The sequence below is a fragment of the Schistocerca piceifrons genome, chromosome 4, assembly GCF_021461385.2.
Source record: "Schistocerca piceifrons isolate TAMUIC-IGC-003096 chromosome 4, iqSchPice1.1, whole genome shotgun sequence".
Classification (NCBI taxonomy): Eukaryota; Metazoa; Arthropoda; class Insecta; order Orthoptera; family Acrididae; genus Schistocerca; species Schistocerca piceifrons.
In genome coordinates this window covers 571623672-571767850 of record NC_060141.1, presented here as the reverse complement: position 1 = coordinate 571767850, position 144179 = coordinate 571623672, and the positions used below count along the sequence as shown (strand labels likewise).

The window sequence follows — 144179 nt, the reverse complement described above, 5'->3', positions numbered from 1 at the left end:
CACCAGTATACCCAGGTGTCACACTTGACAGGGCTCTAACATACAGGCAGCAATGCCTAAACTTGAAACAGAAAGTCATTGCTTGCAATGGGATACTTAAGAAGCTGATAGGCAGCAGCTGGTGAGCCAATCTGCACCTCCTAAGGACTTCTGCACTTGCGCTTTGTGTCTCAGCCACTGAGTATGCTGCTCCTGTGTGGAACGTTTCAGCTCACACTAAGCAAATAGATATTGTGGTCAACGATACTGCAAGGATCATCTCAGGACGCTTGAAGCCAACACCAGTGCAGAAATTGTATCCGATTGTTGGAATAGCCCCACCCAACATCCGGAGGGCCATTGCTGCAGACAATGAGAGAACAAAGCAGGAGAATGACCACTGACATTCTCTGTATGGTCATCAGGCAACAAGATCCCACCTTAAATCCTGCAAGAGATCCTTTGCTAGAACTGTGCCACTGGAGGGAGCACCAGAGGCAATTCATCTTGCAACATGGAAGAGCTCACTACCCGTAGATGTCTCATCAAAAGAAGAACTAGCTCCTGGCACAAACCTACAATACCCTGTATGGAGGTCCCTCAACCGCCTCAGAGCAGGTGTCCCCCAATACAAGACTAACCTGAAGAAATGGAGAATCCTTCCAGTGAGTGCTGACATCTTTTGCGACTGCGGGGCTGAAGAAGATCCAAGCCACTTACTTGTATGCCCCCTCCTCGACAACCTGTACACAATATAAGATGTTTATGAAGGATATGTCAGTTATCGCAGCTGCTATTTTTGGAAATGCTGACCAGGCACAAAAATGAATGAATGAGGTTCAAGTTAGTACTGGTACAGTTCATATCATCATCATCTGTAACAAGCTGAAGTACCAGAAAACATGTGAGAGATGGTTCCCAAAGGAGTTGATGCAGCTATACAAGGAAACAAGGTTGAGACTGTGCACAGAGCTAAAGGAACGTTATGGAAGAGAAGGTGAGCACTTCCTTAACAAAATTTTGATTTATGGTGAAATTTGGGTTCACTATTATGAGCCAGAATCAAAAAGACAAAACAGGGAGTGGAAGCTCACCAAGTTACCTGAAAAGTCAAAACCCAAGCATCAGCAGGAAAAGCCATGTTGACGGTGTTTTGGAATGCTGAAGGTCCAGTTTTTTTGTGATTATCTCAAATAGTAGCACACGATGAACAGCCAATAGTACTTGGATTTGCTTTTAAACAAGGGGAAGCCAGCCGTGAGAGAGAGACATCGTAGATCTCGGAGGAGAGGTGTGGTTCTCCAGCAAGACAATGCACATTTTCATATTATTCAATTAACCCATGAAACCATTGACAAAATGGGCTAGGAAGTACTGCCTTATCCCCCTTACAGTCCTGGTTTAGCACCTAGTGATTTCCATTTGTTTGGTGCACTGAAGAAGACATTATGTGGGAAGAGGTTCCAGGATAATGAGGACGTGAAAAGTTTGTGGTAAATTGGGTCAAACATCAAGATAAAGAGTTCTTTGCAGCCGGAATAAAAAAGCTTGTAGCCCGCTGGAACAATTGCATAAATGTTCAAGGGGATTATGTTGAAAAGTAGAAAAAGTATTGTTTTGTAAAAATAAATGCTTTTTTTCTCCAAACCAATTTATCTCTTTAATTATTGAATGACCCTCATAGCTTTTTATCCTGTGACTTCCACGTGTGTGCGTTTGTCATACAGACATTGAAGCACCAAACAAACTGGTATAGGCATCCGTTTTCAAATACAGAGACATGTAAATAGGCAGAATAAGTGCTGTGATCAGCATCACCTATATAATCCAATAAATGTCTCGCACAGTTGTTAGATATGTTACTGCTGCTACATTGGCAGGTTATCAAGATCTAAGTGAATTTGAACGTTGTGTTATAGTCGGCAGACGAGCAACGAGACACAGCATCTCTGAGGTAGCAATGAAGTCAGAATTTTCCCGGACAACCATTTCCATGAATATTAAAAATCTGATAAAACATCAAATCTCTGACATTGCTGCAGCCAGAAAAAGATCCTGCAAGAATCGGACCAACAGTGACTGAAGAGAACAGTTCAATGTGATGGAAGTGCAGCTTTTTCTGCAATTGCTGCAGATTTCAATGTGTCAGCATATGAACCATTCAACAAAACATCTGCAATATGGGCTTTTGGAGCCGAAGACCCACTCATGTACTCTTGAGGGCTGCACGACACAAAGCTTTATGCCTCGCCTGGGCACATCAACCCAGACATTGGAACCATGTTGCCTGGTCGAACGAGTCTCATTTCAAATTGTATCAAGTGGATGGACATTTATGGGTATGGAGACAACCTCATGAATCCATGAACCCTGCATGTCATCAGGGGATTGTTCAAGCTGGTGGAGACTCTGTAATGGTGAGGGGCATGTGCAGTTGGAGTGATATGGGACCCCTGATACATCTGGGTATGACTCTGACAGGTGACATGTACGTAAGCATCCTGTCTGATCCCCTGCATCCATTCATGTCTGTTGTGCATTCTGACGGACTTGGATAATTCCATCAGGACAATCTGACACCCCCCACATCCAGAATTGCTGCAGAATGGCTCCAGGTACACTCTTCTGAGTTTAAACACTTCCACGGGCCATGAAACTTCCCAGACATGAACATTATTGAGCATATCTGGGATACCTTGCAACATGCTGTTCAGAAGAGATCTCCACCCCCTCATACTCTTAGGATTTATGGACAGCCCTGCGAAATTCATGATGTCAGTTCCCTCCAGTACTACTTCAGACATTTGTCGAGTGTCCATGCCATTCCATGCCATGCCATGTTGCGGCACTTCTGCATGCTCGTGAGCCCTACACGATTAGGCAGGTGTACCAGTTTCTTTGGCCCTTCAGTGTATTTCAGACACACAAATGTCCAATTATCTGCTCTTTTACAATGTGGGATCCCAGACAGGATGTTAGGCAAAGAATATCTACAAATATTTTCCATCCCCTAATGTTGCATTGGAGAGGGAGAAATTCTCAATGCAGACTGCAGCAGAGAGAAAGGGGGTGGGGGAGGGAGAGGGTGAGAGAGAGAGAGAGAGAGAGAGAGAGCACATTTCAAATCTGCTGATGTCCCTCTGCTCAAGGGATACAGTCTGTTCAGAAAATAATGATCTTAGTGCTAACAGTGATAAAAGCTGTGAGGCCATCTTCCTAAATGGTCTGTACCACTTCACTCCTACTTCCTATAACAGCTATTCAAGCAGTTGCTATAAAAGTTCACCTTTGTAATATTTATTTGCCACCCAATTAAGTTCTGGATAGAGAGGCTCTCTCTGACCCAATTTTACAACATACTGAACAATTTCTGCTCGTAGGAGCTTTGAATGCATGTAATGTGCTTTGGGGATCAATGTCCACTTGCCCCTGGGGCTTAGTTGCTGAGAGCCTCTTTGTGTCTAAAGAGGTATGTATTCTAAATCTAGATGATAACAGACACTTAAGCACTACAATGGGGTCAGTCTCTCTTGATCATTGATCTCACATTGTGTTCTCCTGCCCTTGCAGTTGCTGCTTAGCGGGAAATGGTTAATGTCTTGCATACAAGTGCCATTTTGCCATATGAATCCACCTCTCAGATAGATTAGTACTAGAAAGAAAGCTAGCACGATGGATTTTCAGCAAAGCAAACTGGAAATTATACAGCGAATGGGCTGTTTTTGAAAACTGGATGGATCACACTACCAGTGGGATCTCAATAATATAGATACATGACTTTGCAAAAGTTCAAGTATCTAGTATCCACTAAGGACCTCACAGCCTTTTGGGTTGTGAATGCAAAGGCAAGAAGAACAGTCAAAGATGAAAATGTTTCTGGACTCAGTAAATCATTCTGCTGGCTCTATAAATGTGTAGATAGCTGTAAGGAGGATATCTGTCAAAAGTGTCATGTCACCAATAATTTATGTCAACACTTGGTGACATCTTGCAGCAATGGTGGACTATTTTGATCACTACTTCAGATTTCTGTTTCAACAGCAATGATGAATACAACTGCCCCTTTCTACAACAGTTAGAATGAGCATTGTCTGAGACCAAGGAGACTGCATCAGGTAAAGACTGAATACAGTACAGCACATTATGGGATTCTAGGGATCTGAAGGAAATCCTCTTGGTTCCTTTAATAAAATCTGGGTAGCTGCAGACATTCTCTACTTGTGAAAGTAGATAATTTTAGTACCTTCCCTGAAACCAAGGAAAGAACACACAATGCCCACTAGTAATTTTATTGTCCCTAGCTGTGTACGTAGGAATCCAGAGCACAAAGTCAAATGGTGTCTGGTTTCCTTGAATCATGAGAGGTACTTATTTAGGTCCAGTTAGGATTCAGCAAGTGTCATTCATCTCTCAACAACCTCACACTTCTGGAGGCAGCAATACATCTAAATTTGTTGTCAACACAATACCTCACAGCTATATTTTTCAATTTAGAGTGAGCCTATGTTGACTCTGCTTGGAGCCATAAAGCTCTCTGACAGTTCTATAAATGGAGTTTCCAGTGATATGAACCCATATTCATTCGGTCCTTCATTTCCATCCAGTTTTTAGGTATCATGTTAATGTTCTGTCAGAGTGATCTGAGGAGGAGAATGATGTGTCTGAGGAATCTGCTTTAATCATGACTCTGCCATAGCAAGCAGTAATATTACATTTGGAGGCCTGCATCAGACTTTTATGCTCACTCAAACTGTCCAGTCCATGTAGTTCCACATTAGTTCATCAGATGTCAATACAACCACTTCATACATGGCGATCAACTGCATTCATCTTCTTTGATGCTCATTCAAGCATTTCATGCTCATTCACACACAAAAATACCCAGAGGCATATTTTAAATTTTCTTTTGAATTGTCGGGAATTCCATTCTTGCTTTATGTTAGATGGGAGCTTACCAAATCTTTGAATATCTTACCATCAGAGTATTTAACCCCATTCAGAACCATAGACAAGAAGGCAAGATCTACATACAATTATTTTTGTGTCTTGTAAGACAGGTGGCAAAGAGTTTGTATCTAGGGAGTAATGTTTTATGAAATGGCACTTGAATAAAGTGGACTGCAGGGCTCTGTACTTCATCCACTGCTAATTTTAATATTTGCCAATGACAAGTTGTGATGGTCATACCCTGTTCTTTTCAGATAATGCAACATTAATGACTAGCGGTAGAGATTCATCTGAGGCAGTAAAGGATGCTAATATATTATTTGAAGTAGCCAAAAGGTCATTCAAAGCATATAAAACAAAATTAAATGAAGATAAAACCCAGAAAATATTATGGAGCCTTGGTGGCTGTGGACCCATAGTGCATGTTGATAGTGTCAAACTTTAGGAATCACAGTTGACAGTAAGCTGAGACAGATCAAACACAAAGCACATGTCTTTTTTTAAGCTCTCATGAGTAATTTAGCTCCTCAGGAAGCTCAAATATGTGACACCAAATCAGCATTTAATCACAGTAATTATGCACTGTTCCACAGCCATATTACTTATGGATAGTTGCTGTGGGGACACTCTACCAGAAGTAAAAACAAAATGCTCCTACAAAAGAAGGCTGTTTGAATAATATCTTCCAGCAAGAAATTCGACCACTGTAGACCCATTTTCAAGCAGTTGGGGATAATGACAATATGTAGCCAGTATGTTTTTAACTCTCTTGTCTATATAAAAGAAAATCAAGGATCCTTCTGCAAGATACAAGAGAGTCGCAACTCTGACACGAAATAAGGCTGACATTGATATTCCAAGCTGTCACCTAAGTAAAACACTGGACTGTTTTCCAACAGCAGCCCTATACACGTTCAATCACCTGCCACCAGATGTTTCAATATTGCCACTTTGGATGTCGAATGAAGGAAGACTGAGTAAACTCCTTCGGTAAGGAGGTCATTAGAGATGGAGCATAAGCTCGGATTGTATCAAGGATGTGAAATGTAACCAGCAGTGCCCTTTCAAAGGAACCATATGGGCATTTACCTGGAGCAATTTAGGGAAATCATGGAAAACCTGAATCTAGATGGCCGGATGCAAGTTTGAACCGTTGTCCTCCCAAATGTGAGTCCAGTGTGATACCATCACATGTGAAGCCATAAATTGGAAACATTTAAGAGCTGCAAACTGTTGTTTATAACCATTGTTTATAACTTCAGTATTGTGTAAATCTTCTTGTCTGTTATCTTAGTTGTGGTAGTGGTTTTAATATATAATTGCTAAGACGTGACGCGATCTGTCTAACTGTTGTTGTTGTTGTTGTTGTTGTTGTTGTTGTCTTCAGTCCTGAGACTGGTTTGATGCAGCTCTCCGTGCTACTCTATCCTGTGCAAGATTCTTCATCTCCCAGTACCTACTGCAGCCTACATCCTTCTGAATCTGTTTAGTGTATTCATCTCTTGGTCTCCCTCTACGATTTTTACCCTCCACGCTGCCCTCCAATGCTAAATTTGTGATCCCTTGATGCCTCAGAACATGTCCTACCAACCAGTCCCTTCTTCTTGTCAAGTTGTGCCACAAACTCCTCTTCTCCCCAATTCTATTCAATACCTCCTCATTAGTTATGTGATCTACCCATCTAATCTACAGCGTTCTTCTGTAGCACCACATTTCGAAAGCTTCTATTCGCTTCTTGTCCAAACTATTTATCGTTCATGTTTCACTTCCATACATGGCTACACTCCATACAAATACTTTCAGAAACGACTTCCTGACACTTAAATCTATACTCGATGTTAACAAATTTCTCTTCTTCAGAAACGCTTTCCTTGCCATTGACAGTCTACATTTTATATCTTCTCTACTTCGACCATCATCAGTTATTTTGCTCCCCAAGTAGCAAAACTCCTTTACTACTTTAAGTGTCTCATTTCCTAATCTAATTCCCTCAGCATCACCCGATTTAATTCGACTACATTCCATTATCCCCGTTTTGCTTTTGTTGATGTTCATCTTATACGTTCCTTTCAAGACACTGACCATTCCGTTCAAGTGCTCTTTCAAGTCCTTTGCTGTCTCTGACAGAATTACAATGTCATCGGCAAACCTCAATGTTCTTATTTCTTCTCCATGGATTTTAATACCTACTCTGAACTTTTCTTTTGTTTCCTTTACTACTTGCTCAATATACAGATTGAATAGCATCGGGGAGAGGCTACAACCCTGCCTCACTCCCTTCCCAACCACTGCTTCCCTTTCATGTCCCTTGACTCTTATAACTGCCATCTGGTTTCTGTGCAAATTGTAAATAGCCTTTCGCTCCCTGTATTTTACCCCTGCCACCTTCAGAATTTGAAAGAGAGTATTCCAGTCTACATTGTCAAAAGCTTTCTCTAAGTCTACAAATGATAGAAACATAGGTTTGCCTTTCCTTAATCTTTCTTCTAAGATAAGTCGTAGGGTCAGTATTGCCTCACGTGTTCCAACATTTCTATGGAATCCAAACTGATCTTCCCCGAGGTCAGCTTCTACCAGTTTTTCCATTCATCTGTAAAAAATTTGCATTAGTATGTTGCAGTTGTGACTTATTAAACTGATAGTTCGGAAATTTTCACATCTGTCAACACCTGCTTTCTTTGGGATTGGAATTATTATATTCTTCTTGAAGTCTGAGGGAATTTTGCCTGTCTCATACATCTTGCTCACTAGATGGTAGAGTTTTGTCAGCACTGGCTCTCCCAAGGCTGTCAGTAGTTCTAATGGAATGTTGTCTACTCCTGGGGCCTTGTTTCGACTCAGGTCTTTCAGTGCTCTGTCAAACTCTTCACACAGTATCATATCTCCCATTTCATCTGCATCTACCTCCTCTTCCATTTCCATAATATTGTCCTCAAGAACATCGCCCCTTTATAGACCCTCTATTTACTCCTTCCACCTTTCTGCTTTCTCTTCTTTGCTTAGAACTGGGTTTCCATATGAGCTCTTGATATTCATGCAAGTGGTTCTCTTTTCTCGAAAGGTCTCTTTAATTTTCCTGTAGGCAGTATCTATCTTACCCCTCGTGAGACAAGCCTCTACATCCTTACATTTGTCCTCTAACCATCCCTGCTTAGCCATTTTGCACTTCCTGTCGACCTCATTTTTGAGTCGTTTGTATTCCTTTTTGCGTGCTTCACTTACTGCATTTTTGTATTTTCTCCTTTCATCAATTAAATTCAGTATCTCTTCTGTTACCCAAGGATTTCTACTAGCCTTCGTCTTTTTACGTACTTGATCCTGTGCTGCCTTCACTATTTCATTCCTCAAAACTACCCATTCTTATTCTACTGTATTTCTTTCCCCCATTCCTGTCAAATGTTCCCTTATGCTCTCCCTGAAACTCTGTACAACCTCTGGTTCTTTCAGTTTATCCAGGTCCCATCTCCTTAAATTCCCACCTTTTTGTTTCTTCAATTTTAATCTACAGTTCATAATCAATAGATTGTGGTCAGAGTCCCCATCTGCCCCTGGAAATGTCTTACAATTTAAAATCTGGTTCCTAAATCTCTGTCTTACCATTATATAATCTATCTGAAACCTTTTAGTATCTCCAGGGTTCTTCCATGTATACAACCTTCTTTCATGATTCTTGAACCAAGTGTTAGCTATGATTAAGTTATGCTCTGTGCAAAATTCTACCAGGCGGCTTCCTCTTTCATTTCTTAGCCCCAATCCATATTGACCTACTACGTTTCCTTCTCTTCCTTTTCCTACTGTCAAATTCCAGTCACCCATGACTATTAAATTTTCGTCTCCCTTCACTACCTGAATAATTTCTTTTATCTCATCATACATTTAATCAATTTCTTCATCATCTGCAGAGCTAGTTGGCATATAAACTTGTACTACTGTAGTAAGCGTTGGCTTTGTGTCTTATCTTGGCCACAGTAATGCGTTCCCTATGCTGTTTGTAGTAGCTTACTCGCACTCCTATTTTTTTTATTCATTATTAAACCCACTCCTGCATTACCCCTATTTGATTTTGTATTTATAACCCTGTATTCACCTGACCAGATGCCTTGTTCCTCCCGCCACCGAACTTCATTAATTCCCACTATATCTAACTTTAACCTATCCATTTCCCTTTTTAAATTTTCTAACCTACCCACCCGATTAAGGGATCTGACATTCCTTGCTCCGATCCGTGGAACGCCAGTTTTCTTTCTCCTGATAACGGCGTCCTCTTGAGTAGTCCCCGCCTGGAGATCTGAATGGGGGACTATTTTACCTTGGAATATTTTACCGAAGAGGACGCCATCATCATTTAATCATGCCCTCGGGAAAAATTACAGCTGTAGTTTCCCCTTGCTTTCAGCTGTTTGCAGTACCACAACAGCAAGGCCGTTATGGTTACAGGGCCAGATCAGTCAATCATCCAGACTGTTGCCCCTGCAACTACTGAAAAGGCTGCTGCCCCTCTTCAGGAACCACACATTTGTCTGGCCTCTCAACAGATACCCCTCCAGCCCAGTCGAGGGCGCTGCTCGCCTGTGACAAGCTGGGTGGCATCACTATCTCGATTACGCCCCATAGAAGCCTTAACATGGTCCAGGGTATTATTTTCCATCGTGACCTCCTTTTGCAGTCAGATGAGGAGCTACGCACCAACTAGGAGTGGTGGGGTGTCCACCTCGTCCGGTGCGTGCATAGAGGACCCAAAGATAACAGAGTTGCTACTGGTGCTTTCATCTTGGCTTTTGAGGGTTACTCATTACCTGAAAAGGTTGAGGTGATGATTTACCATTGCGAAGTGAAATCGCACATCCCTCCTCCTATGTGTTGCTTCAAGTGCCGGAGGTTTGGCCACATGTCATCTCACTGTAACTCCAGCGCCACCTACCGGGATTGCGGTCGTCCTCCGCACCCGGGCACTCCGTGTGTGCCTCCTCCCACTTGTGTCAACTGTGGGAAGTGCCACTCCCCCTGCTTGCCTGACTGCCCTTTTCTCCACAAGGAGCAGTGAATAGTGGAAATCAAAAGCCTGGACAGGCTCAACTATCAAGATGCAAAAAGGAAATAAAACACCTTCATCCTGTTCCAATGACTGCATCATATGCTGTGACTGCAACTTCGTTACCCCCGTTGGCAGTGGCTGTCCCTGCATTTGTTAAACCTCCAGTGGTCCCTCAGGGCTGCCCCGACTCTTCCCCCGTGTCCATGATGGGGACACTGCTCTTTCAGGTGCTCCCAAGGTACCTTCCTCGGGAGAACAATCCCCCAAATTGGCTTTTGACAACTAATCAGTGGCTCAAGGAGCCACGAGTGGCAGATTGAAGAGTTTTCCACTCTTCATCTGCCCCTGACCCTCCTTCTGCGACTCCCTCCCGGGTTGCTCCTAAGGAGCGGCGGAGGGGGGTGGGGGGGGGGGAGGAGGAGAAGCAGAAGACAAAGCTAAAGCTGGGTAAGAAGAAAGAGGTTCTGGTTGCCTCTGTGCCACCTGTCCTTACCAGCTCTGCATCTGAGGATGATTTGCTGATTTTGGCATCCCCCAATGACCTCAATCTCGCCTCTGCCTCAGATGCAATGGTTCTTGAATCAGGCTCTCCTTCAGTGGCAGTAGATGACCCGGCGGCGTAATCTGCCTCCTCAGTCCCTTCACGCCTTTTTCAGCTGCGGACGATGTCATTCTTTAGTGGAATTGCAGAAGATTTTTCCACCACCCTACTGAGATCTGACAATTTCTCAGCTTTCACCCTTTCTTTTGCAGAAACTTGGTTTCTGGTGTTGCGAACCCCCGCCCTCCGTGGCTATCAGGGTTATTATAAGAATCGGGCAGCTTATGAGAGGTTATGTGGTGGAGTCTATGTGTACGTCCTTAACTCTCTTTACAGCGAGCATGTGCCTCTTCAAACACCTTTAGAGGCTGTTGCTGTTAGGGTGTGGATGTCACAGGCTGTTACCATCTGCAGTATCTGCCTTACACTGGATAGTAATGTCCCACAGAATGTATTGGCTGTGCTGACAGCTCAACTGCCGCCACCTTTCCTATTACTGGATGACTTCAACACCCATAACCCTTTATGGGGTGGATTGGTGGCAACTGGCCGAGGCACTGTTGTTGAGCAAGTGTTGGCATAGCTCGACCTTTCTCTTTTAAATAATGGTGCCTCCACACGTTTCAGTGTAGAGCATGGCACGTACTCAGCCATTGAGCTTTCAGTCTGCAGCCCTGGCTATCTACCATTTGTCCAGTGGAGTGTGCATGACAACTTGTGCGGTAGCACCACTTTCCGATCTTTGTGTCACTGGCACAGCATCCCTCTTCTGCGCACCTCCCCAGATGGGTTTTGAATAAGGCTGACTGGGACTCGCCACTATTGAGCCTCTTTCTCATGATGCCATTGATGTGATGGTTCACACGATAACCAACAGCATCATTTCTGCAGTGGAATGTGCAATTCCCTGTTCTTCTGGGTCCCCTTGGTGGAGGACTGTGCCTTGGTGGTCACCGGAGATCGCTGAGGTGATTAGAGATCACAGGCGGGCCCTCCAGTGTCATAGGCGGCACCCAACACTGGAACACCTCCTTGCCTTTAAGCGACTCCGTGCCCGAGCCCGACGCATTATTCGTCAATGGAAGCAGGAGTGCTGGGAAAGGTATGTCTCCACCATTGGCATCCATACCTCCCCATTGCAAGTTTGGGCCAAGATTAGGCGACTCTATGGATATCATACCCCCGTGGTTGGCCGTGGAATGGACAAGGACAGATGGCCAGTCCCCACACTGGCCCTCCAACTCAAGTGATGTGAATGCATTACCTCCTGCCAGTAATCCTCCCGCGAGTGATCACCACATCAGATACATATACATGTAAAAAAAAATAGGTAGCAGAGAAGTTTTTGAGACCATCAGTTAGACTTCAACTGCAATATTTTTAGGAAGTATGTCCTAATCTGTAAATGATTGAAGGATGGATTTTCCAAGTAGTTGTGATACCTAAGAGCTACAGAAGCAAGGTGTCATGTTTGCGTTGTGAAGATACCAATTCTGTTGCCAATCTAGGTTTTCACAATAATGAATATTTGATTGTTGTGGGTTCCTCATCTTTACATCGCAAATTTTCTTACACCCAAGGCATGACATATTTTTAGCTTGGATTGCAGTTAACCTGTCTCAGAGATCATTATTAACAATGTCAGAAGATTTCTTAATTCACTCAGTATAAGTGAAGTGGTGACTTTTCCCTCAATGTAGACATATTTGAACATAAATATCTAGTGTGAGCACTTTTGTGCACACATTTTTATAGCTAGCACACAGAAAGAAAATCTTATTTTGCAAACTAATTATTTACTGTAACCTTGTTTTCTTTTAGCTGCCATATGCACATTTTAGTGAACACGTAATAATGATGTTTCAGGTAAATGTCCATCAAGTATAGAACAATGGCTTTCTCATCTGAAGAGCCCTTGACTGAAGAACACTGGAAAGAAGAAGCATCAAGTGTCATAAATGATATAAAGGATCATGTTAAGGACATACACGTCTCACAAAAATTGAAATCAAACAATAAATTTATTTATCTGAATTTGACCACTGAGGAGGAAGAAAATTTCTGTATTGAGTTGAGCGGTGCAGGTTTCAGAATTGTTGGAAACACTTTTGATGATGATTCTCAACCAAGAACTAAAATTTATGAGACTCCTTATTCACTGTTGGATGAAATAAGCCCTAAATATCGAGAGTCATTTGGAACATCACTTGTAAATAAACTGAAAGCCTTACAGAACACTTAAACTAAGTGGTGCAATCAGTCATTTGTATACCATTACGTACTACAAAACTTATGTGTTTGCATAAACAAAGGTTTTAGAACACATCTTTGTTTGTTGAAGCTTTTGTTTGAGCTCTCATGTTAGTTTGCCCAATGTAAACATTCATAGTTGTGATTCTTGCAGGCATTGTATGTTATAAACTAGTCATTAAAGACGGGCCCATCTGGACTTGCAGTATGAAACATGCCATCTCAGACTAAAAGATTTCTTAAACAGAGTAAATCATTATTATTCAAAATATTTATGTATAAATTGTGTACTGGTGTATAATCCTGAGAGCTGAATATTTGCTTGGACTATAACATATTAACTTTTTCATGAAAATAATAATTTAATGCTTTCTTTCCAATGTTACCATCAGTGATGAACTAATTGTCTTTATGAGGTAAATCTCTTTTCTCATGTCAGTATTACATATCTCTAAAATCAGGGTAGAATTCATTTAATTTTGTGGTCTCTGCAGTCCGGGGGTGCCCTTCAGCGAATGAGGAAAGTGAAGCAAGAGTCCCTTAACAGAAATACGCAGAAGGCATACTTAATGGTGGCAATGTCACCTGTTCTGATTGTGTAGGTATATTTCGTTTATCACTTAGTACAATGTTTATTACAATGAGTGCGCCCTGCATATTAGGTTATATTACATATCTTATCCTTCTGACAGGCTTTTAATGTCCTTCAGTTTCCAATACTGCCTCCCCGTAATCATCAGAAACAGTCCTCCTCCCACCTGCTCTGATAAACTAGAAAACTGTACTGCTGTACAACATAAGCCTGGATGGTATGGAATATCATAAACTTTTGTTTAACACTTCATATGGTAAAATTGTAATTTTATTCATCACAGTTTTTCTGCCATAAAACAGAGAAATGTTACTGATACCTGACCAAAATTGTTAAATTGTTGTTGCCTTCATAGCTGTGTTATCGTGTATAAAAACTGGCAGTATGTATAAGAACAGTTCCAGACCACCATTTGAAGTTTCAGTACTGAGTTAATGAAGGTTATAATCACTCTCTGGTGACATGTACTTATTGAACTACTATTTTACTATTTTTGTTGTTTGCGGTAGCTTCTGAGGGGACAAGCCAGATCACTTGTTCAGTATGGTGGCCTTGTATTATGTGAATGTTAAAAAGTTTCATCATGTTAGTTATTTACCAGATCCAGATTGTGACTGGTCAGTTACAAAGTCATCCTTGGTAAAATACTAATTAGCACCAACAGTAAGTGGGCTCTTTCAATAAATCAGACTAAGAGCAGCCGACCAGTTGCAAAGGATAAAATGATCTTTACCTAGGTTTCAATAGATATAAATCTATCTTCTTCAGAAGACGGCCTGGGGACAATGAACATCGTAACATATATTAAGGTATGAAACATGAGTCAAGAATGAAGTTTATCATATATGCAGATGTTTGCCTAAACGATAAGGACATATCACTTCATGTTATAATATTGTAAGTACTAAGAAGCTTTCTCACATCTTGTAATACAATATTTTCCTAATATATGATAAACTTCATTCTTGACTCATGTTTCATACCTTAATATATGTTACGATGTTCATTGTCCCCAGGCCGTCTTCTGAAGAAGATAGATTTATATCTATTGAAACCTAGGTAAAGATCATTTTATCCTTTGCAACTGGTCGGCTGCTCTTAGTCTGATTTACGTGGAACTGTTGCTGTAGCGCGGCTATGTTTAAAGTACTGGGCTCTTTCAGTTAAAAATGATTTCTGTCAAATTACTGCAGGTGTCATTTCTCAATGTAATTTGTCTCGTGTGTCAGACACCTCACTCTGTCTCTGTGCAGATTTCAATATCTGAGAATCATAGATATTATCTGATTTTGTCTCCTCCATCTTCAATATATTAACATCTGCTAGGACTATATACAGGGTGATCAGAAAATGTCTGAAATGCTTGTAGTGATGTTGTAGGGAAAGTTGTACTGAGACATAAATGTTAAGAAAAAAATTCGATACGTTGTGCCGTTTCCGAGTTACATAGCTTAGAAGCTAGCCAATCAGGTCGTTTCGCGCTCAGATTCAAACAGTCTGGAAGGGGTAGTGTTGCCAAACATATTCTTCATGTGGTTTGCTCAAACCGAACAAGAGAGCAATACAAATACAAATACAGGAAAATATTCACCTGTAGCAGGGATCAAACCCAGGACCAACGGGTCAGCAATTCTGTGCGGTACCGTCTACGCTATGACAACATCCAACTCCAATCGTCTCGGCCTGTGTAGTGAACCTTTATCTGCTTGTCATTTGATCACTGTCAGGAATCGTATGTATGCAGTCGATCTTTGTCGGAAGACTTAGCTGCGAAGGTACACGGAAGCAGGTGTGACAGAACAACAACGGAGGTAGGCTTGACACACATGTAGTGGTAACATGGCGCAACATCGGTACTCCTTCAAGGAATACGCCGATATGCATTTAGCATACAGTGCTGCGGGTCAAAATGGACCGGAGGCCCACAACATTTACAACACAAGATTTCCCAACCACATTATTCCGTGTGTGAATACCTTCGTAGTGGTTGATAGATGGTTAAGGGAGACCAGAAGTTTTGCTGTAACAAATGCTGACACTGGACGAGAACACTATGTACGGAACATTCAATTAGAAGAAAACGTTCTCGACACGGTTGCTGGAATACCTATTACCAGCTCGAGGGCCATTGGTAATGCTTTGGGGGTAAGTAAAGTTATTCCGATGTTCTTAATGTAAGCCTGCAAACCACACATGGTAAAATTTACCCGTTTGTTTGTCGGTACAGGTTTCGCACGCTGTAGTATTGCACATCCTACACGACAAAGACCTATTTCCGTACCACCTACAGAAGGTGCACGATGTATTGGAAGGGGACTATCCCTCTCGTTACCAATATTCCGTGTGGTATTTAAATAAATGTAAAGAATATCTGCATTTCGAAAGGATGGTGTTTTTGGACAGATGAGGCATGTTTCACCAGAGAAGGACCATTCAAATCCTGAAACAGCCACATTTGGACGGACGCAAACCCGCATGGTACTTAAGTTAAATCATATCAGCAGAGGTTTAGCGTAAACATTTGGGCAGGTATCGTGGGCGACTGTTTGGTGGGTTCCGTCTACTTCCCCCCCATTTAAATGGACAGACTTATTTAGCATTCCATGAAAATGTCCTTCCGCTGTATGTAGAAGACGTTCCACTGGCGGTCCGGCAAGGTATGTGGTTCCAACATGACGGCGCACCGCCGCACTTCGCTGCTGCGGTACATGAGCATTTAGATGCGTTGTATCCGCGAAGGTGGATTGGCCGAGGTGGTCCAGTTTTCTGGCCAGCTCGTTCACCAGATCTGATGCTGTTAGATTTTTATCTGTGGGGCATGTGAAACAAATCGTCTACGCGATCCCGGTAGTCACAATTGAAGAGCTTCTTGCGAGGATAATTTTAGCCTTTGATGAAATCAGGGAAACCTTTGATTTCGGAAAGCTTGCAGACTCCATAACGCAGCGTTGCAATGTGTGCCGTCAGGTTGGAGGAGGACACTTTGAGCAGCTACTGTGAAGATTTATTGTTATGTTTTGTTACATTAAAGACCTGACAAAACATCAGTTGTATTCTTTTTTTTTTTTTTTTTTTTTTTTCATCATTATTTTCTCTGTATTTGTTACATGTATGGCTATTGACTACGTATGAGTTTTACTGCTTTTTTATAATTATGTACAAACAGTTACATATTGTTAGACCTTTGTCCAATGCAATCATAAGCAACTATTGAACGTTACGGATGCTGTAGCTGTTGGAATAAATGTGCGCACTTGTGCCCATCGCCAATGGGTTTTATGTAAATGAAAGTTGTACAAATCCTTTACTAACATGAAATTCATACATAAACGTTCAAACAACAACAAATTGGTTAAATAAAAATAAAATAATGATTCTGCTGGGGGTCGAACCTGGGACCTTGCATTTCTCATGTCTAGCCTTCTACCCCCAGACCATGCCGCCAGATAAGGCAACAGCCTTTAATACGTGTCCTTATAGCCATATGCTTACAACATGAAACATACGTTTGGCAACACCGCCCCTCGCAGGCCGTTTGAATCTGAGCGCGAAACGACCCGATTGGCTAGCTTCTAAGATACATATCTCAGAAACGGCGCAACGTATCACATTTTTTTCTTAACATTTATGTCTCAGTACAATCTGCCTACATCACGACAAGCGTTTCAGACATTTTCTGACCACCCTGTATATACTCCATCACCCACTGTAAATTGCAGGGTACCTCATATTAGATACTGGTTTTGTACATCATCTGTTTTGCAATACTCATGTACAGTGGATTGTTTCTTGTCAGAATCAGATAGACATTATTTGTTGTGATGGCTGTGGAAGAAGAGGACTAACTGTTGTCATCAATGCTTGTGACTTGTCATGTTTGCCATCAATTCAGAAAGTTGTTTTATTCATTCATTGATCATGTACCATAGATGCTATCATGAAAGAGAACTCATCTATGAAATGTGCCGTTGCTTACTCAGACTAAATTTAATAAATTAAATTTAACTTATAATCTACTGCATTCTTCATTAAGGAAAATGGTGCCTGCAAGAATATTTAATACCAGAGTTTATAGAAGTGCATAATGTGTGAAAGTGGCAATTAAGGTAGGATTTTGACTTTGTTCTTTCTCTTCTTTTAATCTTTTAATCTCTCTCTCTCTCTCTCTCTCTCTCTCTCTCTCTGGTGGCAGCAGCTTGTTGAAAACCTTAGCTCTCTGACATACAGAACCTCACTATGAACCCTATACAAAGGAACAAAGTGAAGATGGAAATTATTATTGTCTTTTATTGTGGTAGTATAAATTATAGTTTAACTGAACTGATTTTTATTACTAGAAACAAGTATCAACGAATATGTGTACTGGCAAGTGAGTGTAAGATTCCCAGGTCTTTGAAGAGTCCTTTGTAATATTGTGATGTGCAGGTATCTACTTTACACATTGTTATAAACTACTTGATTTTGCTGGGCAATGACTTATTTACTTTAGCTGCATTTTCCCAAATGGTCGTGCTAAAATACAACAAAAAGCGAAAGTGTACCAGCACTCCCCTACAAGTTAATGTAATGGAAGATGCCTGCAAATATAAAGTATGACAATTATTTAGTTTGACCAATATCTGACTCTTATTTTACCACATTATGCAACTAAACTGAAAGGTAACTGTGCTTTTGTTTGATATGTAACAGTTGATGTCAATTACTGGTAACACAAAGTAATATTTTCAAAACTACATATTATTAATCTGTGCAAGATTAAGGCTCAAACTGTTTGCTTTGAACCAGTTCTACACCTGCTCAATGATTATATGTACTGTGTGTGACAGTTGAATTTTTTTTTTTTTTGGGGGGGGGGGGGGGGGGATTCATATAGTTTAAGAACAGGAGTGGAGCTGCCAGCAAACACTGTCAAATTACCTACTTTATGTGACCCTCTGATTTTGATTATGAAGTTAAAAAGTCATTTGTACAAGACTGGTGTTATTAATACTATAATATTTTGGTGTCACCAACTAAAATGAAGGCATTGACCAGATTATGCAATGAAGCAATAGGTTAGTGTTTATATGCCAGAACTTAATATGGGTCCCCCTGTATGGAATCCTTTACATAATATAACACAAACTAAGAGGCAGTTAACAAATTCTGTTCCGAAAAGTGAGTCCATACTCTATAGTTATCTCTCCCTCTACTTCTCCCTGTGTGTGTGTGTGTGTGTGTGTAGATAGTTGTTACCACTTCTTATTTAACTATGAAAGTGATCAATGAATTGAAAATAATTATGATAGGGACAGTTCTACATAACCATCAGCAGCATATGAAAATAAGCAAAAACCTGAAAAAGTACTAAGTTTTGGGATTAATGGCTCTTCTTTCCAAAAGAAGGGAGGTAAGGGTTGAGGAAAAAAATATTGGTAAGGTTAAAGGGGCCACAAAAAGCTCTGCTGAACATGTGTTGAGGGAGACTTATCAGAAAGGATATTACATAATGTGACTTCTGTGTAATATTCATTCTTTGTATATTCTAAGTGCAATTTCAGTATTAACTAAACACTGTAATATAATATATTTGTTTATATTTTACAACTAACAGTCTCATTACATTATTTGTGTGAGGAACAAGAAATTAAGCTACAAGACAACCACTAAAAATGCATCAAATGGTAAATTAATTATTAAAAAAAAATCTAATCCCTTTTATCTTCAAAAAGAAGCTAGAGCAAGAGTGAATTTATAGTGAACTACGAAATCCAGAACCAAAATATTAGAATTAATTATAATTTCCATATGCACTATGCCTTTCTGTCTAGAATTCAGAATGGAGAGTTAGACTATATTGCAATGGTCTTTAAAATATTGCCAATATAAGACATTAAAAAAAAAGTAAAAGAGTACCTTATTAGCCACTCTTCCTGCAACTTATTAAGATATTTTGAATGAGGGAAGTACATTCTAGTTAACACTAATGTTCATACACATGTTTTAACCGGTATATAGACAGCTGTTAGCATTCTCTGAAATTGGTGAAGGTCCGTAAATGGTTTGTATGAAGTAGCAGATAAAGAAAGCAGCCGAGTTGTGTAAGAGGAAGAGCTGTGGCTTTTTAAAGTAGCTGCAATCTCCTAGTAATTAGCATAATTATCAACATGAGTAGACTAGTACTAGTCATAATTGATGGTTGTTATACATCAGAGAGGGAGCCTGCACTGACAGTTTCTATTTGTTAGTATGAAATGAGACACAATGTGATAGAATGCTGCTCCTTTGTTCAAAACACAATAGTACTTATGTAGTATCTGTGATGCTCACTGTGGACTGATTCCTTGTTTTCAAGGAGCTGATGTTTCTGATGTGTGCTAACTGTCCAGAATTATTAAACTGCAACACTGTCATTGTGAGGCTGCAGATAACATTTACATTTATCACAAAAATTTAGCTTCTTTCCCATTTGGTGTCCATTATGTCATTAAGGATAGCTGAAGGTTTATAGCTAGCTATGTAGTAGTGCTCTCATCCAGGGTCTCCAGACTAGTTTATGGCATACATTGTTGGTATCACAGCCATTTATAACGGGAATTCAAATGAAACCCGGTCACTAGTGTAAAGTAATTGTAACAATTTTATTACCTCAAAAATGGAGTTATAAACAGTACACATACTCAAAAATAATCACCAAAACTCTTGTCACATTTATCCCATTTCGATGCTAGCCAGTCGATTCCATCCTTGAAGTTAGCAGGCTGCTGTCGGGTCCAGGCCTGGACCCAGTCACACACTTCATCATCCATTGTGAATCGATATGCGCGAATATTTTGTTTTAGAGGTCCAAACACTGATGGAGTTCATCCACGGTGATTCTGCGGTTGTCCACGACTAAAGCATTCACTTCTGCAACAGTTTCTGGTGTGATGACAAAGCCTGTCCAGGATGAGCCACCAAAAATCGTATCACTCCTCATTGTTCCTGCTTTCTCGCCTGCAAGTTTTTCGGCGTGAAACCACACTGGCACTATGCAATGTCAAACAGTGCACACACTCAGTCTCTCTATCAATAGATGGCGACACCATACCCACAGTTACGTGGTGCCACTTTACGTGTAAGGCGAAGATAGACACACTGACCAGGTTTCATTTGAATGAACCTCATATTTACAACCCTCCTCCTGGGAACGTTATGGTATGGCGTTAAACAGATTGTGCTTGTAAAGGGCACACAGGTGCATACTGCTGAAATCTCATAACAAGCTTACACGAGGCCATCAAGCTGTACTGTCATGAGAAGCTGTCCAAAGGGGTGTTTTTGCTCCACAACCCAACATATTACCTATTCTATGTATCTGTGTTCCATGAACCATCTCTTTTGTTTAACATTTGTCACTTATTCACGACAAACTGTGAATATGAAGTGCATATGTGTGACACTGAGCACTCAAATGACATAAGCATAACTAATTGACTAATGCCTATATGAAGTGCACATCATCATTAAGACAAGAGTGCCTGTGTGAAAATTGCCCCAGAAAAGCTTAACAATCCAAAACTTTCAGGATAAAGATAAAAATACTGCTGCAGAAAACACTGCTCCTGAAGTAGAAATCTTTGAATGTCAGCTTCATATACCGTAATGGGTGTGTAATTTTTTGAATCATCATACACAAAGATGTGCTGCTTATTTTATGATAGTCATTCTGTTGCCAGCCTCACATGATTTCTGTGTTTCAGTAAATCAGGAGTGTGCCCAGTTCCCCAAAACGTTATGATCAAGTGGTAGTTATTTACAATAAGACCAAAAGTAATGTCTTCTTAATCTTCACAGTGGTAACTTTTGGGGTAGGTCCAATAAAAATGTATGTACCTGAAGAATGAATGATCTCAGTCCTCTACACTCAAAGATCCATTGCTGGGAAGTAAATGCAAGGCAATTGAAGGGGGAAAGATTATATTAACACAGAAAGATTCAAATCAGTAGTAAGATAACATGACAGAGGACAAGTGTTTCAGAAAATGTAATTACCTTTTAATTTTATTAAATTATTTGCAGATTACGCTGAGGTGACAAGTCATGGGATACCTCCTAATATTGTATCAAACCTCCCTTTGCTCAGCAGAGTGCAGCAACTCGACGTGGCATGGACTCGACAAGTGATCGGAGGTTTCCTGCAGAAATACTGAGCCATGCTTTTTCTGTAGCCGTCCATAATTGCAAAAGTGTTGCCAGCAGGATTTTGTGCATGAATTGTCCAGAACGTTCTCATGAACAATTGTGACCCAGTGACATGGTTGGGAACATGAAGTCCATGAATGGCTGAAAATGGTCTCCAAGTAGCTGAACATAAACATTTCCAGCCAATGATCAGTCCAGTTGAACTAAGCAGTCAGCTATAGGCGGAATGCAAGAAATGGGGGAGGAAAACAAAGTGATCAAAAGACTTAAGGCTGTGGCTTTAAATGCTGATTAGCACCATATAGCAGAGGTTTGGAGGTGTAGCTTCAATGGAGTAGAGTTCTTTATGTGCTTTCAGAAGGCTGAAGAAGCTGAGCATACGGCACTGGTACCAATCTCCACATGATTTTCACATTCCACCACTTACAATGAAGTGGAATCAACAGAGTGGCTGAACTTCACTCTCAATTTCCTCAGTAGTAACGGCATGTTAAATTTGGAAATGTCATGCTATAGTGCATTAGAATACAGTAATATGAGTTTCACCACCTAGCAAGAGCTACACAAATGAGTAGATGAAATAAGGTTGCAAAACATGCATCAGTACTTTCTGTTTCTAATAAGAATGTTGCTCTCTGATGACATTTGCTTAATAGATTGTGTTATTTCCAAGTATCTTTTCGTTACTTGAGGTGTATTTTCATAGTTTTACAACATATACTATACACAGAACTGGTAAAAACCTAATTTTTAGTTATAAGTGAAGGGGACAAAAGAGTTGGTAAGACTCTGCACACTTGAGAATTTGACCATGTTGGTAACAGATTAACAGCTTTCTCTATTATTGATATCCTGAGTCACCTCTGATATAATACATACATTGTTGTGAAGAAGATGATATTGCCTTGCCTGGTGATGTAGAAAAGTATTCACGGTCCACCCTGTTGCTAATGAACTCCATCTACAGCAACAGGGCAGACTGTGAATACGTCAGTGGCTGAAGCAAGTCAGCTGTATGCTATGACAAACAAAATATGTTTGAAACATGCCTACTGAAGAATCAAAATATGTACTGTTAGTTGCCTTTGTGATCAGGTCTCTTATCAGACGAATAATTTGGCAAATAAACTAGTTTAAAACTATGAGTTTAAATCACCTTAATACACGGATGCACAGGTGAAATGCAATTCACAATATTTCTCTATTGCTTTTGTTCTGTTAAGTTCAGGACACAGGCATGTGGTTTGTAGATGAGTAAGTTGGTGACCATTCAACATACTGAAGTAAGAGGTAGATAATAAATGGTTTGTGCTTATTTTGATAAATATTCAGCATTTCAATTCAAATGTTACTTAATCGTCCTCATATGTGATGCACAGAATTTTGTATCATGAATCATACAGTCTGCAACTAATGATCTCATCTGTAAAAGAGATGACATTGTAAGTGTGTCAACACTGAGGTTAGACATATATAGTTTAGAACTTCCTACTGCATATTTCCCGAGGGCATGCAGCTTTACTGCAAGTGATGATGGCGACCTATAGGTTAAAATATTCTGGAGGTAAAATAGTCCCCCATTCGGATCTCCGGACGGGGACTACTCAAGAGGACGTTGTTTATCAGGAGAAACAAAACTGGCGTTCTACGGATCGGAGTGTGGAATGTCAGATCCCTTAATTGGGCAGGTAGGTTAGAAAATTTAAAAAGGGAAATGGATAGGTTAAAGTTAGATATAGTGGGAATTAGTGAAGTTTGGTGGCAGGAGGAACAAGACTTTTGGTCAAGCGAATACAGGGTTATAAATACAAAATCAAATAGGGATAATGCAGGAGTAGGTTTAATAATGAATAAAAAAATAGGAGTGCGGGTAAGCTACTACAAACAGCATAGAGAATGCATTATTGTGGCCAAGATAGACACGAAGCACACACCTACAACAGTAGTACAAGTTTATATGCCGACTAGCTACTACAAACAGCATAGAGAATGCATTATTGTGGCCAAGATAGACATGAAGCCCACGCCTACAACAGTAGTACAAGTTTATATGCCAACTAGCTCTGCAGACGACGAAGAAATTGAAGAAATGTATGATGAAATAAAAGAAATTATTCAGATAGTGAAGGGAGACGAAAATTTAATAGTCATGGGTGACTGGAATTCGGCAGTAGGAAAAGGGAGAGAAGGAAACGTAGTAGGTGAATATGGATTGGGGGTAAGAAATGAAAGAGGAAGCCGCCTGATAGAATTCTGCACAGAGCACAACATAATCATAACTAACACTTGGTTTAAGAATCATAAAAGAAGGTTGTATACATGGAAGAAGCCTGGAGATACTAAAAGGTATCAGATAGATTATATAATGGTAAGACAGAGATTTAGGAACCAGGTTTTAAATTGTAAGACATTTCTAGGGGCAGATGTGGACTCTGACCACAATCTATTGGTTATGAACTGTAGATTAAAACTGATGAAACTGCAAAAAGGTGGGCATTTAAGGAGATGGGACCTGGATAAACTGACTAAACCAGAGGTTGTACAGTGTTTCAGGGAGAGCATAATGGAACAGTTGACAGGAATGGGGGAAAGAAATACAGTAGAAGAAGAATGGGTAGCTTTGAGGGATGAAGTAGTGAAGGCAGCAGAGGATCAAGTAGGTAAAAAGACGAGAGCTAGTAGAAATCCTTGCGTAACAGAAGATATATTGAATTTAATTGATGAAAGGAGAAAATACAAAAATGCAGTAAATGAAGCAGGCAAAAAGGAATACAAACATTTCAAAAATGAGGCCGACAGGAAGTGCAAAATGGCTAAGCAGGGATGGCTAGAGGACAAATGAAAGAATGTAGAGGCTTATCTCACTAGGGGTAAGATAGATACTGCCTACAGGAAAATTAAAGAAACTTTTGGAGAAAAGAGAACCACTTGTATGAATATCAAGAGCTCAGTTCTGAGCAAAGAAGGGAAAGCAGAAAGGTGAAAGGAGTATATAGAGGGTCTATACAAGGGCAATGTACTTGAGGACAATATTATGGAAATGGAAGAGGATGTAGATGAAAATGAAATGGGAGATACCATACTGCGTGAAGAGTTTGACAGAGCACTGAAAGACCCGAGTCAAAACAAGGCCCTGGGAGTAGACAACATTCCATTAGAACTACTGATGGCCTTGGGAAAGCCAGTCCTGACAAATTTCTACCATCCGGTGAGCAAGATGTATGAGACAGGCGAAATACCCTCAGACTTCAAGAAGAATATAATAATTCCAACCCCAAAGAAAGCAGGTGTTGACAGATGTGAAAATTACCGAACTACCACTTTAATAAGTCACGGCTGCAAAATACTAACACGAATTCTTTACAGGCGAATGGAAAAACTAGTCGAAGCCGACCTCGGGGAAGATCAGTTTGGATTCCATAGAAATATTGGAACACGTGAGGCAATACTGACCCTATGACTTATCTTAGAAGCCAGGTTAAGGAAAGGCAAACCTATGTTTCTAGCATTTGTAGACTTAGAGAAAGCTTTTGACAATGTTGACAGGAATACTTTCTTTCAAATTCTGAAGATGGCAGGGGTAAAAATACAGGGGGGGCGAAAGGCTATTTACAATTTGTACAGAGACCAGCTGGCAGCTATAAGAGTCGAGGGACATGAAAGGGAAGCAGTGGTTGGGAAGGGAGTGAGACAGGGTTGTAGCCTCCCCCCAATGTTATTCAATCTGTATATTGAGCAAGCAGCAAAGGAAACAAAAGAAAAATTCAGAGTAGGAATTAAAATCCATGGAGAAGAAATAAAAACTTTGAGGTTCACCGATGACATTGTAATTCTGTCAGAGACGGCAAAAGATTTGGAAGAGCAGTTGAACGGAATGGACAGTGTCTTGAAAGGAGGATATAAGATGAACATCAACAAAAGCTAAACGAGGATAATGGAATGTAGTCGAATTAAGTCGGGTGATGCTGAGGATATTAGATTAGGAAATGAGACACTTAAAGCAGTAAAGGAGTTTTGCTATTTGGGGAGCAAAATTACTGATGATGGTCGAAGTAGAGAAGATATAAAATGTAGACTGGCAATGGCAAGGAAAGCGTTTCTGAAGAAGAGAAATTTGTTAACATCGAGTATAGATTTAAGTGTCAGGAAATAGTTTCTGAAATTATTTGTGTGGAGTGTAGCCATGTATGGAAGTGAAACATGGACTATAAATAGTTTGGACAAGAAGAGAATAGAAGCTTTTGAAATGTGGTGCTACAGAAGAATGCTGAAGATTACATGGGTAGTTCGCATATTTAGCAAGGAGGTATTGGAGATGATTGGGGAGAGGAGTAGTTTATGGCACAACTTGACTAGAAGAAGGGATCGGTTGGTAGGACATGTTCTGAGGAATCAAGGGATTACCAATTTAGTATTGGAGGGCAGCATGGAGGGTAAAAATCGTAGGAGGAGACCAAGAGATGAATACACTAAGCAGATTCAGAGGGATGTAGGCTGCAGTAGGTACTTGGAGATGAAGCAGCTTGCACAGGATAGAGTAGCATTGAGAGCTGCATCAAACCAGTCTCAGGACTGAAGACCACAACAACAACAACTGCATATTGTAAGAGTGTAGTTGTAGTAGTCACATACCGAATGGATAGGCACTGGCACATGTTACAGTATGTATTCAGTAGTTGGTTAGGTAACAGCAGGGAGCATATACCGGCAGTGACAGTACAATAACCATCTCAGGTCTACAAATTTCCTTGTGGCCACTGAAGGTGGCTCTGAAGTTTCCATGATTTTGTAATTAACAGTTTTAGGCACCATGGAATTATTCAAAGATTCATATCAATTGTGAACCTAGTATAAAGAAAATGATTGAAATGTGGCAAAGAACTTTACAACAAATTGTAGATGAGATCCAAGAGAGTAACTTAAGCAGGTAAAGACATCTAATAGTGATTTTTATGAGATGAATTAATGAGTGTGAGAGTTGTACTAATTACTGAAAATGATTACTGCCTGGTAATGTACCAATTTCTTTACGTATAGTTGCAGTTTAATTCTGCTGTGGATTTTGTATTGTGTTAATTAAGTCAGGAAACCCTAACAAGTAGAGAAAATCAAAATGGAGGCTGTCCTAGCAGTAATGATTTAAGTAATTAGCAGATTATTTGACAAACTATTTAAAATATTGTAACATGAATAGTGATCATGATGGGTTACATACAGACAAGCTGTAAGGGAAGACAAAATACTGTTCATATAGTGTGTGATATTTGAGAGGTTAGAATTTTGATGTATAATGAGTAGAAGGGTCTTCTGTGAGATTGTTTCAGAAGAGACTACAAGAAAGTTGGATGCTCTGAAAGAGCTGTTTGATAGTAATGGTTTGTGGGGTGATGTTTTGAGGAGTAAAGGGCTTCTGAAGAAAGCAATATTCTATAGAGAGAGATAGGAAATAGTATCTAACGGACGAATCTTTCACTTCCTACAATAGAGGAGTAAGTTGATTTTAAAGGGAAAAGAGTACTGATGCTGGAAAAAGTCTGGAGTATAATGTTTAATCACTGCATAGGATTTCTGTGTTCATAACCACTCAGTTACTCACATAAGATGCATACATACTCCATAATAATCATTAGGAGTGTGAATGGAACATCATGTTTAAGGGAGTATATTGACCTGAGGAATGTAGGAAAACTCTACAAATGACCCTCTAGCCTCATACGTTACATTAAGCTTACCAAGGCTTCCATGCTTTGCTGGTTAAGGTTCTTTCCTAGTTACTCCTGAGATCACAACAAAGTATACTGTTTTATGCTACAGCAATTTCTGTTTGGAATAGCAGAACTAATACTCAGAAGTGGGGAAGGATATTGAATAAGGTAATGAATGTATCAAAAAGGAGCTGTGTTGGAATGTGTGGTAACACTGGAAGAGTGGGGAGGCAAGAAGGAAAAATAGAATTGTGGAGATTAAGACTACAAGTGCCCACAAAAATAAAAGATCTGTTGCAGGATAAGTTCCTCTCTGCTGCTGGATGACCAAGCTCATCAAGAACGGGTGAATCTGTGGAGAGTAAATCGTTCTGTTCGGGATGTTCCTAATGTCTCCATTCATAAGTGTGCAAGTTCTTTAGATGTGCATAGGTCATTGCTGCACCAAATTCTGCAAAAAGACCTTAATCTACATCCTTATAAAATCCAATTGGTGCAAGAATTAAAGCCTAGGGTGCCAGGCATAGGCTGTAGTTTATTAATGGTATGACTGAGTGCCTTTCATTTAACATCTTGTTTTCTGACAAGGTTCATTTTCATGTGAACAGTCACTTAATAGCAAAATTGTCACAATTGCAGTGCACCAACTCCTAAACAGAAGCATGAGAAACACCTTCTTTCACAAAAAGTTACAGTATGGGCTGTGTTGTCGGACTGAAGAATAACTGTCTCATACTTTTTCATGGACAAGTGCAGTCTGCAGTTACAGTGAATTCGGAATGTTATGTGGCAATGTTAAACGATTTTTTGGTGCCCAAATTGCAAACATTTCCTGATTATGACCAAAGAACATTGTTTCAGCAAGACGGAGTAACAGCACACATATCGAATGTGTCTATCCTGTAGTTTGTGAAATTTTCATTGGCAAATTGACCTCCAGGACGAGTGACAAAGTCACCACCACACAGTCCAGATTTGAGCCCAATGGAATTTTTTCTTATGGTGATATGACAAACCTAAAGTCTATGTCAATAATTTGATTTCTCTGGAGCTGTTGAAAGAAAATACCCACAGCAAAGTGGCAACCATCCCAATGTTTACATGTTGAGCCATCAAACAAAATTTGCTCATCATTTAAATGAGTGCTGTAAGTGTGCTGGATTGCATTTAAATGACATTTTTAAGAAGTAAATTCCTAAACTGTATATTTCAATAATAAATAAAGATTTTGTTGATTTATTTTATTCTGACACATAAAATAGAGACTTTCTTTTGCGACAACCTTTACATTGCAGTGAAAATGAAAGCAGTAGCAATTGTGATCTGGAAACCAACATGAACATACTATCTTATGTGGTTTCAGTTATTTCAGCATCTAATGTACAACAGTAAGAAGAAATTTGGTTTTCCTTGTCATCATTCATGTGTTTTGGAAGTCTGAGGTTTGATTTCTAATGCTTTAAATGTTGTATTTTTGTTAATGGTACATAAGCATAAAGGCAACACCATTCTGTTAACCTGATTCATTGCTGCGATAACTAGAGAAAATATTGAAAGAGGGAATCATACAGAGTAGTATTTCCATGCACAATGAGGCATAACTCAGGTATCTTGAGCACGGCCGGCCGGAGTGGCCGAGCGGTTAAAGGCGCTACAGTCTGGAACCGCTACGGTCGCAGGTTCGAATCCTGCCTCGGGCATGGAAGTGTGTGATGTCCTTAGGTTAGTTAGGTTTAAGTAGTTCTAAGTGACTTATGACCACAGCAGTTGAGTCCCATAGTGCTCAGAGCCATTTTTGTATCTTGAGCACCCACACTCACATAAATCTGCCATCCAAAACTATTTGTGTGTTGAACACACGGACACAAGAAATTTGGGTAACTAAGTTAAGTTTGCACCCACTGTCTTATGAATTAAAATACACTAGGCTAGGGATGTTAAAGCATATAGCTTGCCCCTGTAGATACTTGGCTGCTACATCCAGCAATTAACTGTTCAGTGTTCCCTCATCTCCTGACATTTAGTAGAACATCCTGTAGATGGAGATGACTGCATTGAATGTAACTGATAAGTTCCAGCTTTTGGTGCAGGGAATCTGAGCAGATGAGACATTTTGCAGCCAAATATGTACCATCTGCTCCAGTTCCCTCAAAATTGCACTTACTTCTGTGTCACAAGCTATAAACTCTTTTGGAAAATGGATCTTTAAGATATGATTGAGTAAACCACTATGCAGCCACTTTTGTTCTCTTTCTTAGTCACATCAGCAAAAATTTATAAGTAATTACGAGGGTGGTAAGAGATGATGTGAAATGATATCTTACAAATTAAATCTAGAGTATTCTCCTCTTGAATTCCAGAAAATTGAAAATATCTTTGGGCGTTTTTAACATGCATGATGACAGTTTGCTCCACATATTGGAATCTGCTCCACACATATTGTCCGAAGGTCTTGCTTTACACAGATCTTCAATGACTTTGGTGGATTGCTTAGGTAAATGTGAAGACAACACATACCCCATTAAAATGTAATTGCATAGATAAAAAAATCTGCTCATCAAGCGGTGGCAGGAGAATACACACATATATAAAAATAATTTAAAAAAAAAAAAAGGTTTCATGTATGCAAGTTTTTGGAGGCAGTGGTTTCTTCTTTTGGCAGGAAGGTTGAAGAGGAAGGCAGAGGGGTGAAGGAAAATGGGTAGATTTTGGAAAAATCATCCAGAGCCTCAGGTCAGGGGAGACTTGCAGATGCGATAAGTCTCCCATGGCAAGTCTCTCCTGATCTGAGTTTCTGGGTGACTTTTCCAAACTCTACCCCTTTTCCTTAGGCTTTTTCCTTCACCCCTCTTCTTTCTCCTTCAACCTTTCCGCCAGAAGAAGGCAACACTGGCTCCAAAAACTTGCATCCGTAAAACCTTTTTTTAATGTGTGTTCTCCTGTTGATGCTTGGCGAGTAGATATTTTATCCATCCAACTATATTACAAAAAATTGATTATTTTTGTTGTTATACTCCATTGTAATCTTTTAATGATTAAGTATTGAACAAACAGATGTCTGGGCTACCACTCATTTAGAAGATCAAATTAGAAAAATTGTCAGGACGAACATTTGTCTATCTGAGGTGTAAGAATATTAATAATAAAGAATCATAGGTACTTGACACAGTGGTTGCTGATTAATTTTCACCAGCCACTCTACTGAAACTAACAATCAATATTACGCTGCATGCTCCCGTTACCTCACATTTGTTCCTAACAATACAAACAAAAATTTTATATATAAGACCAGCAGTACAAGAAAGTTTAACAAATTACATTTTTTATTGAAAGTAAAAATCAAAATGTTATATCACATCAAATGCACATGTCATGTAACATGGCGTACAATATTTCTAGGCACACTGTAACTTAACACTAAAGAAATACTGGATATCCAGTTGTGCAGAATTAAAACTATAGCTGACATGTCTACACATAATTGTATTCAAAGGTGAGAAATTACAATTTTTCCACAAGTATCTGCTAAATCATTCCACTGTTCAGGCACATTCATTAAAGGCACAAAGAAAAGCCATAAAGTTGAGTGAAGTGTAAAAATTACTTCTCAATTCTTCACATCACATTTTTCTCTTCCATAATCACAATGTGCTGCATTTAATGCCAATAAACCTGTAAAAGAAACAATTATCAGTAATTAACATTAATTTAACAACAAATACACTCCTGGAAATTGAAATAAGAACACCGTGAATTCATTGTCCCAGGAAGGGGAAACTTTATTGACACATTCCTGGGGTCAGATACATCACATGATCACACTGACAGAACCACAGACACAGGCAACAGAGCATGCACAATGTCGGCACTAGTACAGTGTATATCCACCTTTCGCAGCAATGCAGGCTGCTATTCTCCCATGGAGACGATCGTAGAGATGCTGGATGTAGTCCTGTGGAACGGCTTGCCATGCCATTCCCACCTGGCGCCTCAGTTGGACCAGCGTTCGTGCTGGACGTGCAGACCGCGTGAGACGACGCTTCATCCAGTCCCAAACATGCTCAATGGGGACAGATCCGGAGATCTTGCTTGCCAGGGTAGTTGACTTACACCTTCTAGAGCACGTTGGGTGGCACGGGATACATGCGGACGTGCACTGTCCTGTTGGAACAGCAAGTTCCCTTGCCGGTCTAGGAATGGTAGAACGATGGGTTCGATGACGGTTTGGATGTACCGTGCACTATTCAGTGTCCCCTCGACGATCACCAGTGGTGTACGGCCAGTGTAGGAGATCGCTCCCCACACCATGATGCCGGGTGTTGGCCCTGTGTGCCTCGGTCGTATGCAGTCCTGATTGTGGCGCTCACCTGCATGGCGCCAAACACGCATACGACCATCATTGGCACCAAGGCAGAAGCGACTCTCATCGCTGAAGACGACACGTCTCCATTCGTCCTTCCATTCACGCCTGTCGCGACACCACAGGAGGCGGGCTGCATGATGTTGGGGCGTGAGCGGAAAACGGCCTAACGGTGTGTGGGACCATAGCCCAGCTTCATGGAGACAGTTGCGAATGGTCCTCGCCAATACCCCAGGAGCAACAGTGTCCCTAATTTGCTGGGAAGTGGCGGTGCGGTCCCCTACGGCACTGCGTAGGATCCTACGGTCTTGGCGTGCATCCGTGCGTCGCTGCGGTCCAGTCCCAGGTCGACGGGCACGTGCACCTTCCGCCGACCACTGGCGACAACATCGATGTACTGTGGAGACCTCACGCCCCACGTGTTGAGCAATTTGGCGGTACGACCACCCGGCCTCCCGCATGCCCACTATACGCCCTCGCTCAAAGTCCGTCAACTGCACATACGGTTCACATCCACGCTGTTGCGGCATGCTACCAGTGTTAAAGACTGCGATGGAGCTCCGTATGCCACGGCAAACTGGCTGACACTGACGGCGGCGGTGCACAAATGCTGCGCAGCTAGCGCCATTCGACGGCCAACACCGCGGTTCCTGGTGTGTCCGCTGTGCCGTGCGTGTGATCATTGCTTGTACAGCCCTCTCGCAGTGTCCGGAGCAAGTATGGTGGGTCTGACACACCGGTGTCAATGTGTTCTTTTTTCAATTTCCAGGAGTGTATATTACTCATGTTGTACTATTAAACGAAGAAAAAAAAGGAATTTGATAAAGATCTGCACTGAGGGAAAAACTTGCATGGGATACACACAGTTAAAAGGCAGTTCTGGTATTTGTCAAATGTCTGATTAGGACCAGAGTATCTATTAACCAAAACTTTAATTTGAGGCATCTATAAAACACACATTACCATTTTCTTTTCAAAAATTAATAGCACAACAAAATTATAATGCAATGCTGGTACTACATGCAGTGTATTAGCCAGCAGAGTATTATGAGGGGTGGATGGATGGTGGAGGATCAAAGAGGAAACACTATGGAAAAAAAAAAGTGTGGGAGAAAGAGTTTGGGGGGGGGGGGGGGTTGGAAGGGCAACATTATGCTAATAGCAATTTAAATGGTGAAATTCAGTTATGAGACATAAGAAAATATTGGAAAACTAAATCTAAATATGGAAATTACAGATTGAATGATAAATGGCAACAGGACACAACATCAAAGTGCAAACAGGATGTATAACTGTAAGAATATGAGACCAACAGAAAATGAAAATGGACTATTTTAGGCATTATGGAGAAAATACCAGTTGATTCATCTGGTTACAACCAATACTGGTGGCTTCAATAAACATTTTTTGAAGAGTATCAACTTATTTTTGTGCAAGGCAGTGTTATTCAGTACTACAGAATTTGAAACTTTCAAGTAAATTAAAACTGTGTGTCAGACCACCAGAAGTTGAACATAAGAATTATGTATTTCGTGGACCCAGGTCCAGTTCAGTTCACAGTTTTAATCTGCCAGCAAGTTTCAAATCAGCACACATGCTGCTGGACAGTGAAAATTCATTCTGGATGCACCGAACGGGGTGATGCAGTGGTTAGGACAATGGACTTGCATTCAGGAGGATGATGGTTCAAATCCGCATCCGGCCATCCAGATTGAGGTTTTCTGTGATTTGCCTAAATCACTCCAGGCAAATGATGGGATGGCTCCTTTGAAAGGACACAGCCAATTTCCTTCCCCAAACTTGACACAATGCACCTCTAATGACCTTAATGTCGACAGGACATTACATCCAATCTTCCTTTCTCCCTTCATTCTGGACTATAAATTATTCACGTGACCAACTACATGGGCAATTTTACAAATGTTTTTGAATTCTGCTCACACTACAATTAAATCTTCAAATTTAGCCATAGAAGGAACATACATACTACATATACATATTTAGTTATAAAACTATAACATAAAAGGCAGTTTCTACAATTGTTTCACAATAACTGAGGTTTACACCGATTATGTCCACCTCCTAGGTAGCACACAGGTCCACCTTTGAAATGCAATACAGCAACAACTCTGTGTGGCTTGGAATCAACAATGTTGGGTGGTTGGTTTAAAAAGAGGAGAAAAGGGACCAAACTATGAGGTCATCGGTCCCTTGTTCCTAATAAAACAATGCCACAAGTATGATAATAGAACAGACGAGATATATAACACAAAATGTAAAGAAAGGAAAGACCACTAGAATGAAGGAAAGGTAACGAACACTAAAAGGAACAAAAGAGGACAAGGAAACAACAGACAGATGCAAGAAACAGTTAGGAGAGAGTAAAACACAGAAGCAGATTACATTGGCTGGCTGACCACGAAAATAAAACGGAAAATGCAGTCACCCTGCTACACAATAAAACTCCATCCTAAAAGCACTAGGGTGAAGGACACAGAGGGAAAAGGGGCATGCACTAAAACTCAGATCAAATGATAAAACCCACCCTCACAGATGAAATGTACAACCAAATCAGCCTATGAGGCGTTGTCTGCTAAAATCAATGATAACGAGTCCGGCAACCGAAGATGAAGTCACACAGGGCAGCCAAAGGAGGACAGAGCAGAAGAATATGGGCCACTGTCAACCGGGCGCTGAAGTGGGTCTGCACGGCGCAGGACGTAGCCGTGGGTCGCCCAGGCATGGCCAATGCGGAGCTGGCAGAGAACCACGGATTCCCTGCAAGAGGCCCTCATTGAGGACTTCCACACATTCATGGTCCCCATAATGGCTCTTAGTTTGTTGTGCGTACTGAAATTTTGCCACTTCGTCTCCCAAAGCTGAAAAACCTTGTGGCATAATAACAAACACAGGTCAGTTGCAGGGATGCCCATATCCAGAAGTGGTTTCCGTGTAGCTCGTTTGGCCAGCCTGTCAGCAAGTTCATTTCCTAGGATTCCGACGTGACCAGGGGTCCCATGAACGGAGATACTGAAGTGCACGAGAAATGGCCACCAGCTCTGCAGTGAATACACTGCAGCCATCAGGTAAGGAATGCTGTGCAATATGGCCATCGTGAACGTACGCAAAGCCTATGTGACCATCAGCCATCGGTGTAAACCACTTCAGAGCACCGGAACACATCAAGAATCGAGAGGAAGTGACTGCAGAGAGTCACAGGGTTAACGGAGTCCTTAAGGCCACATGACAGGTCCAGACGAAGCTGTGGCCAAGGTGTACACCATGGAGGCATATGTGAATGGACCACAAAAAGAGGTGGTAAATGGAAGGACTCCAGTTCAAAGAGAACACGAGCACACGAACCGCAATCGTTAGCCCCAATCTGGGTTGCTGATATGGGAGATGGACTGCCGTAGAGAGGAAAAGGAGATCGTAATTCGGATGCTCAGGAGCACTACGAATGTGTGCTGCGTAACTGGCGAGTAGTTGTGCACGTCTGATCTGCACTGGAGGAACCAACAAGGCCTTGGTAGGTTTCCTGAGATTTGTAGCACAGTATGTTTACACATGGCTCACATAATTACTATAAATTACTGGCTGGTGGTATTATAGTGTCGCAGACATGTTCTGTTGGATTCAGATTAGGCAAATTTGAGCCAATACATTAACGTTAGTTCACTATCACGCTACTCAGACCACTGTAGCATGTTCTGGCCTTGTGATTTGGACAGTTATCCTGCTGAAAGATACCTCCATCATCAGGGAAGACATCAAGCGTGGAGGGTTCAAGTAGTCTGCAATGATGTTAATTAGTCCGTACTCTCATGGTGCCTTTGATTATTACCACAGGTCCCACTGTAGATGAAGTGAATAGCATATTACTGGTTTCACCTAGCTTGCATTTGTGGCATGAGGCATGTTTAGAGCAGCTACCTGCCTGGATGTTGGCACTGCTGGATACAACCATCCATGTAGTGTAACAAGAATTATAATGCATTTGACCTGGTGATGTGTTTACACTATTTTACAGTCCAATGCCAAAGATACTCGCTCACTGCAATCGTAATTGACAATGTTGATGGGTCAACATGGGAGCACACAGGGGTCACCTGTTGCAGAGCCCAATGTTCAGCAATGTGAATGGCACTACAAAACACCTGTGCCTCTGCTACTAATGTCTGTTGTTAGATTTGCCACAGATTGCCACCATTAAGCTTAACAGTGCAGGCATGCCTCTGACTTCTATGTTCTTTGATGTGGTGTGGATATCCAACTTCTTGTTGCCTACTCATGGTTTCACTATCCTTCACCAGTTTCCATAAATACTCATGACAATAGCATGTGGAAGCTACTTCTCTGTTTACAAGACGCTTGTACTCAGGTGCCAGGCCATAACAACCTGCCTTTTCCAAAGTTGCATACATTAGTGGATTTGCCTTCTGTGGCTCATATTGTCACTAAAATGATTCTCCATTCATCTCTGCTTAACTTGTATACTTTTCTTACCATGTGTCATGTGACTACAATGCCATCAGGCAGTATGCAATCTCATGGTAGGCAGGAATCATAATGTTTTGGCTCATCAGTGTGTATTAATATATCAGACATGAAGGAGTTACCTTAAACAAATACCATTTATGTTGCAAATTAATGTGAATAAAAGCAAACTGGTTTGATTCCTTTAAAGGCCTACAATACAAATATGTCTTACAGTATTTGTTTTTGTTGGCACATTTTCAACTTCATACAAAAGAGTTTTGAAACAGCTGGTGTAAAATAGGTGTTTTATTTTTGGACAAGATTTTGCCATTTTTGATTGACTGTGTGACATCAATAAAACATTTCTTAAAATGTGTGTACACTACTTATCATTCAAAGAGGCCAAAATGCAACATTCACTCAACAAATTATGACCATACATACATGTAACATGGTAGAGGATCAGATATGGCTCACTGTTCCTGCTTCTGTAAATAGAAGATTGCAAAAGATGCTTCTTTCAGTTATTTCTTAACTTGTTAAAATGTATTTCTGCTTTGTTGGGAAGAGAGTGATGCCTCTGGTGGGTGGGAGCTCTACTGGGTCAATGTATTAAATGTATGGTCAAAGATGTAACTGTTTAAAATCTTACACTTTTTGCTAGGGATTGATATAGATCAAAAGTGATCAATTTATAACTACATACGCAAAAAAATGGAATAAAATAAAATTAAAATAATTACAAACAGTAACTTTCCTGTAACAGTACAACCCACACAGAGAGCTTCAGACATACAATATTTGAAATAGTGCAGTGCTGCTGCTCATTATTATTTATTATTATTTCTTTCCTTTCCCAGACATTATGTCTGGTTAAAAATGGATAGTGACGCGGACCTTGATCAAGTGTGACTTCCTTTTAACTGTACGGTATATATTACAGCGCATTTAGGAACTTTTGGGTAATTGAACATGTATCAATAATTACAGATTTCTGTAGTTGTATTTATACGTTTGGATGTAGCTGTATTGCATTGATGTACTGGTGGATATTGTGTGGCGTGACTCCTGTAGTTGATGGTATAATTGGTATAATGTCAACTTTATCCTGATGCCACATATCCTTGACTTCCTCAGCCAGTTGGATGTATTTTTCAATTTTTTCTCCTGTTTTCTTCTGTATATTTGTTGTATTGGGTATGGATATTTCGATTAGTTGTGTTAATTTCTTCTTTTTATTGGTGAGTATGATGTCAGGTTTGTTATGTGATGGTGTTTTATCTGTTATAATGGTTCTGTTCCAGTATAATTTGTATTCATCATTCTCCAGTACATTTTGTGGCGCATACTTGTAAGTGGGAACATGCTGTTTTATTAGTTTACGTTGTATGGCAAGTAGTTGATGTATTATTTTTGCTACATTGTCATGTCTTCTGGTGTATTTGCTAGTATTGTACATCCACTTGTGATGTGATCCACTGTTTCTATTTGTTGTTTGCAAAGTCTGCATTTATCTGTTGTGGTATTGGGATCTTTAATAATATGCTTGCTGTAATATCTGGTGTTTATTGTTTGATCCTGTATTGCAATCATGAATCCTTCCATCTCACTGTATATATTGCCTTTTCTTAGCCATGTGTTGGATGCGTCTTGATCGATGTGTGGCTGTGTTAGATGATACGAGTGCTTGCCATGTAGTGTTTTCTTTTTCCAATTTACTTTCTTCGTATCTGTTGATGTTATGTGATCTAAAGGGTTGTAGGAGTGGTTATGAAATTGCAATGGTGTAGCCGATGTATTTAAATGAGTGATTGCTTTGCGTATTTGGCTAGTTTCTGCTCGTTCTATAAAGAATTTTCTTAAATTGTCTACCTGTCCATAATGTAGGTTTTTTATGTCGATAAATCCCCTTCCTCCTTCCTTTCTGCTAAATGTGAATCTATCTGTAGCTGAATGTATGTGATGTATTCTATATTTGTGGCATTGTGATCTTGTAAGTGTATTGAATGCTTCTAGTTCTGCGTTACTCCATTTCACTGCGCCAAATGAATAGGTCAATATTGGTATAGCATAAGTACTTATAGCTTTTGTCTTATTTCTTGCTGCCAGTTCTGTTTTCAGTATTTTTGTTAGTGTCTGTCTATATTTTTCTTTTAGTTATTCTTCAATATTTGTATTATCTATTCCTATTTTTTGCCTGTATCCTAGATATTTCTAGGCATCTGTTTTTTCCATTGCTTCTATGCAGTTGCTGTGGTTATCCAATAAGTAATCTTCTTGTTTAGTGTGTTTTCCCTTGACTATGCTATTTTTCTTACATTTGTCTGTTCCAAAAGCCATATTTATATCATTGGTGAATACTTCTGTTATCTTTAGTAATTGGTTGAGTTGTTGATTTGTTGCTGCCTGTAGTTTTAGATCATCCATGTATAGTAAATGTGTGATTTTGTGTTGGTATGTTCCAGTAATATTATATCCATAATTTGTATTATTTAGCATGTTGGATAGTGGGTTCAGAGCAAGGTAGAACCAGAAAGGACTTAATGAGTCTCCTTGGTATATTCCACGCTTAATCTGTATTGGCTGTGATGTGATATTATTTAAATTTGTCTGGATATTAAGTGTGGTTTTCTAATTTTTCATTACTATGTTTAGGAACTGTATCAATTTAGGATCTACTTTGTATATTTCCAATATCTGTAGTAACCATGAGTCGGGTACACTATCAAAAGCTTTTTGGTAATCAATGTATGCGTAGTGTAGCGACCTTTGTCTAGTTTTGGCTTGATATGTCACCTTGGCATCTATTATCAGTTGCTCTTTACATCCTCGTGCTCCTTTGCAGCAGCCTTTTTGTTCTTCATTTATAATTTTGTTCTGTGTTGTATGTCATTAATTTCTGTGTAATGACTGAAGTTAATATTTTGTATATTGTTGGTAGGCATGTTATGGGGCGATATTTTACTGGGTTTGCTGTGTCTGCTTGATCTTTAGGTTTCAAATAAGTTATTCCTTGTGTAAGTGTATCAGGGACTGTGTATGGGTCTGCAAAGTAACTGTTAAATAATTTAGTTAGATGTGAATGTGTTGAGGTGAACTTCTTTAGCCAGAAATTTGCTATTTTATCTTTTCCAGGGGCTTTCCAATTGTGCGTAGAATTAATTGCTTGGGTGACTTCATGTAGCATAATTATCACTTCAGGCATTTGTGGTATCATCTTGTATGTGTGTGTTTCTGCTTGTATCCACCGTGCATGTCTATTATGTTGTACCGGGTTTGACCATATGTTGCTGCAGAAGTGTTCCATGTCTGTTATGTTTGTGGATTGTCTATTTTAATGTGTGTTATCTATTGTCTGATAAAATTTCTTTTGGTTTGTGTTGAATGTTTGGTTTTGTTTCCTTCTATTTTCACTCTTTTTGTATCTTCTAAGTCGTTTGGCCAATGCTTGTAATTTCTGCTTCTTTTGTTTCCTTCTATTTTCACTCTTTTTGTATCTTCTAAGTTGTTTGGCCAATGCTTGTAATTTCTGCTTCTTTTCATCTAATTGCTCTGTCGCTTCTTGTTGTGAGATTTTACCTAACCTTTTTCGTTTTTTGTCTGATATTTCATTTCTTATAAATTGTTTTAGCTGTCTGATGTCTCTTCTCAGTTTTTTTATTCTGATCTATAGCCTGTGTTGCCATGCTGGTTTAGTGGGTTTCTTCTGTGTGTTGGTTGGTTCTGATCTCTGCCTAGTGTGTATTTAGTGTAGTGAGTGCTCCTATATAAACCAGTAGTTGTAACTCTTCCATAGTTGTGTTTTCATTTATTTTGTTGTGTATGATTGTTTTGATAGTAGTAGTTGTTGTTTTGATTTGTTGGTTATTTGGGGGTCTATGCAAGAATGGTCTAATATCTGTATTTGTGTCTTTGTATTCTATATATGTCAGCTGAAATTTTTCTTCTATATCTAACATGTATGTCACTTCATGATCTATTTGTGCTTGTTCTGGTGGCTGTCTTAAGATTTCGTTTTATTATTATTATTATTAATTATTATTATTATTATTATTATTACTTAAAGAGACTCAATTATGAGGTTAGTAGTCCTGCTGTCCTCCTCACGGATCTGTCAAAGAGAAAATGTATTAAAAGTTTGTTAAATATTGCAAGAGTATATGTTTAAAAATTAATTCCATTACTTTTAGTTAATACATGTAATGTGTTACTTCCATGAAAAAGAAGAAATAGATACTTAAAATTAGTGATAATTATTATGGCAAAAAAAGGAACAGATTTGTAAGCCAAGGTAGTGAGAGCCATAGTTTGAGTATCCCTTAGGACTGGTACCTATTGAGTAAGGAAGCTTTCACATAACAGTATTTGTGATAGAGGAGACTGCCATGATGGTGTACACAGTAGCTTAAGTTAATGAATGTGTAACTCCCAATAAAGCTTAACATCCATTTTCAGTTAGCTAAGTTAACAATATACCACTTGGCACATTATCGGATTATCTTTTGAAAATCATACTTCACTTTAATAACTGTTCTGTATCAGAATCTACACACATAGTGTTTTGTTGGATAAAGTGACAGAGCCACATGTTTATGTATCATACCATACTTCTAGCTAATTCATTTACATACATTCTACATCGTACATAGTGACTTGCAACATTTTTGTTTTTACTTCTTTCAAAGGAAGAGAGGAGTGTGATGTCTTGTCAGTATCAAAGTCATTGCCAGTATGAAGCATTGACTTGCCAGAGGAGTACTGGCAAGAGAAACAGAAATAGCATATTTAAGAAACTTCTCTGACATGGGCATTAAGTGATTTACAGAAATAAGGAAAACTAAAGCACTGCTCAAGTGTAGTTTTCATTGTCCCATTGTCTATGTTTTACCCAGATTTCCTATTAGAGTACTGATAATGGTGCTCTCTCTCTCTCTCTCTCTCTCTCTCTCTCTCTCTCAGCCTCCCCCCACCAACGAAACTGCTTTACTTAAATTGCAGTCCAGACAAATAATAACAATATGAAGAGTTCCTGCATGAGTCAGCAATGCAGCAATTACAATAATTCATGATTCTTTTAATGTTGGTGAGCAACGGCTCTACAGAACACACTGAATGCCATACTTGGCACTCTCAATGCCAAAGCAGTCTGAGCACGAATGTGAGTAATAGGATGCCTCCAGATAGCATTCCATACATGTTCTACAAGATTTAGGTCAGCAGTTCCAACTGGCACCTCCTAGCTTACACGATGAAGTCATTGCAGAAGAATAAGGATGTACTCACAAATTGTGTTTTATTTGAAGACCTATACAATTACAGTTTCATGTGAAAAGACATGGATCTGCCTATGTCCACCAAAAATGATCACTACACACATAGACACTGTCTCATCCAAAAGCATTCCTTTTCAGGTATGTTTGATGCATGATAATTAATTCTAGCTTCTCTTCATGCTAGGTCAAACAGGTTCTATTTACAAAGAGAATGTTCTTCCACTAATCTGTTTTGCAGTGAACATGACATGCCTAGAGAAAAAAAAAAAACTGTGTCTTATCATGAAAGGTACTCTATAAGCATATAGCTGTCATGTCAGAGAAGCATCATCACAGTTTGCAATTATCATCTTACTGGAAGTAGCAAGGGTTCAATTGGATCTGGGTTAGGGGGTAAAACTATGGGGTCATCGGTTCTTCCATCACGGTCAATAGAGTTCCTCTAGAAGGAAAAGGGTAGTCAGCCAAATAGTTTCTTAATAATTCATCTAGAATAACGAAACAAGTAAAAGGAAGGATATAGGTAAAACAGCCTTGCAATGGCAATAAAATAGCATGAGGTGGGGAAAGTGCATTGACCGAGTGCAACTAGAGCCCCCTCCCAGAATTCCCACATGCCTTCCACGTCCTACTAGTGCTTATCCCCTCCAATGTTCAGTGTAAAAGAGTGAAGGGAAAATCAAACCACCAATACGACAGGAAGTAGTAAAATAACACACATGGATTACACCAACAAGAAATACAAAAACTTGAAGAGATTAAAAGGGCCAGGAATCAGACTGGTTCATCAGACAGAGGCAGCCTGAAGCCTCAGGGCTGATCACGAGGTGAGAGGTACCCTTTGACCTCGACAACAGCTGACGAGGTCACATAACGAAAATTCATAAGTAAGATAATCATACTGTCAGTTAAAACATTAAGACCTAGGCTGCCAATTGGGTGTAGATAGCTATGACTAAGGCTAATGAATTAGTTAGTTTCAGGGTTTGTTGCACAGCAGTAAAAATTTTGGTGGGGACATGCTACCAGTGGGAGGTGGAGGGGATGGTAGTGTTCACACCTACAACAAGGTGGTGCAGTTTGTCTAAGGATGCATCCTTGTTATTCTGGTGAGGCTAGCAAAATACAATGCTCTAAATGAAAATTTGAACGCGGCCGTGGACTATTTTATGGATCATAACTTATTGATGGTGGCCACTGAACACCATTCCATATTCCATGCCTCCAGGCGATGCTGACGCAGTGGTTTACTGTTCAGGTCCCGGTAACTTATTTCCAAGGTATGCTTCTTGGTAGTTGCTTTGGTTAACTGGCCTGCAAGTGAATTCCCCAAGATCTCAACGTAATCTGAGATTCAGGTGCATCATCAAAAGGGTCACAGAGAAGATTATCAATAGTGAGCACCAATGAGTGTCAAGGGTAACAGTAGTTACAGTCTGTAAGCTGTGCATGGAGCCACTACAAATTAAGGAAGACTCATGGGTGCAAATGTGGTGAGTAGCATAACGGCTACCAAATCCACTGCGAAAAAGCTGCATCTATACCACAAGCTGTATTGTTCACTGCTCTTAATATATGTGAAGACATGAACAGCTCAGTCATCAACTCTTCAGCCAGTCATAAACAGCTCAGTCATCAACTCTTCAGCCATCAGTATAAATTATTTCTGAACTGTTGTACTCATTCAGCACCAGCTGAACCTGTTGGACAGCACAAAGGTCTAAAACATCCTATGCAATAAGGAACACATCATGCTGTATTTGTGGACAAAGTGCACAAAAGGGGGCGGCTGCGAAAGCAACCCATTATGTGGGTTCAGCTTTAGTCTTATCTTCTCTTTTTTCCTTTTCTTCTTGTGAATTTGAAAGAAAGGTCAATTATCTGCACCTTCCATGGATGTTGGCTGTAAATGGGATGAAGACTACAATGGCTTGGGTGATTAGAACCATGGGGGTGAACAACCATCCACTGGGGGATATCAGCCAGTAAAATTACTCCTGTATGGGAATGTGTGTGAGGATAAGGGGGTTGAAGTCTCCTGAGCAAATGTAGAAGAGATGGGCAGGGGTGTAACAAGGAGTCCCTCCATCATGTGAAGAGGTGTGTGCCAGCTGCCAGTGTCTCTAGCACTGATTGTGTGGGGGTGGTGATGAGAGCTTTCACCTTTGTTGTAAAGGCTGGATTAGTTACCTTTTGTGCAAAATTATTGTCTTCTGAACAGGATGGAGACAATCATACTTTTTTCTAGCTTCCTGGTACATTAGACAATCACGAGTTTTGTACACGCACATCTTGTGTTCTTTCTTAAATTCTTGTTAAGTCTTAAACAGCAGAGGGATTACTCTCTACAGTTGGTGCAAAGTGGGTGCTATTTGCAAGCTTTGTGTACCAGCTGCTCTCAGTATTTACACATTGGATCATTTATGCAAATTTAAAATTATGGTGAAAATGCTTGCATTTTAAACATTTACATCAATATATCATTATTTTTACTTTTTCTCATATCGGCTCAATATCAAAGGCTTAAATAAATACTCCCATGTGTACCCTACAGCAAACAATGTAAACAATTTGGTTTTCTAGGTTTGCAAGTAGTCCACCATAGAAAAATTACACCTTGAATCACAATACAGCTCCAGTGAGGCATGACTAACAGAAATGTCACCAAATTTACTGCAGGAGAGTAGGGCCCATGATCGAGCAAGGAATGTCATTTCAATCAATATAAGGCCATTTCACATTTCCTCCCCCATCAAAGTAATGCCTCTGATTTTTACAATGTTACTTATAATCCATCTTGATTGCAAAATTTTTATTCATATGACCGGTTTCGGTTCATCTAGAACCATCTTCAGATCTGATATCTCTGTGAAAGTTGCTGGATTTGGACTGCTTACTCCTGTAACCGAAATATCAGATCTGAAGATAGTTCTAGATGAACTGAAACTGGTCATATGAATAAAAATTTTGCAATCAAGATGGATTATAAGTAACATAGTAAAATTCACTGATTGCTGCTATCCTATCAGACATTATGTCTGTTTTTCCAAATAATGCCTCTGAGTTTGTTTACAGTTTTTCTCACAAAGGAATAAAGGTTCTGTAGCCAACAAGGATTCATCGTCTGCCACAGTAAACGCCAGGAACTTTGCGAATATTTCTCTCCCTGTCTTGTGTATCATTTCCCCTCCCACTGTGTGCAAAGGGGAGGGTGGGTGGGGGGCTTTACCTTGGGTTTGTTATGTTTCTGCACTGTACCATCCATTTCTATCAGATGAGGATGCGGGAGTCATATACCTACCAGTGTCAAACAGTATGCTTTTAATTACAATTTCTCCACCTTGGTGCTACCCCCTCTGATGATAGTTCTCCCTATGGCTACCAAAGTGCCACAACAATGGCTATCTGGCGTGGAAAGAGTTTTCTTGAGCCCAGATATGATAGGGACATATTCCTACAGTGCATGTTACATGCCAGTATGCATTTCTGTTCAGAGACAGACAGTGGTAGGAAAGCATGGAGAGGATGGGGTTGCTTATACGTGGTGACAGAAAGGGCAGACACCTCCAATGTTGCTAAGTATTACAAACTGCTGATGTGGGCAACAATGTGTAAAATTGAAATGCAACTGCTGCCAATTGTTGCAACCCGGAGGAGAGCAGTAATCACCATCAACTTTGACTCAACAGCAAGGTGTCCGGAGGTAGACTGAATCTCATTTATTGCCGACACTTGGTGGAGAAAGATGAACAGAAAATTTCAAAACTTGGCTGCCGTCCACTGTTATACCTTAGCAAAAAATGCTGCTGATAACCCGAGAATATTCTGGTCCCATGTACAATCACTAAGTGGGTCAAAGGCAACAACCCAGTCACTCATCAACCAGTCTGGAGTGGCAATAGCACGCACAAGAAGAAAAGCTGAACTTTTAAATTTCAAATTTAAGAAATCATTTACATAGCGGGATCATACAGACATACCACCATCTGACTGTTGCACAGATCCAATATGGACTACATAGATATAGGTATCCCTGGCATGGAAAAGCAAATGAATGACATGAAAACAAATAAGTCACCAGGTATGGATGCAATCCCAATTTGGTTTGGCACCTTGAAAAGTCCCAAGAGACTGGAAAAAACTGTAGGCGACTCCTGTACACAAAAAGGGTAAAAGAATGGACAATTATCCGTAACATCAGTTTGCTGCAGAATGTTTCAACACATTCTCAGTTTGAATGTAATAAATTTCTTTGAGGCAGAAACGCTTCTATCTAAAAAAAACTGCACAGATTTAGACAGCATCACTTCTGTGAAACTCAGCTTGCCCTTTTATGATACCCTGTGAAACACGGATGAGGAGGCAAATTCCACATTCCAGAAAGCATTTGACATGTTGCCCCACTGCAGACTGATAAAAATCCGCGCATATGGAATACGTTCCCAGGTCTGTGAGTGGCTCAAAGATTTCCTTATGTAACAGAACCCAGTATGATATAATGAAAATTATCAATAATGTCCCAGGGAAGTGTAATACGAGCACTATGGTTTTCTATAAACGTAAATGATCTGAGGGATAGTATGAACAGTAATCTGTGACTGTATGCTCATGACACTTTAATAAGTAGCAAAGTGCTGCAACTGAGTGACCATAGAAGAGTACTGTATGACTTAGATGGAATTTCTTCTTGGTGTAATGAATGGTAGCTCATTCTAAATGTAGAAAAACGTAAGTTAATGCAGATGAGTAGGAAAAACAACCTGTATTTTTTTTAAATAAAGTATTAGTAGTGCACTGCTTGACACAGTTACATCAATTAAATATCTAGGCATGACATTGCAAGCCAAGTATGAGGACGGTAGTAGGGAAGGAAAATGGTTAACTGGATTATTGGGAGAATTTGAGGAAAGTGTAGCTCATCTATAAAATAGAACATATGCAGAACACTAGTGCAACACATCCTTGAGTACTGCCCAAGTGCGCGGAATCCTCACCATGCCAGATTAAAGGACAGCAAGTCAGAGGTGCGCCATTAGATTTGTTACCAGTTGGTTCAATCAAAACAAAGTGTTGTGGTGATTTACTTGTTTATTATACATGTCCAGGACTTAGATAACAGTACTAAGAAAATTTAGAAAATAGGCATTTGCAGCAGACTGTAGAACAATTCTATTGCCACCAATGTAAAATTTACATACAGACTGCAAAAACAAGATAAGAGAAACTAAGGCTCATATGGAGGAAATGACCTTTTGTGGTAAACTCCGTCATGTAACATACAGAGTGTGATCCGAAAGTTCCAAGACTTAACTCAGAACTAGAAATTTAATGGACATTTAAGCACAGTGAACTAAAATTCTTCGAAATATGGTCCTTCAGCATCAACACAGTGCTGCCAGCGTGTCTTCCACTGTTCGTAACCCTTCTAGAAGGCCTCAGGCGTCATGCTGTCAAGGGCTCTTGTCGAATTCTGCTGGATGGCGCCGAATCACTTCCCTTTTAGGCCTATCTTGATTCGGGGGAAGAGGAAAAAGTCACTTGGAGCCAAGTCGGGGCTGTAGGGTGGCTGCAGCAGTGTTGTCACGTTGAACTTGATCTGCTCACAAGTCACGCCCCGCCACCGAAATTTTGGTCAAGTTCAATGTGACAACACTGCTGCAGCCACCCTACAACCTCGACATGGCTCCAAGTGACTTTTTCCTGTTCCCCGAATCAAGACAGGCCTAAAAAGGAAGCAATTCGACTCCATCAACACCATTCAGCAGGCTTCGATGAGAGCCCTTGACAGCATGACGCTTGAGGCCTTCCAGAAGGGCTACGAAGAATGGAAGACGCGCTGGCAGTGTTGATGCTGAAGGATCATATTTTGAAGAATTTTAGTCTGCTGTACTTAAATGTCCAATAAATTTCTAGCTCTGAGTTAAGTCTTGAAACTTTTGAATCACACCTTGTATAACGGCTTACAGAGCATTTATATAGATGCACATGTCATATGGGATATTCATGGGGAGGTGACAGCCCTTAAGAAACATGTGATACATGTGTGGCAGGGGGCCATCACCATGTAGGTACTTTACACCCTCTCACAACCCAGCTCACATCATCAGGTTGACTACTCTACTGGATTTTTGGCACATTTGTGTATCATTCTCATAATGTGCTTAGGATGAAATAACCCAACTGATGGGACATATGCCTCTTTAAGCAATCTTTCCTGCATGGCCTGGGACATATGCCTCTTTAAGCAATCTTCCCTGCATGGCCTCCACACTGAAAATTTAAGAGAAATGGAGGAGGAGGGATGGGGCAGCAGGTCTAACAATGGTGACAATGACACATGACTAAAATAACAGGGAAGGAAATATAGGCAGAAATGTACCAAATCAGAAGTGTTTTGAGTGTTCTGGAGGATGAATATCACAGTAATAGTGGTAGTGTGGGTACTGAATTTACATCAGCACTTTAGTTTATAAAACAAAACGAGTGTTAAATATGGCACAAAAGTATACCCCTACACTACAGATCAGCCTGTTACGACAAACTTTATTTTGCAGTCACTTCTGTTGGTTTCACCAAATCACAACCAGATTACAACTTTCCAACCTAATCTGGGCCTGATGCTACACTACAGATCAGTATATCACCACAGACTAGATCTCAAGGGAAGTCCAGTGTTACTGACAAGCTATTCCCTATAGAAATGAACCGATCTGTCTTAAGGAAAATACAGCTCAATAAATGAAATTGAAAAGTAGGAAAGAACTGGCCATCTAGAGAGATTTCTTGTTTTTCTCTTCGTAGAACAACTGTCTATAGTTACAACCATACTCTGCAGACTAGTGCATGGCATACGGTTCTTTCCAGTGTACTATTTATTACAGTTTCTCATTCTATTCACTTAGGGAATGCAGGAAGATTGACTGTTTATATGGCTCTGGGTGTATCATAATTAATCTAATCTTGTCCTCACAATCCCTATGGGAGCAGTACATAGGGGGTTTAGTATGTTCCTAGAGTAATCTTTTTAAAACTGTTTCTTGAAACTATGCAAGTACACTTTCTGGCGATAAATTGGGTCTATCTTCAAGTGCCTGCCAGTTCAATTTCTTCAGCATCTGTAACGCCCTTCCATGGGTCAAACAAACCTGCAACTATTTATGCTGCTCTTCTCTGTATACTTCCAATATTTCCCGTTAGTCCTACTTCGTACAGTTCTCACATACTTAAGTAATATTCTAGGATGCATAACGCAAATGATTTTTTAGGTAATCAATTTTGTAAACTGATTGCACTTTCGCAGGATTCTACCAATAAATCAAAGTCTGCCACCACCTTTACCAGTGACTGGGCCTTTGTATTGCACAGTATTGAAATGTGAGCAACAAGGCAGGTGAAATAACATAATAAACCACATTTTAATGTATTTATGGAAGGCTGCTTCGTTTAAGAAACTTAAGATAGTGAAATGAATGGAAAATTAAAGTATACAGTGTCCACTGAATTTGTAATACGTTTAACTCAATAAATATGTCAAGCCTTGTGGCAGTTATGAAGGTTCCTTAATAGCCAGTAGTAATCCCGAAGACAATAAAGTGGCTAATGAAATGGACCGTTAAAAATAGAAGATGGATTTTATCATCAACCTTCCGTCAATAATGATTGTGTGTCATCTGATTCAAGAATACCTTATACTCTGAAAAACTATCGTTTTATACTGTTTTTACTGCGCCCTGCAGACTTGGCATTGTGTTACAGGTAGTGGGGTGGAGGGATTTAATCGTGTTGTATGTATTTATGTCGCCAACTTATTTACAACGAAAATAAAACCAATTTCGCCCGCGTAACTCTGCGAGTAGCACTAAGCCTCTGTAGTCAGCAAACAGGAAGACAGAAACAGGTTAAGTCCTAGGTCTGAACCTATATATATCATGAAAATTTTCATTGGCTGTAATCGAATAATTACATAGTAACGTCACAGGTAACACCTGTAAAACTCGTAACAATAAACACTATGGTCTGTGCATGTTGTAACAAAACGCACCTCGTTAAGAACGTCATCATTATTAAAGTGTTTCCATGTTGCTTCTTCTCCTTGCATAACAACCAAGGCAAGCGCAAATTCCAACCATGCTAATAATCAAGCCCAATATAAGCGCTAGAGCGTCTCCAAAGTCGAAATCGCTTGCTGCCTGTGCGCAGTGACATAGAGCCAGGAACATCAGTAAATAATGAAACATTTTTCCTATTTATAACCTTTCGTTCCCAGTCCAGCATCAGTTATCACACACTGTCACAGCTATAACAAACCTCTTAAACCTTCACGCTTTTGATTGACAATGACGTTTCGTAACACCAAAACAACAACGATACTATTTACACAACACTGTTGACAATCAAAGACATTCCCACAACTTGTTCTTCAGTGTTAAAATGGAGAGATATTTCTCCACGTTTACAAAGCAGAATTTTATTTGAAAATCTGAGGAACCCTGATCATGAATACCTGTCGAGATCCCTTTTCGAAACAATAATTGTACTGCTTCTTTACGTTCGAGAAATAAATAATCAAATTTTTCATTAGGAAGTAAATAAAAAATTTTATTCATAAATTATTGACTATGTAAATGAAGTAAAAAAAGTGGAAATCCAGTAGTTAAAAAAGCGATGCAGCTTATATATTTAAATCCTTAATTTTTACTTACCTTATATGTTTATGAACTTTGAGTTTTACTAAGGATCTATGCTAGGCTATAATATCTGTGAACTTCTAATTGTGGCCATTCGTGCAATCATGGCGGATCTTCCACCACCAGTGAGGGTATCTCCTCTGATAAAGGTAGAATTTTTTTAAACATCGTTCTAAAAGTGAAAAGTAAAAAAGCCGTTTGAGAACAATTCTCTCAGTACAAACATTATTACAAAGTAATCTAACTTAAAATGCGTTATATTTACATTATAGGATAGTAGTCCTCACTCTCTCACTGAAATTGAATGTGAGATTTTTCCCCCATCGGAAAGATGTGTATACGGTGAACGTATCGGATGTGTAGATGTGATAATAGCTAATAAATAATTTAAAGAATCGATCTTAACCATCTGACTGGAAGTTGCCCATTAGGGATCTGGCAATACTTTTGTGGTTCAATATACTGTACCGTCAATGTCGGACAGCGTTTTTCCGAGAGGATACGTTACCAGGTCACAGATTTCAGTAGACGGGAGGTCCAAATTATTCCGTGAGAGTTTAGTAACAATGTTTAAAAAGCCGGTATTAGGTGACGAATTTATTCTTCAGGCCTCGTGTCGCTCCAATAAGAATTGTGGAGAAGGATCGGAATAATTAGTTATTCTTCTAGCGCACATTATGCAGTTGGACCGGGAAGAAACCCTATAACGTGATGCCATTCCTGAATCTCGGGTACTTATCACGGCATCATGCTAAATGTATGTACATTTCAATGTATTTGGGAATATCGTTTGGGCACACGGATAAATGAGTGAATTTGAAAAACACTTAACACACCGGAGAAGTAACACATAATCAAGAGAACCTGCCTCGTCCTCTAGCCTGCCATTTGATTATGCAGATAAAGCTACATGCAGGCATCTTAAAAGAGTGACAAACACTTGAGTGATCGTGTGTGAAAGAGGGCAGTGCGTGTACCTTCCATAAATTATTTGCTCTGTGCATCTACAAAATTATATAAATTGGTATTTAGTAAACATGAAAAATTGTGCTTTGTCCTGTGTCTGCAACTGTTGGTAAAGTGTTAGATTGGAAACATTGAACCTGCTGATACCACTCGTTCGCTGTCACCTGTGTCATCATAACAGAGGACATAAACCACTCTCAAAATCTGATGTATGTAAAATAGTCCCCATATCACCTCAATCACAAATGCTGCTTAACAGTTCTGTTTGGCTATATTTTTCACTCGAAGCACTGATATAGAGCCCCAGTTCTGATATTTGGACGAAATGGGGTTAATTTCCCCTAGTTAAATATAGCAGACTTAATCAGCCCATTGAAGTAGCCAAGACTTTCCTTATGAAAGTCTTTTTCCATAGGAGACACATTTTAGGTCAAACCTGAGCTAGAGTGTAGTATCGCCCCCTACTCCCCTCCTCTTGAATCTTGGTTATGGCGATACTGATCTGTACAATAGCCTGAAGTCTAGGTTAAGTTGAATGGGAATAATTTTGTTGAGAGTTGGTGAAACCAACGAAAGAGAATGTCACATGCCAAATAAAAGCTCTGGTGACAGGCTGACCTGTGACCTGTAGCACTTTTCATTCTAAAAAATAAAATGGCAAGTCAATTCAGAAACCTGTACTAGATAATAGAGAAGTCTCCAAAGAGCAGTTTGGTGCACGTTATGTACAAGTATTCTTAAACTGTGAAAAATGGAAAAAGGTGGCTCCACTACATAACTTTTACCCTGATGTGTTAGATGTACATTTCAAAGTGAACTATTGTTTGTGCACAATATCGGAGCTATCACTTTCATTCCACGCAAACGTCATCTTGCTGGTTGGAATGACGTATTTTATTCTTCCTCTATTTTTTGACTACCCACTGAAGCCAATTCTGTTTTGTGAAGTGCACGATAACGAAGACTGTGATTTTATAAATATGTATGTGAACCACAAGCACATTGTCTGAATTACTGTAAAGGCAACCCACACACATATTCTGTACTTAGGAATAGTATACACAGACAGTTATAGGCCATGTAAAAAAGGAACACACGTAAGGGCAGTAAGCAGTATTTATGAAACATGGAAGTATACCTTTCACTACTTTCATACACAGTTGCTTCTATCAATACATTAATTCTAACTTAAGTGCAGTTATGTATCAGGCTCTTCAGCTTCATGCTATTGTTGGCAGTTTGTTTATGTCGGTTATAGCCAGTCAACCATATTATACTGTACCCATTGAGTCATGGAATCTAATGATTTCTTTTGGCAGAATATGCAAATTGGTTTTTTTCCAAAATGGAGATTGGGAAGAAAGGCTAACCAGTAGAATAGCCAAAGGCCTGGGTTAATTGGGAAGGTGACAGTTTGGTTGAGTTGGTGAACGCAACTAATTTGAATGGAAGAAAACTAAATTTCCCAACAGCCTGTTAAGCAATGAAGTCCAAGGCTTCGATAGGGTTTGAATGTGACAGTTTGGTTGTGAGTTGGTGAAGCTAACGACTTAACACCAAAATAAAGTTGCTGCCATAGATTGATGTCGTGTAGCCTGAGAAATAAGTTCATCATTGCAATAATGTTGTTATGTGTCTTATTTGCAGTTTCAATAAAAATTTGGACGGTGTGGTTAAATTCTAATCTTGCAGAACAAAATAGCAGTTAGGCCTAACTTTATTTACAAAGAATAGCAAATTACAAGTGAGTATTTGCACTGGCTACCCACAACCAACTCGTGATTCATTGCATTCGCTTCCAATCACTCATTGCAACAACTGTTACCAGCAGCTGCATGCAGGGGGAAAGCCATGGTATATTAAGTGCACTTGTACCTTAGTTCCAGAGTTTGTTTTGTATATCCTCTTTGTCACAGTGGAAAGTCTTTTCTCTATAGACTGTGGCATTTTCTCATCCTGAATTGAATAGCCCCTCATCTGTTAACAACTAGTATGCTCGTTGCCTCACCTTCATCAGTTTTGCACAGTTTATCATAAATTTATCTGGTGTTAAGATTCACACAGTTGAGGAATTCAATTACTGCTTGAGATTTTTACATGTATAGCCCTTTTAAATCCACACAATTGCTGCATCTTCCTAGTTAAATCATTCTTTCCTGGTGCATGCACAGAAGGCAAAGATAGTTGTGTAGCTGTGATTCAGGAGTAGAACTTCCTTTCTGTGTGATTTATCATATATTATTTTCTCCTCAGTATTCTTGATGCTCTATCAGAAGTGAAAAAATAGATTTAGAATTGTTGTCTTGGAGTTATTTACTCTTCTATCCAGCCTTCTGTTAAAATAGGACTAAAGGGTCTCAGAACCTAATCATTAGTAGGGATTAATTAGATCATTTACATGTAGATCTGTTGCTTTTTGAAGAGACGTAATCTGTTATAGAAAATTAGCAGAACTGATGCTATTGGCAATGTTCGTAAACCTAGTTAATATTTCTAGTTTTCCAATGAGGTTAAAGGCATGTCTTCAGTATAATATAATTGGTGACTTTTTGACCTTTACTATTCATTATTTGCACAACAGCTGGTCTTAGGATCATACATAAGATTGGGATTTTTAAAAATTTGTTATTAAAGAAATATGTAATTATCATTTCATACAGAAGCCTCCCCCCTGCGGGTCCGGGGTAAGAATAGGCCCAAGGTATTCCGGCCTGTCGTAAGAGGCGACTAAAAGGAGGTTCAACCGTTTCGGCCTTCCATGTGATGGTCCCCCTTGGGGTTTGACCTCCATTTTTCAAAATTCTACAGAAGTACGAGCCTTTTGGGGAAGGATACCTTACGTGGTGTACCACTGGTCCTACGTGCACTAAGACCTTGGCACTCAGCATTGTACCGGCGTTGTAACCATACCCACTATTCCTCAAATTGGGCCTAAACGCCTGATGGGTTGTCCAAGTTACGCCCATAGTGCATCCCCATCTGCACCAGCGATCATGATGGACTTTCCATGGCACCAGAAATCCAGCACGGTAGCCAGCCCATTGTGGTGGGGTCGTCATGTACCCTCTAGGTTGTAGCACCCTGACAACACAGGGATCGTACTGCCGATACCTGAGCTGCACCCTCCCCACGTCGGCCAAGGAGTAGATGCCCGTCTCCTTGGGGCATCAGGACTCCCGGCACCGGTCATCCTGCCAGGTGGCCCTTGCTGAGGCTGGGTGGCGCCCGTGGGGAGAGCCCCTGGAGGCTGGGTGGCGCCCGTGGGGAGAGCCCCTGGTCGGAGTGGGTGGTATCGGGGCGGATGTTTCGCAGATGAAACGTCAACACGTATCAGGTTGCTCTGCGGCCGAGTCTTTCAAAAGAAAAGGTACCGTTTCTAGTTCTGGTTCTCCTGCCCTTTCCCCCATGGCCACTCCCTGGGCGGAGGGACAGGCCCGCCGGCTTGGGGCGAAGTACTTCCCCCGCTATTTGGTCTGTTCTCGAACCGATGGGGGGACGTTCGCCATCTCCAAGCCCATGTTCTTTGTTCAGCACATTGAGGACATCTTTGGGGAAATCGAGGCTCTCAGCAAGATGCGTTCAGGGTCCGTTCTTATCAAGACCACCTCTGCCACACAGTCGGCGGCACTCCAGGCGTGCGACCGCCTAGGGGACATCCCAGTGTCCATTGTCCCGCATCTGGCACTAAATAGGACGCAGGGGTTATTTTTCATCGTGACCTCCTGCTACAATCTGATGAGGAGCTCAGGGCCAACCTGGAGCGCCGAGGCGTGCATTTCGTCCGGCGAGTCCAGTCCAGCGCGGCACCAAAGACCGTCGCATCGACACCGGGGCCTCTATCCTCGCCTTCGAGGGGGACGTTCTCCCGGAGAAGGTAAAGGTGATGTGCTACCGGTGCGACGTGTGACCTTATGTCCCGCCTCCTATGCGCTGTTTTCGGTGTTTGCGCTTTGGGCACATGTCGTCACGGTGTGAGGCTGAGCCCCTTTGTGGCGATTGTGGACGTCCTCTTCGTGAGGAACATACATGCACCCCACCACCTTGGTGCATTAATTGTCCTGGCATCCACTAGCCTAGATCCTCAGACTGCCCCGCATATCAGAAGGAGAAGAAGATACAAGAACTCAACACTTTGGATCGGCTCTCTTATTCTGAGGCCAGGAAGAAGTATGACCGCCTCCATCCCGTGCCGTTGACCACTTCGTTTGCCTCAGTTGTGTCCACTCCTTCCGCGGTATCCTCTCCCCTATCCTGTCCCCCCTCCACCTCCTCCGCTCATCAGGGGGCTCTGCCTCCACCTCCCAAATCCCTCCCTTCCAGATCCTCCTCCCCCGTGGCCCCCACCCCCTCTGCCCTAAGGGGCCACCCTTCCTCCTCCTCCTCCTCCTCTCCCCCCGCCACCTGAGAAGCGATCCTCTTCTCAGGCGTCCATCGGGGAAGTGTTCCAGACCCCAGCTTCCGAGGTCCGGCGTTCCAAAACGGACCCCGCGCGTGACGACCTTCTTCGGGTCCAGCCCACCATCCCTGTGCCTCCTCGGCCTTCCAAGAAGGCCTCCAAGAAGAAGTCTCTATCCCCCTCTCCACCCCGGCGCGTTTCGTCTGACGCTCCATCCGTGAGTCGCTGCTCCCGGCCGTCCTCAGTTTCGCCGGGACGCTCTGCTGCCAGGCGCTCAGCTGGCCTCTCGTCGGCAAATGATGCTGCCCCTCCTACACGACCAGGGACAGCGGCCGCAGCTGGCGACGACTCGATGGAACCGGATCCGCCTCCCGCCGGTTGTAGCGTTGTTCCCTCGCAACCTGGCCCTCCGCGGCCGTCGAGGTGACCAGCTCTTCCCCCGTCTCGTTCCCCCAACTTTTTGACTAGCGATGGCCTTGTTACATTGGAACATAAGAGGTATTCGATCTAATCGGGAGGAATTACAACTGCTCCTCCGCCTGCACTGTCCGCTCGTCCTTGGTCTCCAGGAAACCAAGTTGCGCCCGACTGACCGTATTGCCTTTACCCACTATACCTCGGAGCGGTATGACCTCACCCCTGTGGACGGTATCCCAGCTCATGGTGGGTTCTTGTTGCTCGTTCGGGACAATGTCTATTACCATCCCATCCCATCCCATTGACCACCCCACTCCAAGCAATAGCTGTCCGTATTACTCTTTCTGCTTTTACTTTTTCAGTTTGTACCATCTACACTCCGTCATCTGCTGTTAGTCGGGCTTACATGATGCACCTGATCGTTCAGCTTCCCCCACCGTTTTTATTGTTTGGCGACTTCAATGCCCATCATCCCCTTTGGGGCTCTCCTGCATCCTGTCAAAGAGGCTCATTCTTGGCGGATGTCTTCAACCATCTCAATCTCGTCTGCCTCAATACCGGCGCCCCGACTTTCCTCTCGGACTGTACTCATACCTACTCCCACTTGGACCTCTCGATCTGTTCTACCACTCTTGCCCGTCGGTTCGAGTGGTATGTCCTTTCTGACACCTATTCGAGCGACCATTTCCCCTGTGTCGTTCGTCTCCTGCACCACACCCCATCCCCAAGTCCTTCGCGCTGGAACATACTGAAAACTGACTGGGGACTTTACTCCTCCCTGGCGACCTTTCCGGACCACGATTTTCTCAGTTGTGACAGTCAGGTCGAATACCTCACGGCTGTTATCATCAATGCTGCCAAATGTTCCATTCCTCGTACTACCTCTTCTTCACGTCGCGTTTCCGTCCCCTGGTGGAACGAGGCTTGTAGGGACGCTATCCGTGCTCGACGACGTGCTTTACGCACCTTTCGCCGCCATCCTACGTTGGCGAATTGTATTGAATACAAACGACTTCGAGCGCAATGCCGTAGAGTCATCAAAGACAGCAAAAAAGCTTGTTGGGCCTCTTTCACCAGCTCCTTTAACAGTTTTACTCCCTCTTCCGTCGTTTGGGGTGGCCTGCGCCGGCTGTTGGGCATTAAGGCCCACTCCTCGGTACCTGGCCTGACCTCAGGTAATGAGGTACTTGTGGACCCTGTGGATGTCTCAAATGCCTTCGGCCGCTTTTTAGCGGAGGTTTCAAGCTCCGCCCATTACCACCCTGCCTTCCTTCCCAGGAAAGAGGCAGAAGAGGCTCGGCGACCTTCCTTCCACTCACTGAATCTGGAAACTTATAATGCCCCCTTTACTATGCGGGAACTCGAACGTGCGCTTGCACTGTCTCGGTCCTCTGCTCCGGGGCCAGGTGCCATTCACGTTCAGATGCTGGCACACCTTTCTCCGGCAGGCAAAAGCTTCCTTCTTCGTACCTACGATCGCGTCTGGACCGAAGGTCAGGTCCCCATGCGTTGGCGTGACGCCGTCGTTGTTCCTATGCCCAAACCCGGGAAGGATAGACACCTTCCTTCTAGTTACCGCCCCATTTCTCTTACAAGCTGTGTCTGTAAGGTGATGGAGCGCATGGTTAATGCTCGGTTAGTCTGGATTCTTGAATCTCGACGACTACTTACTAATGTCCAATGCGGCTTTCATCGCCGCCGCTCCGCTGTTGACCACCTTGTGACCTTGTCGACATTCATCATGAACAACTTTTTGTGAAGGCGCCAAACGGTAGCTGTGTTCTTCAACTTGGAGAAGGCTTATGATACCTGTTGGAGAGGAGGTATCCTCCGCACTATGCACAGGTGGGGCCTACGCGGTCGCCTGCCCCTTTTTATTGATTCCTTTTTAACGGATCGAAAGTTTAGGGTACGTGTGGGTTCCGTATTGTCCGACGTCTTCCTCCAGGAGAACGGAGTGCCTCCGTCTTGAGCGTAGCCCTTTTTGCCATCGCGATCAATCCAATTATGGATTGTATTCCACGTAATGTCTCAGGCTCTCTCTTTGTCGATGACTTCGCGATCTACTGCAGTGCCCAGAGAACATGCCTCCTGGAGCGCTGCCTTCAGCGTTGTCTAGACAGCCTCTACTCATGGAGCGTGGCAAATGGCTTCCGGTTCTCTGAAGAGAAGACGGTTTGTATCAACTTTTGGCGATATAAAGCGTTCCTTCCGCCATCCTTACATCTCAGTCCCGTTGTTCTCCCATTCGTGGAAACGACTAGGTTTCTAGGGCTCACGTTGGACAGGAAACTGTGTTGGTCTCCACATGTCTCTTATTTGGCGGCCCGTTGTACACGTTCCCTTAATGTCCTCAGAGTTCTTAGCGGTTCATCTTGGGGAGCGGATCGCACTGTCCTGCTTCGCTTGTATTGGTCCATTGTCCGATCGAAGCTGGATTATGGGAGCTTTGTCTACTCGTCCGCTCGGCCATCCCTCTTACGCCGGCTCAACTCCATCCACCATTGGGGGATACGTCTTGCGACCGGAGCCTTCTACACTAGTCCTGTCGAGAGTCTTTACGCTGAAGCTGCCGAATTACCATTGACCTACCGGCGCGAAGTACTGCTGTGTCGGTATGCCTGCCGGCTGTTGTCTACGCCCGACCACCCCTCTTACCAGTCCTTCTTCGCCGATTCTCTCGACCGTCAGTACGGGTTGTATGTGTCTGCCCTGCTGCCCCCCCGGAGTCCGCTTCCGTCGCCTGCTTCGACAATTGGATTTTGCCCTCCCTACCACCTTCAGAGAGGGTGAGAGCCCGACACCACCTTGGCTCCAGGCTCCGGTTCCTATTTATCTCGACCTCAGCTCACTCCCGAAGGAGGGTACTCCGGCTGCAGTGTATTGCTCACGGTTTGTCGAACTTCGTGCTCGACTTGCCGGTCACACTATTATTTACACCGATGGCTCCAAAACTGACGATGGTGTCGGCTGTGCCTTTGTCGTCAGGCCCGCCACCTTTAAATACCGGCTCCTCGACCAATGTTAGAGCTTTACGGCCGAGCTTTTTGCTCTCCATCAGGCCGTTCAGTATGCCCGCCGCCACCGCCATTCATCGTATGTACTCTGCTCTGACTCACTCAGTGCTCTTCAGAGCCTTGGAGGTCCCTATCCGGTCCATTCCTTGATTCAACAGATACAGCAGTCCCTCCATTCTTTCGCTGATAATGGTTCTCCTGTCAGCTTTCTGTGGTTTCCCGGACATGTAGGAGTGCCTGGGAATGAGGCTGCGGATGCTGCAGCCAAGGCTGCAGTCCTCCTGCCTCGGCCAGCCTCCCATTGTGTCCCGTCATCTGATGTTCGTGGGGATGTATGTAAGAGGCTTGTGTCGTTGTGGTGGGATGCTTGGTCATCCCTCCAAGGAAACAAGCTCCGGGCAGTAAAACCGCTCCCAACTGCTTGGACAACCTCCTCCCGACCATCTCGGCGAGAGGAGGTCCTTCTGATCAGGTTGCGGATTGGGCATTGCCGGTTTAGCCACCGCTACCTGCTCTCCGGCGACCCAGCCCCGCAGTGCCCTTGTGGTCAGGCATTAACAGTGTGCCATGTTTTATTGTCGTGTCCCCGTTTTAGTCAATTTCGTGTTGTCCTGTCCCTGCCATCTACTTTACCAGATGTTTTAGGTGATGACGCTCGAGCAGCTGCTCGTATTCTGCTTTTTATAACTTTAACTGGCTTGGCCAAAGACATCTAACCTTTTTACTTATTTTATCTGCATCTTTGTCAGGTCTTTCTGGTGTCCCCCCCATCCCCTTGAGTTTTACTAGATTCCGTGTGCTCTAACAACAGTGACTGGGCGCTAATGACCTCAGCAGTTGAGCGTCCTTAAACCCCACCAAAAAAAAAAAAAAATACAGAAGCCTCAATGCCCAGAAGAAAATAAGTATTTATTGCAACTACATGCCTGGGACAACTATGGTTTATTAAAGCTTTTTCCATTATGGATGTGGAATGGTGAGATTTTGGTGTATAATGGGTATCAGAAACAACTGCAGCCAGTCACCTTTTGTGATGGTAAATTATTTTTATTTTACCACTACCAGTTTTGAGATGCCCAGCAAATTGTACGTAATGTTCGTTTGTAGCCCTGTAGAGATCAATTTGTGATCAATATCTGGAATTACTTACATCTTTATGTCAAGTCGGTGGTAATTCTTAAGTCAAACATTGAGAACTGTATACCATCTGATGATGAGTCACACCAACAGATGATGAGTCACTAGCTAATTCAAAACTGGTAGTGGGGGGGGGGGGGGGGGGGGAAAAAAAAAAAAGGCGCCATCAGCAGCAAAGGTGACTGGTTGCAGTCATTTCTGGTAACCACTATGGTTTATTGCTGTAATAGCAGTATTATGATGTGATTTTTTTTTATTTGTTTTAGTTTGGCCGATGGAGTTTCCTTTTGGCTGGAGTGCTTTATGGGGCATCAAGACAAAGATCGCTTTCCAAGAAAGAAGCTGCATTGCGAGAAATAGAGGAAAAAGAAAAGGCAATTCGTGACGCTAAGTTAAAGGAAGAAAAGGCTAGATTAAGTAAAAGTAAGTTTAGCAGTAGTCGTTCGTATGAGAGCTGTAGTTCTCACTAGTTTCCTATGAAATTTTCACTTATTTTTATACACTAACTGCAGTGGATGCACTAAGTTTTGCTATTCCTCTTTTCCAGTTGAAATGGCAGAATTGGCACGGGCTGCTGGAGTGCAACCAGAACCATAAACAAATTGTTGTAGAATTAAATGTAGTATTACACATTGCTCTATATGGATTTTTGTGTATATATGTATGCTAACATTATATTATGTTGAAATAAAAGTATAAATCTTTGTATCTAGTTTGTCGGATAGGTGAAAAATCCCAGTTCGTTTGCATATTGTTAATACAGCCAAATTTTATACGTCATCTACAGAACTTTGTAATATATAGGCACTATATATTATTATGTTTGGATCATTCTAGTGTATATGTTTAGCCATTGTATGTGAAGGTTTTGAGTTTCCAGCCAAAGAGCTGACAAAGTGAAAAGATTGGAAGTATGGGAAAAATTTGCCGTGTGTGAAAAAGTATCATTCTGAGAAGAGGTTGACAGTAATAATGAAATTGAAGGTTAAATCTTGCAGGACATCCTCTTATGTTTCTTCTACATGATTGATATTTAAATGCTTCTTCTGGGATCTTATTCAGGATCTTCTGGTGTTCAGTTAACCAAGCACTGTCAAGCACTGGTGTCACGTTCACTTATGAAAAGGAGTCTTCCTATGCTTATGCTAAAGGAGAAGATTTACTGAATAAAATTCTTCTGGCTACTGTTAGTGGGTCATTGTTATTGGATAGAAAGTGAAACATGCATAACATGAGAAGGACAATGTTTATCAAACTGTGACTGTCATGCCATAGAGGTGATCTCCTGGTTGTAGTTTGTGTTTCTTGTGCACTGTTGTCGTGTATTTACTTCCTTGATGACAGGAAACCACGAAGCAGGAAGCCCATGCCTGTCTTCCCTTTATAAGTTACTTATGTTCTTGGAAAGCTCAATTGCCTCTTGGGCTCTTCAGTCACCTTTTATATTTCTCAATGGATGCAGAATATCTGATGGGAGTCACATGATCAGAAATAAAAAACCTGTGTTTAATTTCCATGTATTTGTCACCACATACAAGTGCCTGTGCCTGCTGTAGTAGCTTTGACAAGTGGATGTACTTTGCATATGGTCGTGAACACGTGTTCTCCTCATGGTGCCCCATTGCTCTTTCTAACAAACTTTTTACCACTAGCATCTTGCTGTACGATGTTTTCCACTCTTCCTCTTGATTTTTGTAGCCCAACACCAGAGAGAAATGCTGCCGTACAGACTTTGATCACTTTTCCTTACACCTTAACGGAATATATAAATTATCTTTCTAGAATACTGCTCAGTTTTCCTTTTTTTTCTGTTTGGTGCAGTTTGGAGGTGCCATTGAGGTACTGAAATAACATAGTTGTTTTGCACGTACAAATTCCCCAAGTTTCAGAAGCCATGGTATATTGTGGAAGCCACTTCTCCTATCTTTGTTGTGCATTTCCAGTGGCAAGCACATTGAGGTCCCATTTCTCTAGCAGCTTCTTTCCTTTTAATTGCATCATTTACCTACACTTGATACTTAAAAATAAAAGTGTTGTCCATGTTACAGCATTTTTATGAAACAAATCAAATTTGCGGTAATAATAATACATTATTATTCTGTGCTGGTTCTGCTAAATAATAATTTTAACAATAACTATTATTTAAGTAAAATAATGATAATTTTTCTAAAGTTCTTTGATTGTGGTTAATATCTGTTTTAATGCATATGAGATTATGTTGCTGTTTGTGTATCCATTTTACTCAAATCTGGAGTTGGCTGCCACGACTTTTGTCCTTAGCAGGGGAGATGACTACACCCTTAAAAGGAGTTTGTTTTCCACATTGCAATAGTTAAAAAGAATGCAAAAATCACTAATAGCATGAACCCTGTATGATTAAATAATGATGGCGTCCTCTTGGGTAAAATATTCCGAAAGTAAAATAGTCCCCCATTTGGATCTCCGCGCGGGGACTACTCAAGAGGACGTCGTTATCAAGAGAAAGAAAACTGGCGTTCTACGGATCGGAGTGTGGAATGTCAGATCCCCTAATCGGGCAGGTAGGTTAGAAAATTTAAAAAGGGAAATGGATAGGTTAAAGTTGTATATAGTGGGGATTAGTGAAGTTCGGTGGCAGGAGGAACAAGACTTTTGGTCAGGTGAATACAGGGTTATAAATACAAAATCAAATAGGGGTAATGCAGGAGTAGGTTTAATAATGAATAAAAAATAGGGAGTGCGAGTAAGCTTCTACAAACAGCATAGAGAACGCATTATTGTGGCCAAGATACACACGAAGCCCTTGCCTACTACAGTAGTACAAGTTTATATGCCAACTAGCTCTGCAGATGATGAAGAAATTGATGAAAAGTATGATGAGATAAAAGAAATTATTCAGATAGTGAAGGGAGACGAAAATTTAATAGTCATGGGTGACTGGAATTCGTTAGTAGGAAAAGGGAGAGAAGGAAACATAGTAGGTGAATATGGATTGGGGCTAAGAAATGAAAGAGGAAGCTGCCTGGTAGAATTTTGCACAGAAGATAACTTAATCATAGCTAACACTTGGTTCAAGAATCATGAAAGAAGGTTGTAAACATGGAAGAATCCTAAAGGATCTAAAAGTTTTCAGATAGATTATATAATGGTAAGACAGAGATTTAGGAGCCAGGTTTTAAATTGTAAGACATTTCCAGGGGCAGATGTGGACTCTGGCCACAATCTATTGATTATGAACTGTAGATTAAAACTGAAGAACTGCAAAAAGGTGAGAATTTGAGGAGATGGGACCTGGATAAACTGTCAGAATCAGAGGCTGTAGAATGTTTCAGGGAGAGCATTAGGGAACGATTGACAAGAATGGGGGAAAGAAATACAATAGAAGAAGAATGCCTAGCTTTGAGAGATGAAATAGTAAAGGCAGCAGAGGATCAAGTAGGTAAAAAGACGAGGGCTAGTAGAAATCCTGTGGGTAACAGAAGAGATACTGAATTTAATTGATGAAAGGAGAAAATACAAAAATGCAGTTAGTGAAGCAGGCAAAAAGGAATACAAACGTCTCAAAAATGAGGTCAACAGGAAGTGCAAAATGGCTAAGCAGGGATGGCTAGAGGACAAATGTGAGGATGTAGAATCTTATCTCACTAGTGGTAAGATAGATACTGCCTACAGGAAAATTAAAGAGACCTTTGGAGAAAAGAGAACCACTTGTATGAATATCAAGAGCTCAGATGGAAACCCATTTCTAAGCAAAGAAGAGAAAGCAGAAAGGTGGAAGGAATATATAGAGGGTCTATACAAGGGCGATGTACTTGAGGACAATATTATGGAAATGGAAGAGGATGTAGATGAAGATGAAATGGGAGATATGATACTCCATAAAGAGTTTGACAGAGCATTGAAAGACCTGAGTCGAAACAAGGCCCAGGGAGTAGACAACATTCCATTAGAAGTACTGATAGCCTTGGGAGAGCCAGTCCTGATAAAACTCTACCATCTGGTGAGCAAGATGTATGAGACAGGCGAAATTCCCTCAGACTTCAAGAAGAGTATAGTAATTCCAATCCCAAAGAAAGCAGGTGTTGACAGATGTGAAAATTACCGAACTATCAGTTTAATAAGTCACGGCTGCAAAATACTAACGCGAATTCTTTACAGATGAATGGAAAAACTAGTAGAAGCTGACCTTGGGGAAGATCAGTTTGGATTCCATAGAAATATTGGAACACATGAGGCAATACTGACCCTACGGCTTATCTTAGAAGAAAGATTAAGGAAAGGCAAACCTACGTTTCTAGCATTTGTAGACTTAGAGAAAGCTTTTGACAATGTTGACTGGAATACTCTCTTTCAAATTCTAAAGGTGGCAGGGGTAAAATACAGGGAGCGAAAGGCTATTTACAATTTCTACAGAAACCAGATGGCAGTTATAAGAGTCGAGGGACATGAAAGGAAAACAGTGGTTGGGAAGGGAGTGAGACAGGGTTGTAGCCTCTCCCAGTTTCTATACAATCTGTATACTGAGCAAGCAGTAAAGGAAACAAAAGAAACATTAGGAAATGGTATTAAAATCCACGGAGAAGAAATAACTTTGAGGTTCGCCGATGACATTGTAATTCTGTGAGAGACAGCGAAGGACTTGGAAGAGCAGTTGAACGGAATGGACAGTGTCTTGAAAGGAGGACATAAGATGAACATCAACAAAAGCTAAACAAGGATAATGGAATGTAGTCGAATTAAGTCGGGTGATGCTGAGGGAATTAGATTAGGAAATGAGACACTTAAAGTAGTAAAGGAGTTTTGCCATTTGGGGAGCAGAATAACTGATGATGGTCGAAGTAGAAGAGATATAAAATGTAGACTGTCAATGGCAAGGAACGCGTTTCTGAAGAAGAGAAATTTGTTAACATCGAGTATAGATTTAAGCGTCAGGAAGTCGTTTCTGAAAGTATTTGTATGGAGTGTAGCCATGTATGGAAGTGAAACATGGACGATAAATAGTTTGGACAAGAAGAGAATAGAAGCTTGCAAAATGTGGTGCTACAGACGAATGCTGAAGATTACATGGGTAGATCACATAACTAATGAGGAAGTATTGAATAGGATTGGGGAGAAGAGAAGTTTGTGGCACAACTTGACCGGAAGAAGGGATCCGCTGGTAGGACATGTTCTGAGGCATCAAGGGATCACCAATTTGGTACCGGAGGTCAGCGTGGAGGGTAAAAATCGTAGAGGGAGACCAAGAGATGAATACACTAAGCAGATTCAGAAGGATGTAGGCTGCAGTAGTTACTGGGAGATGAAGAGCTTGCACAGGATAGAGTAGCATGGAGAGCTGCATCAAACCAGTCTCAGGACTGAAGACCACAACAACAGCATGAACCCATGAATCTACACTGGACAATACAGCAATTCAACAGCTATATAATGACAAGCCACAATAACCCCTATAGTGGGCATATGTAGTTCAGTTGAGTCTGTATAAGATGATCCCTGACAGCCAACAGGACTGTTCCAGCTTTCAGATGCATAGTGCTAATCGCTGCTTGCAAAAGCAATAGTGGCCTGTGTACCTTTGACAACACTGTGCCTTTGCCATAGATACATCTACAGATGCGTGTTACATGATTGGTTGAAGTAGGAGCATGAAGCTGCTTTGCCCAGCCTACTGCATGTGTCGGGGATCACCACAGCTCAACTCAACTTCAGTGGTCCCTATTACAAGTAAAACAATTGTTCATGGTTAAGGGCTCCAGATAAATATCTAGGAAATAGCCCCATAGTAAATGGTTCCATTAAATATTGGTATTATTTAACACATTGACTGCCACATGCATAGTGATGGATGTTTCCCCACCGGGCTAGGCATATGGCGTTCGGCATAATGTCCTGCTGTGGCCACCGGTGAGCATGCAGTGTCAGGTGTAAGACTCTGCTTTGACCACCACCAGCCTCATGACAGTCAACGTTACATATAGTACTGCATGTCATGATAAGCCACAGTCACATGCAATAATATGGCATGCCTTATAATTGCCTTTTTTTGATGCTTACCTCTGATAATGATGTGATATCATATGGATTTGCCTGAGCATCATCACGTGAGGATTCACTCTCATAACAATCGGCTTCCTTATCAGTTCCATAATTCATTTTTTCTTCCATACACCTCGTGTTGTTTCCTCTGTGTCATAGTATTGTTTTGTGGCTTATCATATTAAAGCACAAAAAATTGTGTGTTTGGTATTGATGTATGGTTTCTTCAAATATTACTCTGCTAGTGGCTTTGACATCTTCTAGCAGATACAAAAAGTGTAAAAATCTCAATATTGCTTAGTGAGTGCCTTAACATTATCTGGTCTTGAATGTCTCGTTTCTTCAGCATAAGAGAGAAAACACGCACACAGTTTTATCTGGTTTAATGCACTCAGCTGTAATAGCATTTTTTTATTTTTTTAGCATTAGGTAAGGCAGTGAAGATTTCAACTTGTATGACAAGACTTATGCATTATTTGTCCAGCTATAATGGAACTGTATTAGATCATGTTTGTTCTTGGTACTGAATGTGTGGCTATGCTGTGCCAGCCATACTGTGAAGTTTTGTAAAGCTGAATATACAATGACCTCTGTGTGTCATGTTGCACATTATCTTCACTGCCCTCTTTTGCAATATATAAAAAAAAGCATTGGTTCTCTTTTGATGACCACACAGTATGGTGCCTTATGCTGTATGATTGTGCATAATAAACATTTTGGCACTGGAATATTAACACACGACAGTGCCTACCTGCATTGTCCATTAAGGCCGAATTATGCAAATGATATACACTACGCAGACTTCCAAGTAATGTGGGTTTTCCCCACATTTATTACCACCACAAACATTATGATTACAAGATCAAGTTTCACACTACATGTTTTTATGGAATTATGTACCTCCATCTCTCCACTTCAGTATCAATAACAAAATCACTTCATGAAGACAGAGTCCGTTTTAGACACAATATTAGCCGAACACTGGCTATAGATTACATAAAAAGTGCACACACTTGAGTTTTTACATAGTCATCAACATGATGAAACATAAAGTGATGCAAAAGACTCAATTACCATCCACTTTAAACAACTTCCATCAATTGAAAAGCAGCCAGAGATAGCAGTCGTGTGCATGAGTTTTACTCCCTTGTGTGACTGTGTGCATTTCCTTTCTGAAGAATGCTTTGGACCGAAGCTCAGAGTTTAACAGCCTTTCATTGTGCCTGCCTGTAACTCATTGAGTTGTCGTTACTGTGGGTAGCAGCCTATCCTTTTCGTAGTATTGTTGGTATTATAACCTGAACATTCTTAAGCTATATTTTGCTACTTACGATGTACTATAAGTATTAACAGTAACTGTATGAAATAGGTTGTGAGTTAACAGGTTGGAAAAGTTAATGAAACCATTGTACCTAATTCATGAGTTCAAGCATTGTATTGAAAATTATGGTAAATTACGCAAAAATTTTAAGTAATGGTTTAATCAGTTATTGAGGTGTATCATCATGCTCATAAACAACTCAGTTCAATGAAGGTATAATGGCAGAAAGCAAAATCTAATAAATACAAAGTAAAATCTACAATGGAAAATGTAACTGGTCATAAGATTTAATGTTAATTATCTCATAAGTTGGTTGTATGTAGATAAATCAAAATACATTCCAGCAAAGTTGGGATGTCAGCCTTTCTAATGGGTGGCACCATTATTACCAGAGCTGCCAATTAACTGACTAGAAATTTAAACTTGATTTACATTAAGTAGCTCAATTATCAATATTTTTTAATTGATAAAGTTTTCATAAAAATTACCTGTATTGCCAGAATCAACACTTTAAAAATAAGGCTGTACAATAAATCCAAGTGAAACTCATCCTAGTTAAAGGAATATAGGAAAAAGTTAATTACTAGCAGGGATGCGATAAGAGCCGAGAGGAGATTCCAGCTTCCTCTGTTTCAAAGGGTAGTTTTCTTAGAGCATATATTTGACTTGAGTTTTACATGCCATTTCCTTTATTCAGTTACCCCAAGTCAATATGGTATCAATAGTTATCCAAGGGAAATTAACAGCACTTAAATCTGGTTCCATTAGCATGATGTAATATTATGTACATCTTGTTTATGATGACTGATGCAGAGGTAACTTGCAGTGTACCACACTTTATCCGTGGTTCAGTCTACTTCATATTTCAACATCTGTGTTTAGCTTAATGTTCTGCGGACTTAATGATCATCATCAACAACAACTACTAAGCAAAGTACCTATATTAAGATAGTCCCAGTATGTGACATAACAAGTCAAATATTAAGAAAGATTGGACACGGTATATAAGCTGCAGGGACATAAACATCCCTAGATCTGAATGAGTACTGCACTGAGCTGCTCTTTGTTGATTACTGTTATTCAATGTTATATGCGAAAACTTGGGATTATAGTGTTTGACACTGTAAAAGCCCCAACAGAAAAGTTTTAAACTTCATTAAGCATTCAGAGAATGTACACATAGTACAATTACCTAGGAACGCATTGTATGAGTAAATTTCAGTATTGTTCTCATATTAGTGTGGACTGAGAGCCAGTAGAGTTACTGATGTACAAGTTTGATTTGTTGCACACAGTAATAATTCCAGTCAGCAGGACAGAGCACAACAACTACTGATAGTTTATTTTCAAATCCAACTATATATGAACACACAGGTGGTCGCATAGCAACAACCAGATTTAGCAAAGAAAGGAAAATTAGTGTCACAGAATGATAAAATGTAGACTTGGTCACACTATTCAGTGAAATTTAGTGGTTGAACGATGGGAAAAAGTTTACCATGGGCACAAAGATCAGAAATTTCTTTCATAAAACCATTCTTGCAGCACCTGAAATCCAATTTTACTTTACAAGAATTTTGGGACAAATTCCAGTAGAAAAGACGAATAGCTGACATCTGCATCAATAGTACCTTGTGCCAGGAAGAGAGAGCTTTATTTATGGGTGCTACCTTTTTAAGTTTCTGCTAAACAATGAAAGAAAAACATTTTTACGGTCCAGCAGAATGAACAGCATGATTTGAGTCACATTGTATGGTGTCACTGTTGTGCCTGCATGAAATAAGTATGCATGCATTGCATTGAGGAAAGAAGGCTATTTGTAATTATGCGTTTGTGGAGATCAAAGCATTGAATATTTGCTGTTGAGTTGTATTTAAAAATTACGAGTCCCCTGTCACTGTTCTGCATCTCTTTTGTCACCATTTTGAGTTGAAATGAAATGATAAAGACCTGGATCATTGGATGATTGTACAGTTGGTGCAACAATTCAGGACTACTGCATCTTGTGAAAAATAGAAAAGTCCAGGGCGATGAAGGGTGTAGCGGGCTGCAGAGTGAGTGGATGAGTAAGTCTCTCACTCATCCGAAGTTCTCACCATCCTGCTGCCATACATGCCTTGACTCTAATAACATGAGATTGTTCTCTGTGGCACATTATCCATGATAACCAATACAAATTGCAGATCATAAAGAAACTAGCTGAACAAGATAAGGTTGCCTGATGAACCCTTGCACTTCCTGGGACTTTTAGCAGACAACCCACCAGTGCAAAACAACGTACTGGTGTCAGATGAGGCACATTTTCATCTAGACAGTGGTGTACATAAGCAGAATTACAGGTTCTGGGTTATTATTATTATTTTACCTATTTGGCCTTCAGGATGAATACATCATTTAGTCATCAATGAAGATGACAAACTTATTTTTTTAAACAAATAAATGTACAAATTACTGAAAAATGGAAAAAGAATATTTCTTCAGTATTATCAAGAATGGAAAAAGCTTCTTAATTTCCGAATAAAGGCGTAATAAGGAAAAAATTGCACAGTCATATCTCGGATCAAACAATGGAAACTCCAGGTTGGAATACCTTCAATGTAGGAAAGCCAGATTGCTACTTACCTTAAAGAAGACAGGTCAGATTGCAGATAGTAACAATTAAAAGACTCGCATAAAGCTTTCAGCCACAGCCTTCATCAGTAAGGGAGAGAAACGCACCATTCACACTCAAGCGACCCCCCCCCCCCCCTGCGCACACACACACACACACACACACACACACACACACACACACACACACACAAAGTAGACTGCCAACAGGTGCAACATCAGGAGGTTGTGGGCAGGGAGGTGGGGGAAAATGGAGAGGAGCAGGTAAAGACGAGCAGATGCAGAGGGCTGCAAATGAACAGGGTGGGAGATGTGAATGGGGAGGAGATGATTGGACAGAGGACAGCCGGCACGGTAGCTCAGCGTGTTCGGTCAGGGGGTTAGCTGCCCTCTGTTATAAAAAAACTGAGTCAATCGACCAACAACGAACATAAAAGGATGTCTTATGACGTCCGCCCTGAGCAGATACAACGAACAGAAGTGAACAAAAAAAAAATGAGATTTAAAAAGAAAAGAAAAAGGGGTGGAAACTGTTGAGTAAAGGGTGTGGGGCAATATGTTACTGAAGGTTGAGGCTGGATTACTACAGGAGTGGAGACTGTGTTGTAAGGGTAACTCCCATCTTCACGGTTCAAAAAAGCTGTTGGTGGAGGGAAAGATCCAGATGGCTCAGGTAGTGAAGCAGCCATTGAAACCAAGTGCGTTCTCTTATCTTCAGCTGCATGTTGTGCCACAGGGTTGTCTACTTTGCTCATGACCACAGTTTGGCTGTGGCTGTTCATCCTGGTGGATAGTTGGCTGGTAGTCATGTTGTTGTTGTTGTTGTTGTTGTGGTCTTCAGTCCTGAGACTGGTTTGATGCAGCTCTCCATGCTACTCTATCCTGTGCAAGCTTCTTCATCTTCCAGTACCTACTGCAACCTACATCCTTCTGAATCTGCTTAGTGTATTCATCTCTGGTCTCCCTCTACGATTTTTACCCTCCACGCTGCCCTCCAATACCAAATTGGTGATCCCTTGATGCCTCAGAACATGTCCTACCAACCGATCCCTTCTTCCGGTCAAGTTGTGCCACAAACTTCTCTTCTCCCCAATCCTATTCAATACTTATGTGATCTACCCATGTAATCTTCAGCATTCTTCTGTAGCACCACATTTCAAAAGCTTCTATTCTCTTCTTGTCCAAACTAGTTACCGTCCATGTTTCACTTCCATACATGGCTACACTCCACACAAATACTTTCAGAAATGACTTCCTGACACTTAAATCTATACTCGATGTTAACAAATTTCTCTTCTTCAGAAACGCTTTCCTTGCCATTGCCAGTCTACATTTTATATCCTCTCTACTTCGACCATCATCAGTTATTTTGCTCCCCAAATAGCAAAACTCCTTTACTACTTTAAGCGTCTCATTTCCTAATCTAATTCCCTCAGTATCACCCGACTTAATTTGATTACATTCCATTATCCTCGTTTTGCTTTTGTTGATGCTCATCTTATATCCTCCTTTCAAGATGTTATCCGTTCCGTTCAACTGCTCTTCCAAGTCCTTTGCTGTCTCTGACAGAATTACAATGTCATCGGCGAACCCCAAAGTTTTTATTTCTTCTCCGTGGATTTTAATACCATTTCCGAATTTTTCTTTTGTTTTCTTTACTGCTTGCTCAATATACAGATTGAATAACATCGGGGAGAGGCTACAACCCTGTCTTACTCCCTTCCCAACAACTGCTCCCCTTTCATGTCCCTCGACTCTTATAACTGCCATCTGGTTTCTGTACAAATTGTAAATAGCCTTTCGCTCCCTGTATTTTACCCCTGCCACCTTCAGAATCTGAAAGAGAGTATTCCAGTCAACATTGTCAAAAGCTTTCTCTAAGTCTACAAATGCTAGAAACGTAGGTTTGCCTTTCCTTAATCTTTCTTCTAAGATAAGCCGTAAGGTCAGTATTGCCTCATGTGTTCCAACATTTCTATGAAATCCAAACTGATCTTCCCCGAGGTCAGCTTCTACCAGTTTTTCCATTCATCTGTAATGAACTCACGTTAGTATGTTGCAGCTGTGACTTATTAAACTGATAGTTCGGAAATTTTCACATCTGTCAACACCTGCTTTCTTTGGGATTGGAATTATTATATTCTTCTTGAAGTCTGAGGGTATTTCGCCTGTTTCATACATCTTGCTCACCAGATGGTAGAGTTTTGTCAGGACTGGCTCTCCCAAGGCCGTCAGTAGTTCCAATGGAATGTTGTCTACTCCCTGGGCCTTGTTTCGAATCAGGTCTTTCAGTGCTCTGTCAAACTCTTCATGCAGTATCGTATCTCCCATTTCATCTACATCCTCTTCCATTTCCGTAATATTGTCCTCAAGTACATCGCCCTTGTATAGACCCTCTATATACTCCTTCCACCTTTCTGGTTTCCGTTCTTTGCTTAGAACTGGGTTTCCATCTGAGCTCTTGATGTTCATACAAGTCGTTCTCTTATCTCCAAAGGTCTCTTTAATTTTCCTGTAGGCAGTATCTATCTTACCCCTAGTGAGATAAGCCTCTACACCCTTACATTTGTCCTCTAGCCATCCCTGCTTAGACATTTTGCACTTCCTGTCGATATCATTTTTGAGACGTTTGTATTCCTTTTTGCCTGCTTCATTTACTGCATTTTTATATTTTCTCCTTTCATCAATTAAATTCAATATTTCTTCTGTTACCCAAGGATTTCTACTAGCTCTCATCTTTTTACCTACTTGATCCTCTGCTGCCTTCACTACTTCATCCCTCAAAGCTACCCATTCTTCTTCTACTGTATTTCTTTCCCCCATTCCTGTCAATTGTTCCCTTATGCTCTCCCTGAAACTCTGTACAACCTCTGCTTCTTTCAGTTTATCCAGGTCCCATCTCCTTAAGTTCCCGCGTTTTTGCAATTTCTTCAGTTTTAATCTACAGTTCATAACCAATAGATTGTGGTCAGAGTCCACATCTGCCCCTGGAAATGTCTTACAATTTAAAACCTGGTTCCTAAATCTCTGTCTTACCATTATATAATCTATCTGATACCTTTTAGTATCTCCAGGGTTCTTCCATGTATACAACCTTCACTTTCATGGTTCTTAAACCAAGTGTTAGTTATGATTAAGTTATGTTCTGTGCAAAATTCTACCAGACAGCTTCCTCTTTCATTTCTCTCCCCCAATCCATATTCACCCACTACGTTTCCTTCTCTCCCTTTTCCTACTCTCGAATTCCAGTCACCCATGACTATTAAATTTTCATCATCCTTCACTATCTGAATAATTTCTTTTATCTCATCATACATTTCTTCAATTTCTTCGTCATCTGCAGAGCTAGTTGGCATATAAACTTGTACTACTGTAGTGGGCATGGGCTTCATGTCTATCTTGGCCACAATAATGCGTTCACTATGCTGTTTGTAGTAGCTTACCCGCCTTCCTATTTTCCTATTCATTATTAAACCTACTCCTGCATTACCCCTATTTGATTTTGTGTTTATAACCCTGTAGTCACCTGACCAGAAGTCTTCTTCCTGCTGCCACCGAACTTCACTAATTCCTACTATATTTAACTTTAACCTATCCATTTCCCTTTTTACATTTTCTAACCTGCCTGCCCTATTAACGGATCTGACATTCCACGCTCCGATCCGTAGAACGCCAGTTTTTTTTCTCCTGATAACGACATCCTCTTGAGTAGTCCCCACTCAGAGATCCAAATGGGGGACTATTTTACCTCCGGAATATTTTACCCAAGAGGACGCCATCATCATTTAATCATACAGTGAAGGTGCATGCCCTTGGGAAAAATTACGGCCATAGTTTCCCCTTGGTTTCAGCCGTTCGCAGTACCAGCACAGCAAGGCCGTTTTGGTTATTGTTACAAGGCCAGATCAGTCAATCATCCAGACTGTTGCCCTTGCAACTACTGAAAAGGCTGCTGTCCCTCTTCAGGAACCACACGTTTGTCTGGCCTCTCAACAGATACCCCTCCGTCGTGGTTGCACCTACGGTACGGCTATCTGTATGGCTGAGGCACGCAAGCCTCCCCACCAATGGCAAGGTCCATGGTTCATGGGGGGAGGCTGGTAGTCATACCAATTTAAAAAAATACGTAAATAGCCATGCAATGATTGCAGAGCTGGTAAATGACATGGCTGCTTTCACAGGTGACCTGGCCCCTGATGTGGTAGGATAAATCTGTGACAGAACGAGAATAGGAAGTGCTGGGTGGGAGGACTGGGCAGGTTTTGCACCTGGATCTTGCACAGGGATGTGATCCTTGTGTAGGGATGGATTAGGATGTTGTGAAAGTTGGGTGGGTGACGGAACCCCAGTTTAGGAGGGGTGGGAAGTATTTCTGGTAGGATGTCCCTCATTTCAAGGCATGATGATAGGTAATCAATGACCTGGCAAAGGATGTGGTTCAGTTGTCCCTGTCCAGGGTGGCACTGAGTGATGAAGGGAACACTCCTTTGTGGCTGGTTCTTGAGGGTGGTGGGAGGATTTGGAGAGTGAGGAGAAATGGTGTGAGAGATCTGTTTGTAGACTAGGTCTGGGGGATACTGTCTATCTGTGAAGATCTTGCTAAGACCCCAGCAGACGGAGAAAAGGAGTTTTTGTCACTGCAGATATGCTGTCCTTGGGTGGCTAGGCTGTATGGGAGGGTTTTTTTGGTGTGAAAGGGATGACGGCTATCAAAATGAAAATGCAGGTTCTATTGGTGGTTGGTGGGTTTAATGTGGATGGAGGTGCAGAGGGAACCATTAGATAAGAAGAGGTCAGCATCTAGGAAGGTGGCATTCTGAGTTGAGGAGCACCACATGAAGTGGATGGGAGAGGAAGTGTTGAGGCTGTAAAGGAATGAAGGCGAGGTTTCTTGCCCTGAGTCCATTTTGACATCTGTCATCCCTTTCACACCAAACAATCCCTAACATACAGCCTAGCCACTCGGGAATTGTGTATCTGCAGTGACAAAATCCCCCTTGCTCATTATGTTGAGGCTTTCACCAAGGCCTTCACAGATGGGCCCTACCCCAACCTCGTCCGCAAACAGCTCTCCCATGCCATTTCCCCTCACAACCCAACCCTCCCCCCCCCCCCCCCCTCCAAGAACCAGCCACAAAGAAGTGTTCTGTTTATCACCCAGTACCACCCCAGACTGGAACAACTGAACCACATCCTATGCCAGGGCTTTGATTACCTGTCATCATGCCCTGAAATGAGGGTCATCCTACCCGAGATACTTCCCACCCCTCCTAAACTGGTGTTCCATCGCCCACCCAACCTTCACAACAACCTAGTCCATCCCTATGCCACTCCTAATCCCAACCCCTTGCCACAAAGATCATATCCCTGCGGAAGACTCAGGTGCAAAACCTGCCCAATCCACCAACCCGGAACTTCCTATTCTGGTCCTTTCACAGGTTTATCATATCCCATCAGAGACTGGGCCACCTGTGAAAGCATCCATGCCATTTACCAGATCTGCAATCATTGCATAGCTATTTATATATTTTTATATTGGTATGACTACCAACCAGCTGTCTATCAGGATGGATGGCCACCGCAAAACTGTGGCCAAGAACAAAGTAGACAACCCTATGGTACAACATGCAGCTGAACATAACTCACTTAATTTCAATGACGGCTTCACTAACTGAGCCACCTGGATCTTTCCCTCCACCACCACCAACTTTTATGAACTGCATAGATAGGAGTTACTCTGACAACACAGTTTCCACTTTCATAATGATCCCAGCCTCAACCTACATAACATACTGCCCACAGCCTCCACTGAACAGTTTCCACCCCTGTGTCCTGTCACCTCCTTCCCATTCTCATCACCCACCCTGTTTATTAGCAGCCCTCTGCCAATGCATCTGTCCATCTTTCCCCACTTCTCTCCTTTTCTGCTCCTTTTTTCCCCAGCTCCCTGCCCCACAACCTCCTAACACTATGCCTGTTGGCAGTCTAGTCCCTGCACACTTCACCAGACAGAGTTCGTCTCTTTCCCCACCCCTTCCAGACTGCTGCCTGCATCCTATGCAATGGTTGCTTTTCAACCCGAGATGCTTGAATTGGCGGTTTTTTTTGTGTGTGTGTGTGTGTGTGTGTGTTTTTTTTTCTTTTTTACTGATGAAGGTTGTGGCTGAAAGCTTTATGTAAGTGTCTTTTAATTGTGCCTGTCTGCAACTTGATGTGTCTTCTTTGCACTGTCATAACTTTTTGAGATACAGTTATATTAATTCCAATGTTTTGTTGAAAATTGATATCATGCAAGAAAATTTTATTAATTAATCACTAAAATGGAAGTCGTACTTTCTCTATTGGTCCATGGTCAGATTTTAAAGTTACTAACAAAAACAAATCTTAACCAGGCATCTAAGAACTACCTTATCATTCTGTATTAAAAGACTAGTAATGCTCAAGTGAATGATGCTCTTGGATTTCTCATTTCCATGAGTAATTATTGTTCTCTATATTGCTGGAACTTGGGAGAAGCGAAGATTAAATGATTAATATCTCCAATATCTGATCTGCTGCAATTGACAAGTGTGTGGATTTCTGAACTGTAGACAATAAAAATGAGGAAGATAATTGTCTTGATTAAATCTCATCTGGGTGCTTGAACAGTTACATATGGTTCCTATAGGTGGGGCAACAGCTCATACGGCCCATGTATCTGCAAATGTCTTGTATTGTCATTTTCCTAGTCAATTGGTTTCTGTTGTGGGAGATATTTACTGGCCAACATGGTAACCCAATTTGATTACTCTTGACTTCTTGTGGGGATACTTGAAGAATCAAGTGTACACTTCACATCCTCATACTGTGGCTGGACTCAAGGAAGGGATGTGTACAGCTGTGGAGGACATGCCTTTGAAATGCTGAATGGGGTGACAGAAGCTTTCATTTGCCACCTGGAGGATTGTGTCAAACATGATTGCAACCACCTGTATGGTATTATGTTCAGAACCAAATAAAAGGTGTATGTTATATGTAATGGCATATTTTTCTTTTTATATATAAAAACAAAGATGAGGTGACTTACTGAACGAAAGCGCTGGCAGGTCGATAGACACACAAACAAACACAAACATACACACAAAATTCAAGCTTTCGCAACAAACTGTTGCCTCATCAGGAAAGAGGGAAGGAGAGGGGAAGACGAAAGGAAGTGGGTTTTAAGGGAGAGGGTAAGGAGTCATTCCAATCCCGGGAGCGGAAAGACTTACCTTAGGGGGAAAAAAGGACAGGTATACACTCGCACACACGCACATATCCATCCACACATACAGACACAAGCAGACATGCACAAGCAGATATGTGCGTGTGTGCGAGTGTATACCTGTCCTTTTTTCCCCCTAAGGTAAGTCTTTCCGCTCCCGGGATTGGAATGACTCGTTACCCTCTCCCTTAAAACCCACTTCCTTTCGTCTTCCCCTCTCCTTCCCTCTTTCCTGATGAGGCAACAGTTTGTTGCGAAAGCTTGAATTTTGTGTGTATGTTTGTGTTTGTTTGTGTGTCTATCGACCTGCCAGCGCTTTCGTTCGGTAAGTCACCTCATCTTTGTTTTTATATATAATTTTTCCCACGTGGAATGTTTCCTTCTATTATATTGGCATATTTTTCTTTGTTTTCAATGTGTATTTCTACAAATTTGTCAGTTTGTTTTGAAGCCCTGTCCTTTTTATGCCCTACTACTTAATCTGGCAGACCCTGTACAAATTGTTTTAATGTTTCTCAACATATTTGCCTCTGTATTTCATACACTTCTGCACCTGTTTGAAGCTATTCTGGAAGCATTTTTTCCCACTTTATTGTTGGTACTTCAGTAATATGGTTTTGGAAGGATTCAACAGATTCTGGAGAAGATAAAAATCATTATCGATATGTTTTTTGTTTCCATATAGGGAACAGAAAGAAGTCATGAACAAACGACTTTTGTTGTTTTATATTACTCTTGGAACATCCATACAGTTGGCTGCTGCTTACTTTCCAGTTCATACAAATGTATCTGAGAGTCATATCCAGTTACAGTGTCGTATACGGATTTTGCACTCCACTGTAGATTGACTTGCACATCTTGTTTTCTTTCCTTTTCCCAGGTTCAGCTGCCTGAGCTTGTAGTTGGCATACAAACGGCTAGTTTGGTAATATTTTCTGCTGACGGTGGTGGTATCAAGGGGTATCATCGCAAAGTTTCAAATAATTCATATTGTGTAGTTGTATTTTAATCATAAGCGATAAGCCAGAAATACAACCTCCCTAATATAGGCAAGTTTCCCATTAGAAATGACTGTGAGAAAGAAAACAGCATGGCACACGTTTGTGTGTATAATTTTTGTTTAAAATTATATACTTGGAGTAACAATTTATCTAATTGTTGCTCTTATAGTTAAAACTAACAGTGAGAAAGAAAATGAAACCACACATTTTAACAGCACAGTATTCTTTTGCAGTCTGTTCTAACATAAAACCTGTAAACTGTTACTTTCCTAAATATACAGCCTATGTCCATCTGAATGTTTATTAAAAATTATGTAATGTAATTGGACAGACAAAAAAAATTTATTCACCAAGCAGCAACCAGAGAACAGCAGCATCTGGAGAACACACATAATCGGATAGATAAAAGAATTTACTCACGAAGTGGCAGCAGCAGATAGCTAATACAATCTGCTCTCCAAGCAGCAGCAGGAAAATACACATTTATTAGAGTTCCATGTAAACATGCGAACATTTGAAGTAATTGTTCTATATGTTCTATTACATTTTCAAGTTCCGTGCCCTCAGAGTGAGCGAAGTCACAGTGAGAAGCCAAAATTTGTATCCTGACACAATTTGTGGGGATACACAAGATTAGGACATACACTGATTTCCCATGCATATTTAGCAGTTGTGAAGGATTGCCAGGTATGCTAATATGTGACAGAAAATGTGATTGGTGACTGGACTGAAAATTTCTTGGGAGGGAGGTTGCAACATAATATGTTAGTGTTGGATGCAGAGGCTTCAACAGATGTAGAAAAAACTTCAGGAGTGGCCCAGGTAAGTGTGGTGGGACCCTAAATGTTCACATTATACACTATGTGGTCAAAAGTATCCAGACACCTGGTTGAAAATTACTTACAAGTTTGTGGCACCATCCATTGGTGATGCCAGAATTCAATATGGTGTTGGCACATCCTTAGCCTTGATGACAGCTTCCACTCTCACAGGCATATGTTCAGTCAGATGCTGGAAGGTTTCTTGGGGAATGGAAGCTCATTCATCACGGAGTGCTGCACTGAGGAGAGGTATCAATTTCGATCGGTGAGGCCTGGCACAAAGTTGCTATTCAAAAACATCCCAAAGGTGTTCTATAGGATTTAGGTCAGGACTCTGTGCAGGCCAGTCCATTACAGGGATGTTATTGTCATGTAACCACTCCACCACAGGCTGAGCATTATGAACAAGTGCTCCATCCCCTTCCCCGAATTGCCCTTCAACAATGGGAAGCAGGAAGGTGCTTGAAATATCACTACACAGTGTACCATGATTCATCACTCCAGGCAACATTTTTCCACTGTTCAATCGTCCATTGTTTACGCTCCTTACACTAAATGAGGTGTCGTTTGGCATTTACCAGTGTAATGTGTGGCTTATGGGCAGCCACTTGACCATAAAGTCTTGCAGTGAATCCTGATGCAACTTGGAATTCCTGTGTGATGGTCTGGATAGATGTCTGCCTATTACACATTACAACCCTCTTCAATTGTTGGCTGTCTCTGTCAGACAACGGACGAGGTCGGCCTGTACGCTTTTGTGCTGTACGTATCCCTTCACTTTTCTACTTCACTATCACATTGGAAACAGTGGACCTAGGGATTTTTAGGAATGTGGAAATCTTGCATACAGACATATGACACAAGTGACGCCCTATCACCTGACCTTGTTTGAAGTCTTTGAGTTCCACAGAGCACCCCATTCTGCACTCTCACAATGTCTAATGACTACTGAGGTCGCTGATATGGAGTACCTGGCAGTAGGTGGCGGCACAATGTACCTAATATGAAAAACATATGTTTTTGGAGGTGTCTGGATACTTTTGATCACATAGTGTATAATGATGACCTGTGGACAATGTTAATGTTGACCTTAGCTTTTTGCAGTTGATGAAATTATCTGTAATAAACTTTCAGAGATTAAAGTAGCATGAAAATGAAGATCTCGGAGGTGGATAGGATTCTAAAAAATTACAAGCTATAATTACCAGAGGATACTTTCTAATTGCTTGTCGAACGGCTAGACCGTGTGGATGGTCTTGCAGCTTGACTAGCTACAAAAAACATTCCAGCTAAGAAAAGGCACCCATTCATAGTTTCTGCCAACAATGAATCTGACATGCTTCACGAGTCCACAAGCAGAATCAGAAATTACGGGATATTGAATAAAACTAGACAGTAAGTGAAAGATCTTTCACTAAGAAAAAGGTCAGAGAGACTGACTTTCCCAAATGCAGGGAGAAATGATTGATAGCTGTAGCATTCCACAACGTTTACATACTCATATACTAGAGGTTATAGTATGCAGATCTGTGTTCACAGTCCTAGTGCTACAAGAAATTCTGTTAATGATGAACGCACACTTTTATTTATATTGCGTAAATTATAACATTAAGTTACATTTGGGGGAGGGGGGGAGGGAGATTGACAAACTGTAAACTCTCTGGAACTGAACACTAAATCCAAGTATGGTATCAACTATAATCAAGAGATACTAAATGTGTGGGTATACAAAGAAGGGCAGCTTGAATGGGCAACAGTTTTGTTTGCTCTGTGGGGGAATTTACATAGAAATTGAAAACCCTAAACTGACAGGTGCTTGTGCACAGACATCAACTGTCCCACGAAAGACTACATACACAACCTGGAGAACCAATATTGACAAACCTAGCTGTACAATACACTCTCCTCTGCTCCCCCTTGGATCTCCCGTGTAGGGACTGGGAATACAAGATTGCATTAATTACAGATCTCACAGTGGTATTTAAGCAATTATTTTTCCGCATTCCAAATGCACACTTTGCAGGATGTGCACCCGTAATGCCCACATAAAGCAGGTCGCCAAAGTGGCGTCAAATCGAAAGACCTGCACCAGGCGAACGGTCTACCCGACGGGAGGCCCTAGCCACACGACATTTCCATTTTACATAAAGCTAAATATCAGGGTACTCTTAAAATTTGTCAATCAAATGCTGGCCCTATCTATTGCATCAGGCAGCTTGTATGTACAAGCACCCTATAGGCATTACGCGCTTTTCATGGAGTCACTTGCCAAGGCAAATAGACATTATTTGTGCCATTGTGTTTGTTGCAGTCAAGCTACTGATACAAAGTTTGCAAAAGTTGAAGAAATAATTAGAGATCAACGTTCATTATAGATGAGTGGGTAACTAAATGAGCTGCACTTGAAAAGCCACAGTGTTTTTGCGAGAAGTTGGTACTGAGATCCAAAACATACAAAAGTAATGTACGAGTTTCGAAACTTTTTTATGTTTCAGGAGCTTCTTGCTGTCGTTGAGCCCTTAGATGAAACGCGAAATACTGTGGTCAATAATGATTTATTACGTGGAAGTATAAAACTTCGTTTGCTTGGTACAAGAAATTCCTTCAATTCAGCGGAACATATGTATCAACTTGTTTTCTGACCTACGTTTTTATTTTTTTTTCATTTGGGGTAGCATGCTATTAGTCATTCCCGCTATGACCCTGTATTATTATTATTATTATTATTATTTTTTTTTTTTTCGGCCTCGCTCCAGCGGGGTGGTATACACTGAACTCTGGTGGGAAAAATTAACTCTGGTCAAAGATATTTCAATAATATTTCGGCAAACAAACGCTTTGTGCGTCTGCTATGGTCTTGTGTTGTGTTCTGTAATGTAGTTCACAATGTTTAGGGCTGTAAGGAAAGTACGATTATTATGTAAGAGATGTGAAGCAGTATCATATATTACAAAAGAAGGTAAGTTTTATTGATAATGTGTAGCATAAACGTTGCGTGGCGGTAAAACGAAATAATCAGCCTCATGGTGTTGGTATGACGTACTACACTGTTCAACTACTGGCGACTATTAGCTTTAAATCAATCGGTACATCAAGTCGTGGTAAATATAAGAGTGTAAATAAATTCAGATACTGGAATCAGAAAAGAACTGCCATTCAAATTCGTTCACCCACTTTATATCGCCAGGATATAGGAACTATGAAGCAAACAAATCCTGGCAGACGTCTTGTCCATCTTCTTGGTCACATCACTAGAATGAAGATAAAGTTCAGATAATGCAGATGAATAATGAAGGATTCAAGACTTGTGAGAAGAACTGAAGCTTGTTAAGAGAAAGTTGCTTGAACTTTTGTCCCCATATTAAAGGAACTGATGTATTACATGTTTTGAAGGGCTCTGGTCCCACTCCTCACCAATTTCAGTAGCTACTAAATCACAAATGGCTGCTGTCATCACATGCTGAAGAAAATTTCTGAGTATGTTATATGCAATTGTTAAATATCTCTTGTCTATTTTACAATCAAATATTTGAAAACCGGATGCAAAAATATGGCAAGTACCTTGCCAAGAGGCCCCCTTTTAATTACTCTTTGATTTCTGTGAACAGTATTTTTACTTTTGTTATAATGTAAATCATTTATGTAAACACTAAAAATCTGCTAAAATTTAAAGACATCTGTATTGCCATTCTACTTCCCTTTCTGTTGAAACAAAGTAATCAATACACTAATTTTGCATTTCTTCAGTTGACTGTGGCCAATTATACATGTTCATGGGTTCCAGTGCTATATTAGCTGTGGCCCGTCTGTCTTAGTACATTCTCCTTTTTCACACAGACATTTTTGTACCAGTATTGACAAACAAGACTTGTGCAAGTTTGAGAACAACTTCCCGCAACTGGCAAAATTGGCAAGTATTTGCAGCGAGATGCAAGAAACTGTTTCCACTAATTTACACAAGCTACTTCTGGAAGTTGAAAAAACTTGTGGAACTCAACTTGCTGAGGATGTTGACAAGCCAAAGAATTTGCAGGTGTGGCTTCTGAAAGTGATGTGTGGAAGTTTACGTTCTAGTAGACACACACCTTAATAGTCAATTGATATTGGAGCTATATTTAGCAACTAACCAGATATATTTACTTGAGGTACACTTGACACTACTTTCATTTGAAACTGTTATCTGATGATTTGGAAAACCTTCTAAACTATTTAAATAGTCAATCAAAATACAAAATTATACTGGAAGTTTCAATGTTAATTTCGAGAACAGCTGCACAAAGGGGCAGAAACATGTTAATCTGCTAAAAACATAGTCTATGAATGTAAATGCAGAGGATGCCACCAGATACACCAGCAGAAATGAAACTAGTATTGATCAAATATTCACTGATAAATCAATATGTACCAGTAAAGCTGAGGTATTGGATACAGTTTTCTCTGATCATCAAGCATTTAAATTAATTTTAAAAAAATCTCATAAGAAATATAACTGAGAACTACATTGAGAGAAGATTAATTAATGATGACAGCATTAGGGTCTTTAATATCATGTTTTAAAAATGGAAACTGGGATACAGAAACCAATGGTTCTGTAGATATAAAATGCAGTATGTTCTTGTCTAATTATATAGACTGCTATAATATTTCATTTCCTCTGAAAATTAACAAAAAATCAAATATATGGATTACAAGTGAAATCAAATAGTCATCAGAAAGTCTTTGAATGCTATATAAATGTGAAAAGCAAAATACTACCTTGAAACCACACTTGAAGTACTATAGGAAAAAGTACAGGGAAGCTGTAGTTGTGGCAAAAAAGAAGCACAGTGATCCCTAAATCAGAAAGAGAAACAACAAAATGAAATTAATGTGGGAAGTTATTAATGATTATACAGGCAGACACTACTCCGCAAGCCACCTGACAGTGTGTGATGGAGGGAATTACTGCTGCAGCGTGAGATTGTATATAGCAAAGATTATTTCTGTGTTTCAAAATATATACTCGTGTACTCTGGAAATGCATATAATCAGGACAGGGCTAGGAAGCTGTATTATTTGTTACTTGGTTAATTATTCATTCATAGATCATTTCGACATGTCAGTCTAATAGAAAGAAAACATACAAAAAAGATAACTAATTCATATATACATGCACAGAATGTCTACTCTGATGATTATTTATATGTTGTGCATTTTTTGTTTGTTTGTTTGTACAAAAGTGCTAATGAATGAGGAACAAAATGACACTTAAACCAAAATTTCCAGCCATACATAATTAAACTAATTTGACGCTTTTTATACAATGAGTATCTTGTGCTCAGTCTACAGCCACATCAGAAAATTATTTCAGCCCGCACGTGCACGGGCGCAGGCAGACATTTGGCCTTTACAAATGTGTGTGTGTGTGTGTGTGTGTGTGTGTGTGTGTGTGTGTGTGTGGGCGCGCGCGCGCGCGTGCGAGTGTGTGCCTGTCCTTTTTTCCCCCTAAGGTAAGTCTTTCCGCTCCCGGGATTGGAATGACTCCTTACCCTCTCCCTTGAAACCCACATCCTTTCGTCTTTCCCTCTCCTTCCCTCTTTCCTGATGAAGCAACCATTGGTTGCGAAAGCTAGAATTTTGTGTGTATGTATGTGTCTGTTTGTGTTTCTGTCGACCTGCCAGCACTTTCGTATGGTAAGTCACATCATCTTTGTTTTTATATATATAGACACACACAAAGATGATGTGACTTACCAAATGAAAGCGCTGGCAGGTTGATAGACACACAAACATACACACGAAATTCAAGCTTTTGCAACCAACGGTTGCTTCATCAGGAAAGAGGGCAGGAGTGGGAAAGACGAAAGGATGTGGGTTTTAAGGGAGAGGGTAACGAGTCATTCCAATCCCGGGAGCGGAAAGACTTACCTTAGGGGGGAACGAGGACAGGACACACACACACACACACACACACACACACACACACACATTTGTAAACCCAAAGAGTTTGGGCAGAGATGTCAGTCGAGGCGGAAGTACAGAGGCAAAGATGTTGAAAGACAGGTGAGGTCTGAGTGGCGGCAACTTGAAATTAGCAGAGGTTGAGGCCTGGCGGATAACGAGAAGAGAGGATATACTGAAGGGCAAGTTCCCATCTCCGGAGTTCTGACAGGTTGGTGTTAGTGGGAAGTATTCAGATAACCCGGACGGTGTAACTCTGTGCCAAGATGTGCTGGCCGTGCACCAAGGCATGTTTAGCCACAGGGTGATCCTCATCACCAGCAAACACCGTCTGCCTGTGTCCATTCGTGTGAATGGACAGTTTGTTGCTGGTCATTCCCACATAGAAAGCTTCACAGTCTAGGCAGGTCAGTTGGTAAATCACGTGGGTGCTTTCACATGTGGCTCTGCCTTTGATCGTGTACACCTTCCGGGTTACAGGACTGGAGTAGGTGGTGGTGGGAGGGTGCATGGGACAGGTTTTACACCGGGGGCGGTTACGAGGGTAGGAGCCAGTGGGTAGGGTAGGTGGTTTGGGGATTTCAAAGGGATGAACTAAGAGGTTACAAAGGTTAGGTGGACGGCAGAAAGACACTCTTGGTGGAGTGGGGAGGATTTCATGAAGGATGGATCTCATTTCAGGGCAGGATTTGAGGAAGTCGTATCCCTGCTGGAGAGCCACATTCAGAGTCTGATCCAGTCCCGGAAAGTATCCTGTCACAAGTGGGGCACTTTTGTGGATCTTCTGTGGGAGGTTCTGGGTTTGAGGGGATGAGGAAGTGGCTCTGGTTATTTGCTTCTGTACCAGGACGGGAGGGTAGTTGCGGGATGCGAAAGCTTCTTTCAGTTTGTTGGTGTAATGGTTCAGGGATTCCGGACTGGAGCAGATTCGTTTGCCACGAAGACCTAGGCTGTAGGGAAGGGACCGTTTGATGTGGAATGGGTGGCAGCTGTCATAATGGAGGTACTGTTGCTTGGTTTGATGTGGACGGACGTGTGAAGCTGGCCATTGGACAGATGGAGGTCAACGTCAAGGAAAGTGGCATGGGATTTGGAGTAGGACAAGGTGAATCTGATGGAACCAACGGAGTTGAGGTTGGAGAGGAAATTCTGGAGTTCTTCTTCACTGTGAGTCCAGATCATGAAGATGTCATCAATAAAACTGTACCAAACTTTGGGTTGGCAGGTCTGGGTAACCAAGAAGGCTTCCTCTAAGCGTCCCATGAATAGGTTGGCGTACGAGGGGGCCATCCTGGTACCCATGGCTGTTCCCTTTAATTGTTGGTATGTGTGGCCTTCAAAAGTGAAGAAGTTGTGGGTCAGGATGAAGCTGGCTAAGGTAATGAGGAAAGGGGTTTTACGTAGGGTGGCACGTGATCGGCGTGAAAGGAAGTGCTCCATCGCAGCGAGGCCCTGGACATGTGGAATATTTGTATATAAGGAAGTGGCATCAATGGTTACAAGAATGGTTTCTGGGGGTAACAGATTGGGTAAGGATTCCAGGCGTTCGAGAAAGTGGTTGGTGTCTTTGATGAAGGATGGGAGACTGCATGTAATGGGTTGAAGGTGTTGATCTACGTAGGCAGAGATACATTCTGTGGGGGCTTGGTAACCAGCTACAATGGGGCGGCCGGGATGATTGGGTTTGTGAATTTTAGGAAGAAGGTAGAAGGTAGGGGTGCGGGGTGTCGGTGGTGTCAAGAGGTTGATGGAGTCAGGTGAAAGGTTTTGTAGGGGGCCTAAGGTTCTGAGGATTCCTTGAAGCTCCGCCTGGACATAAGGAATGGGATTACCTTGGTAAACTTTGTATGTGGTGTTGTCTGAAAGCTGACGCAGTCCCTCAGCCAATTACTCCCGACGAACAAGTACCACGGTCATGGAACCCTTGTCCGCCGAAAGAATGACGATGGATCGGTCAGCCTTAAGATCACAGATAGCCTGGGCTTCAGCAGTGGTGATGTTGGGAGTAGGATTAAGGTTTTTTAAGAAGGATTGAGAGGCAAGGCTGGAAGTCAGAAATTCCTGGAAGGTTTGGAGAGGGTGATTTTGAGGAAGAGGAGGTGGGTCCCGCTGTGACGGAGGATGGAACTGTTCCAGACAGGGTTCAATTTGGATAGCGTCTTGGGGAGTTGGATCATTAGGAGTAGGATTAGGATCATTTTTCTTCATGGCAAAATGATATTTCCAGCAGGGAGTATGAGTGTAGGATAGTAAATCTTTGACAAGGGCTGTTTGGTTGAATCTGGGAGTGGGGCTGAAGGTGAGACCTTTGGATAGGACAGAGGTTTCGGATTGGGAGAGAGGTTTGGAGGAAAGGTTAACTACTGAATTAGGGTGTTGTGGTTCCAGATTGTGTTGATTGGAATTTTGAGGTTTTGGAGGGAGTGGAGCTGGAAGTGGGAGATTGAGTAGATGGGAGAGACTGGGTTTGTGTGCAATGAGAGGAGGTTGAGGTTTGCTGGAAAGGTTGTGAAGGGTGAGTGAGTTGCCTTTCCAGAGGTGGGAAACCAGGAGATTGGATAGTTTTTTGAGGTGGAGGGTGGCATGCTGTTCTAATTTGCGGTTGGCCTCTAGGAGGATGCTCTGAACAGCAGGTGTGGATGTGGGAGAGGAAAGATTGAGGACTTTTATTAAGGATAGGAGTCGACGGGTGTGTTCATTGGCTGAGTTGATGTGTAGGTGAAGGATTAGGTGGGTGAGGGCAATGGATTGTTCAGTTTGGAACTGGTATAGGGACTGATGGAAAGAAAGGTTGCAGCCAGAGATGGGAACTTTAAGTGTGAGGCCTTTGGGGGTAATGCCAAATGTCAGACAAGCCTGAGAAAATAAAATATGGGAGCATAATCTGGCTAGGGCGAAGGCATGTTTGTGGAGGGAATGTAAATAAAACTTAATGGGCTCTTTGTGGGGGTATTGTGAGGGTGACACGGTATTAGAAGGTGGAAAGTGTAACATGAGGCTGAAATGAAAATGAAAATAAAAAAAAAATATATGGGGAGAGATAAAGGTGAACTAGAAAGCAACTGGAGATCTAGTGTGAAAAAAGGCGAAAAGGTGTTGGTAAAAGCTGGGCTATGTTGATCCTGTGGTGAACTTGGGTTGGTAGACAACGATGTGCACAAAGGTTAGGTGGTTGTGTTGCCGCCAAAACACATTAAAGGGTGGAGAAATTCGGAAAAATTTCGAAAAAACTGCGTGTAAATGTATTAAAAGGAGTGGTTTTGTGGGGGCAGATTATGAAAATGAGGCTACCAATTGTCTGACGAAGAAATAATGACGTTAAAACCTGTGGGAAGCGGCTAAAAATGATCAGTGATGTGGGAAAAACGGAAATGGAAATAAAGCGAAAGTTATTAGAACTAGCCGAAATGGTTGTTTAAAAGGTGAAAGGAACTGTTTGTGAACTAGAAACGGTGGATTTTATAGCAGCGGTAGTGTTGAAAGCGGAAAAAAAATTTTTTGGTTATGGTTTGGAAATGAAGTGGGCTACATATTATTGAGTATATATAGGCGGGATAAAATTGTATAGTAGATTACGGTAAAAAGGAGAAGGTGAATACAAAGTGAAACTACTGGCAAAAACAGAAAGGGAAAATAAGACGACAGAAAAGATTTCAAAATGCAACAGTGGCAATAACAAACGTAATTGTTGGGTTCAAATTAATGATATGAATATAATAGAGGGAAACATTTCACGTGGGAAAAATATATCTAAAAACAAAGATTATGTGACTTACCAAATGAAAGTGCTGGCAGGTCGATAGACACACAAACAAACACAAACATACATACGAAATTCAAGCTTTCGCAACCAACGGTTGCTTCATCAGGAAAGAGGGAAGGAGAGGGAAAGACGAAAGGATGTGGGTTTTAAGGGAAAGGGTAAGGAGTCATTCCAATCCCGGGAGCGGAAAGGCTTACCTTAGGGGGAAAAAAGGACAGGTACACATAGCCATCCGCACATACGCAGACACAAGCAGACATATGTAAAGGCAAAGAGTTTGGGCAGAGATGTCAGTCGAGGCGGAAGTGCAGAGTCAAAGATGTTGTTGAAAGACAGGTGAGGTATGAGCAGCGGCAACTTGAAATTAGCGGAGGTTGAGGCCTGGCGGATAACGAGAAGAGAGGCTATACTGAAGGGCAAGTTCCCATCTCCGGAGTTCTGACAGGTTGGTGTTAGTGGGAAGTATCCAGATAACCCGGACGGTGTAACACAGCCATGGGTACCAGGATGGCCCCCTCGTACACCAACCTATTCATGGGTAAAAGTGTAAAAATGGCTGAAAAATGATTTAAAGATAACTGTCTAATTATTAAAGACAAGAAAACTGTATGGATAAATTTCAGCCATATAAGGAACAAAAATAGGTCCAACATAAAGTTTACATTAGGGAATAGCCAAATTCAGCAACAGAATCACATAAAATTTTAGAATTGTAGGTGGATGGACATTTAAGATGGGAAAAACATATTTATTTATTTAGTGTATGGCTCATAACATCACGGTAAAAATTACAGAAACAACATGATTTTTTAAAAAAAATCACATATGTGTAAACAGAACAATAAATAACAGTTTGTATATAAGGACACCACCAATTGTAAATTTACACTCACAGAAGAGCAATCACAAACAAACGTCCAGCTTAGATAATATATAGTAGATTGCCTCTTGGGTCGCCATTAGGAAATCCTGTGGGTCACCCTCATATGCCCTTAGTGGGCATTCCTGCACGATGTGTTTGACCGTCTGTCTCTGCTGAGACAAGCGGCCGAAGGAAGTTTACCCCATCTGTGTAAGGAGTCTTATCAATTTATATAATTAGGGAAAAACATATAGAAATGCTTAACAAAAAATTTAGAAAATTGTGTAACATATTAAGAATGCTTAAAGATTGTTGCAATGCTGAAACAGTATTAAATGCTTGCCATGCCTACATGCACAGTCTATTAAGATATGACATACAATTTTGAGTAAATACCTCTTTTGTTAAGCAATCTTTTTAAACTTCAAAAGAAAGCTATTAGATTAATAAAGGATTTTGCTTACAGAAAATCATATAGAGGTATTTTTAAGGAATTAAAAATCATGACCATGCCATCTATATTTATATTTGAAAGTATAGGCTTCATTAAGAGCCGTAGAGAGTTTTCAGTGTTGTACAGTGAGTGCCACAGTTATCAAACAAGAGATAGGGATGACTGTCATAGGGATGTACACAGTAAATCTGAGTATCAGGACAGTGAAGTTTATGAGCCAAAATCTTCTACTGTGCACTGCCAAATAATGTAAAATAAATACCAAACATTAATCTCTGTAAACAAAAGTTCATAGTTATCAAAGTATTCCTAGGCAAAACTAAACTCCTTTCACTAATGTACTCATGTGTCTTAAATATGTACCTGTCTTCTGTGCTATTTATGCAGATATGAAATTCCACATGTTGTTATGCCTCTTTAACTGCAATATTTAATACTTTAGTAAAATTGACCAAGATATTGAAGTGATTTTTCAGCAATATGTCTATTTTCTCTGTATTTATGTACAAAATTTTATTTCGCTTGTGCCTCATTAAGTTGCAAACTGTTTATGTTACTACAGTCCTGAAGATGTGTTCATAAGAAAGGATCTTGCCTTGATGTAAAATTACAAGTTTCTTTGACAATGTAATTGGACTTTGAATGTAATAAAATGGGTGCGAAGTACATAAATGTTTGATAGTGTCTTCCCTATTAAGAGCAGTGTTCTGGGTTGTTAATATGATATTTTCAATCCAGCAGTATTCTTGTTTCATTATTTTGAAGGAACATGTTTTACAAGCTAAACAATATGGAGTTGTAGTGAAGGTTTCCTGAAAGTCAACAAATGTATCATCAACCTGAACTCTTTACCATCTACAGTCTTAAATTTGGTGAATAAACTCTGTCTACCGTACCTGCCTAGTCACTCAACTACATTTCAAGAGTAGACATTACAAGCATTTTCTTTCTAAAAGTAGTTGCTGCACTGCTTTGTGAATTGTACAAATTTTACTTGGCAGAAAATTCCAATTGTTCACTAGCTTAAGGATAGCCTATCATTGTTAGTCATGTTTGTTCAGATATTTTGATAATTACCATAGCGTACTCATTATACTACACCACTTTCACAGTTTGTATTTTGAAATAGACAAAAATATTTAATTGGTAGATGTATGTGTATTTCAGAAATAGTATTGATAATTATTGGCCACATTAACTGCTAGCAACTCATAGTAAACCTTTGCAGAAATTAATTTTGCTCAAGAAATGTTTAGTTCGTAAGAGTAGCAACTCATTGGTTATCGAACTTGATCTGTATTTGGAAGGAGCAGGATTGTAATCCCCATCTATTCACCCTTATGTAGATTTTCAGCTGTTACAATATATGATGAATGCTGAAATTGTTCCTACAACAAAGCCATGGCCGATTTCCTTCCCCTTTCTCCTCCTATCCGTGTTCATGCTTTTAATGGTCTTGGGGTGTTAAACTATACAATTTCTTTCTTCTCTAACTTCTAATTTCTCTGCTGGAATAAAATCCTGAACCAATCAACATTCTGGACTGCCAAAGGGTCTTTGCACAGAATGTGGTTTTGGTACCATAGTTTTGTCCTGAGAGGGAAATGATAATTTCTAAAACAAATCACTATTTGTAGGGCACTATATTTGGCATTGGGCTCACATTTGTAAATAATCTTTCATTGCATTCGTTAAATTCCAGGATTTCAGCAAGACGTTTCTGTCCACTATAGACGTCCATATTGACAGAGAGTTTTATCATGTTGCAACAAAAAATAGTGAGAATCATTAATGGACAGACTTTCAGCTGAGATACAGAAAATGTTAAATGTACAGGTTGTTCAGTTTTTACTTCTTGGAGAACTTATTCATCAATAATGAGAGAATGAGGCAAAGACAATATGTGAAGCAGGGTTCAAAATATTTGTGTATTTAGACTTGTGAAATTGTGCTGAAAACACACACTTGACAGCTCTCATAATGCTATAAAGAGGGTTTTGAATTAATCTAGAGAAAATGTAAGATCATTTCCTATTAATCAATTACAATATATTAATAGAGGCTGAAATAATTTTCTGATGTGGCTGTAGACTGAGCACAAGATACTCATTGTATAAAAAGCATCAAATTAGTTTAATTATGTATGGCTGGAAATTTTGGTTAAAGTGTAATTTTGTGCCTCATTCATTAGCACTTTTGTACAAACAAACAAACAAAAAATGCACAACATATAAATAATCATCAGAGTAGACATTCTGTGCATGTATATATGAATTAGTTATCTTTTTTGTATGTTTTCTTTCTATTAGACTGACATGTCGAAATGATCTATGAATGAATAATTAACCAAGTAACAAATAAGTACAGCTTCCTAGCCCTGTCCTGATTATATGCATTTCCAGAGTACACGAGTATATATTTTGAAACACAGAAATAATCTTTGTTATATACAATCTCACGCTGCAGCAGTAATTCCCTCCACCACACACTGTCAGGTGGTTTGCGGAGTATGGATGTGGATGTAATTTGTTTATAAATGTAAGTAAAATACATGGTATTGCAAAGAAGCCAGCAGCCTGATACTCCACAACATCTGCTTTATGTGAATTGTCATATTTTATAAGATACAATTTTTTCTAAGCATCTAATTTCACCATTGTTGCTTTTAGCTTGTTTTACCTCAGGTAGTACTACCATTCCATAACAATGAGTTTTTATATAAAATCACGAGGGTACTGCTTGATGCACCCATGGCACTTGAAAAGCCACACATCAAGCCGCCCTCCCCCCCCTCCCCTCACACACACACACACACACACACACACACACACACACACACACACACACACACACACCAACACTTCCCCTGAGTCCTTCTAAATGGCTGGCAAGTATCTCAGGGAGCTCAGTATTCACTTGCTGGGGAAGGGCTCGGTGAACCCAGTTCTGCTGAGCTGGGCCTGGCAAATTGCCACCAGTTCTTTGTAACCATAAACTCTGGGCATGTTTCAGTGACCACCATATGGCACAGTGGTTGTGTGTCAAGGGGAATGGGGATATTACCTCATCTGCGCAGATCGTGAGGATGGTAGAAACCTCTATAAAAGACCCACAATCTCTAGATCTGCTGCACACTGATGAGATGTGTGACGGTTGTGGAGAAAGAGTCATTAGCAGGCAATCTCAGTTGTATAAGGCTTACCCGTGCAATTGAGAGTCTGTCTTGGTGGACCTATATGTTCCTAGCTGCTTTGGGAAACCGTGGCGAATCCACTCGGTACCTTTACTCCCAGTGTGATGTGTGTATCACCATAATCCTCATGAAAATAATATTGCATTTATTAATGGGGCTCAGGGAGTCTTCAGTCAGAATTTGTTTGTTGTGCTCAAGAGGGAGGAGGGATGTGTGAGAAAGTGTCCCCTTTCCATATTCATAAAGCATAAGAAGGGCTTCCTGGTACCTTAAAGTCCGTTAAATGGATTTTAAATGGTACCATGTTGGTTGAGACTATCAGGGCAAAGCAGGTGGGACCTCTTGGGAAGTCACAAAAATTAAGTGACTATGACATAATTGTTGAGTTACACAATGGCCTCAGGTCAGGCAAGGATGTGGTCACATTTCATGATATTACGGCCATAGACATCTCAGAACTCAAAACAAGAATGAGCATCACAGGGGATAGTAGATGCGGAACAAAGGATGTGAAAAATTAATGGAGTGATTGAGGAGACTGCTAACTTCATTGTGCCCTTCAATTCTCAAACACTGCTGGAACACACCATGGCACGGTTCCTCCGACTTAAGGTTCTTACTTGCCTAACCCTATGATTGCTACAAATGCTAGCTATTTCGCCATACATGGTGAGTTTTAGACATGATGCATGAAGTGTGGAAAGGCAGCCCACGAATCTGGAACTGAATATCCCTCTCCAGCAATATGCATTTAACTGTCCTGAGAGCTACGCAGGCTGTGGCGGAGACTACCCAGTTTTCTCAGAGGAATGCAAAATTCAGAAAATAACTGATGAAGCAGATTCCCTGTGCTGAAACCAGAAAAGAATAAAAGGCGACACAGCCTCCTATCTTTACCTCTTTATGTGCTTCCTTTGCAAAGAAATCTGTTACAAAGCCAGAAGTTTTGAGGGGGGACAACGTCCAGTGTCCCATTATCCATCATCCATACCTGTAGGTGCATCATATGGTGGTACATATTGCTATAAAGCATAGCAACACGTCTCACTTTCCTTTTACTAGACCGATGAAAGCTGTGTGTGTGAAAAACGTGACTTAATTAGCAGTAGAGTAAAAAGCATCTACTGTGCCCAGATATGATGGAATTTATGTGCAGATATGAGATAGAAAAATGTGGGCACATCGCAGGAAGCAACAACGGCTGTGTAATTTGAACTGGCCAGTGACGGGTCGCTTGCACTTTGCAGTGATGCTTTGGGAGTGCTGTGGACTCCAAAGAAGAAAGGGGCCTGATGACAATGGCCAAGCACAAAAGAAAAATGAATGTTGTTATATAGACTCTATGCCATGCTGTCTGGAGTTAATTACGGACTTCTGGTTTTGCCGAAGCATTGAAGCATCATGTATGAAATGTCTGAAAAGCTTTGTTAATTAATAATTGTTGTGAGTTTATAACTTATTTGAATATAGAAGAATTATAGAGACAGTGTTTTGTGATTTCATAGTGAGTTTATTTAAATGCAGACGCTCTCTTATAGCCCTCACCCCACTGCAAGTGGAAACAAAGTCTGTGGTTAAATACGTGGCACTTAATAGCAGTACCTGAAATACAAGAGAAAACAAGATGCTGACCAGGAAATTTGGAAAAGAATGTAACTATTATTACAGGAGAACGAGCGAAGACTTTGCATCTCACAATATATAGATTACTTGAAGTCAACCCACATCAAGGAAAAAACCACCTCAACCAGTACTTGCGAAAGCAGAGAGAGTAAATATATGAGATGTGTGAGAAAAGTAATGAGACTGACTTTTTATCTATTAAAGTTTTTATTGTTTTCGAACAATAGTATTGTCCCCTTCAAAATAGTTCCCTTCGGCAGCTGTACAGCAGCAGAATCATTGTTCCCAGTCTTAGCAGCAGTGCTGAAAGGCTACAGCAGGTAGGGCATTTAACGTGTCAGTCACATTCTTTTGACTGTTCTCCAGACTCCAAAAATGACATCCTTTTAAGAATTTTTCAATTTCAGAAAAAGGAAAAAAGTCACAAGGTCTTGTGACATGGCATTGCCATGATGCAGCATCCACTTGTCTGCAATGTCTAGCCTCACTCAAGTCACCCTTTTCCTGAGCCCTTCAAAAACATCTTTGTAAAACACATGGTTGACAGTTTGTTCTGGCGGAACAAATTCTTTGTGCATAACAACCCATACTGTCAAAAAAGCAAATCATCATTGTTTTGATCTTTGATTTGGTCATTTGAGCTTTTTTCTTTCAAGGAGATGTTTCAGTGCCTCTCCTCACTTTGTCTCAGGATCATACTAAAAAATCCAGGATTCATCACCTGTGATCTCACGACTGAACCATTCGTGGTCATTGGCAATTGTCTCAGAAAGATCAAGGCACATGTTTCTTTGATTGTCCTGCTCAGTTGTGAGGTTTTACGGTAACATTTTGGCACAACCTTTTGCATGTGCAAATCTGTAACGTGGCACTATGGTACCATGACGTGTGTTCAGCTTAACACATTAGGAGTGACAGGAGCATGTGGGGGAATTGAGCGTTGTTCATTGTTCATTCAAAACAGTTTTCAATTTATTGAGCCACAAAATTATTATTATTATTATTATTATTACAAATGCAAATTGAGCACCAGATAATTGTTGTGAATTAAAGTGATTTTAACAAGGGATCAATATTTCATTGGAACAAATGTAGAACAGAAGCATTTCACGAAGTAGTTGCAATTAGATAAATGTCTCAACTCAAACTCACTAGATTCAGAAACCATAGTACAAACACCTAAATGATGAGTATGCTTGCAGAACAAAATCTTTAAATAAGTATGAAACCTGAGCATAGTGCAACACTAACCCAGTTTTTCCTATAAAAACTCATCCTAACAGGACATTGGTACACTACCCCTTCACCACAGTGTCCCGAACAGGGCAGGAAAATTCCTCAATATCTCAGTGCATCCAATTGCTGCCTGTTAACTGCCCTACAGCTTCCTATTGTGTACCTTGGATAGTTTACAAATACACCAATATCTGGAATATCACTGGTAGTCCAACAAGGACATAGTACAACCTGAGTCAAGTAAGGCACATACTGGCTCATTGTTGAGGTAAGTACAAGCGAAAGGCAAGGAAGGAACTTTACACCCACCATGTTGTTACAAGATCGCAGAAAGATATATCAAGCTGAGCATCTACCTTTATCCAACTGTTCAAAATCTTCTCTTGGGGAGCATGACAGTTCCGAGTAAAATGTCTGAGTTCATTGCAACAATAGCAAAGCCCTTGCATCCTCTTGCCCTGGTCCGAGGTGTTAGGTTTAGCGTGAGAAACCTAATGATATTAGTAACCCAATGATATTAGTAACCAAAATATCTAGGCCTTGGTAAGTGATTGGTTCTTTTGAAAACAAAATGTGGGAATGATCCTCCGGATGAATTCCTTGTACAATAATACTAACTCCATATGCCTCTGATAAATTCACATTGAAAGCAATCACAGTGGTGTGCACTTCATTTATAGACTTAGTCATGAATTCCACAGTGCGCTGAACACGAAAAATATGCTGATTGATTAAATCATTCAGAACTCTTTCAGAGAGCCGTTCTCTTAAAATGCAGGTACGCAATTCTCATACACTGCAATGACTATCTAAGACAGTTGCTGAATGAACCTTTGCACAAAGAGGATATCACATGAAAAACTACTATACCTCCCAAGAAATATTAAAAACACTGAGCTGCCTTTCCAGGTTGACTGAAAACACAAAACCTTCACTAAATAAGGTATAGCATCAATTGCTAAATAGTATATTCCTTGTATCACCCTGCAAAGGGGAATCAGAAGCTAGGTGAAATGACCAGAATCATAGCATGTTCATACACGCCTGGTGGACCTTGGTCCTGATCGGTCAGTGCTTCCATATAAACTCCTTTTCCCACTCTAAAAGCACTTAACCTCATCTGGAAGGCCATTACCCCAATGAGTAATTCGCTAACTCTGCCTTTTAAAGGTCAGTCATTACCAAACTTAAATCCTTAGTGCAATTACTTGAGTGAGTATTCTGTGGCTGAAACCTATAGATTTGGGACTGAGAAGGGGAACTGACTTCTAAGAAGTTGATATTCTTTCCCAAATCACTGAGAGAGGCCAAACATTATTCCTGTGTGGCACTTACCTGCCCAATATGATGTGGTATAATTTCAGTGGGAGTGCGAGGACACTGTGAGTACATATCCCATATGTCACTGTCTTCAGACTGGCCACGAATCATGAACTCGTACCTAAACTGCCCCTTGCGCAATACATCCACCCTGATCACCTGATGCGGTTCTTCTATGTCTGCCTTAATCTGTCATGATAGGTAACAGAATTTGGCAGGTTTAAGATTCCTTAGTTAAGAAAAACGCATGCTTGCGTGCACACACACACACAAACACACACACACACACACACACACACACACACAAAATAGTAAACTTTACAAACAGTAAAAGATAAAAATACCAAACATAATTGGCAGAATACAGACAGCAGTGATGCCTTTAAGAAGTGATCACCAACAGTGTATCCTAAGACCAGTCAAGGCTTCCAGATTATAACTGCCTTCTATAATACAATAAAACTCTTTAAGAAAAGTGAGAAAATGTGTATTACAACAACCCATTTTAATTTAATTGAAAAAAAGATTGCTTTGAGACAGGTTCCAACTTTCAATAAATTCAAACATGAAATACCAAAAAATGGGAAAAAATTACAGCCTGTGCAGTAGCCTGGACATGATAACTGGACATTATAACTTATAAAGTACGGCCAACAGGTGAACACAATAAAACGGAGACACTTCGCATTAGAAGCCCAAAGTGAAAACAAATGACATCCAAGAGGGAGAATGAGTATAACATTGCTAGATTGACATGAACTTGTCAAAGACACATTAATAAGCAATATGGGCAGGTGTCAGAAGGAAGAAGAAAGTGATGAATCCCAACAGGGCAAACAGATAAACTGCTGAATAATATTCCAAGAACAGTGCTGAACATTCCACTGCTCAGATGTGAGGAAAACCACTAACACATGAGGATAATTACGGCGCTCACTCAGTCTTAATGTGTCCAGCAGCAGCAAGGCTTTGTTCTCCAGATAAACCAGCATCAACAGAGAGATCTGGAAAACAGAACATGTGACATGTCCCCTGTTCAGGAATGTCCTCCTTGGCATGTTTACATTGTTTCTCCTGACTTGTCCAGCGATCTCCAAACAGTGCCCTTCCATACCCAGCACCTTGTAGTCAAATCAGATTGCCAGTGACAGCTGCATAGCCTGCTATCTCTAAACAAACCAAAGAGAGTCTCATTTTGCAACACCACAGACATACTCGCGAGTCTGACCCGAGGTATTGACCTTGCAGCATGGCTCAAAATCTTTGATCAAAATTTGATGTACAGTGAAAGTGTTTAAGTTTAAGAGGTCACTGTTCATCCTTGTTGTTAAATGTTGATCTGATCTCACTAAAGCACACATGCTGGACATTTTTGTCGGTATTTGGATTTTAAGACCGCCCTGAACGAGGTTCATCTTCATGTTCATGGCCTTCCAAAAATGATTTGTGTCAGCGAAAAAACTTATGCTCTTGATAGAGAATGTTCCCCATAGGCCTGTTTTAAATTCTCAAAGATTGTCCTAAAGGATTCCCCAAGTTTAACACAAAACTTGATCGCGTAACATCGCTCTACATTCCATTGTTCTGTTTTTCGTAACACACAAAAAATCTCAACTTCACTGATGGCACTCTCAGAAATCACCTGATGGCTTTACTGGGCTGAAACTCAGACTGAGGTTCTTGAATGGACGAAGACTCCAGTCTACACAAGTAGAACAACACAGCATTGCTAGATAGCTCACAGTGTTGTCTGTCTCACTACTTTTCTCGCACACCGCATATAGCAATCGAGACAGCTGTGGCACAAGAGTGTTAGAACATTTCCACAGTGAGCATCAAGAAAGTGCTCTAAAAGCAGAGAACCTCTCAACTTTCCCATCATCATCAAAAGTAAAGAGAGTGGCTAAATGGCCATGGCTTTTGGATCTAAAGCTGCACTGGGCACCACCAAGTGTCGTTATGGCATGCGTAACTGATGAGGACATCATCAAGGTGGTAAATGCCTCATCACCAGGCCCAGGCAGCCCCTCTACTCCTTCTCACTCTAAAAATGCCTCAGTGCCTGGGCTAAAGAGAGGGGTAAATCAAAACTGTGCCACTGAAATGTCTCCCATCAGTTGAGTGGAATATGAATGGATACAGGACACATTTGGAGGAATTGAGACTCATTGTACAGGCGAGATCTTTTTGCCTCTGTCTTGGAGAGACTCATTTTAAAGAAACATGTGCAAGTACTTGGAGGCTATCACATCCACAAGAAAGACAACCTTACTGGTGACAGGATGAAGGGTGGGTAGCATTTTTCGTCAAGGACACATTCGATTCCACATGTGCCCGTTTCACTAGGCATGGCCTGCATCTCAATAGGTATGGAAAGGGGAGGCTGGCATAGCTTATAGGTGGCAGTGTAGTGGGTGGGGGTAGGATCACTCATGGAAAAATTCCAGCCGGCCAGAGTGGCCGAGCGGTTCTAGGTGCTACAGTCGCGGGTTCGAATCGTGCCTCGGGCATGGATGTGTGTGCTGTTCTTAGGTTAGTTAGGTTTAAGTAGTTCTAAGTTCTAGGGGACTGATGACCTCAGCAGTTAAGTCCCATAGTGCTCAGAGCCATTTAGAAAAATTCCAGTTGTAGTTGGTGTTAGAGCAGCACTTTTTTTTTTTTTTTTTTATTGAAGTCAGCTGATAGGAATACCTGTTTAAAGGAAGTCCCCCTGACTAAGGAATCACGTTCAGAGGTGGTCAGGTATCCAAGTAGAGAAGAAAGCAGCATATTTCATCAAAATATAAGAGGTATTAGATACAAAGTTAGTGAACTGCTTATAGATATTGACTCTGACATTATTGGTATATCAGAACACCACTTAAATAATTTGACAAATCAGAGGCTTCCTTTACCAGAATACAGATTAGCTGGTTGTTTTTCGAGGAGTTCCTTGCGAAGTAGAGGAGTGTCCATGTACATATAAAAACAGTATTCCGTTTGAGTCCACAGATGTATCATGGCACTAAACTGAACAGATATTTGAATGTTGTGCAGAGGCAGTTGAATTTAATGAAACTAAACTTGTAATTCTTGTTTTTTTTTTTTTTATAGATCCCCTAACTCTGACTTCAGAGCATTTCTGCTCAAGCTAGAGAGGGTTCTTGATTCACTTACAGGGAGTAACAGAAATTAGTTATATTAATTTTGTATATGATTGTGCAAGAAAAATGATGTTGGTATATCTCCTAAACTCATATGCTCTGATGCAGACTGTGTTTCTTCCAACTAGGGTGCAGGGGAATGCTGGCACAGCCATGGACAGTATTTTTATTCTTTCTTCATTACTAGAAGGGCATTCTGTTAGTAAAAAGGTGAATGGTCTTTCAGACCGTGAGACACACGTTTTAACACTAAAAGGCTTTTGCACTCAAACAAATGTCACATATAATTACAAACTGTGTAGGAAAGCTAATCCAATGGCAGTAGAGAGTTTTTTAAACCTCTTCAAGGAACTATAGTGGCAGGATGTTTATACTGCCGATAACATAGATGACAAATATAATGCTTTCCTTAACACATTTCTTATGTTTTTTGAGAGTTGCTTTCCATTACAACATTTTAAACAGAGTGTTAGCAGTAAAAGGCAGCCTGGGTGGCTGACTAGTGGGATGAAGATATCATGTAGAACAAAGCAAGAATTACATCAAAATGTTAGAAGTATTCACAATCAAGCTACAGTAGTCCATTACAAACAGTATTGTAAAGTGCTTAAAAATGTTATTAGGAAGGCAAAGAGTATGTGGTATGCAAATAGAATAGCCAATTACAGGATAAAATGAAATGGAAGTGGCTGGTCAGCAGCACAAGGTTGAAAATATAAAGTCAGTTCATAGTAAAAATATTTCTGTTGCTGATAAGTCAGATATATGTACAGTATTTAATGATCATTGCTGGTGAGTTAAATAAAGACTTAGTTTCTGCAGGGAATTATATAACTCTCTTGGAAAACGGCTTTCCGAGACATGTCTGAAATACTCCTCTGTGCTACTGACAAGGGAGAGATTGACTCAATAATTAAAATACTGAAGACTACGGACTCTCGTGGATATGATGGAGTGCCTAGCTGAATATTAAAGTGTAGTGCTGCGCATGTTAGCCCCGTACTTAGCCATATTTGTAATTTTTCCTTTAGGAATGGTCAGTTTCCTGAATGTTTAAAGTACTCGGTAGTAAAGCCATATTATAAAAAGGGAGAAAGGAATAATGTAGACAATTTTAGACCTATTTGTATGCCATCACTGTTCGCCAAATTTATTGAAAAGGCTGTGTATGTAAGGATAATTGATCATTTTATATCACATAATTTGTTATCAAATGTACAGTTCAGCTCTAGAAATTGTTTAACAACTGAAAATGCTATATTCTCTTTTCTCTGTGAGGTACTGGATGGATTAAACAAAAGGTTTCAAATGCTAGGCATATTTTTTTGATTTACTAAGGCATTTGATTGTGTTGATCACAAAATATTGCTCCAGAAGTTGGACCATTACGGAGTATAGGGAGTAGCTCACATTTGGTTCACTTCTTGCTTTACCAACAGACAGGTCATTATTCACAGTGTTGAGAATGACTGTGACGTGAGGTCTGAGTGGAGTACAGTCAAATGGGGGGTGCCCCAGGGATCAGTGATAATCCTAAAATATTTCTGTTTCCTGATGACACTAGCATGGTAGTAAAGGATGTTATGTGTAACATTTGTCTGTTTCAAATAGTGCTGTTCATGACAGAAGTTTGTGGCTTGCAGAAAATAAACTAATGCTAAATCACACTAAGACTCAGTTTTTACAGTTTCTAACAAACAATTCTACAAAACTTGATGTTTTAATTTCACAGAATGGGCATATGATTTGTGAAACTGAACAGTTCAAATTTCTAGGTGTTCAGATAGTAAGCTGTTGTGGAAAGCCCATGCTCAGGATCTTGTTTAAAGGTTTAATCCTGTCATTTTCACTACTCGAACGATATCTGAAGTGAGTGATCGTTCGACATGAAAAGTAATGTACTTTGCTTATTTTCATTTGCTTATTTTGTATGGTATTATATTTTGGGGTAACTCTTCCCATACTCAAAGAAAATTTTTGGCTCATAAATGGACAGTTAGGGCAATAAGTGGTGTAAGTTTGCGAACATGTTGTCTACTCCTGTTCACTAGTGTGGGTATTTTGACATTGCTCTCTCAGTATATATTTTCTTTTTTGTCATTTCTTGTTAACAATATCAGCTTATTCCCAAGAATTAGCAGCTTTCACTCAGTTAATACTCGGCAGAAATGCAATTTGCGTTTGGATCGCACTTCCTTAACTCTTGTGCAGAAAGGTGTGCAGTATACTGCTGCATCCATTTTCAATAAGCTACCCCAAGAATTCAAAAATCTTAACAGTAATCCACATATTTTTAAATTGAAACTGAAGTGTTTCCTCATGGGTCAATCCTTCTATTCTGTTAGGGAGTTCCTTGAAAAATTAAGCTAATTCGTATGTTATATTGTTGATTGTGTTTACTTAAACTTATGGCTTGACTTTTTTTGGGTTCATAAACATTTCATTTCATTTTTTATTACTTTTACGTTGTAATTTCGTGCATGACCTTGGAGATTTGATCCTCAATTTGTTCGTATGGAACTAGATGTGTAAATAAATAAAATAAATAAAATGTTCCAAGCAATGTGAGATTGCAATGCCTGTATTATTCCAAATTACGATGGAAAGTTCCTTCGAACATGTATGCATGTCCAAAGGAAAAGGCACTGCGGTAATTACAGCCATCATGAAATACATGGAATATATTCACAGTTGCAAACATGGACTACATCATCTGTATAATGAAATGGCACCAATGAAAATTTGTGCCAGACCGGAACTCGAACCCAGATTTCCCACTTAGCAGGAGTGGTCACCTTACCGTTAAGTTATCCGAGCATGACTCACGACCAGACCCAAACTTCCATATGTCAACCATGTGTCTACAACCTGTACTAATACTCGGTCATGTATGTACCCATACAGGGGAGACATTTTACTTGAAAGTCACTTGCCTGGTTTGGCAGATAAATATGATATTGCATTGCCTGTATTATTCTGAATTACAATGTAAAGTTCCTTTGAACATGCATGCATTCTGGTACTATCGTTCCCTGTAATAGTCTTATAGTGGTTCAAGGCTTAATTTTTGATCTTGACCTCTCCTTACAGTCTGATGCTGAGCTGTGTGCCAATTTGGAGTGACATGGTGTACACTTTATCTGCCATGTCCATAGGGGGCCAAAGAACAATAGGGTTGCTCCAATATGTTCATCTTGGCTGAAAAGGTCAAGGTGTTGATATACAAATGTGACATGAAATCGTATGTTTCTCCCCATGTGGTGCTTCAAACGTATGAAAGTCGGGCACATGTCTTCACATCGTGATGCCAGATCTGTCTGGATTGCGGAGAACTGCTGCACATGAACATTCCTTGTGCTCTGCCCCTGCCCCCCCTCCCCTTTCCCCGTGTGCATCATCTGTGGAGAGCACCATTTGCCTTGCTCACCAGACTGTACTGTCTTTCAGAAAGAGAGAAAAGATACAAGAATATAGTACTCAGATAGTCTGACATGCCAAGAGAACAAGAGAAAGTATGAGTGTCTACATCCTCCGGATATGACAATGTCGTTTGCTACAGCTATGATGACATTGTCCTCTCTCCTAACGGTACTCTCCTCCATTATGCACCCTACAGCAAGCCCTCAGTGCTGCTCGACTGTGCTGTCACCTTGGGTGCTCTCCTGTTGCTATTTCCCACACACCCAGTTTGGGAACAATTGCTTCTCACCTGCCAGTAATACCAATCCCCATCGCTGCATTGGTTCCTTGAGCCTCGGGGCCTTCTGGTTCTGTCTCAAGGTGGTGTTTAGCAAGACTGTTCAACTGCTGATAATTTGGTTTGCTGTAGTCTGCAATCCAGGCAGCTTTTGACTGATGTAAACACCTTATTACTGTCTTCTTCAACCTATAAAATGTTTATGACATGACATGGCAACAGCACATCCTTGCTACATTATGTGAGTTGGGTCTCCAGGCCCACTTCCGATTTTTGTCCAGAATTTCTTGTTGCACCATACTTTCGAGTTCAACTTTTTAATTTCCACAGTAGCCCCTATATTCAAGAAAATGGGGTCCCACAGGGCTGTGCATTAATTGCCCCTCTCTTTTCAGTGGCCGTCAGTGGTCTAGCAGCAGCTGTGGGGTCTTCAGTATCACTCTCCTTGTATGCTGACAATTTTTTGCTTTTACTATTGCTCCTCTAATGTAGGCGTTGCTGAATGCCGACTGCAAGGCACCATTCGAAAGGCACAGTCATGGGACCCCACCAACAGCTTTCAGTTTTCTGCCACCAAGATGCTCTCCTAAGCATCCAAACTAACATGTCCTTTTTCCTAGTAGGGATTCCACCTCCCACAACAGAGACACAGAAGTGGGGTCACAATTGTTGTTTGATTACAGTGTCTTTGTTCTGAACTCCAACTTCCTCCATTGTCACCTCTCATCAGGGAGCAATTGTTCATGCCCCCCCCCCCCCCCCCCCCCCATGGCATGTGCCCTGATCTTGGATCTGTCTCAATTTATCATTTGGACCAAAAGATTCAGTTGACCCCATGGTGTGTTGCCATCTGTTCCTGGCTGTCCTCAATGCATTTCCAAGTTTGAAAGTTACACACACTAAAGGCTCATTGGTGGACAGATGAACCAGTTACATACACGTGCGCAAGGTGCAGTGAACTAGGCTCCTTGCTGAATGGATTCTGCATCTTCACTGCTAAATTGTGGCCATTTAACGAGCACTTAGCTGCACTCGTTCTTGCACCAGGAAGATGCTTCTAATCTGCAGTGCCTCCATGAGTAGCCCTCAGGCTATAGACCAGTGCTAATCTCGTCACCCAGTAGTCTCGACTATCCAGGATCTTCTTTCTGACCTCCATCAAGCTGGGCACCCAACATCTTTGTGTGGACCCTTGGGCATGTTGGGATCTCAGGGAATGAACATGCCAACCGCTTGGCAAAGTTGGCTATCAGGATACCAAGTTTGGAAATGGAGGTCTCAGAACTGTGACCTGTGGTCGACTCTATCAGTTGTTGGATGTCCAGAACTCAGAATTGTTCACCTTAGAGTCCACAAACAAATTGAGGGCAATAAAGGAGACCAGGACCACATGGCAGTCTTCTCTTCATGCCTCTCACAGGAAATCCAGTGTCTTTTGTCAGCTATACATTGGCCACACTTGCCTGACCCACAGTCATATTCTCTGACGTTAGGACCCTTCTTACTGCCAATATGGCGTATGCCTGACAGTGGCCCACATGCTACAAGACTGCAAAAATTTGGCTGCTTTGTGGCGATATCTTCAGCTTCTTGACATGCTACCTCTGGTGGTAGTGGTTGTTGCCAAGGCTGCTGACCTGGTTTTATGTTTCATTGTGAGGTGGGACACTTCAGCCTCATCGATCGCCAGAGCAGTTGGAGTTTGAGGGGCACCCCTTGTCTGCTTTGACTTAGGGGACCAGTGGTGGCCCTTGTTCGATGGTCTTCTGGTTGGCCTCTGCCATTCCCACCTTTTTATTCTCCTTGTTCTTCTTTGTCTGCTATTTGTAATTTTTTTTGTCCTAAACTTTTCTCATCATGTCTGTATTGCTTAATTCCTTGGGCTAAGGGATAGTGAGGTGGTGCTGGTGTGAGGAGAGTGTGCATGTCCCACTGCATACCTTGCTTCGGTGACCTCCAACTGCATTCTGGGCAGGGTGGCTTGCCCATCTTGCCCTTTCTCACTTCCCTCCTATTTCTCCTTGATTTTATCTCTGTCTTACCGTATCTTGGTTACAGTTGGGCTGCCCAGTATTCGCCTTTTGTATCTTTCTACTGAGGGTTATTCCTGGTTAGATACATATAGGATAAAGGCACTGATGATGTCCAACAAACAGCCAAACTCTCTTTAATTCAACCAAAGGCACTAGTAACCTTTCTGTTTAGGCCCTAAACCATCATCTTTTAATACAAAATCATCCTATTTTAACTAAAAAGTGGTATATTGTAATAGTTCTAACATAATGATTCCTCCTAATATTTCTAGTTATTATTTACTCTTTTCCAGTTTTGCCTATCTTCCACCCAATCCACAATACTGACAGCAGGGACAGCAAGTGATGACAAATCCCCAGTTTTCAATAGAACCTAATGGGTTTTTCCAAGTGCTGATGAAGGTGTGATTGTTAATGGTGCATGTTGTATGAATATGATGAGAGAACTAGTGGTATTCTCAAAAGCCTGTCTGCAGTTCTCACAAATACATTGCTATAATTTTTCTGTAATTTTGAATTTGATTTTGCCCAGAGTTTTTGCATTTAAATAGTGTTTCTCACTGGATAGATTTTTTTGTCAATAAATGCTTTTTTTGTTGGTACTCTACAGAAATTGTTTTTCAAAGCTACTTAAAAATGTTGACAGGGAGGCGATACGTACTATCTGAAGCATATCGTTGTGAAGATGCATGGAATAATCGGTTTTCCTCTCCAGTCATCCAGAAAATTAAATTGGGTGAGTATTTTTTCTCTTTGTCACACACACACACACACACACACACACACACACACACACACACACACACACCTCAATACAACAGGCAACTCGTGCAAACACCTGGCTGTAACAATTTGAAAGAACATGAAATGGAACGATCACGTAAGCTCAGTTGATTGCTCGCAAAACATTTATTTGACCCATCGTACTACATTGCTCAAGTGTGTGATAACCATACCCAGTAGGGCTAACAGGGGACATTGAATGTATACAAACCAGGCAACATGAATAGTTACAGGTTTGTTTGACCCTTGGGAGAGTGTCACAGAGCTGTTAAAAACTGGAAATGATAGAGCCTTGAAGGTAGATCTGGTGAAGTCCTACTTAATGAGTTTTGAGTATCAACTTTAAGTGAGGAATCTGGCAATAAACTATAACCCTCTACAAATCACTCCTGTGAGTATCACAAAGACAAGAGTAATTATAATGCTCACAGAAGCATTCAGCAATCATACTTCCTGAAATGCATACATGAATTGAAGGGAAAGAAGCTGCAATAAATGGTACAACGCTCTTCTCAGTGATTTGCTGAGTATAGATGGAGATAGAGATATAGATATAGATATTCTTTTGATTCCATCAAAGAGAACCTGCCGTGGTGAGAAGTTAATTAAGAAAAGAAACACAAGCTCTTTGCAGCCTCTGTGTGATTGCACATGGGAACTAAGGGTACACATGAGCTGATTCTTCAATAAAGTTGCTACTGTACTGTTTTATCAATGTGTTGTTTCTTGTCTTGTCTATAAAATAAGAAAAACAACATCATTATTTTTTGATACAATTGAGCATACTTCATATTATAACTTCATGTAACACTTAGCATAATTTTGTAGTGGAAGCATTTTATTCTATATCATAATTCACAGACACCCAGGGTGTTATCTATAAATGCAAGCTGACAGAAGATAGTGAATACAAAAGGAAAAATCAGTAAGAAGCAGATTTCTGCTCATAGATCTGATTCAAGAACAGTACCAGCAAATTAAGGCTTTAAATACAACTTGACAATGTGAAGTGTGTGCTTGAATTGAGGTCACAAAAGTGACAAGTGTTTGCTAGTCACCTGTACAATACAGTTCGATTGTATCTGCCTTCAAATTGTCACTGAGGTAAACAATGAGGTTGAATCTGATATATGTGGTCCTGCACTACCTCATTTTGGTTTTATGCTGGTGCTATAGTTTTTATATGAAGTTTGAGAGTGGTTCTGGATATAAAGCTGAACTAGTTTCCATTCCTGTAAATAATCATCAGGTTCTGCTGTCAGAATATGTGTTACTCTGAAAAAGGTGACTGAGAATGCAGAGTGCTGTTCTCAACTTGAGCCCTAGTAGTATCATGACAGGGCTTTCCTTTTTGATGTTTATTGTGTGGAAGATACTATGGGAGATTTTCTGAGTTCTATGTTGCAATTTACATCTTGTGGTGCTGTACCCTGAATGCTTGAATGAACCATGCAGCTATGTTGTTATATAATATATGAAACAAACATTTGAGTCTGGATTTGGGACTCATTATTGGAGATTATCCCATCCATTACTCATTTTAGGGTAAAAACCATTCAGGGCCCCTTTTTGTGGTTTGTGCTAAAATGAATAACTTCTGCTTCACAAGGGTAAATTCATTAGAGCATTGATGACAATGATGAATTAGGGTTGAAACCTTCATGAATATGGTAACAAAGGTCCTATGATAGTGACTCTGGTGTGGACTGTTGGAGTGATCCTGCTGGAACAACACAGATCCACAATGTATTGCCATTATCCTTTTGTTATCTTTTTATCAGTGGCAAATCTGTGTATCTCTTCATGAGTTGCTGTTTTCCATCTGACAGGTTCAAACTCTGTTAAGGATGAGAGTAAGATGTAAGTAATGGCATTGCAGTGGTGATAAACTGTCTTCCTTTATTGGAGAAGATAAGTAGAATGTTTTGACTGAATCTAATAAGATTGTAGAGGGATTGGGAACTATTGAGTTCTGGGTGTTTTGGTCATTGACTTTTAGATCATCCATTTTTCATGTAATTGTAATCATACTTTAGGGTGTGGACACATTGTCCACATAGTGCGGGGAATTTATGAAATGGATGTAGCAGCTGATCATATAGTTAACAGCAGACTTCCCCTGAGGTGTCAAAACTGTTTTGTTGAAAGTGGAATGGAGGGTATTAGAGTAATTAGAAAGGACTTGTAATCCATTGTGTGGGTTTGACTAAAAGTTACTTTTTCTAACATAGCAGTTTTTTTGAACTGATAATGTGTTAATTGAAATACATACAATGATTGTTTTGATAGGTCCTGTGTTCTTTGTAAGAGCTCTTTGCCAAATCGTGCACTGACAAATCTCTTGGAAGACGGAATGGATGACATGATACCAAGTGCTTGAGACATAATTTCTTGTATTCCCAGTTTAACAACTGAGGAATCACCCTGTTGATCATCTTTGCTGTGTAACTTTGCTGTACACCCTTCAGCAGCTATAGCAAACACTATAGACAGCAAAGTTCCTAGGTCCTAACACACTCTCAACTTTCCTTGCTTCTGTGTGTGCTGCAAACAATGGTTGTTTTGGATATTATCTGCATCTGCAAGTTATACCCTTTCACATTCCATTCCCAAATAGAGTGAGGGAAAATGACTGTTTATATGCCCCCGTACAAGCCCTGATTTCTCTTATCTTTTCTTTAGGGTCCATACATGAAATGTACATGGACAGTGGTAGAATCATTCTGTAGTCAGCCGCAAATGCCAGTAGTCTAAATTTTCTCAATAGTGTTTTGCAAAAAGAATATCCTCTTCCTTCTTGGAATTTCCATTTGAGTTCATGAAGCATTTCCATAATACTCAAAATGCTTGGCATCTATCTGAAGCATCTCCCTGTTCAGGTCTTCACCATTTCCGTGTTACTCTCCTATAAATCTGTGATCATTACGCTGCCCCTTTTTTAAATCACGTGTTAATCATATTCAGTCTGGGTTCCACACACTTGAGCAATGTTCTAGGATGGGTTCATGAGTATTTTGTAAGTAATTACCTTTATAAACTGATTGCAAATGAAATGCAGATTGCATTTTCCAAACATCATACCAATTAACCAAATTCTGCTTTATCTCCAACAGACACTATGTGATTATTCCATTTATATTTCCACCAATTGTTAAATTCAGGAATTGTGTAAGTTGATTGATTCCCTTTGTAACTGATTGATATTTAACTCATAGCATATTGTGTTTTATGAACTGCAGTTTTTTTCATTTTTGAAAATTTAAAGCAAATTGCCAATCTTACTGCCACTAAAAAATCTTATCAAGGTCTGACTGTTTATTTGTGCAACATTTTGTGGATAGTACTTCATTATAGATACCAGCATCATCTGCAAAAAGTGTGTTAATACTGTCTACCAGCTCATTAGAGTGTAACACAAACAGAAATGATCTCAACACACTTGCCTTGATCATTTCTGAAGTTACTTTTATATCTTTCGATGACTCTCAATCTGAGATAACAGGCAGCATCCTTCCTTCCAAGAGATCCTCAGTCAAGTCATAAATTTCACTTGATATCCTTATGATTGTAATTTTGTTAGTAAGTATCGATGTGGTGTTTTCATCAGTTTATCACTAAGATTTTAATAGTCTCGTATGTGGATGGTCAGTCTTTGAATCTTATACAAATACTTGAGTCTTTTACAGGTATCATTAACAGGAAAGAATGGAGAGTCACAAAATCCACATCCTGTTAGTGCTCCCTACACAAAGTCGACTCCCTAGGTAGTAGCCTCTGATACGTAATGTACCCCTGAACCATTTAGAAGGACGCTACAGTTCTCAATCCTGTGGTGCAAATGTAGAAAATTTCAGCCTAGCTTGTTACAGAACCTTCAATGTCTCCTGTTGTCCATTTCATTCGGAACCAGGGTGACAAATCAGTCCAAGGGACAATTCTGCAGACTAGGGACTTCATTGAAAAGCCCCCAAGTAAGACTAGCCATATCAGCCTTCTCTGCCAGTCACTGAAAAATTCCAAAAATGATCACAGAGCCCAGATGACAGTCATTGTTTGTTCCAGTGTGCACCATAATCTACGGCTAATTGCATCCTGTTTCCTCAATGACTGCCAAAACAGTCACATCATCATGTTCAATTATCCTCCCAGACAAGCATACTGAGTACCCTGGGGTCATTCTTATCCCTTGTTGTCATTTCCATAAGGGGTGTTATTTGCTCTATGTTTGAACTAATTATTAGCAGACCCCTACACTTCTGAGCTTGTCTCCTGCATCACAAAACACAGTATGACTTCCAACAGGTGGAGTGTGTTGTACTGGTTTAGTTTCAATGAGAAATAGCACCTGAAACTCATTGGTTGAGGTGTGGGTGTAGTACCCCAAGTTTTCCCTGGACCCTGACTCCACTTGTATGGGTCTCCTAGACCTACCTCGGACATGCCACTCACAGTCAAGTTGATGAATGGTGATAAGATAGTAGTTGTACTTATTAGTGCAAATGGTGAAACATATGCAATCAACAAAGCAATTATTTATGACAATAAATGTTGTCTGTATCAACCAACCAATAAGTTTTCTCTCTCTTTTTTTACTATCATGTCCATAACCATGCTGAGTGGACACAAACTGTATACTATTTCTGAACATACTTGGTCCGCAGCTCGTGGTTGTGCGGTAGCATTCTCGCTTCCCACGTCCGGATTCCCAGGTTCAATTCCCGGCGGAGTCAGGGATTTTATCTGCCTCATGATGACTGGGTGTTGTATGATGTCCTTAGGTTAGTTAGGGTTAAGTAGTTCTAAGTTCTAGGGGACTGAAAACCATAGATGTTAAGTCCCATAGTGCTCAGAGCCATTTGAACCATTTTGAACATACTTGTGATGTATTACAGGGGTACTTGTTTAATCATGTAAATGATTTTCAACACCTGCCTCTGTTTCTATTCTGCCCCCTCTCTCCCTCTCTTAAAAATTTCTTTCAGTTATATTTTCTGTTTTCTGCTTTTAATTCTTCTTTTTCTTTATCAATTAATTTATTGTCCATTTTCATTTGTTTCATTTTATTTCTATTGAATTAAGTTCTCTTCTTTGATCGCTCTCATTAGCAGCAGCTCAGTATTTGTACTCTGAAATCCATAAAGTGGCTGGAAGCCTGTTTCTGGTTATCTTTCTTGTGCCATAGTCTAGGAATTTGGTGAATATCCATTCCTGAAGAACATATGTATCCCTTTCAGTTTCAGTTCTTTTAATAGCTACTTTCTTTTCTTTCAGACAGAGAAATTCTGAAAGTTATAAGTTTAACATATTTACTTCTGTGTTTGTCATCTCAGCTCTCTCCATTCCTATGGCATCAGTTGGACATATGGAATGACGTATTTTGTCTCTCTTATTAGAATTAAGCCTGATTTATAATTACTTATCAGTTTGGATGCAGATATATGCAGACCAAATTTGTTGTGGCATTAGTAAAACCAGTGTTAATGCTCAACATAAAGATTTTTTTATTAAAACTTGATTTTCCCCTCTTTTTTGTAGATGAGATGTACCACGAGTTGGATATAAGGTTTCAGCAAGAAGGAAAAGCTGCTGCTGTTGACATTGATCTGGTATGTAATCAGAATATGAAAGATCCAAGAGCAAGACCTGCTGTCTATACCTTCTCACAACAGCCTACTTTAATGTCATCATAGGCATATCCTAATCCTACTCTATCAGAAGCTATGCCACTGGCGAAGGCAGTCATATATCAGCCCCGGAGTAATTACTGCCCATTCTTTTACGTGGGCATGGCCACTAACCAGCTATCTATCTGAATGAATGGCCACTGCCAAAATGTGGCCAAGACCACCCGCTTAACACAATGTGCTTGATGTCAGTGGATGCTTCACAACCCATACTATTTGAAATTCATCCTCACTCCCTATCCTCAGTACCAGCTTGCCTTAATTATATAGAAGGGTATTGTCTTATAAAACATCCTTTGTTCTCCTAGACTCATGGCCTCATTCGCTGTTAGTCCTTGCCCCCACACCCACTTTCACGACTACCCTCGTGCCCCAGACCAACCATGCTGTTGCACGCATCATGCAATTCGAGCAGCACTCCATTTGGCTGCTCCAGGTGCCCATCAGAGGCCGCCAGCCATGGACGCGTCTAAGTCACCTGCAGACTAGCTTCAAAATAGATCTGAATAACAATATTAATTAGTTGTAACCTCAGGAAATGGACAACATCAGACACAGAGCCAAAGAAGCCCTTGGTCAGTGTGACACATTGAAGAAACATATCTTGGCATTCTGAAATGAGCGCCTTACATTTATAAAAAGTATGGTATCCAAAATTCAGGGTAAATTGCCCCTGGCATACTCTTTTGCAAAGGGCATTCCATGTTTAGACCCAGAAGTGGCAATTAATGCTGATCATAAGAAAGACACTTAAGCATAGCATTAATACATCTCAGTACCTTAAAATGCTTTAATGATCATAAGGCTGATGCCATTGTCTAAAAGTTTCAAAATCTAGTAGGGATCATGTCAGTGAAGGATATCCTCCAAGAATTTGATGGAGTTTGTCTTTGCATCAATCAGCTCTGGATAATGGTCATTCAGGTTAAGAGTGAACGTGAAAGTGTGAAGAGATTTATCAAGGATACTTGCAGTCTCTTCCATGGCAATATCAGCCTTGAAAGAGATTTCTCTGTTTTGGTCAAAAATTTGACAGAAGCCACTCTCATACTGTTAGTGCTGTTCATGATGCAGTCACAGAATGTGTGTGGTATCTGTAACTGTCACAAAGCAGTTAATACATAATTTCCAAAATGCACATGGTAGATACAGTGAATCAGTAACAGAGAAAAGGGCAACTGAGAAGTCTTTGAAAGACTATGAGACAAATAAAAAGTGAGTAGAGGAAAGCTAAGAGCACTGCAAACTATGAAAACAAAACTCGTGGAAAGTGCTGAGAGAGAGATTTCTCAGAATGAAGTAGTAATCCTATCACTAAAAAGTACCTGCTTGTGACTTGATTTAATGTTCATGAATGTGTCCTTATCGGACTAGTCTATTACTGTTCCTTCCATAATTGTTCTTCTCAAATTGCATTTGAATTTATTCTTAGATTCCTAGATCCTCCCAACAGCTGATTGCTTCTAATGTAAATGTTTATTAATAATGTTTTACTTCCTTTGGAACCTAGATTCATTCTAATTTTCCTGTAACTTTTTTGTTCAAATTACGTTTTACACTTAAGTCTGTTGTCAGATCTTGGTATGATTATTTCTTGGGGAAAATAAACCATGTCCATTTTAAGGTCATTTTAATATAGTCCTCATTCTATTCGTACATCATGACAAAATTTGTAGATTTATAAAATCAATGAAAACTGGTTCGATTAATTTTTTTATGTAGGAAGTATTGCATAAAGTAATCAACATAACAATAATAATAACAACAATCACAGTCACCATAGCCGCTGCCACCACCACCACTACCACCACCACCACCACCACCACCACCACCAACAACAACAACAACAACAACAACAACATTTGACATGCACTGTTTGATAAAGGCCTTGTCTTGGACGTACCTTGCTCATCTCCATTACACTTTCGATTATTTCATTCGTTCTAATCTGTTCCCTGTTCCAGTTATTTGTTTTCTTGTTTCTAGAACAGTTCTCAGTTTTTGAATAGTTCTCACATTAAAATTACTTACCTCCCCACCACAAATCAAAACAGATAATGAACCACGATGTACATTTCCCTTTGTGTACGTGCCAGAACTTGGTTTAATGAAACCTGTTGAGCTTACCAAAATATGAAAACTTGTGAAAAGGAGAGAAGTAAAAAGACTGGGTGCGTCAGTGGAATGAGGGATGTGTAGTGCTGGAATGAGAACAGGGAAGGGGTTGGATGGTGAGGACAATGACTAATGAAGGTCGATGCCGGGAGAGTTCCCACCTGTGCAATTCAGAAAAGCTGGTGTTACTGGGAAGGATCCACATGGCATAGGGTGTGAAGCAGTCAATGAAATGAAGAATGTCGTGTTGGTCAGTGTGCTCAGCAACAGGGTGGCCCACTTGTTTCTTGGCTACATTTTGTGGGTGGCGATTCATGTGCACAGACAGCTTGTTGGTTGTCATTCCCACATAGAGTGCAGTACAGTGGTTGCAGCTTAGCTTGTAGATCAAATGCCTGGTTTCACAGGTAGTCCTCCTTTTGATAGGATAGGTGATGTTTGTGACCAACTGGAGTAGGTGGTGGTGGGAGGATGTCTGGGCCAGGTCTTGCATCTAGGTCTATTACAGGGATGTCAACCATGAGGTAAGTGGCTGGGAGCAGGGCTTGTGTTTAGAGATGAATGAGTATATTTTGTAGTTTCAGTGGACAGTGGAATACCACTGTGGGAGGTGTGGGAACGATAGTGGGCAGGACATTTATCATTTCAACACATGATGAGAGGTAGTTGAAACGCAGGTGGAGAACGTTGTTCAGTTGCTCCAGTCCAGGGTGGTACTGAGTTATGGGGGAAATGCTCCTCTGTGGCTGGATGGTGAGACTTTGGGAGGTGGTGGGAGACTGGAAAGATAAGGCACAGGAGATTTGTTTTTGCATTTTTGCAGCATTCTATGTAGGCATGACAACCAACAAGCTGTCTGTCGGCATGAATGGCCACCGACAAATTGTGGCCAAGAAACAAGTGGATTAGCCTGTTGCTGTACATGCTGCCCAACACAACATCTTTCATCTCAGTGACTGCTTCACACCCTGTGCCATACGGATCCTTCCCACCAACACCAGCTTTTCTGAATTACGCAGATGGGAACTGTCCCTGCAATATATCGTATGTTCCCGTGACTCTCCTGACTCCAACCATTGTTAGTCATTGTCCTCACCCATCCAGCACCTTCCCTGTCCCCATTTCAGCACTACACAACCCTCATTCCATCAACACACCCAGTCTTTTTACTTCTCTGCTACCGCCCCCTCTCCCCTTCCACCGTCTAACCTCCCGACTGCACCTGTCTGCCCTACCCTCCCTCCACCTTGTCCCTGTACGCTCCCCAGCAGTACTTCACTGTCCCCACCCCCTACCTTACTATCCCTCCCCCTCCCCAACCTATTCTCCTCGTTACCCCCACCCAGTTGCCACTCCCATTATGCAATGCTGTTGCTGCTGCTCGCAGTGTGGCTTCAGCTGCCAGAGACTGCAGTTGTGTGTGTGTGTGTGTGTGTGTGTGTGTGTGTGTGTGTGTGTGTGTGTGTGTGTGTGTGTGTGTGTGTGTGTGTGTGAGATCTATTTTTGATAGAGGCATTGTTGGCCGAAAGCTTATTTGTGACAGACATTTTGTTGTGCCTATCTGCGACTCAGCATCTCCGCTATATGGTGAGTGACAACTATCCTTTTCATAATATTGTTACTTTGTAATCACCCCATCATATAATTTTATTTGAAACTTTTAAATGGTACACTGTAACATATACTTGTCTAAAGGTCACTTGCTTTATCAGATTAAAATCTAATGGTTTTTTTTCTGTGTGGTTTGTTACAATTTCAGTGATTGTTTTGTACAGTGAGAGAGGAGGCATATAGGTGTATGGATTATTATGTTGCAAGAGTAATAATGAATTGCTTCTTTTTTGCAGAATTGTGTTCCTCTGATGACAGATAAACAGATTTTATAAGTTCATTTTGTTTATTATTTTGCCTCCAGGTTTAATCCTTTGCATTGAAACACCATCATGTCCAGTTTAAATTCCTGTCTTCATACATCAAGTGGTAAAATGCACTTAATCTGGCATTACATCTTGTATGGTGTTATTTCAAATTATGGGAATAGGGTTCTACTGATTATGCACACCACAAAATCTCTTGCGAAAATTTTAATATTTACATAATCCTGCAGAACGCTATTCCTGTAATTTAATCGGCAAACAAGCCTTCTGTTAGAGCACTGTCAATGAAGAGATGATGATTAGATCATTTTCATTATTAATTGCTTGTGTTGATGTTCCATCTTGCAAACTAAACATGTATATGAGGAACCTTGGAATACTTTTCGTGTGTTGTTGCACAGTTTGCCATTTTAAATGTATCTACTCAGCACAGGCTTATTTTGTTTCCTTTGTGCAGTAACATTTTCATGGGTGTAGTAATGTCATTTTCATTTCTGTTACAGTTTGCAAATGCTGTGAAGACTGAAGAACATGCTGATGAGTTGGAAGATTTGGTTCATAAGCTTCGATTAAGTGAAAACACAACATCTATGTTACCTTCCACACCACACGCTGTCATTCGTATCTTACTAGAACTTGGCAGGCATGAACAGCTGTTGAACATTTTGAATGACAGAATTAACTATGGAATCTTTCCTGATTATTATTGTTCATGTTTGTTAATGGATACATTCCTAAAATCAGGAAATTATGCAGGTAAATTATATTATAGCAAAAGCTAAAAAAGCAATAAATGCAGTTCAATCATTTACTGAGTTGTATTGCATCGTGATCATAAATAGGCTGTTTTATAACACAACTGTCACTGTTCAAATGCAGTTATTCAACACCGTCTTCAGGCATAATTTAGGTAAGCCCATGTTGTGTTGCCCTCTGGTCTATGTGAACATAGCTTACCATTACCTTCATCAAATCTGTGTTTCATTTGAGCACGAATAGTGTGCAATAAAAGGACAGAAACAAAACAGCAAAGAATACAGTGGGTGGAAGCTGGTCGCTCTACACCAGAAATGGCAAAGTCAGTTCCATGTGCTGGCCCGTATTTTCCAGGATGGAAAAGTGTGTGTTCATACTGTCAGTGAATGCTATACAAGACTTGTGGATCAACTATGTGAATAAGTATGTGCAAAGAGATCTGGATTGCAAAAGGAGGGATTAAAGTCTTTCAGCAGGATGATGTGTAAAGGTTTTTAGCAATGAGAAAACTGATAGGTTTGAAGAAAGTATTGTTGGAACGTCCATCCTTTTCCCCAGATTGGGCATTGCTGGTTTCCATTTATCCTCCTATCTACAGAAATTTTTAACTGCTTAATGTATTGAATTCCGTAGAAGGTTATGGCAACTGAAGGTAGTTATTTTGAAAACTCTCTACATATTTGAATGCATGATGTCTGTTCGTTCGAAAGAACAGACACCATTCAGATCCCGCAGCTGTGAAACACTGCACGTAAAGTGAAGGGGGAGCGCTGCTATCAGCTGTAGTGGGACATTAAGCGGAATCAGCAGCAATGAGCAAAAATGTTTACCAGACTGGGATTCAAACCCGGGATCTCTTGCTTACTAGGAAGGTGCGGTAACCATTGCAACATCGGGGACACAGTGTTATCGCAACTGCACAGATTATCCTGCTACGCCTCACGGCCAGTCCACACTCCCACCGAGTGCCACCTGTCTGCGGTCCCTGTCCGTATGAGCAGCCACCATGCTTTCAAATAATTGATAAGCCTGGCTGAGCAATGGATCCACTTTCTTCAGTGCACAGGCACAAATATGTCTGACCTGCTGTGGGAATCTCTCAGTAGCAAACAGGAGTGTAATGGACAGGGACTGTCGACAGATGGTGCTTGGTGGTAGTGTGGATTGACCTTGAGGCGTACCAAGATAGTCCGCGCAGTTGTGATAATGCTGTGTCCCGGATGTCACAGTGGTTACCGCTCCTTCCTAGTAAGCTGGAGATTCCGGGTTCGAATCCCGGTCTGGTACACGTTTTCACTCGTTGCCACTGATCCCGCTTAAGGTCCCGCTGCAGCTGATGGCAGCACTCCCCCTTCAGTTTATACTTTCTACATAGTTGGGAATGGAATCTATTCTCTGGAAAATGTCAGATAAAGTGCGTGGACTTAATTAAATCAGGACCATAAGGAAATATTTGAACCTGTTTGATTTAAAAAAAGAAAACAGAAACCCCTCACATTTACATGCCCTGGATCATCAAAAACCATCGTAGGAAACTGTGGTGTTATAGACCCCTCATTCAGATTGACACTGTACAAACAATGCATGTAAGAAATAGTTACTCAAAGCTGTAGGTCCAGAAAGAGAGATCTAACATTCGACCTCTCAGGTTTTCAAATGTTGTGACCATGCTGTTGCTCATTTGCTGTGCTGCTGTAGCTCACTTAACCTAGGTTCTTGGGTTGACTGGAGTGTCAGATTTTGTCAAACATTTTTCTCTTTAGGGGAACAAGTGGCTTATGTTTCTGATAGCAAGCCACATGTATTTATGTCTGTTATTGTATGAGTATGTTTATTTGATAGATTTCAGTTTAAGACCATTTTCTTGTGTAATTAGACATTTTTATTTTACAGCTGCTGCAAAAGTTGCTGCAATGGAAATGCTACAGGAGGACTGGTCCAATCCTCTTACTACACACCTTGCCCTCTATTCGTGCCATATGTACTTAAAGGATCCTGGGCCTGAACCTTGGAAAGAGGAGGTGGTGGAAGAAAATGACACTGAAGAAGAGGCAAGAATTAAAGTTTTTTTCATTCATGAATTAAGCAAATAGATATGTAAAGAGATTATTAATATATTTAAACCAGAAAAATGTTGGTTCTAGAGATGATTTATCTAGTGCTAACATTTCAAATTGTCCTGGAGACATTAGTAAAACTACTAATTATGGTGTACCTATCTGGGTACTGATAGACATACAAACTTGAACATTGTACAAATAACTGGAAAAGTTCTCAGCATAAACTATGTTCTGTGGTACTGAAAGGCAGGCAGGAAACGCTGTTTTGTAGGTGCTAACTTTATATTTGCCAAGAAAACAAAAAGAAACAAATTTTGAAAGGAAACGTGTTGCAACAGAAGAGTGTTTTTATACATGCAGCTCTAGAGACATACATGTGTGAATTTAAATGTTCTCATTTCACTTATTAAACTGTATTTCTTTATGTGTGGAACATGGGTTAAAAATGTGATGCAGAAGAAGATTTAAGTGTAGGAAAGCTCATGATAATATAGCCTCTTTGTCTAAAGATAACTTATTACAGATGCCTGTCAATGTCAATTTCTTAAGAGTTACCAGCCCACAATCAGAGGTACTGAATTCAGCATGATAAAACATTAGCTTGTCCACCAGAACAAGAAATGCTAGGAAACTAGCTCTGTGCAACAAAAAGTATGAAAAGATTCAATCACCAAGAGAAACAGTGCAAGAAACTTGCCAACTGACTACATTTCAAAGAATGAAATGAAAATCAAAATAACATTTTATATTATTATTGTTTTTGTAGTAAGCAAGTAATGCATGAAACTGACCCAAGTAACAGAAATATGGCTTCATTCAAAAACCTCTGAACAATAATGGAAATAAGTCTCTTGTGACTCCACACGTAACAGTACAAAAGAATCATACAGAAGGTGCAACCTAAGGGATGCACAGAATGACTTATGTGAGCAGTGCAAACTAAAAGAACATAATGAGGGTGAGTCAGCACTGCTCTGTGTGTGTATAGATGTGAGTCGCCTGTAAACGGCGTGGCACAGACCATGCTGAGGGAAAGGATTTTACACGTGGCCTCTAGTGGCCAGCCTGCACTAATACAGTTGGTGATTGATTGGAGTACATACGCACAGTGACACTACACTTGGTGCAGTCACTCACATGCACTAATAGCAGGATACAGCAATTATTTGTACATCCCATGGGAAAGTGTTTTTTTTTTAGAATATTGGTACTGTTAAAGAGAAATACTGAAAACCAAGCTTAAAGAAACATTTATGACAGACAGTTGGTGATGTCGTGCAGTACACAAGTAAAATTTGAGGCATGGCAGTCCACAATGCCATCCTCACACGAAGTGAGTTTCTTATTGTGAAGCATGTTAGACATGGTTTCTGTCATGGTTGGTGCACTCTTATAAAAAAGCTGGTGCATCACACGGAATGTGCTCCTCATTTTCATTTGCAACTGCAGCTCTCTCCAGCATCGGTTCTGGTGCTTAAACTACACATTTTGTTTAAGAAAGTGGGCACATGTAACATTGCTATGTTGCCTCTAGTGTAACACACATTTCTGCTCTTGTCCATATGCTAGCCACGTTAATGCCTTTGTAGCATACATGAATAAATACTGCCATATCCATGACCATGATACAAGACATAAAGGAGAGTTCTTTGTCCTGTCAGTAAGGACATCAACTTTTAAAACTTCCTGTACAAATAGTGTGATACTGTTCTATGTCTGCAAACATCTTTTGTTCCATGGGAGAGTGGCTTTAGTAACATGTAAAGTCTGAATGGAAGAGCATCAATATGTTCTTGTCTGTTGCTGTGTGGGATGAACATATATTACAGTTTAAGTGCATAGATTTGTTGCCTGCAACACCTGAGTTCGTGATCATGTTTGGAAGATTATTTTGACAGATTTGCAGATGGAGAATTGTTTTCAGTTGAAGATGTATCTCATAAAGAAGAGCTCAACACATTTTTTGCAGTACAAACATTGTGATGCATATTGCCTCGATAATATCAGAGACATGAAGGAACTTTTCTTGAAAATTTTCTCAGTCTTAAAAGCCATGAAGGTTTTTGCAGGTAGTTTGTGTAGATAGGACAACAGTGTTTGTGTAGGCATGACAACAGTGTGTAAATGTATGCTGCAGTAATAGTTTAGTCTGTGGTCTCCTTTGTTAAAGGCTCATTAAGTAAGAAAAAAACCACAACAATTATTCTGAATCATGGCAGCCTAAGTGGCACTACTAACTGGAACGAAGTAGCTCTTTGATCATTTGTAGTATTCATGTTATGAAAGACATGAAGTGTGCTGCCACAGCATCAACATTGCTGGGTAGAGTCACCCTGTTGCAGGGTGAGGTGGTCAGGAGCAGAATTGTCAGGGAGGTGAGTATGACCCCATAAGCATGTGGCTTCTTTCTTGGGGGCAGGAGCAAACCCAACCACACTCAGGTTGGCACTACTTGATTTATTTCTCTGGTAAAGCATACATCAGAAATCATATACCCACACTGAGCTAGAATGGGCATCAAACTTCAATCATCGACAGCAATGTTTTGTTGTATCATTGTCTGTGTCCGGCACGGCTCAGCACAGCCCATGAGCAGAGTGATATTGTGAGGTAGGCATTCCCAGCAGGTGGCATAGCTGTATCATGTGCTGGTGTTGCAGACCCATGCCGCTATGCCACATGCATGATGGGCTGGCAGCCTGCCCCAGCAGTGACTGGTGATGGAAGTGATGACATCCAGGGAGCAAACTCTGCTGCACCCCACCCCCCCCCCCCTTGCCCTTCCTGATGTCTGGCTGTCTTCACTCAGTAACAAAGCAAGTTAGAGACTAGAAGAGTCTTTCTTGGACACTCAGCCCATTGAAGCTGATGCCATACTGTACAACGAATGGTCCTGCAGGATGATGGATGATGATGACTTCACCAACAGACAGCAGTAGAGCAACAGTGTTTCTCTGGGCAGTTGTCAATTCAATGCCTTCTCTGCCACCAGGGTGGCTAGTACATATACCAGGGTCAGGCGTGTTGAGATGCAGATGTTCCAAGTGTCACATGCTCGCCTGTCAAAATGCTGCAGAAGCAGCCTGGATTTTCCTGATAGTCGTGGTTGCCAACTGAATGGCTGTACCAATGTACTTGGGCTGGCCATGCTGATGATATGCTGCATCAACTAATGACTGCAATCTGTAGTTGTGGCAGTGCTGGCTTGCACTGGCCAGTACCATTACTGTGCATAGAGGAAGGAAGCAAGTTCTCTCACAATCAGATCAGTCAACAGTTACAAGGCAAGCACCTGAGCTCAAACAACTGAAACAAACTGGAAACACGTTTAAAGTATAACTTTATGAAAAGTATAGTTGTTACCACATAGTGTAGATGCAGAGTTGCAGATAGGCAGTTATGCCTCTCTGCAACTCATCAGCTCTGCTGCATGGTGAGTAGCAACTATCCTTTTCGTAATATAGTCATTATTTCATCTTTGATTTTCTGTTGTTAAATTATAGCATTGTATTAGTCCAAGTAAAAGAATGCCATTTGTCTGTAAAATGTGCAGCCACTAGGATCATCTGTAGGTTAGTGTAATAGCCTCACTGTGTTATTGCCATACAAATAGACGACATGAGTAGACAAAAACCAGTTAATGCTGTGACCAATGTTAAGCTACTGCACAAATATGTACCTTGAATTTATACACTGGTTAATATGGATGTAACTGGAGTGGAAAATAAGCTGTTTGCATGCATGTCTCATGTTATCTTAATGCAAAAACATTGACACTTTCCAGAGGACTACTGAGTGTGAATCTGATGTCTGAGAAGAAACACTGCAAGGGTAAGAGAGGTTGAGAAATTTTGAAACATCTTACTCAGCAACTGAGCGAACTAAAAGTCAAAGCGAATATGCACCTTTACGCCCACAACTATCACAGAAAGGTGTGCTAGTTAGTTATTTTTGCATTCCGTAGGTAATTTGATGATTCTTATATCGAGAAGGCATGGAACGATTCAGCTTACAGGATACATATTTGTGGTTAGCATTAAAATTAATGAATGTATAATTTTTTAGTCCCAGTCATGCAAGTAAACTTAAAAATCGGTTTTTTCCAGGCTGCCAGTTATTAAATAAAAAATTCATGCATGGAGTAGGAGGAGTTGTCCTGAGGAAATTATTTTAGGTTAGATTTAAAGCTTGTTTTCTAACTTCCAGACATTTTATAGCATTGGGAAAATGATCAAAAATTTTTGTTGCTGCATATTGATCTCCTTTCTGAGCCACAGACAGCATTAATAATGGGTAATAAAGGTCATTTTTCCTCTGATGTTGTAGGTATGGACATCACTATTGTTCTCAAATTGTAATAGATTATTTTTGATGAATTTCACTAGTGAGTATATGTGTTGTGACAATGCAATTAAAATGCATTACTCCTTGAAGAGGTCCCTACATGATGACTGCGGGTGAACACTGCATATTATTCATACTGCTCGCTTTTGTGCAGGCAGTACTTTCTTTCTAAGTGATGAATTACCCAGAAAATTATTCCATAAGACATTAATGAATGGAAATATGGAAAATTTCAACAGATTGATTTGCTTGTTTTGAGGACCAGCAGTTATATGTAAAAAAAGTTGCTGAACTTAATTGTTCAACCAGCTCAGTAGAGCTTCAGGTTTTCATCAGTACGTACACCCAAAAATTTGGAACATTCCACCCTGTTTACTGACTCCTGTTTATGTGCTACATCAATTGTTCATATTCTCTATGTTCTACAGAACTGAATATAGTGTGGTTTCCCAAAATTAAGGTAGAGTCCATTTTCAGAGAACCAATTAATAATTGTTTAGAAAATATCATTACAGAATCTTGTGTTGCTGTCTTTCCAGTGGGATTTATTTGATCAGTCATCTGCAAAAGTGCCAGTTCTGAATGTTAAGTGGAAGGCCATTCCCACATATATAAGAAATAGAAATGGATCCAAAATTGAACCTCGTGGGACTCCTTCCTCGATTACTTTGTAGTCATTAAAATTTTCTCTCCTTTTTACGTTGTTTGAATTATTCAGCAAACTTTTTGCATTCTATTTGTTAAGTGTGATTCAAACCAGTTGTGTGTGAAGCCATCAATTGCATGGTGATATTTTATTATTTAAGGCTCATAATATTTGGCGAATGAATATATAAAGAGTATACTCAGTTGAGCAACCTTCTGGAATCCAAAATAGGAGGTACTAAGTAAGTTGTTTGTATCTAAATGTTCAACTACTCTTGAATACATTACTTTTTCAAATATTATGGAAAAAGATGTCGTTAGGGAAACTGGACAGTAATTATTTAAGTCTTTGTTGTTACCTTTCATATAAGAAAGTTTACCAGTTGCGTATTTTAATCTGTCTGGAAAAATTCTGTGTTAGTGATGCATTGGATATATTAGTATGGACATTACTTATTAAGTTAGAACAATGTTTCAGATTTTTATGACTACATGAATTTCAGTAAAGGGTGTAGGTGTTATTTGTAGTTGTGTAAAGTTTTGTGGAATAACATTTATAATATATTCTTTTACTTCTTCAATTTTACCATTTAATCCTATTGTTGCTGCTACATTTATAAAGTAGTTGTTAAAAATACTTGCAACTTGTGGGTTGTCAGACACACCATTGTCATTTAGTTTAATTTTTGTGCACTGATTGGTTTTCCTGTCTCCCATTTCACAATATCCCATATAGTTTTAATTGTATTATCTGCCTTATTAATTTTTGTCAGGATGTGCATATTTCTGGACATTTTAATGCCTTTCCCTTAAATATTATTTTTGTAGAATGCAAGTAACATCAGATCATTTTCTGGCTTCTACATAAATTCCCCTTTTCACCTTACATGAAATTTTAACCCAGTTATTTATCCTTGAGTCACTTGTTTTCTTAATGGGCATTTTCTATAAGTTTTTAGAAAAACTGCTTTCAAATACTGAAACAAATTTGGTGTGGAATTTATTGTATTTCACATTAGCATCTGTTTCTATACATGCTTCACTCCAACTGCCTCTTTTAACTTATTCTTAAAACTTTGTACTCTGTTCTCTTTAATAATCTTCACTGTCCCAGAATTCTAAGGTGCTATTTTGTATATTTCCATAAATTGTGCATCATGCTCAGATAGTTCATTAACAATTGGGTACACATTAATTGTTTCAGTGTGAGCACTTTTTGTGAAAATGTTATAAGAGTCCCACTATCTTGCTGCATATTTGTTGGAAAATTTACCTCTGAAATCAACCAGAAACAGCCAAATAATGATTGGAGTTCATTGTTTATATCAGAATCTGTTAAGAAATATGTACAGAAATCTCCACAAACTACTAACTTCAGAATAAAATTGAACCATCGGTTGCAAATATATTTTTATTTTGCTTTGCTGGGTTTGAAAAATTAATTTGTCATCTTCAGAAGTTTAGTGTTAGTTTAGCAGATGTCAGTATCTTCTCCATAGAAGTATAATGCCATGATATGTCCAAAAATGTACATATTGTGTGTGATTATTGTGAACACAAATGTACAATTTAGAGGAACTGAAATTACTTTATGGTGGGAACTGATAAAATAAAATAAAAATATATTTGCAACTGACGACTGAATTTTGTTCTGAAATATATACTACAATTGCTGAGAATTACAGCAATGAATAAAATAATAAAACTCCTGACTGTTTCTTATTGTCTTACAGGTAGCTTAATAATGCACCTAATTTTTTTGTAAATAGCTGTGTTTCCCGATGTGGATCTGTAGACTGTTGCAATTAAAAGAGAAGTACTCTGCAATAATGATTCAAAAATACATGCTTCTAGATTCTGATCTACATAGAAATTGCTTATGTCTGTATTTTTGACTGTGTGTTCAACTTTTGCATATGATGTAGCACTTTCTTTTTCCATGTTCACTGTACATGAAAAAGATGTTGGTCTATAACTCCTTGTATTTAAAGTCTCTCTCTCCATGTTCACTCTAGATGAAAATGATACTGGTCTTTAATCACCTTTATTTAATGTCTCTATTCCTGTAGTTATATGGTTTTCATAGAGGCACAGAACATTTAACACATCAGAGTTTTCCACATCTTTTTGTTCGTCCCATTAATGTTCTGTTGAAATGAATTAATTTTACTTTTCTGGAAACTTATGTATATCACGGTCCTGTTCTGTTCTAATTTCTTTCAAGACTGTCTAACCTAAAAAATGAGCTAAGAGTGTTGATAAGTGAACATTGGATACTGAGAATTATTGTAACTATGGTTCCAAATCTAATAAGTAACGAATGAGTCATTAAAACAATGAAATAAGAGAGATTGTTACTCACCACCAAGAGGAGGCAATGAGCAGCAGACTTCCACTCAGTGTCTCCTCCATGTGATGTGTAGCAATCTAACATTTTCCATTGTTGTTGCTCCATCATGGATTTCCCCTCATTTAATGAACTGTTATTGCTGCATTCGTTCGAAATCCAATTACAATATAATTTTAGATAATATGCCACACAAAAGGCAAGATCTAAGTTTCAGCAGCAACAAGACATCCAAAATAAAGTCTTAAAGAGATTATAAGGGCACAGTAAGAAACAAAAGAAAAATTTGGAGTAGGTATTAAAATCCATGGAAAAGAAATAAAAACTTTGAGGTTCGCCAATGACATTGTAATTCTGTCAGAGGCAGCAAAGGACCTGGAAGAGCAGCTGAACGGAATGGATAGTGTCTTGAAAGGAAGATATAAGATGAATATCAACAAAAGCAAAACGAGGCTAATGGGATATAGTCAAATTAAATCGGGTGATGCTGAGGGAATTAGATTAGGAAATGAGACACTTAAGTAGTAACGGAGTTTTGCTATTTGGGGAGCAAAATAACTGATGATGATCAAAGTAGAGAGGGTATAAAATGTAGACTGGCAATGGCAAGGAAAGTGTTTTTGAAGAAGAGAAATTTGTTATCATCGAGTATATATTTAAGTGTCAGGAAGTCGTTTCTGAAAGTATTTGTATGGAGTATAGCCATGTATGTAAGTGAAACATAGATGATAACTAGTTTGGACAAGAAGAGAATAGAAGCTTTCGAAATGTGGTGCTATAGAAGAATGCTGAAGATTAGATGGGTAGATCATATAACTAATAAGGAGGTATTGAATAGGATTGGGGAGAAGAGAAGTTTGTGGCAAAATTTGACTAGAAGAAGGGATTGGTTGGTAGTACATGTTCTGAGGCATCAAGTGATCACCAATTTAGTATTGGAGGGCAGTGTGGAGGGTAAAAATCATAGAGGGAGACCAAGAGATGAATACACTAAACAGCTTCAAAAGGATGTAGGTTGCGGTAGGTACTGGGAGATGAAGAAGCTTGCACAGGATAGAGTAGCATGGAGAGCTGCATCAAACCAGTCTCAGGACTGAAGACCATAACAACAAGGGCACAGTTTGCCAGAGATAGAGACATTGTATCAGTAGCCACTATTGGTGCATACAGTCAAATATTGCTTATGGAACCTACTAGAGCAGTTAATGTGGACAGTTTTAAATCTTCTTTGCACTTCACAGTGTTTGCAACGAAGAATATATTTGTTCAAGATGTATTGTTACAGTCATAGCTCCCATTTGTTAAACGGTACCCAGATCCTTTCCTCCCCCCCCCCCCCCCCCCATCCATTGAACTATTGCCTTCTTCAACACCATCCATTTGTGTGTGTGTGTGTGTGTGTGTGTGTGTGTGTGTGTGTGTGTGTGTTCAGCAGCGGGGGAGTGTTGGGCTGGTGGAGGGACTCAACAACTGGACTGGTGTAGTACAATCTGTTCATAGGACCACACACAATTCCACAATGGATGTTGCTTATGTTGCTTTGCCCATGGATGGTGGTTTAGCAAACAATCTTTATACTTGTTTACACCGAACCCATGAGATATTTTGTATACAGATTGCAAAGAAATTGCAAAAAAAACTGGGATAAATGTGTTAGTGAAACACCCATGTTGAAATGAGTAAAAGTGGAAAAATGACTTGTGAACACATGGTAAGCTTTTTATATGTGTTCCTCAGAGAACATGCTAGAGAGTGGGGCCTGGTATTTTGCAACTCCTTGTGAAAACATAAAGACTACAGTCTGATGGAAAATAGATTTCCCAACAAGGATGTTACATTGAAAATACTACCAACCCCTGTATGTACATGTTTTTAGACGGTAAAAACTAAATGCCAAATATCTTATTGATTTTGTATACTTGAGAATGCACTGTGATGATGATGTACGCTGGGGATTAATAAATCACAGGTCACATTTTACGTGATTGATATTTCATCATCATCATCATCTTCAATCCGTATCAACAACAAACATTCTGCACCAAAATGTGTTACAAAGTAGATACTCTTGTTGCATTATTTGATGATATCACTATATTCATCAAAAATAACGTAGTGTGTTCACATGCCACCCTTGTCAAATGTACTTACTGTTCCATTCTAGTTTGGAAGGTATGACTATAAATATTGCATGTCTTAACATATGTTGTTTAAAGCAAATATTGAACTTTTCCCCAAATAATACCTAATATCTGACTCTTATGAATCTGCTAGTTATAATTGTGTTTACCTTTTATCATTTTTTTTGTGTCCATGGTTATGAGGGATAGATTACCTATTCAAGCCACTGTTCAACGTGTGCATCTCTTACACTACTATGGTCCATTACCTTATTTCAGCCATGTATTGAAAACCATATATGTTCAGCATTTACTTTAAAATGAGATCACTGCACACCATCTAAACAATTTACATTTTGAGACTTTTCATACATTTGCTTTTAAACATTCCATCAATCAAAACCTCATCCTGTTTTCAACTTGGAAACACATCATACTGAATAAGCAACTTTATTCATAGGGTCATCTGTCAGTCTCTTCATGTTGTATCAAACATTTATTTTTGAATGTGATGTGTATTACTCAACAAAACAAAGTGTATTTACGGGATTTGCAGGAATTAAAGTGTGGTTATTTTGAGACATTTTATAACCAGTCTAAATCGTAGAACTTTTGCTTACTTATTTATTTTTATTTATGTGTGTATTTATTTGTTTGTTTGCTGTTCCTATATAGTCAGTTTTTGGGCATGGTAATAGATTTTAGTTCACATATACAGAGGTTTAGTTAACATATGTAAGTGCAAACATTGATATAATAGGGTAGGTGAGAAATTATGACTTTTTTGTTGCAAAAACAAACGTATGCTATATTCACTGTTTTATAGAGGGACTTTACAACTTGAAATATAAATGCATACATTGACATAGTGTGTGAAGATTAGAAATTATTATTTTTGCATTGCAGAAACATACTTAAGCTACATACACTGTTTTACAAAGGGAGATTACAGCTTGAAACCTTCTACTGAATAACAGCTTTTCTCTATTAATAAATGCTTAAGTTTATTCTTTAAAGCGTTTAAATTAGCTCTCTTGAGGTCAGATGGAAGTCTGTTATAGAAGTATAAAAGGTAGTTCCTATTGTATGTGGACTACAGTCGGTAGCCCCCCCCCCTCCCCTTTTTTTCAGTTCTGTTCTGTGACAATTTTGCCTTGCCATGTATTGTGCCTATGCACATTACTGTTTGTTACATGATATACTGGTTTTTGTTTGAATAAACATTACTGCCTGCAGGATGTACATAGAGTAGATGATTAGTACCTTATATGAGGGCTATTCAGAAAGTAGGGAACATTTTGGCATTTAAAAAACTAAGTACAAGAGATACATTTTATTATATACATCTGAAAGATCAATTGACATACTACTTTTCCACATAATCACAAAACACATTGGGGCACTTATCATAGTGGTGGACAAGCTTTGAAAGACCAGTGTGATAAAATTCTGCCGCCTGAGACTTCACCCAGTAAATCACGCACGCCGGGAGTTCCGTGTCTTCATCAAAGCACTGCGTTGCAAGCTAGTTCTTCATCTTGGGAAACAAGTGGAAGTCGCTTGGTGCAAGACTGTAGGGTGGATGAGGGAAAAGTTCCCATTTAAATGAATTAAGGAGTTCTTTAGTGCGGTTTGCCATGTGAGGTCGGGCATTGTTGTGCAAAAACAAAATTTGTGGTAGCCTAGCTTGTGAGTGACAATTTCAAACAACAAAGTCCACGAAACTTCCGGAAAAGAAAGCGAAAGCTCCATTATTGTGATGCGATGGGTTTCACGAATCGTTTCAACAACATTAGCGGCAAGATCGTCAGTCACAATGCAAGGGCATCTGCTCTTCTCTTTGTCATTAACATTGGTTTGGCCATTTTTAAACCGAATGCACCATTTCTGGATGGAACATTCACTCATTACGTTGTTTCCGTACACTTCACACAGTTCACGATAAATTTCTATAGGTTTTAGGTTTTTTGCCAACAAAACCATATCACAGATCGCACCTCACAACTGGAGAGTTCTTTGATTGCAGCACACATTTCAAATTCGAATATCGAAAAAAAAAAAAAAAAAAAAAAAAAAAAACAGATGCGCAGAGACGTTCCCGCTGTCACAGATGAATGCCGACTGAGCTGCAGAGCACACACAATTGGTGCACGCCTACCGGCGTCAGATGGAAATGTTCCCTACTTTTTGAATAGCGCTCATATTTTCTGAAGATTTCTCTACAAGGGTCTCTCCTATTTACCTTGACTACCACTCTTTCTGTTGTGGACTGACAAGACAGCCAGTCCACAGTGACGGGTAACCGAAAGGCACGCGCTTAAACTCACGCAGGCTGGCGTGAGGTCTGAAACAGGATACGTAATGAATGCTATAAAGAAAAGTACGTAGCTTCTGGAATACTTAACTTTAATCCACAATTGGTGAACATTGGTCTTGTTACTGTACATGCTTCATTAGATACATAGCAAAGGATAAATGGCGCCTTGCTAGGTCGTAGCCATTGACTTAGCTGAAGGCTATGCTATCTATATTCTCGGCAAATGAGAGAGTCTCCATCCATGTAGTCGCTAGCACAGTCGTCCGTACAACTGGGGCGAGTGCTAGTAAGTCTCTCTAGACCTGCCATGTGGCGGCGCTCGGTCTGCAATTACTGACAGTGGCGACACGCGGGTCCGTCGTATACTAGCGGACCGCAGCCGATTTAAAAGCTACCACCTAGCAAGTGTGGTGTCTGGTGGTGACACCACATTCCGCCCGCCGTGGGGAGGACCGCATGTTGACGTTTGCGACGAGGTGGGGACCCTAACAACAGGCGAGGCTGTGCCACCCGCACCCTGCCATTCGGTCCGAGGGGAGCTAGGAAACGCCTGAAAACCTAGTCCAGGGTGCACGCCAACATGCGGTGTATGCACCTGTAAAGAGATAGGAGGGGCCGAAGGGTCGACCTCCATCGCGTCGGGGTACCCGACGGGCGAAGACAACATCTGGTCCGGAGCGGGCAAGAGTTCCATGCCAGAGGACAGCCGGTCACGGGAAGCAAACGGCGGCGTGTGACCCAAGGAGGCGCTGGGCGGCTGCAGCGAAGCGTCCACTGCGGGCGGCGGCTGCGGCGGCGGCGCGACGCCATGGGACAAAATGGAAGGCATCGTCGGTAACACCTGGGGATGAGGCGAGCCAGTAGATGGGTCCCCAGGGCGCTGACCGGACGGCACCGTCACTGAAAGCAGACGGGGAGCGGCAGAACCCGTGCGACGACAGAGGCGCAGCTGATTGAGATGCCGACGCACCTCACCAGAGGCCCCCAAAACCAGATACATAGCGCGGCCGAGGCAGCGAATAATGCGCCCTGCGAGCCAATGCCGTGAACCTCGATAGTGGCGATAGTATACAACGTCGCCTGGAACAAAAGCAGGTGGCTGCCGCTGCACAAGAACCTGATGTGGCGGATGCAACAAAGACATCAAGGTTCGATGAGGACGACCGTGGAGCAACTCAGCCGGCGAGCGACCATCTCGGGGCTGAGAGCGATACGAAGACAAAAAGAGCAATAACGCGTCCTCCCGAGAATGTGACTCTTTCAACTTCAACATCTGCGACGTGAAAGTCCGGACCAATCGTTCAGCGGCACCATTTGACTGAGGTGAAAACGGCGCGGATGTCAGATGTTGAATACCATTGGCCTTGCAGAATGACTGAAAGTCTGCAGACATGAATTGTGGGCCATTGTCAGAAACAATAGTCTGTGGATTCACTGTAGCGTGGAAGTCCACACAAAGTCTCAGTTTTCCGGAAGGTTTCGGCAAAATTACTAAGGGTGATGCCCAGAGAGAAGCCTGCACACGTTCAATCACACCTTGTGATTCTAAATCGTGTAATGTTCTTGCGACCTCATCACGCAATGCGTGGGGAACATTGCGCGCTCTGAAAAATTTCGGTTGCGCGTTTACTTTCAGTTCCAAATGTGCTTCATAGTTCTTAGCGCAACCAAGGCCCGGTGCAAAAATGTCTGCAAACTCTTCACATAGACGAGAAACACTGGCTGAAGGCACAGTCTGGTTCACTGATAGGACCTGATTTACGATAGACAAGTTAAACAACTGAAATAAATCTAAACCAAACAAGTTCACTGCAGAAGAAGAACGAAGGACGTAAAATGACACAAGTTTTGTTTGTCCCTTGTATGTTGCAAGAAGGCTGCACTGTCCTAACACAGGGAGATGCTGTCCTGAATAACTAGTGAGCTTAACATTTGCGGCATGCAACGGAGGTGTGCCCAGTTGTTTGTACGTGTCTTTATTGATCAATGAAACTGCAGCTCCGGTATCGAGCTGGAATGGGATCACGTTGCCATTAATGTCCAAGTCTACAAAAAGTTTATTGTCCTGCTGATGACAAGAGCGACTGTTGTGTGCAACGTGAACCGACACTGGTTCAGAATCACTCGCGACTTGACATGATTTCCGTCGATGTCGACGCACACTTTTTGTGGGACGAACACAGTGACTGTTAGAGAGAGTGGCACTGGGCGGAGTGGAATTAACTACATGAATGTCCATGGGTCAAGGTTCACGAGCCTGAGTAGTCTTGGTTCGATTCCGGCACGAAGCAAAGGGCCTGGAATGGTTTTTAGTGTCCGATCTGAGCTTTTTCTGGCAAACACTCTGAACATGTCCTTTCTTATTACGGAAAAAGCAGATAGCTTGGCGTGACGGGCAATTCTCACGCGAATGTCTAGTAGCACACCGTGGGCATGATTTCACTGCATTTGCTTGCTGCCGCGGGACACGTGGCTGCGCGGACGTGCGCGAGGGCTGTTTACAGTTCCGTGCAGCTCGCCCGGCGGGCCGGTTAATGTGACACACTGCTGGCGAAGTTTCGAACGATTCCTGAGCAAAGTCAAGTGTGTCTTGCCTATCCAATATGTCTATCACTTGTTGAAGGGGGGGATTGACTAGTTTCAAAATTTGCTCCCGTATACGAACATCGGAAATGTTCTGTGCAATTGCATCACATACCATTGTATCTGAATAAGGGAGTCCACATTCACACTCAAAAGCACAATCCCTAGTAACACCTTGCAATGTTGCAACCCACTCCCTATTAGTCTGACCGGCCGTACGTTTTGTACGAAAGAACGTATACCTTTTTGCAACTACATTAACTGTTTCTTTGAAATAGGCATCTAAAGCAGACAAAATTTCTTCGTAGGACAGAGTTGCTACGTCGCGTCGGGGAAATAATTTCACTATCACACGGTACGTTTGCACCCCTACACACGCGAATAAATGAGGCTGCCGCTCGTTACCTTGAATTCTGTAGGCGGCGAGAAGAAATCCAAGTTGGCATGACCACTCCGGCCAGCTTTCCATCGCCGCATTGAATTGCCGAAACGGCAGTGCAACTGCGTGTTGTGGCTGCGGTAGCAGCGGAGCGGTGGCTGCCGCATCGTGTTGCATTGCACGTTGACCCTGGACGAGCTGTCCAAGGGCATCCAATAACGCCTGCGTCTGCTGATTCTGCAAGCGATAAAATTCGGACAGTACAGCTGGAGATTGTGGCGAAGCCATGACACAAGTAATCTAAGCAAGTAGAAAGAACAAGACCCTGTTTTTTACTCGTCGCCAGAAATGTTGTGGACTGACAAGACAGCCAGTCCACAGTGACGGGTAACCGAAAGGCACGCGCTCAAACTCACGCAGGCTGGCGTGAGGTCTGAAACAGGATACGTAATGAATGCTATAAAGAAAAGTACGTAGCTTCTGGAATACTTAACTTTAATCCACAATTGGTGAACATTGGTCTTCTTACTGTACATGCTTCATTAGATACATAGCAAAGGATAAATGGCGCCTTGCTAGGTCGTAGCCATTGACTTAGCTGAAGGCTATGCTATCTATATTCTCGGCAAATGAGAGAGTCTCCGTCCATGTAGTCGCTAACACAGTCGTCCGTACAACTGGGGCGAGTGCTAGTAAGTCTCTCTAGACCTGCCGTGTGGCGGCGCTCGGTCTGCAATTACTGACAGTGGCGACACGCGGGTCCGTCGTATACTAGCAGACCGCGGCCGATTTAAAAGCTACCACCTAGCAAGTGTGGTGTCTGGCGGTGACACCACACTTTCTACCTTTTTGTAGTCTGAAGAACTTGCCTGTATAGGCAGCTGGTGCCCCACCCTGTATCTCAATACCATACAGAAGATGTGGATGTATCGCTCCAAAGTATGTTTGTCCCAAGCTATCATGATCCACGGCGGCTGAGACCCTTTTCAGTGTACACATTTGTACTGGTTTTCTTATAAATATGGTCTATATGTTCTTTCCATGGCAGGTGTTTGTCAAAAATTATACTGTTTGTCAACAATTATACACAAAAATTTGTGTTTGTTTCCATAGCTAAAGGCCAGTGGATGTATAGATAGAGTTCTATTTATGTTCTTACTATAGTTAAGCATAAATTGCATTGTCACTGTCTTCCGTTTATTTACGATTAGCTTATTTGCCATAAGATAACTTGACAGAAAATTATAATTGATTTCACTACTGTTTGTGGTAGTTTGCGCATCACAGCCCCAGCTAACAAGAGATGTCACCAGCATAGCTTACAAACATGCAGTTTTGGGGTTCGGTTAAATCATTCATGTACAAGAGACACAGAAAAGGCCCCAATACACTTCCTTGGGGCACACCACATTGAAGTATCGCCTGGGTTGATATAGTTGTTCCCAGCTGTTTGTTCCTTTTATAAGTTAGCTTGACACACTGTTCCCTGTCGTTCAAATAGGAGGTAAGTAGTTGTAACGCTACCCCTCTCTACCGACGTGCTTCTAATTTATTCAATAGAATCATATGACTTACAGTATCAACAGCTTTACTCATAACCAGGAAGGTGCCCGGTACCCTGTCTCCTTCTTCTAACTTCTTTACTATTTCATGTATAAAAATTGCTACTGCTTTTACAGTAGATCTTCCTTGTCTAAAACCATGTTGTAGATTGTTAAATAGATTATGTTTGATGAAATATATCTCAAATTTATTTCATGTTACTCTCTCTAATAGTTTCCCAAGCTCTGAAGTTAGTGATATTGGTCTCTAATTTTTGTGTCAGTTTTTATTCCCTTCTTATACACCAGTAGAATTTCAGTGATTTTCAAAAGAGCAGGGAATTCTCCATGGCAGAGGGAGATATTTATTAGATGTGTCAGAGGCTTCACTAATTCTCCTCTGCATTCCTGTAGCAGCTTAGGTGACATGTCATCCCACCCACAAGACATTTTAGCTTGAAGTTTTGAAGTGATTGCTAGGAAGTCCCTCTCAGTAATGCCATGGATGAAAAAGGATTGGCTTAAATTCAGTGCCCAATCATGTGTTTCATTTGTGACAATTGTATTAAACAACTGTATGTGTTTCTCTTTTGGGTCATTGGTTACATTGTCATTTTCTTTTAATGTTATTCTGGTGTGTTGATGAGATGCTGTTTCCCACTATTTTCCAGGCTGATTTACTAACACAGGTTGAGTTTGCTTTCTTGATAGGCATATTTCTGAGCTTTAAGTTTAGTCAAGAAATCTCTGTTCTCTCTCTCTCTCTCTCTCTCTCTCTCTCTCTCTCTCTCTCTCTCTCTCTTTTTCCCCAGTTTGTATTTTGTTACACAGTATTGTAATTTAGTATCTCTAAAGAGTATGTAACAGACTTTCATGTTCTCTCAGTTCCATGATTTTTTGGAGGGAAATTATCAGCTTTGTGATTAATAGCTTTGCTTACTTGTTTTACAAAAGGACATGTTTCATTTGAAGTGTTATTGAATAGTTTACAGAACATTTCCCATTTGTCATTCACATTTGTTGCATTGTAAACTAGTTCCCACTTTTCATTGCCTAATGCCCTCTTACGTTTATTATAATTAAATTTTCTTTAATACATAAATGTATCACTTTTAGTTATATCTACATTCCCTAAATCAATCTCCATAGTAATGCCTCTGTGTTCAGATCTGTTGTTTTCTACGGTGGTTATGTTTATGTTGTCCTTTGTTATGTAGATTGTGGTCAATCATGTCTGTCTTTCTACAGTAATTCTTGTAGGGCTGAGTTTATGTGATAATAGTTGTAACTCTGAAGTAAGTCAATGTAAGGCAAATAATTATTGCTGTTATTTAAAGAGTCTGTGTTGATGTCTCCAACAAAAAGCACATTTTTTGTATGCTGATGTCTTCTCCAGTAAGCCCTCCAGACAACTGAAAAATTCTACATTATTGCTTCCAGGTGACCTATACAGGGCTACTATACTCAGGCTATTGTTCTCTAGTTTTAAATTTGTTTATGCAACCTCAAATACCGTTTCTTTACTCAGCTCATCAATCCAATTGTCTTTTTCACATTATGTATCATTTATACTGTAAACGCCTACCCCTCCACCTTCTAAAGTACAAGTTCATTAGTGTGTAATTTCTCAGCCTGTATCCATATGTTTCCTCTTCCTTGCAACCTAATTCATGTGCTATGAAGAAATGTAGTTTCGATTCATTTAAGTATACGTCAAAGTGCTGTGGTTTATTTGTTATATACTGACATTCTGATATGTAAGGATTAAAATTGCTATGTTTCACTCTCTAAAAGCATCCCTATCAGGCTCTGCAATAATTTTACTTATTTTCTCACACAAAAGTTTCTTCCCTTCAAAATTTAGAGGCAGCCAATGTTTGATATGTTGGCATTTGTCCATTTTACCTATATCCACTGTTCAATGTTTTCCTAACAAAGTGCAGATCTATTTGATTTTGATGTTTGTTTTTTGTATCTCGTATTTGACACATGAATTGTGTATTAGGTCATGCTGTACATAATTGCAAGTAGTTTTGAATAATAGTAATAATAATAATAATAATAATAATAATAATAATAATAATAATAATAATAATAATAATTCCCGTGAAGGCCCGGGAAAAGAATAGGCCTCCGGTATGTTCTGCCAGTCGTAAAAGGCGACGAAAAGAACAAACCACTAATAGAGCTAACCCCCCTTTTAGTGTGATTAGTTGGTTCAGGGCAAAACTAAAGAAGCCTCGGACAAGCGCCGTCATGGATGGGGACGACGCTTGAACCCTATGCCCGCCCACAATGGTAACGACACTGCTAGCCAACTGGAAAATGATTTAAATCCAAATGGAGGTGTTTTGCAGGATATGCTTCCTGCAACCACCCTAGAAGGAAAACAAAGACAGAGGATGAGATGGTCAGATGAAGTTAATCGACACCTCATGTTCTGTTATTACCAAGCAACAAACCTCGGAACCAACACAACTGGATACAGATCACAAGTATACACAACATTTATTACCAGATACCCAGAATTAAAATTTTTAACAGAACAACGACTAGCTGATCAGATCCGTGTAATAATAAAAAATAACAGGATACCCCAGTCAGAATTAGAAAACATCAAACAACAAGTACAACAAATACTGGAACAAAATAATGTGCAATCAGAAGAAGAAGAAAGTACAGTAATGGACTCAAACATCCCAGAGCAAACAAACAAAGAACAACATGCATCAATTAAACAATCAGAGGAAAACGAAATCTTAAGACAGTCACCAGAACAAGCACAAATAGAACACGAAGTGACACACATGTTAGATATAGAAGAAAAATTTCAACAGACATATATAGAATACAAAGACACAAATACAGGCATTAGACCATTCTTGCGTAGACCGCCAAATAACCCACAAGTCGAAACAACAATAAAAACTATCAACACAATCATACACAACAAAATAAATGAAAACACAACTATGGAAGAGTTACAACTACTGGTTTATATAGGAGCACTCACTACACTAAATATACACACTAGGCAGAGATCAGAACCAACAAACACACAGAAGAAACCCACAAAACCAGCATGGCAACACAGGCTGCAGATCAGAATAGAAAAACTGAGAAAAGACATCGGACAGCTAACACAATTTATAAGAAATGAAATGTCAGAAAAAAAACGAAAAAGGTTAGATAAAATCTCACAAGAAGAAGCGATAGAGCAATTAGATGAAAAGAAGCAAAAATTACAAGCATTGGCCAAATGACTTGGAAGATACAAAAAAAGTGAAAATAGAAGGAAACAAAACCAAGCATTCAACACAAACCAAAAGAAATTTTACCAGACAATAGATAAAACACACATTAAAATAGACAATCCACCAAACATAACAGACATGGAACACTTCTGGAGCAACATATGGTCAAACCCGGTACAACATAACAGGCATGCACGGTGGATACAGTACAAACAGAAACAGACACATACAAGATGGTACCACAAATGCCTGAAGTGATAATTATGCAACATGAAGTCACCCGAGCAATTAATTCTACGCACAATTGGAAAGCCCGTGGAAAAGATCAAGCAGGCACAGCAAACCCAGCAAAATATTGCCCCATAACATGCCTACCAACAATATACAAAATATTAACTTCAGTCATTACACAGAAATTAATGACACATACAACACAGAACAAAATTATAAATGAAGAACAAAAAGGCTGTTGCAAAGGAGCACGAGGATGTAAAGAGCAACTGATAATAGATGCAGAGGTGACATACCAAGCTAAAACTAAACAAGGTCGCTACACTATGCATACATTGATTACCAAAAAGCTTTTGATAGTGTACCCCACTCACGGTTACTACAAATATTGGAAATATACAAAGTAGATCCTAAATTGATACAGTTCCTAAACATAGTAATGAAAAATTGGAAAACCACACTTAATACCCAAACAAATTCAAATAATATCACATCACAGCCAATACAGATTAAGCGTGGAATATACCAAGGAGACTCATTAAGTCCTTTCTGGTTCTGCCTTGCTCTGAACCCACTATCCAACATGCTAAATAATACAAATTATGGATACAATATTACTGGAACATACCCACACAAAATCACACATTTGCTATACATGGATGATCTAAAACTACTGGCAGCAACAAATCAACAACTCAACCAATTACTGAAGATAACAGAAGTATTCAGCAATGATATAAATATGGCTTTTGGAACAGACAAATGTAAGAAAAATAGCATAGTCAAGGGAAAACACACTAAACAAGAAGATTACATATTGGATAACCATAGCGACTGCATAGAAGCGATGGAAAAAACAGATGCCTATAAATATCTAGGATACAGACAAAAAATAGGAATAGATAATACAAATATTAAAGAAGAACTGAAAGAAAAATATAGACAAAGACTAACAAAAATACTGAAAACAGAATTGACAGCAAGAAACAAGACAAAAGCTGTAAATACTTATGCTATACCAATATTGACCTACTCATTTGGAGTAGTGAAATGGAGTAACACAGACGTAGAAGCACTCAATACACTTACACGATCACAATGCCACAAATATAGAATGCATCACATACATTCATCAACTGAAAGATTCACATTAAGCAGAAAGGAAGGAGGAAGGGGATTTATCGACGTAAAAAACCTACATTATGGACAGGTAGACAATTTAAGAAAATTCTTTATAGAACGAGCAGAAACTAGCAAAATACACAAAGCAGTCACTCATATAAATACATCGGCTACACCACTGCAATTTCATAACCACTTCTACAACCCTTTAGATCACATAATATCAACAGATACGAAGAAAGTAAATTGGAAAAAGAAAACACTACATGGTTAGCACCCGTATCATCTAACACAGCCACACATCGACCAAGACGCATCCAACACATGGCTAAGAAAAGGCAATATATACAGTGAGACGGAAGGATTCGTGATTGCAATACAGGATCAAACAATAAACACCAGATATTACAGCAAGCATATTATTAAAGATCCCAATACCACAACAGATAAATGCAGACTTTGCAAACAACAAATAGAAACAGTAGATCACATCACAAGCGGATGTACAATACTAGCAAATACAGAATACACCAGAAGACATGACAATGTAGCAAAAATAATACATCAACAACTTGCCTTACAACATAAACTTATAAAACAACATGTTCCCACATACAAGTATGCACCACAAAATGTACTGGAGAACGATGAATACAAATTATTCTGGAACAGAACCATTATAAGAGATAAAACAACACCACATAACAAACCAGACATCATACTCACCAATAAAAAGAAGAAATTAACGCAACTAATCGAAATATCCATACCCAATACAACAAATATACAGAAGAAAACAGGAGAAAAAATTGAGAAATACATCCAACTGGCTGAGGAAGTCAAGGACATGTGGCATCAGGATAAAGTTCACATTATACCAATTATACTATCAACTACAGGAGTCATACCACACAGTATCCACCAGTACATCAATGCAATACAGCTACATCCAAACTTATATATACAACTACAGAAATCTGTAATTATTGACACTTGTTCAATTACCCGAAAGTTCCTAAACGCAATGTAACATATACCGTACAGTTAAAAGGAAGTCACGCTTGATCAAGGTCCGCGTCACCTTCCATTTTTAACCAGACATAACGTCTGAGACAAGAAAGAAATAATAATAATAATAATAATAATAATAATAAATGCACTGTGTTAATATAGAATGGACTGGTCCTCTGGTCCAACTGAACTGATCACTGACTGGAAATGGTTGTATTTGGCTACTTGGAGACCATTTTCAGCCATTTATGGGCTTCATACTCGCCAGAAATGATGTCGTGTCACAGGGCCGCAGTTGTTCATGATTGGTTTGAAGAAAATTCTGTCAGTTCTAGTGAATGTTTTGGCCACCTAGATCACCCAACAGAATACCATGAAACATTTACGGGACATAATCGAGAGGTCAGTTAGTGCACAACTTCCTGAACTAGCAACACTTTCGCAATTATGGATGGCTGTAGAGGTAGCAAAGCTCAATATTTCTGTAGGGGACTTCCAACGGCTTGTTGAATCCATGCCATATCAAGTTGCTGCACTACGCTGGGGGAAAGGAGGCTCAACATGATATTAGGAAGTATCCCATAACTTTTGTTCCCTCAGTGTATAGTTGAGGCATCGAGCATTAGATAGTCGCACAAATTTCTTCCATTATTCCCATGACTTTCCGTGGCGGGAAGGTGATAATGAAGTGCATGTAAAATAAATATTTTGAGGTATTGTTAGTTACATTTCAATATTTTTTCAGGTGAAAGTACGTGTAAAGTACATACGAAACCCATATTTTGATGACCATTTTGATCTACGTGATCCTCAGCTCTTGCTCGGAAAGACTTTTGCTACCATTGGCATAGCTTTGTCTGATTCTGTTGGATACACATACCAGTTAGTGGGTTGGGCACTATATAAAAAATGGAACAAAGTTGTTAAATGTCTGGATGAAGTGTTAGAGAAAAAACAAACAGTATTCAATGAAGGGGTAAGTGTGCTGGTGTGTTTATGTAAAAAAATGATGTCAAACTGGTGAATCTTCAGAGAACTGATTCTTTCTGTTTTGGTTCCAGATAAAAATACTTGAACGTGAACTCCAGAAAATGGAAAAGGATCCAGAAAAACAGGACCCTGGAAGTAGTGTAAGAGATACATGCATACAAAAAATAGAAAACCTAAGAACTTTGGGCCTTGTTTCAAATGAGTGTTTACATACAGCAGTCGTGAGTAAAGTTAAAGCTGTAGTGGTCGAGCATGAGCAGCAGATGATAACTGCACAACGTAGTGTATATAAGGAATGGGAGAAGCTGCGTGAAGAAGTCCTCCAGAAAGAATTGGACAAAGTGAAGACACAGAAAAGATTGCAGCAAATTCAAGAGGAAAAGGAGCGGCTAGCAAAACAAGAAGAGGAATTATTCTTTTTTGATAATTTACAGAAACTTAACCTTATTATAAAAGAAGCCAAGTCTGTACCAAAGGAGGAGGTAAAAAGGAAAGGGAAAAAGAAAGAAGACGACGAAAGTTACATACCACCAGAAGTAACTAAAAGAAAAAAATAATGATTGTAAATTATGAACATTAAGCAAATAATTAAAGAATGTCTTAAGTAGTAGTGTCATGTTCATTTTTAATTTTGTATATCCTTCCTTCATTTTCTTGTGATTTCAAGTCTTTTTCTTGGGCAGTGCTGTATTGCTACATATATGGAATTATATCAGTATGTGATGCTATCTCGACTTGATAGAGAATGTACTGAAACTAAGAAAATATAAAGAGCTAATGTGAAGATTGACAAAGTGCAGGTGCTTAGCAAAAATACTCCTTCACCCTGTAGTTTTAGTTACTTGTACATTACTTTTCCTTCTTAGCTTATTAATTGAGTGATCTCATGTTTAGCATGTTTTCTACTTTGTGAACTCTCTTCAGACAATTTTTTTGGTCTGTGGGGAAAAGAATGTTTACTTTGAATGATTTAAAAAGTATTATTTATTAATAAAAAGATGAATACAAGTGATTCTCCTTTGATTGGGCACCTGTCAGATGTGTGAGTAGTTCAAGGCTTTTAAGTAATATGTGGAGAAGTGTATTGGAAGAGACTGCTGAGATTGGGCTGCCTCAATCTTTTTGCCCACATGCACTGTCTCAGCACTATAGAGCACAGTAAGTTGAAGTTACTCGTAAACTAGTTGAAGGCAGTTGATACTTATTGTTAGCTGTGCTTTATAAAGCTCTGTGAGATATCAAGTCACCTGTTCAGTTACTCTTTAAGGAGGAGTAGGGATTCCGTAAAGCAGCAGCTTATTTGATTCTGTTGTTACTGAATGAGAGCAGAAAGTTGTAGGACTTCAAATTTCTCACACGCTTCTCAAGAGAATGAGAAAGTAAGTGGTGATTTCGTTCACAAAAGAGGTCACATGTTCACCTTTACAACCATAAGCTAAGAGAGCCAACAGGGAGTGGTGAAGGAAACTGGGCACTAGCGAGGGCCAGGACATGGTTATCTGCTGCAAAGGTCATGGACATGCTGATTTTGGACAGCTAAGGCATTCTGCTAGCTGGTTTCATCAAGGGCAAGTGGACCAGAATGGTGCTCCTTCCATCTCCATCTACACAAAAAAGGCCACTTTATGGTGTGTGGCAGAGAGTGCTTCTGGTAACATCATTATTTCCGTCCTTTCCTGTTATATTTGTGTAGGGTGCATGGCAAGAATGACTGTGGACAGTGCCTGCTTTATGGGGGTGGGGGCGACTCATGCAGTCGTGCAGGGCGTCAGGGCCCAAGGGCACTGCACTTGCTAATGCG

General features: G+C 40.4%; 2 protein-coding genes and 1 long non-coding RNA gene across 3 annotated transcripts; 2 read left to right on the top strand and 1 right to left on the bottom strand.

The window, feature by feature from the left end:
* Positions 1 to 30517: 30517 nt before the first annotated feature.
* Positions 30518 to 49799, bottom strand: LOC124795440. The gene is made up of 2 exons (XR_007016696.1): positions 49366 to 49799; positions 30518 to 30884 (listed from the first exon to the last, which is right to left on the bottom strand). It is a non-coding gene; the product is annotated as an uncharacterized LOC124795440 (long non-coding RNA).
* Positions 49800 to 50071: 272 nt separating this feature from the next.
* On the top strand, positions 50072 to 60652 carry LOC124795067 (ATP synthase subunit e, mitochondrial). The gene is made up of 3 exons (XM_047258874.1): positions 50072 to 50160; positions 60211 to 60367; positions 60492 to 60652. The coding sequence occupies exons 1-3, from the start codon at positions 50116 to 50118 to the stop codon at positions 60539 to 60541; spliced, it is 252 nt and encodes an 83-aa protein (XP_047114830.1). The 5' UTR covers positions 50072 to 50115; the 3' UTR covers positions 60542 to 60652.
* A 21111-nt stretch (positions 60653 to 81763) lies between these two features.
* LOC124795062 (28S ribosomal protein S27, mitochondrial) lies at positions 81764 to 142988 on the top strand. Its single transcript, XM_047258865.1, has 7 exons — positions 81764 to 81914; positions 106866 to 106955; positions 112538 to 112608; positions 117182 to 117434; positions 119328 to 119485; positions 142134 to 142364; positions 142450 to 142988. Exons 1-7 carry the CDS (start codon positions 81842 to 81844, stop codon positions 142933 to 142935), a joined length of 1362 nt encoding a protein of 453 aa, XP_047114821.1. The 5' UTR covers positions 81764 to 81841; the 3' UTR covers positions 142936 to 142988.
* Positions 142989 to 144179: the final 1191 nt, after the last annotated feature.

What these genes read in the sequence shown, in the direction of transcription:
- LOC124795062 (XM_047258865.1), top strand. Translation starts at nt 81,842, where the DNA reads ATGTTTAGGGCTGTAAGGAAAGTACGATTATTATGTAAGAGATGTGAA. An exon ending in CTGCTGTTGACATTGATCTG is followed by an intron (nt 112,609 to 117,181) that starts GTATGTAATCAG and finishes TTTCTGTTACAG; the next exon opens with TTTGCAAATGCTGTGAAGAC. An exon ending in AAACAGTATTCAATGAAGGG is followed by an intron (nt 142,365 to 142,449) that starts GTAAGTGTGCTG and finishes TTTTGGTTCCAG; the next exon opens with ATAAAAATACTTGAACGTGA.
- LOC124795067 (XM_047258874.1), top strand. Translation starts at nt 50,116, where the DNA reads ATGGCGGATCTTCCACCACCAGTGAGGGTATCTCCTCTGATAAAG. An exon ending in GGGTATCTCCTCTGATAAAG is followed by an intron (nt 50,161 to 60,210) that starts GTAGAATTTTTT and finishes TATTTGTTTTAG; the next exon opens with TTTGGCCGATGGAGTTTCCT. An exon ending in AAAGGCTAGATTAAGTAAAA is followed by an intron (nt 60,368 to 60,491) that starts GTAAGTTTAGCA and finishes CCTCTTTTCCAG; the next exon opens with TTGAAATGGCAGAATTGGCA.